This window comes from Triticum urartu, chromosome 4A (assembly GCF_056163025.1).
Source record: "Triticum urartu cultivar PI428250 chromosome 4A, HENAU_Tu73, whole genome shotgun sequence".
Taxonomy (NCBI): domain Eukaryota; kingdom Viridiplantae; phylum Streptophyta; class Magnoliopsida; order Poales; family Poaceae; genus Triticum; species Triticum urartu.
In genome coordinates, this window is record NC_141876.1 from 577,684,519 (window position 1) to 577,827,384 (window position 142,866).

Below are 142,866 nucleotides of genomic sequence, written 5' to 3' on the forward strand. Positions count from 1 at the left end.
AGACCACTCCAAGAACGACACCTACAAGGGAGCCCTCCTTTGGGCATTAGAAGTAGTAGATATTAGATATTAAAGGGGTGAAAAAATTGAAACACACAATTGAAGGAGATGAGCAGGAGGTAGAGTGTCAAACAAAAAAACGACGGACTTAGCAGTGAATCCTATTTGCCATTCATTGTGGCAAACTGCTGGCGAAACATACATGTGAGGAAATGAATGAGTAAATGGGCCGGCCTTTTGTAGCTAGCATAGGTGGCTTCAATACCCAATTTGGAAACCTTCTAGAAAGTTCCTGAATAGGTTTTCTTTCTTTCTGTCATTTTCTGTACTTGTTGTATTAGGTTTATTTTTTCTCCTTTTTTTAATTAAAAAATCCACAAAATGTCCCCTTTTTCAAAATGTGTTCACAAATTCAACATATGTTTTCATTTTCAAAAAAAGTTTATTTTCCAATATTATTCACAAATTCAGAAAATAGTTCAGATTTCAAAAATATGATCCTACAAAATGTTCACAATTTCAAATTAGTTGTTGTTATACCAAAGATGGTAAAAATAATCGAAGATTGTTCCCATTTTTTCGAAAACGATTCGTGATTTAAAAAATCGAAACGTTTAGAGAAGATTTGACGCTCACTGCACATAACAGGACGCAAAACTCACAGGGCGCGCGCTGTTGGGCCAGCCCATTCGCGCCGTTCTGTAGCAACCCGTACTATTTGCTGTGTGTTTTTTCATTTTAATAAGTTTTGTCGTTGATTTTTTGAAAAATAAAATGCAAAGCTTTGTAATTTTAAATGTGAACTTTTTTCGAAATTCCGCAAACATTTTTCAAAATCTTAAGAAATTTTGTAGTTTTTGAGGACTTCCTGAACTTTCATAATATTTTCCCAATTCGAATGTTTTTGATTTTTTGTTGAAAGTGCAAAAAAAATTAGTTTTGACAGCCTTTTTTCAAAAAACGAATTTCCTTTTAAATTTTCAGAAAAAATTGAATTATAAAACATGTTGGTAAATTATGAACTTTTTGAATTTAAATAGTTTTCAACTGCTATTTTTATTATTATAAAATTCGGAAAATTTTCAAAAAAAATATTAATATTTTTAAAGTTTGTTTATAAAGGATTTTGAAAATAAAAACCACTAAGAAAAAAATGAACCAGACCAGAACCTTGTTGATTTATTTTTAGAAATCTTGTCTGACTTTATTGTATAATATAAGTGTTCAAGGGCAAGCTGGTCAGGGGAGTACGCAGCCATGAATGACGATTTATATCTAAATTACAGGCAAACATTGTGAGATTATGGGCTTCAAAATTGAAGCTTCTATGCTAGTGAATACAAACACAAGACTGGGAAAGATCCAAACCATCAACAATGTCTGTTATGATAGCTCCGTTTCTTCCTTCGGGTCGTTGATGAATATCGTTGATTACTCCCAAGCAATCTTATGCAATATGTAAACAATAAAGATTCAGATCCTCAGCTAGTGCAAGTGCTTCCCGGACAGCAAAAGACTCCAACAGTGTAGGGTCAGTCACATGAGAATACTACCGCCGACGAACCCAGGTATGCTCCAGTTTGGTGGCGGCGTATCACAGCAGCTGCTCTAGGCTGACCATTGCGGGCGATGGCAATGGTCAACATTAAACTTTGAAGTATTTGCCGGTGGTGGGAGCCAACGTCCAGGTTCATCAGCCAACAGTCGAGCTTGGGGACGAGGATGGCTCGCTGGAGTTGCCCTCACCATGAGATCATGCAGAAAGGAAAATAATGAATGCGTTTGTTTGCTGGGGACTTTGGAAAATCGATTCATATATAGCTTTCCTTCTTGCGTACCAGATGGAACATAGGGTGACCACTAGCCACGTGAATTGGTCATGGATTGAACCTTGTTTTTTATATGCGGGGTAAAAATAAAAACCCCATACCTGAGCCTAACGTTACTGGGCCCCATAATTTGGCGCACGGTGAGATGATATATATCGCTTGTGGGCGATCTTCCATCCAAAATGGGCGAGGCCGAGCCCGCGTTGAGACGTGCGTCTCCCAGAAGTGCACACCCTTGTTTTTTCGGCTTCCCCGTTGGTTGTTTTATGTTAGTCTGTTTTATTATATCAAATATTTATCTGGGTTTGGTTTTATTTTAAATATTATTTGTTGAATATGAAAAATGATATCAAATTTGGAAAAATATCACTAAATAAAAAAACATGAAATGTAAAAATATTCACGTAATTGTAAAATTATTTATGAATTAAAAAAACTCACGCATTTTTAAGAGTATTCACAAATTACAAAAACATCAAATTTGAAAAATATTCACGTTTTCAAAATGTTCATGAATTTGAAAAATATCCATGAATTACAAAATAAAAATAAAAGGGGAAATAAAAATAGAAAAAAGCAGAAAGAAAATCGGGAAATATAAACAAAACTTCTGAAATCTTCATAAAACTGTCCAAAAGATTCCAGACGCTTCTAAGAGCATCTCCAATAGATGGTTCAAATTATGACGGTCCAAAATCGGAGATGTAAATTTAGGACCGTCAAAAAGTGCGTTTTGGAGCTCCGAAAAAAGGCCAACTCCAACAGATGGTCCAAATTCATGGTCCAAAAGAGCAACTCCAATAGATGGTCCAAATTCATGGTCCAAAACCGGCCAGCAGCCGCCCGGCTGCTGTTCAACTGCAGTGGAAGAAGATGGCCGCCGGTTGGATTGGCTGCTGCTGACGGCTGCGGTCAGCTCCGGACGATGACGGTGATAAGAAATGAGGTTGGAGGCCGACCAAGAGGAGCTCGGTGGGCCACGAAGACTAGTTCGGCAGCCGGGCGGAGGGCAGTGGGGATGCGGTCGTGCGGCCGGCGCAACAGCCGTGGACAGGCTCACGATCGACGGGAGGAGGTCGGCGGCAGCCTAAAAGAACCGGCGGAGGCCTACCGCGGCAGCCGGACCACCGGAGGGGCCGAATCCCGCGCCAGCTACCACTCGATTCGGCGGCGGACGGGCGGTAGCGGGGAGGCGATGGGGGCGGAGGGCGGCGGAGGGGATGAGGGGTGGCGGCGCCGACGGCGAGGTTTTGGGCGGTTGCGGTGGCAGATTCCGGTCGGCTGTGTCGCGGGCGGGCGGACAGGCGCGGGCGGGAACGAAAATGAAGTGGCGGTTGGGCGTTCACGGGCGGCGGCTAGTTTTGGACCAGATGCATCTCGTGATGTATATTTGCATCACGAGGTGTTGCATTTTACATTACGAGGAGGCCGCGGTCCATTCTTTTTTGCATATGGACCGTCTGTTGAAACAACATTTTTTTGCCCCAAACGGTCCAAAAGTTAGTTACTTTTACATTTGAACCATCTATTGGAGATGCTCTAAGAACCACCGAAACTTCCTCCTAGCGTTCCTTTGCTTAGGCTTTATACAATGAGAGATGTTTAGGAAGATATTTAGAAAAATAAATCGAATTTTTTTGAAGTACCGGTGCCTATTTCTATAGAAAAAACCTTAATTAAGCATCTACCCTGTACAAATAAGCACCGGTGCTTAAAGAAATCCTGGTTTATTTCTTTAAACACCTCGCCTAAGCACTTCTCATTGTACAAGGCCTTATGGGTCTGCCCAAAGAGATAGCGCTAGTGAGCGACTTTAGGCATATCATTTGCTCAAAATAAAAATAATTTATGCTCGTTCTCCTGCTACTTCCGCTATTGATGGGCCAGACCCCTCAAGGAATCGCTATGCTAATGGTTGCAACGGGCGATATATAGCATTTTGGGGCCTTCACATTTTTTGATACTGTACAATGGGTCGTAGTAACACATGAAACATACATATGAGGGTTGTCAAAATCACTAATTAAGGAGTACTCTTTGCAAATGTCACTCCCACCTTCTCGGGTTGAGATAAGTGGCGCACTGACTTGTCGCAGCCTGAGAGTTTTCCAAAAAAGAAAATTTAGATTCGTTTATTCAAACCATTTTATCTCTTAAACTGTACGCCCAAATCTCGAACGTTTTCACCGTTGGAGTGCTCGCGCCGAGATCTTCAAACTAGATCACATGTTGAAAGGTTTTGATAAAAAATTTAACAAAAAACATCGGGCGAAAAACCCGAACCGGGAGCACGTGTTTTTTCTTTTCTGAGAGGCACTCGCAGAAGCAAATCCGTGCCTCCAATAAAAGAAAATATATTCCTCTCACGAAAAAATGTTTTTCCTTTTTTTCAGAAGCACATCTGTGCCCCATGAGAAGTACATATGTGCCTTCCGCGGTAGAAAAAAAACCACATTTTTCTTTTCTTTTTCGAGAGACACATGGTTGTGCCTCTCGCGAAAGTAAATCTGTGCCTCCACGAGAAGTAAATATGTACCTTTTGCGGAAGGAAAATAAAGAAAACACGTTCTTTTTTACTTTTCTGAGAGGCACGAAAACACGTTCTTTTTCACTTTACTAAAATGCACAGACGGCTGTGCATCTTGCGGACGCAAATCCACGCCTTCGCAAGAAGTATGTATGTGCCTCTTGCGGGAAGTATAAAAACGCAGAAGCAAAACTATGCCTTTACGAGAAGTAAATCTATGCATCTTGTGGAAGGGAAAAAACATCTAAAAACAAAAAAGCCAAAAAAAAATCTAAAAACGGAAAACGCGTTAAAGAAAACCCCAAAAGGAGCGCCTAGCACGCTACATGTGGCGCGCTCCTGCCCACCAAAAAAGACCTTTGCAGGGGCTCCCCAAGGAGGGTCGTTGATTGGTTGCTCTGTCATTGTTGTTGTGGTCTCGAACCATCCTGCGGTACTGTGCTGCCACACATGTATGTGATGTTCTCCAATTTGCAGTTTCATGCACCAGCTCGTCCGCTGCCGCGCTGTAGCAACTGCTTCGTGCATCTTTGCTGGATGTGGGCGAAATCCTCACCAGAGTTCAATATTTGTGGTGTGTACCGCTCGCCATTTCATTGAGCACCTTTTGATCGCCTTTTTTTAGAAAAGTTACCCAAAAGTTTAGGGGGTTTGCAGGAAAAATGCAGTCAGTCATATGCACCCAAGACTCAAGTTATGCGAGATAATTACACCTACGGTCCTCATACTCTCCGGCATGTAATACAACGGTCCCTGAACTCGCGGAACGCACCACTACGGTCCTGTCCTCAAATACGAGGATACACTCCTATACGGTCCTGGTTACGTCTCGCGCCCAACCAGGTGCCACGTCAGTGTACAGTTGATGTGTGGGGCCTCCATGTCAGCATAGGAGAGAGAAAAACAAGGAAAAATAAAATGGTAGGCGGAGGATCGAACCTGAGACCTCCACAAAAGCGAACAGACGAGCTGGCAACAAGGCAAACCTGTCCGTCGTCTTTACGTGTCAGCTAGGAAGCTATATAGAGCAGTTCCATATATCGCTAGCTTTCGCCTGCGCACATACTGGCCCGGCCCAGTAGCGTAGCGTATTTCTTCTACTTTTTTCTCGAATCTTCAAGCGATTTTCCTGTACGTTGCCTACCGGTTTCCTTTTTATTTTTACCCAGGTTTATGTTTAATTTTCCCATATAAAAAATATAATCATTATTAATATACAATTTCTGTGTATTTTAAATCTTTAATTTATTTTCATATAATTGGTCCGGCCTAGTAGCATACCGTGTTTATTTTTTCTTTCTATTTTTAAATTTCATTTTTTCCATATAAAATAATACAGTTATTGTGTATTTTAAATATTTATTCTATTTTCATTAATTTGTACCTTGAAGACGTAAACATGAACTTTTTCCAAAATTTATGTGGATTTAAAAAAAATGTCAGAAAAATGTATGTATCTTCATTCAGGACCACAGACAAGCGCAATTATTGTGTATCTTCATTGTATATTTAAAATACACAAATATTTAGAAAATTGGCAACGTGTATTTTTGAATTATATTCGCGTGGTGTCACAAAATGTTTATATTTTTGCCCAATTATATGCCCAACTAGCGGTTTTTATATTAAAGTAAATTTTCAAAAAAATAATAATCATGTTTACCTCTTCAAGTTACTCAATAATTAAAACACAATGAATATTAAAATACACAATAATTGTGTATTAGTAATTATTGTAAGTTTTTCTTACATTTCTTTTTTTAACTAGAAAAGATAAAAAGAAAACCGGTCATTGGGCATATAATAGGGCAAAAATATAAACATTTTGTAATTATTTTGGGCATATATTAGTAATTATTTTTGAATTATATTCGCGTGGTGTCACAAAATGTTTATATATTTGCCCAATTATATGCCCAACTATCGGTTTTTATATTAAAGTAAATTTTCAAAAAATAATAATCATGTTTACCTCTTCAAGTTACTCAATAATTAAAACACAATGAATATTAAAATACACAATAATTGTGTATTAGTAATTATTGTAAATTTTTCTTACATTTCTTTTTTTAACTGGAAAAGATAAAAAGAAAACCGGTCATTGGGCACCCATGTTCTAAAACCATGCTGAACATTATTCAAAATATACTTTGTTAATTTTTAAAATTATTATGTATTTTAATACAATGAGGATACAAAATAATGCGTGTTTGTGGTCATGAATGAAGATACATAAATTTTCTTATAATTTATTTTATTTAAATCCATATAAATTTTAGAAAAAGCTAATGTTTATGTCTTCAAGGCACACAAATAATGAAAATAGAATAAAGATTTAAAATACACAATAATTGTATATTTATAATTATTGTATTTTTATATGGGGAAAATAAACATAAACCTGGGAAAAAAAGAAAACCGGTAGGAAATGGACAGGAAAATCGCTTGAAGATTCGAGAAAAAAGAAGAAGAGATACGCTACTGGGCCGGCCCTGTTATTTTTTCCCTCTCTTACGCAGAGGTCTCGGGTTCGATCCTCGGCGTAGCATTCCTTTTATTTTTCCTTTTTTCTCTCTCCTATGCTGACATGGGAGCCCACACATTTACTGTAGTACACTGACGTGGCACCTGGCTGTGCGCGAGGCGTAGAGTGAGATGTAGCCAGGACCGTATTGGAGCGTATTCTCGTATTTGAGGACCGTAGTGGAGCATTCCGTGAGTCCCAGGACCGTTGTGTTACATGCCGAAGAGTACGAAGACCGTAGGTGTAATTATCTCCAAGTTGTGCGGTCTGACTTATCGGTTTCTAAGTGTAGGGTGGATAAAGTGCGCCCACGTCCCACCACACAAATTCTGCGATCGTCGGTGCCATTTGGAGATCGCAACGGCTTAATTTGGCCAAGGGAAAGAAACAGTTAATCTCGTTGTCGTTGCTAAACTAATGATCGGCCGATGATCTGAATTGCTTGACAGAGAGCAGAGCTAGAACGCACTCTCGGCCCCCAACGGGTGGTAGACACGACACCGGCCCTACTCGTCGTCTGCACACCTATTGCCCCAATGCGGCTACCGGACGTGCCTATCGCGCAAGTAAGTTAACCATTTTTCTTTTTGCACGACAGAAGAGGCGTCCCTCAAGGTAGGTATAGATTAGACAGTCGCTGCATGCACTTTCTAGCTCAGCTAGAAAGATAGCCCCGTTCAATCGGATCGACGGGCACATTCCGAGCACGGACGGAAGCGGCCAACTAAATTGTGTGTGCACGCGCGCACGGTAGCTCCATGGATGGATCGGCCTTTCAGCGCCTCATCATGCGGGTGCCGGCCACTGCCCAAAGCCTAGCTAGGCAGATAGCACTCCATGCAGCATGCATGGTAGCACCGGCCGGTGAGATAGCCATGCCCGGATCCGCCGCAAAGGCCGCACGTACGGTGGGCGGTGAATCGGACGAGCAGTCCGTCATCATACTGCCTCTCTGGCTCCCTGCTCGATCGAGCTTCCGTGCGGCGACGAACGATCATGCCGCGGCCGGCATGCCGGCAGCGGCGGGCTGGCCACCGCGCTTTACGTCCCACCCCTGCCGGCCGGCCGGCGCTATCTCCGCGTCCTCGGCCGATCGATCTCCTGCACGGGCCACTCGAGCGGTTGGTTGGCCTCCCTGTGCACGCCCGCACGCACGCACTCACCCACCTTCCTCTTCCATTTCCACGTCTCCTCTGCTTCTTATCCGCTTCGATCGCCTCCGCTCGCACTCACGCGCCACTCGAGCGGCCGCTTGCCCCGTCCCTACTCCTCAGGTGAAAGTGAAACCAACCGGATAGGGCTGACAAGTCGCTGGACGGAAAGCTTACCTGAAATGATGGACGGACACGGACGGTCGAGGGCGGCAGTGGCAGTCCCTGGCCGAGCACTAGCACCCATCCATCCAGCTCCAGGGCGCGAGTGGGAGCAGAAGAGGAAAGGCTCGATCGACATGCACTGCACCTGCACGTAGTACGTCCGCCCGGCCGGGATCCACGCGCCGCCGCTGCATGCGTTGGCCTAGCATAGCACCGCCGGTCGCCGGAAGAGAAATGCCATTGTGGTTGGACTCCATACCACGTGTGGAAGAAACCAACAGGGAAAACGAACGTCATTAGCCGGCTTTTCTGCACGTGCCATGGATGAAGAACAATTTAATTAGTATTGCTGAAAACAACCACGTGCATGCATGCACTTGATCGCTTGGGGTAGGCACAAAGAACAAAACCGTGCATTCCCCGAAGTTCTACTGCTGAAAACAATTGGCACCGGACGGGGTGGATGGGTACGTACGTGGTAACTCGTGTTGCTTAGTTGCACCGCCATGCACGGATATGCATGGTTCGTTGTCGTTGGTTGGTTGGTGTGTGGGTACGAACTACTCCTAGTAGCTAGGAGCTGAGGAAGCAGCAGGATGGATGAGGCAGTATCATGGATCTCTGTCGCGTCAGGCTTTGGCTCGTGTCGTGTGTTGATGCGGTTCCCGTAGGATAGGAGAACAATCAAACATGCATGCACACCTGGACTGCATGCCCATCGATTGGTCTGCCCGCTGGTTCGCACTATCGATCCACCGGTTACTTGGATAGATAGATAGATGGATAGATAGATAGATAGACGGATGGATACAATGTACTAGCTCGCGGCAAAGCACTTTACTCCACTTAACTGGGACTCGAAAGATGGGTCATGTCATTAAATCAAGTAGACACTTACCATTATAAACTTTTTTTTGCTAAACAAGATTGCCATTTGCGACTTTTTTTTGCAAAGAAAATTTACGGATAATAAGTTATGCAATTCGTACTGTGGTCTTCTGCACATCAGTATGTAGCTAACTCTGTTTTTTCTCTTACTCCTTCTCTCAGAGGTGCTCCTAGAGGCAGGATGTTTATACGTGTATTCATAGGGATGAGCATATGTGTGTATGAGCTTATACATCTGTATTGTGTTTAAAAAAAAGCTAAATTGACAACACAAGGATCTACTCGAGACCTACATAAATAGTTTTTACAAACTTTCATGAAATGCACAACTTTTTAACTTCCACAAAATTGGTTCATATGTACCGAAGGTCCAAAAATTCTCTTCGCCTACACATTTTTTTTGGGGGGGGGGGGGGGGGGGCACTGTACCTACTTTGCTGTTAGGCGCATGAGAAATTTTGAGTATTTTGCCCCTTGTTTCGGTTTAAATTAAGTTAAGAAATGCCACTATTTCAGATGTTTTTTTTTCGGGTATAAACTTGTACGTATTACTCAAGCAGCAACCTTACACTCGCCCTTACAGAAATCTCTGAAGGCCGGAGCCCAGCCACGGTTATCCTATCAGTTCTTGCAAAACTTGCTAAAAGTTCACTGACTACATCTTTTATCCCTCGCAAAAACATAAATCGTATGGTTGCATATAGGCTTAATTAGACGAAGGGACAAAACATGCATCAAACTGACAGGCGAAAGGCCGACGAAAAAGTACGACGTAGATTATAGGGCTGTTTGCTCTTTACCCCTCACATCTTCTCTTTCAATGCAGCTATCATTTGGTTATAGTACCTATCTCTTGTGTTGATGTAATAGCATCTACCTGCCCCCGTTGGAAAAGGACAAGAACAAGTCTGCTTGAGGTCATGTTTTTTCTGCCCTTTTAACATGTTTGCCCTGCCTCTTTAACCATGCAAAAAATTATGGTATTTACTCGACAATATAATTAGAATTTTTGTGTAGGTCAAGGTTTAAATATATTTCAGACCATGTATGTATATTCTATGATAATATGCACTATGAAGATAGTATCATACTCCCCATTAGTATATGATACTCCCCACTATGAGTAGTCTTACTGCCAATAATTGATATGCGTGTCGTGGGGTTGCTAGACTGCCTAGCTTCAGCATCCAATACTTGGGCCAGTTCTTTTGATGTTATTTTTTTGCTTCTAGAATAACATGTTCCGTACCCAGTTTATCCCAGAAATCCAAGCAAAAATGTTTTTGTAGAAATCCACTAGTCAAATCTTAATTAGTAGACTTCTAAAAAAATAATTTTTGTTGGGCTTCAAGAATAAGCTGGGTAGGGGCAGCCTATTCCAGCTTATTCTATAAACCAGTAAAAGAACCGGCCCTTGGTGGTTAGGAAAAAAACACTTAACTAAGGACTATTTATCCATAAATAAATCATGATGATAGCAGAAACAATATCAATTTTATAATTATATCTAAACATGTGAGCACATACTAAACATAAAACTGCAAATTATATGAAACATCACGTACTAAACATATAGAACTATAACATCTATGATCTATGAATCGTTGAAAACATCAAGTATGACTAATATGTGAAGCAGTTAAATAGGGGATGAATGGACATATATATGTCTAAGCTTGGTTCAGCTCGCATTCAACAAGCACAGAGCGAGGTGGGCCGCGGCATAGAAGCGCGCGGAAATCTGTCCTTCTCAGAAGCTCCAATAACATGTGGGAGAGATCTCTTATAAAAAGGTCTCAACTCTTCTCCACTCCCGGGGTGGTACAAAATTTCCCATCATATCATTACACCCCGCATGGGCCTTCGAGATATTTCAGGAATTATTTCATTTATGGTGCCAAGGCTCATCTATAATTCAACAACTAAGACATAGTCGTTAGATGGGGGACAAGTGATGGACGATGGATAAGGAGTGGTGCAGTGAACTGGTCGCTCCCAATGGATTACTCAGAATAGAACATAGATGTAAAGAGTGTTATGAGTTTTCCCTCAAAAAAGATTGCTAGGAATTAAAAATAATAATAACTCATATACAAAATTAAAAAAATCATGAAAAAACTAAGAGTCCTTTTGTCATGTGCAAAAATGAAAAATATATAAGTATGCCTTTCTTGTCTTTTTGTATTGAAGGTAAGTTATCAGTTTTATTCTTTGCAAATTATCGATCACTAACTTTCCCTTTATTCATGACATCTTATTATTATTTTGAACTTTCGTTTTTGCGAGAAAAGGCATCTAGTTCTATTGCAAAAGTTCATCACAAGTACAAAGCATCCCAAATATAATAAAAAGTGCATCGAGATACTTAGACCACCAAACGACCAATACTTAAAACAACCGGCAATAACCGCCATGAGGTTTGGAGGGTGTGGTGAATTATATAAAGCAATGACAATATATATCATCAACCAATACGACATTCGATTTCGCGGACGACATAAATAGTTATTGCTGTTTCTGAAATTTTGCATCCATGTTCATCTAATTATTATTTTTGCATATAGTTCATAGACTTCAAAACAGCAAAGCGTATTTTGAGTCTGCAAATGCGAGCACACTTTAAACGATTTTACGAAGTTTACCATTCAAGTCAAGCTGACTACAAATGGTTCAAATGTAAAACAGACTTTTCTTCTCGCCAAGATTTTCTTTTTGACCTTTATCTTGCAAAAGACAGCCCGATACCATTACCATTACCATTACCAATACCAATACCCAACACTCTTCACAGTCGTTTCATGAGTCTCTCTCTCTCTCTCTCTCTCTCTCTCTCTCTCTCTCTCCGGCCCGCACCTCCTTTATATAAGGGATAGGTGGCGCACTGAGAGGAATTGCGAGCCGCTGTGCACACACCAGGCAAAACAGCACAGCACACACCAGAGAGCAGAGAAAGAGGGAAGGAGAGGCCAAGGAGAAGGATGAGGCAGCAGGCGAGCAGGTTCAAGAGGATGTGCGTCTTCTGCGGCAGCAGCCAGGGCAACAAGAGCAGCTACCACGACGCCGCCATCGACCTCGCCAACCAGCTCGTACGTACTCCTCATGCATCTGATCTCCTCTCCTCTTTGAGCATCACAGTTAAGCTCTTGTTTGCTGGCCAAGGGGGCTGTGAGGACGTTTTCCTGGCTTGTTCAGCTCATCAAGGCCTAAAGCAAGCGGGGAGACTTTTAGCGCACTAATTGCTGAATGATTAAGCGGTTAGTCTGTCTGTTGGTCTGACCCTTGATGAGATTCAGAATGGAGTACACCTTGATGCATGATTAAGAGAAACTTGTACTTACATGCATGCGCACCTGCTGCACATGCATGGACGGTCTTGTCTCCTCGCTGCTCGTTGACATTAATTAATCTCCCTTAACTTGCACCGATTAATCACGTGCTGGATATTCCTATCAACCAACTGTCCCAAAAGGCCGATCTATTAGGAAGAAATGGCATTCAGACTACGTGTTCTTTTCAGATAGATACTGTGTCAAACTACATCTAATCTACGTACATGAGGATAGATGATCTTGCTTGCCAGCAGCTCTCAATAGTCAATACAGCGCTGGCATGCAGCGTGGTAGGGTAGAGCTTTTCTAATCACCCTCTCCCAGCTTCTCTGGCTCCTCATGTCGACTGGTAAATTAATATAACTAGTAAATGAGCACGTACAATGCACATTAATATTAGAGAGAAAATCAATTGCACGTTGATATTAGGTCAGATATACCCCACAAAAAAAGATATTAGGTCGGATATCATTTACGTGTTAATTATGAGATTAATATAGATGTTGATATTTGATATTCTATCAATTGCACACTCAACATGTTGAGAGCTCACCATTGGAGCAATCTAGGTCGTTGGATTGACATAATTTGATAACCGAGATTACTTGAGTCTGCCTCTTTAACTCTTTTTATATTGGTATAGCTGCAGATATAGATAGATACCCACTACCCAAGTTGAAGGAGCAGTAGCCAATTAATTACGTGTCAGGTCCGGTCTGATGGCACCCGCAAATTAAAGCATTGGATCGTCAGCTTCAGTTCTCCTCCTGTAGGATCGGCGCATGCATCACTAGGCAGTACAGTTACAGTATTACGTACGTAGTACAAGTCCACCAGTATCCCCACGGCATTCACTCGTTACGTACGACAAGTCTTGTCTACTACTACTGTATTACTGTACAAGACTTCACTCTCGATCACGTACGTTGTACGTACTGTCGGACCGGCTTGCGTACGTGCTGCCGGTCAGATCTCAAATGTACTTACGTACGTACGGTGGTGCTGGTACGTACTGTAGCTAGGAGCTAGCTGACCAAACGTCGGATGCAGGTGGGCGGGGGCATCGACCTGGTGTACGGCGGCGGCAGCATCGGGCTGATGGGGCTCGTCTCGCAGGCCGTCTACCACGGCGGCAGGCACGTCATCGGGTAACAAGTTGCTACTTACTGTATAATACTGTATTACTCTAGTTCATTAGTATAATCTTGTGTCATCTTGGTGACTTGTTCCACTATGCGCGTGCAGGGTCATTCCCAAGACTCTGATGACCCCCGAGGTATGCACTGCACTACTTGTCTCCTACAGTCCTACTGAACTTAATACAGTAGAGTATTTCATTGGTATAGAAAGAAGCATGGCATGCCCATCCATTGCGAGCCTCGATCATGAGTTCATGACACTAGCACCTCACTGGATCTTGGAATGCCCACTTGTAGCTCCTGGCTAGCCTAGGACTAACTAATAATTAGTCTATTTCTCAGGAGTGTTCCATCCTCCTAATCCAAGGGAACACATAGCCCACCGGAACCATAGAGCTACTTCCTCCGTCCGGTGAAAAATGTACATCTAGAAATTTTAGGACAAATTATGGAGTTAAATAAAAAATGCATTAAAAAGTACAGGTCATCATCTCTCTTCTCTTTAATTACCTAACCTTCAATGAGCTAAGTGCATGTAAAAAGTAAAAAGATCATGTGTAGATTGCTATTGGTCTTGATTACCGTGTGATGAGGGAGAAGTATTTTTTCTATTTTAAAGTTCATTGAGAAGATAGAAATACATTCTTTTATGGACAAATTTTGAAGTTGGATATACACTTTTCATGGGACGGAAGGAGTAGACGTTGTCTCCCATATAAAACTGAAAAAACAATCCACAGAATCACCAGACCCCACGTACGGAGCACCCGCAGATCCAAGCCGGGCGGGCGTGAGCATAAACAACGGGGGGAGCAGCCGCAGCTTTGCGTGCGATTGCGCGATGATTCCGTTCCCCGGCCAACACGAGCAGACAGACATGCATGCTTCCCTTGGATTGGAATCAACATATCAAGGCCGAGACATGCTCCTCGATCGGACGAACGTTCTTAAACTGGGGTTTCTCTGCGTGTCGTGCTTAGCCCCGTACAGACAGGCGTGCCGATCACTCGCTGTCAGCAGCTGATCCGGGCAGGCTGGACTCACTCACTGACTGTCCAGCTGAGCACATTCACTAGCTTATCATGTGCGCCGCGCACACAGCGCTGCTCTGCTTGGACGTGCCGGTCTTATAACATGGGGTGGCAGCTACTAGCGTGCCCCTTACCGTTAATAACACCTGCAGGCTGCAGTGCAACTTGCACGCCGTGCAGCGGTGGGTGTGCGCAGTAGATGTCCGTCAGAACATCGTGCCCACGCCCACGCAGATCGAGAAGAGGAGGAGTAGTAACGTCGTGGACTTCCTTCCCCCGCCCGGCCGGCAACGGCGAGCAGTCCAGCTCGTCTTGTTGCGTGCCGACATGCATGCGCAATGACGCGCCATTATCGTACCATACGCACAATTAAGCTGTGCGTGCATCTGCATTTCTCAGAGCGAGTGATTTCTGCGAGTGCATGTAATGGATGTGATGGTCCTTGTTCGTCTTTGTGGCAGATCGTCGGGGAGATGGTGGGGGAGGTGAGGCCGGTGGGCGACATGCACCAGCGCAAGGCCCAGATGGCCAGCCTCTCCGACGCCTTCATAGCCCTGCCCGGTACGTACGCTCGCATCATTGCCTCGTTGATTGATTGTCGCATTGCATTGCACCCGCTCAGTCTGTCGGCCAGGTCAGATTTGGCCCCCATGTCCATATTCATGGGCTCTGCACAATGCTAAATGCTTCTCTGACATGCCGCCTCTGTTTGTTAGTAGTACTAGTCGGCGGATGCAGCTTAATAAATCTCATGTGTTTTGTGGTTGATCAATTAAGGTGGGTACGGGACGCTGGAGGAGCTGCTGGAGGTGATCACCTGGGCGCAGCTAGGGATCCATCACAAGCCGGTACGTACGTACGCCAAGCGTGATTGAGACTCAACATGCATGCATGCATGCATGAGAACCGAAGCTAAATTTAGCATCGTGGAGGGTTCAGGTGGGTCTGCTGAATGTGGAGGGGTACTACGACTCGCTGCTGACCTTCATCGACCAGGCCGTGGAGGAAGGATTCATCAGCCCCGCCGCCCGCCGCATCATCGTCTCCGCCCCCACCGCCCACCAACTCATGGAGAAACTCGAGGTGCGCGTGCGTGTGCCTGCAATTGAAAGTTAACTGCATGCAGTAATTCAGAAACAATCTACGGAGTACAACCAATTTGAGTGTCTTGGAATATATCTGATGCGATCTAATACTTGTGTATTATATATATTAATCCCCAGGAGTACGTCCCTTACTACGAAATGGTCGCGTCCGGGCTGGACTGGGAGACGGATCGCCTAGACTTCTGATCATCGAGCAGGCATTCGCCATTTCTGTCATCGTGATGCATGCGCGCGGATCGAGCGAACAATGTGTTGAAGATTAGCGTAAAATAATACTAGCTAGTTCAGTTGTACTCGATCGTCTTCTGTAAGGGTGCGCTCAATATGAACTTTCGGCAGGTAGCTAGCTAGCGCCCAACCTTTATATATCTCATTAATTCAGTCACTAGTATTAGTTCCAAGGATCTAGCAGCCGAGATTCACTGAAGCGAGAGTCCAGTTCTTGCCAATGAATAATAATCAGTATCGGTATGCATGGACTAAAAATAGCCGGAGATAATTCGGTTATTCGAAGGCAGTTGCGAAAGAATTTAGACTCAAGTTTCAAATTTTTGGCACGTGTGATAAATCAGGATATTTTTAGACTGAAGCTTTATTAACTCTCATTCTTTTTTTTCTTCGATTATAACAATTGTAAAACAAACACCACACCCGAGCTAGTCCAAAGAAAAGCCTCCACACATATTACAAACACAACACAAAGGAGCACTAGTAGGAAAAGGCTCATCTGTCTCAGTTGGGGAACCAGGACTAATGGGTCGTTAATAATGGCCTAGGCCTTTAGTACCGGTTCTTATACGAACCGGGACAGATGGGCCTCCACGTGGCCGTTGTGGCACCAACCGGGACCAATAAGCTTACACGCGTCAGCATTTCAGCGGCAGGTTTTTTTAAAGGAGGTGGTTTAGGGGTTTTGGGGGTTAATTTAGGTTCGTATAGGTAGCTAATAGAGAGATGTGTCCTCTCTTATCTCCGTGCTACTGCTACTGCTATGCCTAAACATGACTTAGATTGAAGTGAGGCAACATGTGGTGCATGTCAAAAGTAATTCTAATCCTAACTTGATCAAGTTTGGATTGTACTAATTTCGACATGCACCACATGCATGTTACCTTCACTTCAATCCAATCCATGTTCATTTCATCCACAGATATATAATAACTCTTCATGCTCGCATCATGCATCATCATAATAACAAGTCCTGCTAATCATCATCATACAACTTCTACTCGTTATTAATAACAAGTCATACGATCATCATCCTCATAGTCATCGAACCAACCCTACTTAATTGTTCTTAGCACATGATCATCAGTATTAGGTAGGGCCTAAATACCCTCTTTAAGGTAAAATAGCATAAAACAAAATAGATCCTGACTCTCCATTATGGAGAATGGAGATCATCCTGTCTTCAATTCTTACGCTTCGCTTCCTTTTGCTTCCAAGAACCTCCTTACGACTGTCCATACATTTTTTCCATTCTTTGATTTGCATGTCTCCACTTCTTTTAGAAATCTGGTATGGACAGTTGAGATTCGTAGGATGACCTGGTTGTATGTTCAAAACATTAAGGCTACCTTTCTGATACATCAAATGAGGCACACAATTCTCTGGGATTATCTGTTGAAAAACATAGTAATAACTTCATAGTTAGCAATGATGTACTAGTTTTAGAAGTATGCAAAAGATGCACGGATGTCGTAATAGTAAAAAAATCTTACCAGGGTATCTCCATGGTAGCTACCGTAGTTGAACACATGCACTAGTGGCATGTATTGACCATAATGTTGAGGAGTTTGATTGTAGATATTGTAATTCTCAATGTCAATACAAAATCCGACCAGATGATTTTTCTCCTTGTAAGTTAATTCGGAGCCATCGGTGTAGTGGGTTTTGTCTACCATCTCCCGCACATTCTTTGAACAATGAAAATAAGCTGTCAACTATTTTGAAATAAACAATATAAATTAGCTGATAACTATGTTTGAGAAACTCACATAGCGGTAGAATTGAAGGCGTATCAATAAGGACTCAAATGTCCATATTGTCTTGCTCGATTTCAGGATCACCAAGATCCATGGTGACAAGCATACCCTCATCAAAACCATACATCTTGCAAAGTGCTTCCCATTTTTTGCAACCAAAATGGGTTACGCTCTCAGAATTGTACATCTTTACTTCAAAATCCACATCATGATGAGTCCTTAGGTGAATTTTCTTTGTTTCGAAACTTTCATGATCTTCAAAACCCATCCTCTCCAAGACATAGCGCCTTGCATGGCATGTGATAAGCTACTCGAATTGTAAAAGATGAAAATTACACGTTGAAATAGTTGTAGTCATGCTTAATTACGAAAAAACACTTGTCGTCGTTGCGTACCATTTCAACATTGAAGGTCTCCTCGAACTTAATGTTGAAGCACCGATGATCGTCCAGGTGAGGCATGTCGCACAGACCTCGATCGTCGTGGCACCAGCTGCACTCCCCCGAGAGACTTTCGTCGTCTGATGAAGACATTTCCTACATTCATAATTCAAAGATTAAACTTGTACAATTAAGTATATGTACTACAGAAACTAAATTAGATCATTATTATTCATCACGGGTTGACTATCGGTCTGTCAAGTCTTTTCTTGAAAACTCTTAGCTCACGTGGTGTATATATTCGACTCTCGGTGATGGTCGCTCCTCACTTTGTCCCCGAGTGCATTACACCAAAATGTCTAGCACACGGAAACGAAGGAGAAGCGACCCCCACGACAACAGTCGGGATTCTTCGTCCTCTCATATATATATATATGGTAGAACTCTCCCTCACTGATTCCTCTCTGACATTTGCGACCGTCGGTGATGGTCGTTACTCCTTCTTCCCCTAGTGCATAACAAAGGTCTAACACCCGGAGAAGAAGGAGAAACGACCCCCACGACAACAGTCGGGCTTCTTCGTCCTCTCATATATGGTGGAGACTCGACAGACTTAAAATCAACCCGAAATATCGTTTATTTCTCCTCTTCTTCCTCTCCTCTTCTTCTTTTTCTTCTTCTTCTTCTTCTTCTTCTTCTTCTTCTTCTTCTCCTTCTTCCTCTTCTTATTTTCCTTTTTTCTCTCCTTTCTCTTCTAAATATTTCATATACAAAAATCATAAAAATTCTATGAACAAAATCTAAACTACACATCTAAATTAATACAACTAAATTAAAACAACTAAATTAACTACACATCTAAACTACACATCCAAATTAATACAACTAAATTACAACATCTATATATAGGGGGCGCGGCGGCGGCGGCCATTACAGGGAGGAGGAGGAGGGGATCGGCGGGCAGCGCTCACAGGGTGCGCGGCGACAACGACGAGGAGGCAGGGCCGGCGGCGTCGGGGCAGGGGTGGCGCGGGGCAGCGACAGCGTCGGTCCGGGCGGCACGGCGTCGGGGCGGCGCGTCGGAGGCAGGGGCGACGACGGCGACGGTGAGACAGGGGGGCAGCCTAGTGACGTCGCGGCGGGGGAATGAGCAACTGGAGGAAAAAATTACAAGTCCTGTTTATATAGACGAGGCATTGGTCCCGGTTCGTGGCACAAACCGGGACCAATGCCCCCTTTAGTCCCGGTTGGTGCCACCAGCCGGGAACAAAGGTCGGTTTTCGGCAGCCCAAAAGGCGGGAAGCGACTGCCTTTGGTCCCGGTTCGTGGCACCAACCGGTACCAAAGGGGGGCATTCGTACCGATTGGTGCCACGAACCGGTTCCAATGCCCCCCTTTAGTCCCGGTTGGTGGCACCAACCGGGACCAAAGGTCTCGTTCTGCCCATGCCCAAATGTTTAGTCCCACCTCGCTAGCTGAGAGGGGCGCGCAGTGGTTTATAAGCCCCACTGCCGCACCCCTCTCGAGCTCCTCTCAATTGCAGGCTTTCGGACTTAATTGTCACTGGTATGCTCGATGGGCCTACTGGGCCTTCTGCGGGCCTGAATCCTGGCCCATGGATGAGTTTTTAGTCGTATTCAAACCATGGAGGCCCAGTAGGTGGCATATTTTTTATTTTGTCCCTGTTTTTTTGTTTTCTTTTTTTGCTTTATTTATTTTGTTTTGTTTCTACTTACAACAAAAAACTTATTTTATTTTGCTATTAAAGTTTCTAACAAAAAAAGTTCTTTATGAAAATTCCTTTTGCTTTTAATGATTTTGAACAGAAAATACTTGGATAATTTTAGTTGCATCAATTTTATATGTAATTTTAGTTTCAATAATACTAGAGATTGCTTATAATGTTTTGAACAGAAAATACTTTGATAATTTTAGTTTCATAAATTTTATTTATGTTATTAAAGTTTATTTTATTTTATTTTGTTTTGTTTCTAATTTTATATTTTATTAAAGTTTATATTATTTTGTTTCTAATTACTTATTTAATTTATTTTATGATAATTCTTTTTGCTATTAAAGTTTGTAACAAAAAAGTTCTTTATGAAAATTCTATATAATTTTATTAGTTGCATAAATTTTATATAATTTTAGTTTCAATAATACTAGAGGTTTATAAAATGCAACATTCAAAGCATTTCAACAAAACATTCAAAGCATTTCAACAAAACGGACAATCTGTTTCGAGATATCAGGGTTTCATACAGAAACTCGTCTGTTACAACATGCATTTCAAATGAACTAGGAAAAGGTTGAAAGTTGGCATGGTATCATCATAATAGTTGTGGACAGAAAGTCTTCACTTTTTCTTCGCTTGTGTGCTTTGTTTATTGCGCCATAACCATGGATAATCTTCATCGTTTATCAGGATGCTTGGGTCAGCCTTGACTTTGAAGGAAAAAAATTCATGGAATTTTCATAATCTTCGGACATGCCTGTCTTGCCCTCCACTCCCACGATGTCCCTTTTTCCTGAAAGAACTATGTGGCGCTTTGGCTCATCGTATGATGTATTCGCTTCCTTATGTTTTCTTTTTCTCGGTTTGGTAGACATGTCCTTCACATAGATAACCTGTGCCACATCATTGGCTAGGACAAACGGTTCGTCAGTGTACCCAAGATTGTTCAGATTGAAGGAAATATGCCCTAGAGGCAATAATAAAGTTATTATTTATTTCCTTATAATCATGATAAATGTTTATTATTCATGCTAGAATTGTATTAACCGGAAACATAATACATGTGTGAATACATAGACAAACAAAGTGTCACTAGTATGCCTCTACTTGACTAGCTCGTTAATCAAAGATGGTTATGTTTCCTAACCATGAACAATGAGTTGTTATTTGATTAACGGGATCACATCATTAAGAGAATGATCTGATTGACATGACCCATTCCATTAGCTTAGCACCCGATCGTTTAGTATGTTGCTATTGCTTTCTTCATGACTTATACATGTTCCTATAACTATGAGATTATGCAACTCCCGTTTACCGGAGGAACACTTTGGGTACTACCAAACGTCACAACGTAACTGGGTGATTATAAAGGAATACTACAGGTGTCTCCAAAGATACATGTTGGGTTGGCGTATTTCGAGATTAGGTTTTGTCACTCCGATTGTCGGAGAGGTATCTCTGGGCCCTCTCGGTAATGCACATCACTTAAGCCTTGCAAGCATTGCAACTAAATGAGTTAGTTGCCGGATGATGTATTACAGAACGAGTAAAGAGACTTGCCGGCAACAAGATTTAACTAGGTATAGGAATACCGACGATCGAATCTCGGGCAAGTAACATACCAATGACAAAGGGAACGACGTATGTTGTTATGCGGTCTGACCGATAAAGATCTTCGTAGAATATGTAGGAGCCAATATGGGCATCCAGGTCCCTCTATTGGTTATTGACTGGAGACATGTCTCGGTCATGCCTACATTGTTCTCGAACCCGTAGGGTCCGCACGCTTAAGGTTACGATGACAGTTATACTATGAGTTTATGCATTTTGATGTACCGAAGGTTGTTCGGAGTCCCGGATGTGATCACGGACATGACAAGGAGTCTCGAAATGGTCGAGACATAAAGATTGATATATTGGAAGCCTATATTTGGATATCGGAAGTGTTCCGGGTGAAATCGGGATTTTACCGGAGTACCGGGAGGTTACCGGAACCCCCGGGAGCTAAATGGGCCATGATGGGCCTTAGTGGAAAAGAGAAGAGGCAGCCCTACATGGGCCGCGCACCCCTCCCCTCCCTTGGTCCGAATTGGACAAGGAGAGGGGGCCGGCCCCTCTCTCTCTTTTCCCCCCTCCACAAGTCCTATTCCAACTAGGATTGGGGGGGGGGGAATCCTACTCCCAGAGGGAGTAGGACTCTCCTGGCGCGCCCTATGTGGCGGGCCAGCCTCCCCCCTTTGGTCCTTTATATACTGAGGCAGAGGCACCCTAGAGACACACAAGTTGATCCACGTGATCTTTTCCTTAGCCGTGTGCGGCGCCCCCAGCCACCATAGTCCTCGATAATACTGTAGCGGAGTTTAGGCGAAGCCCTGCTGCTGTAGTGCATCAAGATCGTCACCACGCCATCGTGCTGACGGAACTCTTCCCCGACACTTTGCTGGATCGGAGTCCGGGGATCGTCATCGAGCTGAACGTGTGCTAGAACTCGGAGGTGCCGTAGTTTCGGTGCTTGATCGGTCGGATAGTGAAGACGTACGACTACATCAACCAAACGCTTCCGTTGTCGATCTACTAGGTATGTAGATCACACTCCCCCCTCTCGTTGCTATGCATCACATGATCTTGCGTGTGCGTAGGAAAACTGTTGAAATTACTACGTTCCCCAACAGTGGCATCCAAGCCTAGGTTTTATATGTTAATGTTATATGCACGAGCAGAACACAAGTGAGTTATGGGCGATATAAGTCATACTACCTACCAGCATGTCATACTTTGGTTCGGCGGTATTGTTGGATGAAGCGGCCCAGACCGACATTACGCGTACGCTTACGCGAGACCGGTTCTCCCGACGTGCTTTGCACAGAGGTGGCTTGTGGGTGACAGTTTCTCCAACTTTAGTTGAACCAAGTGTGGCTACGCCCGGTCCTTGCGAAGGTTAAAATGGAGTCAAATTGACAAACTATCGTTGTGGTTTTGATGCGTAGGTGAGATTGGTTCTTACTTAAGCCCGTAGCAGCCACGTAAAACTTGCAACAACAAAGTAGAGGACGTCTAACTTGTTTTTGCAGGGCATGTTGTGATGTGATATGGTCAAGACATGATGCTGAATTTTATTGTATGAGATGATTATGTTTTGTAACCGAGTTATCGGCAACCGGCAGGAGCCATATGGTTGTCGCTTTATTGTATGCAATGCAATCGCGATGTAATGCTTTACTTTATCACTAAACGGTAGCGATAGTCGTGGAAGCACAAGCTTGGCGAGACGACAACGATGCTGCGATGGAGATCAAGGTGTCACGCTGGTGACGATGGTGATCACGACGGTGCTTCGGAGATGGAGATCACAAGCACAAGATGATGATGGCCATATCATATCACTTATATTGATTGCATGTGATGTTTATCTTTTATGCATCTTATCTTGCTTTGATTGACGGTAGCATTATAAGATGATCTCTCACTAATTATCAAGAAGTGTTCTCCCTGAGTATGCACCGTTGCGAAAGTTCTTCGTGCTGAGACACCACGTGATGATCGGGTGTGATACGTTCTACGTTCAAATACAACGGGTGCAAAATAGTTGCACACGCGGAATACTCAGGTTATACTTGACGAGCCAAGCATATACAAATATGGCCTCGGAACACGGAGACCGAAAGGTCGAGCATGAATCATATAGTAGATATGATCAACATAATGATGTTCACCAATGAAACTACTCCATCTCACGTGATGATCGGACATGGTTTAGTTGATTTGGATCACGTAATCACTTAGAGGATTAGAGGGATGTCTATCTAAGTGGGAGTTCTTTTAGTAAATTAACTGAACTTAAATTTATCATGAAACTTAGTACCTGATAAGTATCTTGCTCGTTTATGCTTGTTTGTAGATAGATGGCTCGTGCTGTTGTTCCGTTGAATTTTAATGCGTTCCTTGAGAAAGCAAAGTTGAAAGATGATGGTAGCAATTACACGGACTGGGTCCGTAACTTGAGGATTATCCTCATTGCTGCACAGAAGAATTACGTCCTGGAAGCACCGCTGGATGCCAGGCATGCTGCAGGAGCAACGCCGGATGTTATGAACGTCTGGCAGAGCAAAGCTGATGACTACTCGATAGTTCAGTGTGCCATGCTTTACGGCTTAGAATCGGGATTTCACCGACGTTTTGAACGTCATGGAGCATATGAGATGTTCCAGGAGTTGAAGTTAATATTTCAAGCAAATGCCCGGATTGAGAGATATGAAGTCTCCAATAAGTTCTATAGCTGCAAGATGGAGGAGAACAGTTCTGTCAGTGAGCATATACTCAAAATGTCTGGGTATAATAATCACTTGATTCAATTGGGAGTTAATCTTCCAGATGATTGCGTCATTAACAGAATTCTCCAATCACTGCCACCAAGCTACAAGAGCTTCGTGATGAACTATAATATGCAAGGGATGAACAAGACTATTCCCGAGCTATTCGCAATGCTGAAAGCTGCGGAGGTAGAAATCAAGAAGGAGCATCAAGTGTTGATGGTCAAGAAGACCACTAGTTTCAAGAAAAAGGGCAAAGGGAAGAAGAAGGGAAACTTCAAGAAGAACGGCAAGCAAGTTGCTGCTCAAGAGAAGAAACCCAAGTCTGGACCTAAGCCTGAAACTGAGTGCTTCTACTGCAAGCAGACTGGTCACTGGAAGCGGAACTGCCCCAAGTATTTGGCGGATAAGAAGGATGGCAAGGTGAACAAAGGTATATGTGATATACATGTTATTGATGTGTACCTTACCAATGCTCGCAGTAGCACCTGGGTATTTGATACTGGTTCTGTTGCTAATATTTGCAACTCGAAACAGGGACTACGGATTAAGCGAAGATTGGCTAAGGACGAGGTGACGATGCGCGTGGGAAACGGTTCCAAAGTCGATGTGATCGCGGTCGGCACGCTACCTCTACATCTACCTTCGGGATTAATATTAGACCTAAATAATTGTTATTTGGTGCCAGTGTTAAGCATTAACATTATATCTAGATCTTGTTTGATGCGAGACGGTTATTCATTTAAATCAGAGAATAATGGTTGTTCTATTTATATGAGTAATATCTTTTATGGTCATGCGCCCTTGAAGAGTGGTCTATTCTTGTTGAATCTCGATAGTAGTAACACACATATTCATAATGTTGAAGCCAAAAGATGCAGAGTTGATAATGATAGTGCAACTTATTTGTGGCACTGCCGTTTAGGTCATATCGGTGTAAAGCGCATGAAGAAACTCCATACTGATGGACTTTTGGAACCACTTGATTATGAATCACTTGGTACTTGTGAACCGTGCCTCATGAGCAAGATGACCAAAACATCGTTCTCCGGTACTATGGAGAGAGCAACAGATTTGTTGGAAATCATACATACAAATGTATGTGGTCCGATGAATATTGAGGCTCGTGGCGGATATCGTTATTTTCTCACCTTCACAGATGACTTAAGCAGATATGGGTATATCTACTTAATGAAACATAAGTCTGAAACATTTGAAAAGTTCAAAGAATTTCAGTGTGAAGTTGAAAATCATCGTAACAAGAAAATAAAACATGATCAAAACATGTTGACTAAGCCTCTTCCACGAGCAAAACATGATCAACACCAAGGCTCCATGGGTGTTAGAATCATTACTGTGTAATCTAGATTATTGACTCTACTGCAAGTGGGAGACTGAAGTAAATATGCCCTAGAGGCAATAATAAAGTTATTATTTATTTCCTTATAATCATGATAAATGTTTATTATTCATGCTAGAATTGTATTAACCGGAAACATAATACATGTGTGAATATATAGACAAACAAAGTGTCACTAGTATGCCTCTACTTGACTAGCTCATTAATCAAAGATGGTTATGTTTCCTAACCATGAACAATGAGTTGTTATTTGATTAATGGGATCACATCATTAAGAGAATGATCTGATTGACATGACCCATTCCATTAGCTTAGCACCCGATCGTTTAGTATGTTGCTATTGCTTTCTTCATGACTTATACATGTTCCTATAACTATGAGATTATGCAACTCCCGTTTACCGGAGGAACACTTTGGGTACTACCAAACGTCACAACGTAACTGGGTGATTATAAAGGAATACTACAGGTGTCTCCAAAGGTACATGTTGGGTTGGCGTATTTCGAGATTAGGTTTTGTCACTCCGATTGTCGGAGAGGTATCTCTGGGCCCTCTCGGTAATGCACATCACTTAAGCCTTGCAAGCATTGCAACTAAATGAGTTAGTTGCGGGATGATGTATTACAGAACGAGTAAAGAGACTTGCCGACAACGAGATTGAACTAGGTATAGGAATACCGACGATCGAATCTCGGGCAAGTAACATACCGATGACAAAGGGAATGACGTATTGTTATGCGGTCTGACCGATAAAGATCTTCGTAGAATATGTAGGAGCCAATATGGGCATCCAGGTCCAGCTATTGGTTATTGACTGGAGACATGTCTCGGTCATGTCTACATTGTTCTCGAACCCGTAGGGTCCGCACGCTTAAGGTTACGATGACAGTTATATTATGAGTTTATGCATTTTGATGTACCGAAGGTTGTTCGGAGTCCCGGATGTGATCACGGACATGACGAGGAGTCTCAAAATGGTCGAGACATAAAGATTGATATATTGGAAGCCTATGTTTGGATATCGGAAGTGTTCCGGGTGAAATCGGGATTTTACCGGAGTACCGGGAGGTTACCGGAACCCCCTAGAAGCTAAATGGGCCATGATGGGCCTTAGTAGAAAAGAGAAGAGGCAGCCCTACATGGGCCGCGCGCCCCTCCCCTCCCTTGGTCCGAATTGGACAAGGAGAGGGGGCCGACCCCTCTCTCTCTCTTTCCCCCCTCCACAAGTCCTATTCCAACTAGGATTGGGGGGAAGGAATCCTACTCCCAGAGGGAGTAGGACTCTCCTGGCGCGCCCTATGTGGCCGGCCAGCCTCCCCCCCTTTGGTCCTTTATATACTGAGGCAGAGGCATCCTAGAGACACACAAGTTGATCCACGTGATCTTTTCCTTAGCCGTGTGCGGCGCCCCCAGCCACCATAGTCCTCGATAATACTGTAGCGGAGTTTAGGCGAAGCCCTGCTGCTGTAGTGCATCAAGATCGTCACCACGCTGTCGTGCTGACGGAACTCTTCCCTGACACTTTGCTGGATCGAAGTCCGGGGATCGTCATCGAGCTGAACGTGTGCTAGAACTCGGAGGTGCCGTAGTTTCGGTGCTTGATCGGTCGGATCGTGAAGACGTACGACTACATCAACCAAACGCTTCCGTTGTTGATCTACTAGGTATGTAGATCACACTCCCCCCTCTCGTTGCTATGCATCACATGATCTTGCGTGTGCGTAGGAAAACTGTTGAAATTACTACGTTCCCCAACACAGATCCACTGTTGTCATTCCGTATTGTGGGTCTACCTGTACCCCGCCTCCTAACAGATTGACCCATTTGCACTTAAACAAAGGGACCTTAAAATCATGTCCGTAGTCAAGTTCCCATATGTCCACTATGTAACCATAATATGTATCATTTCCCCTCTCGATTGCTGGATCAAAGAGGACACCGCTGTTTTGGTTGGTGCTCTTTTGATCTTGGGCGATCGTGTAAAATGTATTCCCATTTATCTCGTATCCTTTGTAAGTCAATACAGTCGAAGATGATCCCCTAGACAACGAGTACAGCTCATCACAAACAGTGTTGTCACCTCTAAGACGTGTTTCCAACCAACTGCTGAAAGTCATGATGTGTTCACATGTAATCCAGTCGTCACACTGCTCCGGGTGTTTGAAGCGCAGACTGTTCTTGTGTTCATCGACATACGGGGTCACCAAGGTAGAGTTCTGTAGAACTGTGTAGTGTGCTTGAGATCAAGAATGCCCGTCCCTGCATATTATTGTGTCCGCTCCTAGCGTGCCTTTTCCAGTCAGTCTCCCATCATACCGCAATTTAGGGAGAGCTATCTTCTTAAGGTTAGGAATGAAGTCAACACAAAATCCAATGACATCCGCTGTTTGATGGCCCATGGAGATGCTTCCTTCTGTCCTAGCACGGTTACAAACATATTTCTTTAGAACTCCCATGAACCTCTCAAAGGGGAACATATTGTGTAGAAATACGGGGCCCAGAATGACAATCTCGTCGACTAGATGAACTAGGACGTGTGTCATGATATTGAAGAATGATGGTGGGAACACCAGCTCGAAACTGACAAGACATTGCGCCACATCACTCCTTAGCCTTGGTATGATTTCTGGATCAATCACCTTCTGAGAGATTGCATTGAGAAATGCACATAGCTTCACAATGGCTAATCGGACGTTTTCCGGTAGAAGCCCCCTCAATGCAACCGGAAGCAGTTGCGTCATAATCACGTGGCAGTCATGAGACTTTAGGTTCTGTAACTTTTTCTCTGGAATATTTATTATTCCCTTTATATACGACGAGAAGCCAGTCGGGACCTTCATACTGAGCAGGCATTCAAAAAAGATTTCCTTCTTTTCTTTGGTAAGAGCGTAGCTGGCAGGACCTTCATACTACTTTGGAGGCATGCCGTCTTTTTCGTGCAAATGTTGCAGGTCGCCCCGTGCCTCAGGTGTATCTTTTGTCTTCCCATACACGCCCAAGAATTCTAACAGGTTCACGCAAAGGTTCTTCGTCACGGGCATCACGTCGATTGAAGAGCGCACCTCTAACTCTTTCCAGTAGGATAGGTCACAAAATATAGATTTTCTCTTCCAGATGGGTGCGCGTCCCTCAGCGTCATTCGGAACAACTAGTCCGCTGGGACCCTTTCTAAATATTACGTGTAAATCAGAGACCATATCAAGTACGTGATCACAGGTATGCATGGCGGGCTTCTTCCGGTGATCTGCCTCGCCTTTGAAATGCTTACTTTTCTTTCGACATTGATGGTTGGTCAGGAGAAATCGATGATGGCCCAGATACACATTCTTTTTGCATCTGTCCAGGTATATACTTTCGGTGTCAGCTAAACAGTGCGTGTATGCATGATATCCCTTGTTTGCCTGTCCTGAAAGGTTACTGAGAGCGGGCCAATCGTTGATGGTTACAAACAGCAACGCATGCAGGTTAAATTCCACCTGTTTGTACTCATCCCACACACGTACACTGTTTCCATTCCACAGCTGTAAAAGTTTTTCAACTAATGGCCTTAGGTACACATCAATGTCATTGCCGGGTTGCTTAGGGCCTTGGATGAGAATTGACATCATAATGAACTTCCGCTTCATGCACATCCGGAAGGTTATACATACATAGAGTCACGGGCCAGGTGTTGTGATTGTTGCTCTGCTCCCCGAAAAGATTAATGCCATCCGCGCTTAAACCAAACCATACGTTCCTTGGGTCACCTGCAAACTGAGCCCAGTACTTTCTCTCAATTTTTCTCCACTGTGACCCATCAGCGGGTGCTCTCAACTTCCCGTCTTTCTTACGGTCCTCACTGTGTCATCGCATAAACTTGGCATGCTCTTTGTTTCTGAACAGTCGTTTCAACCGTGGTATTATAGGAGCATACCACATCACCTTCGTAGGAACCCTCTTCCTGCGAGGCTCGCCCTCAACATCACCAGGGTCATCTTGTCTGATCTTATACCGCAATGCACCGTATACCGGGCATGCGTTCAAATCCTTGTATGCACCGCGGTACAGGATGCAGTCATTAGGGCATGCATGTATCTTCTCCACCTCCAATCCTAGAGGACATACGACCTTCTTTGTTGCGTACGTACTGTCGGGCAATTCTTATCCTTTGAAAGCTTCTTCTTCAATATTTTCAGTAGCTTCTCAAATCCTTTGTCAGGCACATCATTCTCTGCCTTCCACTGCAGCAATTCCAGTACGGTACCTAGCTTTGTGTTGTCATCTTCGCAATTGGGGTACAACCCTTTTTTGTGATCCTCTAACATGTGATCGAACTTCAGCTTCTCCTTTTCACTTTCGCACTTTTCCCTTGCATCAACAATGACCCGACGGAGATCATCATCGGGCACATCGTCTGGTTCCTCTTGATCTTCAGCTTCCTCTTGATCTTCAGCTTCCCCCCTTGCAGCATCACTATATTCAGGGGGCACATAGTTGTCATCGTCATTTTCTTCTTCGCTGTCTTCCATCATAACCCTATTTCTCCGTGCATCGTCTAAACATTATAGTGTGGCATGAAACCTTTATAAAGCAGCTGGTGTGAAGGATTTTCTTGTCAGAGTAAGACCTCGTATTCCCACAATCAGGGCATGGACAACACATAAAACCATTCTTCTTGTTTGCCTCAGCCACTTCGAGAAATTTACGCACGCCCTTAATGTACTCGGAGGTGTGTCTGTCACCGTACATCCGTTGCCGGTTCATCTGCGTGCATTATATATAATTATGTGTGTCAAAAGTAAGAAAATTAGACAAGTATCTATCTAAAGTAAGATTTTTTTTCTTTCAGAAAGAAGATAAGAACAAGAGGCTCACCACGGTGGTGCCGGCGACGAGATCGGTGCGGGCGATCGACGGCGGTGAAGACGAGGACGGGGCGTGACGGACCGCTAAACCTAGAAAAATCTCGGAAAAAATGGAGCTCCGAGGTCGAGCTTCGAGAGGAGAAATCTTAACTAATGTGGCTCGGGCATTTCATCGAACACCTCACATGTATAGGAGGTGAGCTAGAGCACCCAAATGCCCTTCCTCGCCGGCCAGCAAAAAACAGAGCACTGTGGAGTGCTCTGCTCGCCGGCGATGGGGTATATATAGGAAGCTCATTTGTCCCGGTTCATGGCTGGAACCGGGACTAAAGCCAGCCTTCTGTCCCGGTTCCTATGTTTGTGGGCCAGGAGCGAGGCCCATTGGTCCCGGTTCGTGCCTGGAACCGGGACAAATGGGTCCATACGAATCGGGACCAATGCCCACGAGGCCCCGGCCGGCCCCCTGGGCTCACGAACCGGGACGAATGCATCCATTGGTCCCAGTTCATGGTAGAACCGGGACTAATGGGCTGGCCAGGCCCGAACGAAAGCCCCTTTTTCTACTAGTGGAGCCTGCCCTGAGCAGAGCATCAAAGCCGTGTCTTCAACCAACGCCGATCACCTGTAAGAACAACAACTTCAACCGGACTTCCCTTGTAAACACACCATCCAACCTTGAATGCCGAAAAGAAGATGGCGAGTGGGTGGTGGGACTCGGATGGTCCCGAGAAAGCCACCTTCTTGGACTCGCCAACATTGGCGTACATTGTGTCTAAGAACCTCTATTTGGACCAGCGACACTCGCCGAAGAACTGCATCACAGAACCTCCAAGCCAAGTCACCACTCACGGTGTACCAATAGAGGAAAGACGTCAAAACACCGTCATCATCAGTCCAAGACCTAGGCTCTCACCCGGAGACAGCAATCCAAACAAGAAGGGGAGATGCCGACACACCATAGCGATGCCTCCAAGAAGGGGGAGATAGACGGCTGATCCAAGATGGTGAATAGCGTCGGGAATTGTTTGTGGAGGGGTCGGTCATCAAGCCGTCGATCAATCCAGAACATGTTGTTTGTACCTCCCCCCATAGTAATAGGCTGAAACAAGGCTTGAGATATTGGATGGCTTGCCAGAACTCGGAGCCCTTGGTCCTAGTACACATGGTGAAAGATTGGCCCTAAAGATAATTGGCCTCTATAAGGTCCAATCAAAGGCCACCGTCACCCGTCAAGAACTCAAGATCCTCCAAAACCACATAGCCATTAGCTAGTCACATGCTCATATGACGCGTAGATGTGATGCTGAGGGCCCCCCTGATCTTTCGGCATGAAAATATTCCTCCAATTGACCATATGTTATTTCTGCTTATCCTTCTCCCTTTGTTAGAACAATTTGGATTGGTATTTGTCAATGTCCGCATGAACACCATCTGGCGAAAGGTGCAATCCCATAGCAAACATTGGTAGGCTGGCCATAGAAGAGGTAATGGGTGTCGATTTTCCAGCCTTAGACACCAACCTCCCCTGCCAGGGATCAACTCGGTGCACCGGCGTGCAAAAAACTCACGACCTTCTTTATCTCTATATATTTGGGATGTTCTAACCACACCTTTCCCGTCGCGTAAAAAAGTCTTTTATGTGAGATTCGTTCCTCTAGTAGTTTCGGTTTGAGCATTCCATTATTTTTTACAAACCCAGATCCGGCTCTATCCAAACTTTTCTGGTTCACCCCGAACATTACCTGCTAGTTCGACTGTCCCTAAGCAGTTTTGGGATACTAAACAAAACAAAAAAATAGGAAAAATGACTCGAATAGAAAAAATAGAAGCGGACTCAAGTTCCGGCTAACTTCAAATAGTAGGTATCTTAATTGCTATTATCTCGTGAATCCCCGTGGATTCAGAATCAATTGCATTGATCCACTTGGTTAGATCCACCCCTTATCTAGCTAAAGAATTTCTGTTTTTCCGTTGATCAAGGGAGGATTTGAACTCCTAGAGTTCAACTCATGCTCTCAACCCATGAACAACATGAGCCTGAAGCTTCTTTCATAACTCCCTGATACTACCACTTGGGATCTGGAACCTACATCCTTCATCCAGTACTAAATTAAGCTTCTGATAAGTATCCCACACAAGCACTTCCGCATAATAGCTCCACAAAAGGCGACCCTATATATTACCGGAATGACGTCGGGTACACCTGTCGTAATTTTGACTACCCAATAACCAATTTGATCCCAAGGCAAAGAGAATACCTAAGTGCCTTGTCTCTCTAAGGAACTCGATCGACATAATATCCCGTAGCTTCGGGAGAATGACCAAGAGATATTGGATTCTCTTTCGGATAGACTCTGGAAGGATAATAAATGCTGAAATGCCAACGGACCTCTGTCTACTCTAGTTACCCGATCCCATTAAAAAGCGATCAAAAAAGAGCACGCGAAGAACGAGCAGGGTGAGCTTTGGATGAATCGATCTATTATCAGGCGAGGTCTTATATCTTTCGCTCTTACTCAAGCCGGATGATAATGAATTCTCATGTCCGGTTCCTTTGGGGATGGATCCTAAAGAGTTCACCCATCCCAATAACAAAGAAATTAGACTTAAATGATTCCGCAAGGTACTTTTGAAACACCAATGAGCATATTAAATAATATATTAAATTTAAGTAAGAAAACCATACTTTAATATGGAAAGGTACACTCTATCAACCACGGATCTCAAATCTTTCACAAGAATTTTTATATCACTATCAGTTAAGTATTTTGTTCCGGTGCAAAGTCTTGCATTCCGCATGCTACATGCGCACTTCTGTCTATTTTCCAGTAAATAAAGCCAATAAATCTCAAAGGAAATTATCACAAGGATCCATTTCTCCGCCCCGATCAAATTTAACCTCCCCTAGAAAATAAAATCAAATTTAACCCACTTTTGCGGGGAAAAAATTCAATTTTTTGATGTAGCTCCTCTAAAAGTAAAATCAAATTTAACCCTTTCCAAGTTCTCAACCACCGAACCACCGCTCTTATTGGACGCAAGATTATCTGCTTTCACTCTGGTCTGATACGGATAAATCGAGGGTAAAATTGCACTGTATGAGTATTCGTCGTCTTGGTCGAGGACAAAAAAAAAATGCAAACGCAAAGGTCGTTGAAAATTCTCAGCTCCCGCTGCCAAACGGATAGATTTCCGCTCGCCGCTGACGAATCCGGTGCGTGATGGTGGGTCGACGCACACGCTCCCCCACCCCACCCGGTCTCTTCTTCCTCCCACCGGCACTTTTCTTCTGCCACTTCTTCTACGTAGCTAGCTCTGTGCTTGAGCAACACAGCTGAGTTCTTCTGCCTTGAGAAACTTTCACCAGGCGGGCAAGACCATGATGCACTTCCATGTCGTCTGTCCCAATCTGCATCTCCATATCCCCAAACCCCATCGTGTAGCGCACCCCCATGCACTGGTCTCCTCCGAGCAGGGCCTGCCCCGAGCACCCAGCCGTGTCTTTTTTTTAGCATACTGTATTCAACACATTCCAACGTGTGTGTAGAGATCGGAGAAATGGATGAGTGTGAGAGCTGATAAACTGAAGGAGGAGGTCCATGTGTTGTTTAAGACTTGCAACAACACGGTGGAAATGATGACCTTATTAGACACTGTCCAACGTCTCGGAATAGATCACCACTTCAAAGAGCAGATTGATGTTGCCTTAAATGACATCATCGGCAGCGACTTATGTAGCTCTAGCCTCCACGAAGTTGCTCTCCGGTTTCGTTTGCTTAGAGAACATGGTCTTTGGGTATCTCCAAGTATCTATGGATATGTCTTCTTTTGAATACATTTTTTTTTTAGAAAAGGAGGACGACCCCGTCCTTCTTTTGAATACATACAAGGCATTAGTTAATTCCCACAAAACATATATACTAGAAGATTGTCCAAAGCTTAGATTACTCCCTACAATTTGATATGGGCAGCATTCATAACAGTATGCCACTAGCATTTGTCCTCAGATGTTTTCAACAAATTCAAGAATGAAGATGGGACTTTTAGGATAGATATTACCGGTGACCCAAGAGGACTTTTAAGTCTATACAACGCAGCTCATCTTCTCATTCATGGCGAGCCATCACTCTAAGAAGCCATCTCTTTTGCAAGTCATCACCTTGAATCGATGAGAGACAGTCTCAAGTCCCCTTTAGCTGAGCATGTTAAGCTTGCCTTTGACGTACCTTTGCCACGGACCGTTAAGAGGGTGGAAACAGTGCATTATATCTCGGAGTACCAACATGAGGAAGGGCATAACCCAACTCTACTGGAGTTCACGAGGCTGGATTTTAACCTTCTGCAGCATGTCCACTTGAAGGAACTCAAATATCTTACTAAGTATGTCTCTTGTATCCACTACTCATTTAAGATGGAACCAATAAAGATTCATGCCTTTATGTAATGTATCCTACACATATATGTTTCTCACCGTCCATCTAATCACAGTTTAGTAGGAATAATTTCTTTTACTAAACTATCAAACTAGTTCAAATAAATATTTCCAGGTGGTCCGATGATTTTTATGGATATGTGGGGCTAAACTATGTTCGGGACCGTGTGGTGGAGGGCTACTTTGCACCATATGCGTCTACCATGAGAAAAACTTCACCCTATCAAGAATATTCTTTACCAAGCTGATGGTGCTAATGACCATGATAGTTGACACATATGATTCCCATGCTACCATAGAGGAAGTTCGGCGGCTAAATGCGGCTATACAAAGGTTAGTAGTTTTGATTTACCTGCTTATACGGAAAAGTAGTAACATACAATGCAAGGAGTGGCTGAATTAATTTTTCTTTGAACTATCTTCATGCAATGCAATCTAACATGCAGATGGGATGAGAACGCAACTTCTCTTCTACCCGACTACTTGAAAAGGTTCTATAATGAACTCTTGAAGATCTTTAAGGATGCCGAGGATGAAGCATTCATTGACACCTACCATGTTGCCGATGCTAGGAAAGCGGTACATCATCGTGTACCTTATATATATTTATATAGAAAATCAGGATAATGAAAAAGTGGACTCATGTCTTCTACCACAAAGAACCACATAATCTAGTTTATTATAATGTTTAGGGCAGTTAAAATAGAAAAGCATGACACTTCATAACCACGGAGGGTTCCAAAAGGGAGATTGCTACATAAATAGTGACATGCGACACAAAAAGAACTATGATGCATAGATCCATGAACTAAACTTCCATCCTAATCAAGCAAAGACCTCCCAAGACACAATCTTCAATCCCCATCAAGCTAATTCGTCTGCCCTATGTAGTGGTCGCCACGATTACAACAATGTGGTGCACAAGAATATAACCTACATAGGATTAGAACTTTTTTGTTATCAATTTAAGATTTGGGACGTATTTCATTTTTCGTTCATTGCACTCACTAGGGATACACACATCCATTTAAATATGATGTGCAGAGGCAAATCTTAGCTAGGGCCGAACTGGGCCATGGCCCGCCTAGGTCTTTTGCACTTCTTGTTGGAAATATGAGCAATTTACCAAATGATTTTATTAACAGAAATACTAGATAAAGCATGAGTAATATAATAGAGATAAAACAAGTCATGCGTTCTGACAGAGAGAAGGTAAATAGCTTCTGCATATATGAACCGTAGCCTAGCATATCTATAGCAGCCAGTAGAACTAGTTGCATATATGAAGTAGAACCGATCATGTGTAGGACAAGGACTAGAACAAGGAACTGCGGCAGAACCTTTAACAGGAAAGACAGGAACACGTACAGGACAGCAGCAGCAGAAGCGGTGGACTTGGGGTCGGTGTCCTCGCCTGCCATGTCGTCGAGGAGGTCGTGGATGTCGGGGAAGAAGTCGTCGTCGGGGAAGTAGTCGTCGGCGACCGGATCGTCCGTGATGAAGCAGCCAGTAGTCGCGCTGAGCGCTCCCCAAAAACCTTATCACCCTTCTCCCGTACAGGACTCAAAAGGTGCGGTTTCGGAGGCCTACTGTCCCGACCTGCGGTGCACGCCGCAAGACGGGATGGGGAAGAACGTAGCAGCAGCGCAGTGCTCGGAAACTTGTGGCGAGAGGAGGAAGAGATTTAGGTGCGCCTCTCTAAGGGGAGCGACCTCCCTTTTATAGGCGCAAGAGAAGGAGGCGAGAGGCTGCGCCGGGAGCTGAAGGGAACGCGGGAGATGAAACGAACAGTCAGCAGCCGAAGGGTGCAGCTTTCGTATTCAATATCCACTACAGCAAAAACTTTCCAGCTCCCGAGTGACCCTGCGTATACCCATAGTGCGTGGCAAAAATTTAGATATCGGCTCGGCTCATTCCCGTAACCCGCAGGGCGTCGTGACGAGGCGTGGCGTGGCGTGGCGAGGCGGGCGGCGGAGGAGGAGCGCGCGTGGATATCCCTCTTGTTCTCATGCTCGTACAAGTGGGGAAAGAACCTCCCTTATAAGGAGGTCCAACTCCCACTAAACTAGCAATGTGGGACTAAACTTTAGTAGTATCCCTTACCTTGCACAAATGGGCTAAGTGGGCCTCTAGGATTTATTAGGAATTTCTGAAATAGTTATTGGGCTGCCCAAAATAGACTAAATTCCAGCAACCCCCCACCAGATCCCAGAGGCACACAGAAATTTGCCTTTGGTTCCAAAACACTGTTTTATATATCGGTACTGCAGTGGAGACTGTTAAGTTGAACTTCCACCTAGAACTCTATGCTACACTAGTGAGCAACTTGAACAGTAAACTGGGCCTTGAACTGCAAGTTTTCTGCGAATCTAGCTTCACATAAAGCCTTGACCGATACGTGGCTACCGTGGGTCTTCCCCGCGGGTGGAGCTTATGCGTCATACTCCGTGACCTTTCATGAGTTTACTAGAGAGAACCCTACTCTCATAGATTGCGACGTTTGACAATCAGACTCATATATGTGTGTTCTTCAAAAGATATTCTGCAGGATAACATCTCTGCTTAAATAAGCCACTTAGAACACATTAAGATATATATCAACCTGCCATGCAGATTAGGAGAGTATTGCATCTTCATGGAGTGGTATTGTGAATAGTAAGGATACTCTCCTCTCAGTTGACCAACAGCTTGTCTTCCACATCTAATTCACGGGATCTCCGATCACAAAGAATAGGTTACCACTGTGAACAACTCATATTGTGGGTCTCATACCCATCTCCCTCGATGCATTATCTATCACATTACGTGATAGACCCTTGGTAAAAGGATCTGCCAGATTTTTAGACGTTTGGATATAATCCAACGTAATAACTCCGGAGTTTTTCATTTTCCTGACAGACTTTAACCTTCTCTGAACGTGTCTTGATGACTTCATCTTATCCTTTGAACTGCTCACTTTCATGATCACAGTTTGATTGTCGCAGTTCATAAGGACACCCGGTACAGGTTTCTCAACAACCGGCAAGTCATTCAAGAGCCGACGAAGCCAATCTGCTTCAACCGTAGCTGTATCTAGTGCTGTGAGTTCTGCTTCCATTGTTGACCTCGTTAAGATGGTCTGCTTGCAAGACTTCCAAGAAACAGCGCCACCTCCATGAGTGAATACATAACCGCCCGTGGCTTTTATCTCATCAGCATCTGAGATCCAGTTTGAGTCACTATACCCTTCAAGCACCTTTGGATGCCCGGTGTAGTGAATTCCATAATTTGCAGTGCCTTTCAAATAACGCAAAACTCTTTCTAGAGCTTTCCAATGCACATCTCCTAGTTTTGAAACAAACCGACTCAGTTTGCTAATAGCAAAAGAGATGTCAGGTCTTATAGCACTGGCTAAGTACATAAGCGAGCCAATAATCTGAGAATACTTCAATTGGTCTCTAGCAATTCTTCAATTCTTTCGAAGCAACACACTAGCATCATATGGTGTTGGAGAGGGCTTGCAGTCACTATAGCCAAAGCGACTCAAGATCTTTTCCACATAGTGAGATTGAAGCAATGTAATCCCACCATCATCGTCTCTCAACAACTTGATGTTCAGAATGACATCAGCCACTCCTAAATCCTTCATCTCAAAACAACGAGATAGGAAATCCTTTACCTCCTTAATAACATTCAGATTGGTTCCGAAAATCAGTATGTCATCAACATACAAGCACAGGATAACTCCCTCGCCCCCACCATGGCGATAGTACACACATTTGTCATCTTCGTTCACAACAAAGCCTGCAGCTGTTAAAATTCTTTCAAACTTCTCATGCCACTGTTTGGGTGCTTGCTTAAGTCCGTACAAAGACTTCAGCAACTTGCACACTTTCCCTTCCTGACCATCTAGTACAAACCCATCTGGTTGTTCCATATAAATTTCCTCGTCCAACTCTCCATTTAGGAAAGCAGTCTTAACATCCATTTGATGAACGAGAAGACCATGCGAGGCAACTAGTGAAAGTAGAACTCGAATAGTGGTCAGTCGAGCCACAGGTGAGTAAGTATCAAAGAAGTCTTCACCTTCCTTTTGGGTATAACCCTTAGCCACGAGCCGAGCCTTGTACTTTTCAATAGTACCATCAGGCCTAACCTTCTTCTTGAATACCCATTTGCATCCTATAGGTTTGTACCCATAAGGACGATCAGTTATTTCCCAAGTTTCATTTGCCAAGATGGAATCCATCTCGCTACGAACCGCTTCCTTCCAGTAGTCAGCATCTTCAGATGCATAGGCCTCTGAAATAGAACTGGGAGTGTCATCTATGAGGTACACAAGAAAATCATCACCAAAGGACTTTGCAGTCCTCTGTCTCTTGTTCCTAATAGGAACTTCATTGTTTTCCTCCACAGGACTTTCAAAGTGTTTCATCGAAATTTTAGGTTCGGTAATTGTAACTGGTTCCTAATTCGATGAACTAGGCATCTCCTGATTAGATGAGGTAGCCATATCCTTCATGGGAAAGATATCTTCAAAGAAAGTCGCATCATTCGACTCCATGATCGTACCGACATGCATGTCAGGTACCTCAAATTTTACAACCAAGAATCTATAGCCAATGCTATGAAAAGCATATCCCAGGAAAACACAATCCATAGTCTTTGGTCCAAGTTTCCGCTTCTTTAGAATTGGAACGTTGACTTTTGCCAAACAGCCCCATGTTCGCAGATAAGAGAGTTTTAACATTTTCTTCTCCCATTCCTCGAATGGAGTTATCTCTTTGTTCTTTGTGGGAACTCGGTTTAGGACATGACATGCAGTCAATATCGCCTCCCCCACCATGCCTTGGAGAGACCTGAAGTGTCTAACATGGCGTTAACCAAATCTGTTAGAGTACGGTTCTTTCTTTCGGCCACCCCATTTGACTGAGGTGAATAGGGAGGCGTTCTCTCATGGATTATACCATGTTCTGCACAAAAAGCATCAAATTCATTGAAAAAATACTCTCCACCACGGTCGGACCTAAGCCTCTTGATTTTTCGATCAAGTTGGTTTTCCACTTCGGCTTTATAGATCTTGAAAAAGTTCAAAGCCTCATCCTTAGACTTCAGAAGATACACACGGCAGTATCTAGTGGAGTCATCAATTAACGTCATGAAATATTTCTTTCCACCTTTTGTCAACACACCATTCATTTCACATAGATCTGAATGTATGAGCTCTAGTGGTGCAAGATTTCTTATTTCCGCAGTCGTGTGAGACTTACGAGGTTGCTTAGCTTGCACACACACTTGACACTTAGATCCCTTGACGGTGGTGAAACTAGGGATTAAGTTCAACTTCGCTAGTCGCGACATGCAACCAAAGTTAACATGACAAAGACGTGAATGCCACACATTGGATTCACTATTGTTGCAAATATGATTAACAACTTTATTGCAAACGTCTGATAAGGATAAACGAAACAAGCCTCCTAACTCAAAGCCTTTACCAACAAAGGTTCCATACTTGGATATTACAAATTTATTCGACTCAAAGACAAGCTTGTAGCCATCTCTACACAGAAGAGATCCGCTAACAAGATTTTTATTGACGGAGGGGACATAATGCACGTTCTTCAGCCGCACGATCTTCCCCGAAGTAAACTTCAGATCGACCGTGCCAACACCACGAACAGAAGCACTTGAACCGTTGCCCATCAGCACGGTTGAAGTCCCTGCGGTCTGGTAAGACGAAAACATGGAAATATCACCGCATACATGCACATTAGCACCCGTGTCAATCAACCAGTCAGGAGAATGACATACTGAAAGAATAGTGGGAAATATACCATACCCAGCATCCTTCATGTCAGTGTCTCCAATGACAACATTAGCGGTCTTGCCGCCTTTCCCAGGATGACGCTTGTCAAAGCGATTAGGGCAACTAGGAGCCCAATGATCAGGATCCCCACACACATGACAAGCACCTTTCTTCTTGCCATTCTTCTTCTTGAAGTTCGTGTGTTGCACAGCCTTGTTCTTCCCATCAAACTTTGCTTTACCATCAAACTTGCCCTTGTTCTTGAACTTGTGGGGCTGGAAGTTCTGCTTCTGTACCATATTGGCACTAGATCCTCCGTCAATACCTCGAGCACGTGTGTCCTTTGCTCTCGCCTTTTCTTCCACATCAAGAGTGTCAATGAGATCCGGGACGGAAAACTCCTGCCTCTTATGCTTCAGCAAGGTAGCAAAGTTCCTCCATGAAGGAGGAAGTTTAGTGATGATACCTCCGGCAACAAACTTGTCCGGTAGCATACAACTGAAGTGCTCAAGTTCTCTAGCAAATGATTGTATCTCATGAGCTTGCTCAACCACGGAGCGCTCTTCAGTCATCCTGTAATCATAGAATTGCTCCATGATGTACAGCTCAGTGCCAGCATCCGAGACCCCAAACTTGGCCTCGAGTGCATCCCACATATCTTTTCCATTATCAATTGACGCATAAGCATCAACTATGTTCTCACCAAGAACACTCAAGAGAGCAGCCTTAAACAGAGTATCCATTTTCTGAAAAGCTTGTGCCTATTGAGCATCAAGCTCTCCTTCAGGTTTGCCGAGAGTGGCGTCATAGCAACTCATGGTTTGAAACCATAAGACTGCTCTCACGCGCCACCTCTTATAGTGGATACCCTCAAACATAGAAGGTCTCATGGAAGCAGCAAAACCACTTGGTGTATATTGTCTATGATAAGGTTTTTGGATTGTTGGAAATATGAGCAATTTACCAAATGATTTTATTAACAGAAATACTAGATAAAGCATGAGTAATATAATAGAGATAAAACAAGTCATGCGTTCTGACAGAGAGAAGGTAAATAGCTTCTGCATATATGAACCGTAGCCTAGCATATCTATAGCAGCCAGTAGAACTAGTTGCATATATGAAGTAGAACCTATCATGTGTAGGACAAGGACTAGAACAAGGAACTGCGGCAGAACCTTTAACAGGAAAGACAGGAACACGTACAGCACAGCAGCAGCAGAAGCGGTGGACTTGGGGTCGGTGTCCTCGCCTGCCATGTCGTCGAGGAGGTCGTGGACGTCGGGGAAGAAGTCGTCGTCGGGGAAGTAGTCGTCGGCGACCGGATCGTCCGTGATGAAGCAGCCAGTAGTCGCTCTGAGCGCTCCCCAAAAACCTTATCACCCTTCTCCCGTACAGGACTCAAAAGGTGCGGTTTCGGAGGCCTACTGTCCCGACCTGCGGTGCACGCCGCAAGACGGGATGGGGAAGAACGTAGCAGTAGCGCAGTGCTCGGAAACTTGTGGCGAGAGGAGGAAGAGATTCAGGTGCGCCTCTCTGAGAGGAGCGACCTCCCTTTTATAGGCGCAAGAGAAGGAGGCGAGAGGCTGCGCCAGGAGCTGAAGGGAACGCGGGAGATGAAACGAACAGTCAGCAGCCGAAGGGTGCAGCGTTCGTATTCAATATCCACTACAGCAAAAACTTTCCAGCTCCCGAGTGACCTTTCGTATACCCATAGTGCGTGGCAAAAATTTAGATATCGGCTCGGCTCATTCCCGCGTCGCGTCGCGTCGCGTCGAGTGGCGCACGGCGGAGGAGGAGCGCGCGTGGATATCCCTCTTATTCTCATGCTCGTACAAGTGGGGAAAGAACCTCCCTTATAAGGAAGTCCAACTCCCACTAAACTAGCAATGTGGGACTAAACTTTAGTAGTATCCCTTGCCTTGCACAAATGGGCTAAGTGGGCCTCTAGGATTTATTAGGAATTTCTGAAATAGTTATTGGGCTGCCCAAAATAGACTAAATTCCAGCACTTCTTTCTTTACCTATGCTTTGGAGCCTTGCCCAGCCCATCACCTGCAGTTCTCTCCTTTGGGTTGGCCCGTCCAGGTTTTCTTTGGAGCTCCGCCACTGATGATGTGTACATGCTATGATCTGTCACACCTTTTGCTTGCACGGTCAATTTGTTGTCTTCTGTGCAGTTTCAGAAATTTTCTACTTATCATCTCCAAGAAGCCGAATGGTCACATGATAATCACAAGCCAAGCTTTGAAGATTTCCTGAATTTATCATCCATGTCTGTTGGTTTAGCAGGGCCTATCTGTAGTTTTGATGGTTGGCATGGGCGATGAAGTAACCAAGGAAGCATTTGAGTGGGCAGCAAGTTGCCCTAGTATCATTATAGCAGGCGGGAAGATATTGCGTCTATTTGATGACATTGCTGCATTGAAAGTATGATCTTTTTTGGATTTTGTCCCAATTATAATCTTTTACTGCAACGACCACTCAAAAAGCAATGTACCAAAATTGGTAATGTTGTATAAACTTGTAGGGCGAGAAGGCCAAGGCGGATGTGGCAACCTGTTTGGAGTCTTACATGGTCGAGCATAAGGTCACAAGCGAGGTTGCTATTGCCAGAATCCATTCGCTGATTGAAGCTGAATGGAAAACAATAAATGAAGCTCGCCTTGAACATGGGGCACCGCTCCCGGTGGTGAAGCGGATTTTAAACTTGATTAATAGTGGGACCATATACTATGCGGATCAGAAAGATGGATTCACCTTTGGCATGCATCTTCAAAAGACTATTGAGAGCCTCTTCGTCCACCCCATTCCTATGTAGTAGGTTCCAATGGTGGCGTGACAATTTGCATAAGTCACTGTAAGATCTTATTTCAAACAATATTTGCGACGGCACAGCCAACAGAGAGGTGATCACAGTTCTCCGGCGCAGAGTTACACATTACACACAAGAAAGGCATTAAGCCACTCCAAGTGCCCAAACGCAAATCCATCAGATCACTACATGCATGCACGCGCAAAGGTAAAGCTTCTTATTCTGATTGCCACAGTTTCATCGAAACATCCATCATCCATGACACTGACATACAGTACATTTTTCCGACGACAAGTGGCTCAAACTCTCCCTACAAGGTGTAAAATAAAAGCTACAGATATGGAAAAATAAATGTAGCCACCACTGCAGCTTGAAAACAGATCCCGGTTCACCGAGCTCCATGGAGGGGGGTTTTCCGCCATTAGCGCAGATGCTGTCAGTTCTTCGGCGGGGGTGACTTGGGCCTGAGGCCCTCGATCTCCGGAGTCGTCACGATCAGATGCGGAGCCCCAGGAGGAGGGTTTCGCCCGCCGCCTCCCTGCCACACCTTCCCATCGCTGTCCGCAAAGTTCTTGTTATACGCCTGCAATAGTGAAGTTTCTTAGCAGAGATGACATTGATGTGTGGAGCTCGTGCCAATGCATATATGCTCTGGTGTAACTGTGTCCATGAGCATACAAGTTGAAGATCCAGCTTTCTACCTCTTTGTTGAAGTTGGAGTATGATAAGTCTTTCCCAAGCGTAAGCCAGCCAGGGCGGATGTTATGATCCTCACCAAAGAGCTCAAGGCGTCTCTTTCCAAGAGCAAAATGCTCAATGATCCTGTACATGTCATCAGGTTTCTTCGTTGAACCTGTAAAAGAAGACATATACTTCTAGGCATCACAAACGAATATTATGCTTCAAAGGATGTGTTCTTTTTTTTTAAAAGGCTATACTTCAAAAAACAATGTAAACATAAGGAATTCTGAAATATACTCCAAGCTGTCAACAAATGGATAGCTAGATATCTGTACCATGATCATAGAAGAGAAAGTAGTAAGACCTTCCTTAGTAACTTCACCAAAATATGTGTTTTTCTTTCAAGCATACCAAAATCATGAAAATGACCAAGGAATAGCTAACTTGCAAAAGGCTATCACGGAAGGATAAATAGTACGATTATTTAGCCGAGCCAAAAACATCTGCTCATCTTCCACGTCCCATTACCTTTATGCCAAGAATCAACAGTACAACACATGAAATCTCTAACATCTCCTTTTAAATGTGCACACTCGTGCATTATAGAAATCTTAAAAATATTTTACATGAACAAACGTTTCTCCAATCTTGGACATACTTTGATGGTTCTCATGAGATTATTATGCAGAAAATGCACGCATACTGGCACACTTGCTACAGCTGCTTCAGGATAATCAACGCCATATTGTTTTGTTTGAGTTTCAGTTAGTGTTACAAGGATTATATTCAGAGTTCAAGCTTCATATGGGCAGGTCAACAAGAAAATAGCGGCAACAAAGATGTGCTACTCTGGTCACTACTGTAAGACGTTTTGGTAGTTCAAATTGAACTGCCAAAACGTCTTATATTTAGGAACAGAGGTAATACAATTTTCTTCAAACCAGTCATAATAAACCAATCCTTCGACAAGCCAGATAGAATATGCTTTTATCAACAAATCAAATTCTTTTAAAAATCATACTCCACTTTTCATGGGCCAAACCATAGAAATTCATACCATGACAACAAAGACAAAACAGTGAATTTAATTTCATACATGAACAAGACAGGAAAGGAAAAGAGGCCTCAGAACAGTTTAGAAGACAGATATCATAAACGAAGAATAACAATAAGCATTATAAATGGCAGCTACGTGATAGATACCATCAGTGGGTTCTTCAGCTATTATTATATCAGTGTCGATATTCGCGTGGATGACATGACCATCAGTGCTACGGCGTACCGTTCCTTTTATACCCATCAAACAATGCTCCTGCACAAGGAAAGATGGATACTTCACAAGAATCCCAGAGACATGGGGAAATTGCAAAGTAAAAAACAGAAATAATGCTATAAAACATATAATACTTAATAACAGCACTACCTTTGAATGCTGCAACAATGTACGAGAATCATGCCGCAGACCTGATGATGCATTTTTCTTGTTGGTTTTCACCCAGCAAACATCCTCACACCTACGAAATCCCCACTGGACAAAAGAGATGTTTCAGCTAGCTTCATCTATTATTACGTTTCATCATTCAGCTGGAAACTGTATGACAGATCTAAATTAAATAAAACAGTGCACATATCTTTTGAAACAGATGAATACATTCGAAAGAATGTGAGATTTATGCAGATTGGAGTTTGATTGCAACTAAACGGAATGGCAATGACAGAAACATGATCAAAATGCATTGTGGCTATAATGTTTTGGAGAGGACACATGAGCCTGGATGGCCTTCTGTAAGCTGGCATCATGCCCAGAAAAATTGACAACAAAGCAGAACATAAAACTGCATGTGTTATATTACTGAAAGAGAAAGCTGTCTCACCTTCTTCAAACATTGACGGCCCTGTTCAAGACCTACGCCATCACCAACCCAAAGGAAGAGAAAAGAGGGGGTATCAGCTATAGCCTGTTGATTCAAACAATTGACGGAAGTATATTAATAATTCTGTGGCATAAAATGAACACCCTTAAAAAGGATGAAACAACCAGACAAGAACAACAACCTCAATCTTCAAATTCATAATCTCCTCAGCGTTCCAATATTCAATATGATCTGTTATTCCTGGTGCACGATGAACATACTCTTCCCATGGTGGATCCACAAGAATAACATCAAACTTTGTACCAAAAAATTCTGGAGAAAGAACATGTTGCCGTAGATCACACTTAAAATACATCGGTGGTGAAGCAGCGTTAGTAACAATTTCGTCCTTCCTCTGTATGAGTTCTCTCAATTTTGGATAGTCCTCCGCTACACTTGTAAGATCCAGTTCTCTAATGAAGTTTTGAGGTCGCATGCCAGTGTCCACAAAGTTCTGAGAGTAATCATTCTGTTCACCCCTTGAAGGAGCTTTTCTGATCGGTGCACCATGCCTATGTGGCACCCAACCACCAGATGGCTTATCATGTGTCATTTCACGATTTTGTGTGCTCATCTGGTTAAAACCCAATCCTGACATATTCGTTGGAGTGCCCATTCCTGGGCCCATTTGATTTAAGTGAACATTATGAACAGGTCCAGCTCCCATACTTGGAGTGAACCTATGCTCACCAGCAACTGGAGGAGGGATGTGAAGGTTAGGTGGAACAGAAAGCATGTTGACATCAACACCTCCTGCTCCAGGCCACACCATAGGTCCAGGAAACGGCGGCATGAAAACACCAGGTAGAAGAGGAGGACCTGGAGAATGGGGAATATTTGGCCCCATATGTTGCATTTGCCCTGGTGGCAGGGCGAGTGCACCAAATGAAGGTGGCGGCATAAGTGGCACCGGAACTCCAATTCTCTGAGAATCCCTTCCAGTTGGCCTCCCCCTTCCTCTAGAGGATCTATCACCTTTAGGCCCTTGCTGAGTAAATGGAGAAACCATGCTGGTGCCACCACTTTGATCTGCTTCAGGATGATTGGTGCTACTATCATCAGTTGTTCCGGGAGCTCCCACATCAGATCTTCTTCCAGAAACAGAGCCCTCTCGCCCGAAATCAAAATTGCTATTTGGCCTGATCTCTATTGAATCAGACCTGTCATACCGATTTCCATAGGTTGAAGAACCTCTGAAACTTTCAGATCTACCCCTGGAATCCTGCCGGTACCCAGCGCGACCCTGAAAACTCGTACCATCTAACCTTTCCTGTGTGCTCCTCCATTCAGAAACATTTGCCTCTTTAGGATCTCGCAGTTGACGGCTCCTCGAGTACTGCTCAGATCCTTCAACCTCTTGTGTTTTCACATTCCAACTGCTGTCTCTCCCTCTGTCTGGTGTATCCGGTATTTGTGAAGGTGGAGCGTCTCTATTCCTTCTATCCCCTGATGACTCCCATCCATCGTTACCCACTCTGGGTGACGTCTCCTCTTTTTCCACACCACCCTTGCTTTCATGTCCGTATTCCACTGTATGCCCAAGAATCTCTTCCTTTTGATGACTTTGATCCGCTGGTCTGCCATCTTCATTGATGTTCTCGGCCATAGCAGATCCCCTCCTCTCATTGATATCCTCATCGGACCTCCCGCCCCTTGAACTACTAGAGTCCACACCTTTTCTAATTCCACCCGACTCATCTGCATGGCCATGAATCATCTCTTTTTCCCTGCTATGCTTATTATGGTCAGAAGAATAACCACCATCTCTTGTATCAGCCCTGTCTGCAGAAGTTTCACTTCTTGAAGAGTCCCAACCTTTCCTGTCGTCTCTCTCCTTGGAACCATCAGGACTTCTCCTTGGAATCTTTGGTGATCTTAGGTCTCCTATCACATGATAGTCATCTTCTTCGGCATTAGATTTAGACCCATCCATCAGCCAACTGCAATTGTTGCTACCTCTCTTCCTAGGATTACAACCGAGTTGAGAAGCTTTGGCTGGAACCTTCAGATTCCACTGCATAGAGAAACATTTTATCAGAAAAGCGAACTTCGGAATAAGAAAATCAAGGAAACAAGGTCTTGCGTGAAAAGGAAATCTAAACCTAAAGTATGTGAAAGATTAGAACAAGTTTGAGCCAGATTCAGCATAAAGTGAATCGATGGAAACCAAAGTGTAGCACTGGACCAAAATCTAAAACTGGACTCTGGGAAGAACCAACGCACTGCATAGCACATATTGAGTAGCACGCCTGATTATCCACCGGCCCCAGAACAGGTGAGAACAAGCGATTGCATGGCATTACCACCAAAAAGAGAAGTTCAAGCCTGGTAAATGGATCAATGTAGTTATCAAGTCACCTACCCACCACCACATCATGTGATTATTAAGCTACTGGCAAGTCGTCAAAAATCTCGAGGCTGTTCAATGACTAAATCCAACAAATTTGCTGCAACAAAAACACAGAGCGGGGAGCAGACAGGGGGCGGACCTAAACGCCCCAAATTCGTGAAGTAAATCACTTGGGCGGCTAAAAGTTCGCGCGTCACTAAATCAATCGCCGAGGACGCAGGGACCGGGTGGAGGAAGCAGGGACGCCCGTGTCGACGCTAAGCTGCGGCACGGCGGGAGCTCTAGGGCGCGGCGGCAGCGGACGACAGGAGAGATTTCATAGCCGCACTGGGCGGGATTGGAGCCCGGGGAGGGGTTATAGCACGCACGCGAGCGGCTCGGGAGAGGAGGGAAGAGGGAGCGGGGGGCTTACCGGAGCGGGAGGGGTCCGCCGACCTGCGACGTTCGAACGCGGCGCGGTCGGTGGGGTGGTCGCCGCCGCCGCCGCCGACGGTGGGAGGTGCAGCGAGGGTTTGGGTGAGGGTCGGAGAGGCGGCCTAAACCAACAGAACTAGTACAGAAGAGAGGCCCCGCTGTTTGATATGGGCCGTTGATTACGCGATCGGACGGCGGGCCGTAAGCGCTTCGTTAATTACCCTGCGGCCTCCGACGCCCCGACGACTCAAGCCATCCGCCGCCGACGCCACCACACACCGGCGTCGTCGTCGTCGCCGCCGCCACTCCCGCCGCTCTTCCTCGCCCACCTCCACGGAGCCACTCCAAAGCCTTGGTCGCCAGCCTCCACCCCCACGGAACCGAGGAAGATTTCTCGGTAAGAGCCTCGGCTGCTTGGATTTGGTCCATCTTACATCTAAGTGTTCGTCTGCACCATCCACTAGATTAGCTGCATAATTATTCGCCGTACTGACGGACTAGCACCGTACATCTCTGCAGTGTCTCCGCTTCGGAGCTCGGTTCACTGCATTTCTGCCGTGTGTCTGCACTTCAGAGGTTCAGTTCAGATACTACCTGTATGCAGTGACTGGATAGTTTGGATAATGGGAACCCGCAATCAGCTTTGGTCGATCGCCAAGATGTCGGTGACCGGGGGTGTAATCGGCATCACCATTTCCAACCGCTACGTCACCGTGGTGGCCATAAAGGGCCACTCGATGCATCCCACCATGACGGGCACCGACAGCGCCTTGCGAGGTATTCGTGGCTTTGGTTTCTACATATCAGTGCAGGCATGGCATGAGAGTTGGATTATCCTGCAATCCATACTCAATGATTTTGTGCTGACCAGGTTGCTCGGCTCGAACCAGGTGACATCGTGTTAGCGGAGAAGGGCTGCCTCGATCAGTACAAATTCTCCCGTGGAGATGTCATTTTGTTCAAGTATGTGCCATGATATTGCTGGAAAATAGCGGAAAAGAAAATATCACGAGAATCCATACAACGATTTTTTTTTCTGTTTGCAGATGCCCTAGTAATCACAAGGAAGTGTTTGTGAAGAGACTGATTGGCTTACCTGGTGAGTGGATACAGCTCCCTGCGTCTTCTGAGATAATTAAGGTCCCACAGGGGCATTGCTGGGTTGAAGGGGATAATGCTGCTAGAAGCTGGGATTCAAGATCATTTGGCCCAGTAAGTTACTTCATCTCCATTTCTTTTTCAACTTAAGAGATTAGCCTACTTTGATTTGGCTGATTTGGGAAAATGTTCAAGCCTATGGAGTAGTTGTTTGAGTGTAATATATTAATGACCCCAGTCTCTTTATATCGTATTGATGGGCTAGAAGCTTGTTTGTTCAACGGTGGAGTTTTGCCGCATTTTGATCCTCTGTGCCAGCACTCATAGTACTATGCAAATTGACATTGTGAGTTCCTTCAATAGAAAAAACGGGCACCTAAAATATGCATATATTATGTACCGTATGATGGGGATGGGCATATTAATCTCACTGCATGTATATGACCCTTAAGATTTGCACCAGAAATCTATGGATAGATGTGCAGTTGGCGCTTCTAAGGTTAACATTAAGTGATAGAAAATAATCTAGCAAACTTCTTAGAGTATGCCAATTTGTTGTAGGCTTCATTTTTGTGGGTTCTTCTTTTAACAATGCTATGTAAATGCTACGTATATGCTAGAACATGCCAAATTAACATGGATGACTAGCAGAACATAGTACTTGAGCTATGAGCCTCCTCCTGGTAACCTGATTATTGCAAACGTGGCTATACTTCTTTGTTTTTGTGGGGCCTGAGGCCAAAAGAATGTTACTCCAGAGTTTTCAGCATGTGATGATTCAATATTCGTGGTGCCTACCGATTGGAAATTCCATGGACTATAGTGCACTAAACTAGACATCAAATAAAAGAAAACACTAAATGAAAAACAGAATAAAGCAAAAAGGTGATACTCGGGAAAACCCATACTGTAAGTAACACATCAGTACATTAGAAGGCAGGCACATCTGTGTGCTAAGGCCCGAGGTGGAAGAGTTTTAAGCTTGGCAATCTGCGGTGGCATCTTCTTATTCATGTCGCTGCAGTGCTTGTAAAGTTGCTAACTTAGGCTATAATTAGCAATTTAGCATATATGATACAATAGATCAAACAAAGCGTTGTAATAGATACAGAAAACAAATATGTTATGTACTTTTATATTGCCTACATATTTTTTCTTTCAACTTATTATTTCATCCAGCTCTATTCTATGTTGCATCATATGACTTGTTTCACTAACGTTTGGTGTTTCTTCAGATCCCTTTAGGCCTAATAAACGGGAGGGTCACCCACATCATCTGGCCGCCGTCGAAGATGGGCAGAGTGGAGAGAAAATGGCCCGAAGATAGAATCCCGCCGTTTTGATTCGACTCCTCACCGCACGTGATGATGATCCATCCACTTTAGCCTGTTTTGTGGCTACCAGAAGTTTAGCTACCCGTTGTTCAAGTTTTGGTGAGATTTGTTCGGAAATTTCCTTTAGCCCACCATTTTTTGTTGTTGTTGCTTCCTCGTGTAAACAATTTTGTCTTCGAATTGGTCAAATGTAAAACCTCAATCGAGGCCCTTCACACTCAATCATATGTTTTGCAAACAGATACAGCTTGGCAATGAACTTTTGCAACTTGTTGTACTGGACTCAGCAGATGCAGATGGACAGAAAGAAAGAAAAAGACTAAACTAGATTTATTATTACTTCAAATTCTGCAATATGCAGCGTGTATGTAGAGCAACTAAAACCAAAAAGGCCAGCTGAAATCCTAATGCTCTCCAAGTTCCCTACCAACACACTGTAGAGTGCTACCTCCAATGACTAGTACTACTGTAATTCAGCTTCGTAAGGATGCTGAGTCTGTTCTGTAGTAGCAACGACAATATGCTGCTTAAATTTCGCCTTCATGCAATTATGTCAGCAGGTCCGGGAACAGCTTGTAGCCTTCTCCAGCTCCGGCTCCGCCCCGACAGGGATGTTGCAAAATCACTTAAAATTGGGCAATATACCAGAGTGATGCACGCCAATGCCGTGTTCCAGCAAGGGACGCGTATTTGAAACCTGCGGAAGCTTTTGCCATCATCTGAAAGAAAATCCATAGCAGTCCAAAAAAGAAAAAAAAAATGGTTTGAATGTTCACTTTCTCATCACCCCCCATTCAGGTCCATCTTGGTCATCTAGAGCATAAGCAGGATATTAAAAATCAACCAAGACATGTGCCTCCTTGAGCTACACACAAAAAAAAATCATATCCTGTAAAACGACTATCAATCTTCACATTCTCTTTTGCCGAAGCTGAAAAAGAACCATAGGATCGTCTTGATGCTAAATTATCAATTTCACCATCTTGAACATGTCACTTTTCCTCATTGGGTTTACCTGCCGAGACGCCTTCTTTCCGCCCATGTCCCCTCTTCTTGTCACTGCCACTAGCAGGAGCAAGGGCAGCCATTTCTGAAAACTGTCCTCTCTGAACTTGCCATTCTCGTCGACTATCAGGTATATATAAAGCCATCGCCTCCAGCAGGGAATACATAGTGCTGCACAGGTGTAGGTTAATACTCGGTGTATACTGTATGGGCAAGGTTGCTTATGTACCTCCAGCAGCAAATACAAAGTGCTGGAGAAGTAGGCTAACACAAATTTTACACGCAGGAAGGGAACTATGTACCAGTACCACAAAATCACGCATTTCTGCAAAATTATAAATTCCACAGCTCCTGGAGCACTGAAGGTCACAGAATTTGATAAACCAATATATTTGTACACCTGAATAAACATGTCTGGATCCAGGTGCCCATCAACCAAAACTCATACACCATGTAGGCTTCTTGCTCAGAAAACTGCATGATTTTACTAAGTATGCATAACTATGAAATAATCAACATCTTTCTGAGCACGCATTAAAGCATCTCATGCGCTTCCAATTTATCCTTAATTTGGCAAGCTCTAGATAGAATGAGATAATAAACATGAACAAACAGAACATGTAATCACCATAAGCATCAAGATTCAACCAGTCCAGAACATTAATCCAAAACTGGAGCTGAGAGCGAAACCTCCAGAGCAGCTCACTTACAATCCTCCTGTTCCTGAACTTCTGAAATGTCGACAATCGGCAGACGCTCTTCCTCCGGAACCAAGCACCAGTTTGGTGACTGCACTGCCCTGAGCCATTTGAAGTCATCCACATTGGCCCAGTTACCAGTGTCCTCTGCAAGCCCAGAGTCCCTCAGATCCTCTTCGATCCCTTCATACTTCAGAGCATGTGGTGCAAATCTCACACCGCTGCAGTCCTCAATGATCGGCCTGCTCCTCACCCGCAGGTAGAAATCTGTTTCCCTGGCTTCGTGAATCCTGATCTGATGTGCCGCCATCACAAACGTGCAGCGCTCGACATCCTCTATGAGCACCGAGCCGAAAACCGGGCCGATGAAGACGCGGCAATCTCTTAGCTTGTGAATGTACAGCGCCCGGCATTTCCCCTTGAGGTACACCTCACAGGAAACCAGATCAGCGAGCGTGAAATCCCCATCCTTCTCGTTGGCAGCTCTCAGATCCTTCACCAGGGTAGCGCCATTCCTGCTCCGGAACCCAAACCCTGGCAGGATGGCATCGGGATCAAGCTTTGGCTGCTCCGGAGGCGGCTGGGGCAGGGCAGGAGGATCTGGCAGGGGGCTCTTCGGGGTTTTGCTCTTGTTCCTGAAGGAGAACGACTTCTTGGGCCGGACCTCGGAGGCGGCGAGCTTGTGGGCGGCGCGGAGGTCGGAGACGGCGGCGAGCGCGGACCGGAGCTCGTACGGGGGGAGGGAGTGGGAGGCCTCCGCGACGAGGCGCTCGAGGTCGTCGACGGCGGAGGAGGCCGCGGCGAGGGAGGCGGCGGCGTCGTCCGGGGAGGAGCGGCAGGCGGAGAGGGCGGACTCCGCGGCGGCCTTGGCTGCGGCGAAGCGAGAGAGGAAGGCGGCGACGGGGGACGCCTCGGGGGAGCCCGCGGAGGGGGCGGCGGTGCGCTTGGAGAGGCGCTCGAGCATGGCCAGGTGCTTGCGGTTGCCGGCGGCGGCTTTGGTGCCGTCGAGATCCGGCAGCTCCATCCCGGCCGCAGCAGGTGGCGGCGCTGGAGGCTTGGATCTTACGGCTAGGTTTGGCTGCCTTCGGTGGATGCGGGCATGCGATGCGACTTGGGGGTCTGCAATCAGTAAAACTAGTGAAAACCAAAAGTTCCAAATATCACTACTGAAAATCAGTGTGTCAAAACAGCACTCATTTTCAGTTATTTCCAAAGAAAAAGGACTCATTTCAGTTTTTCCATGCCAAAATACCACTAGAGGCTAACTGATTAACATACTCAAAGAAAGACATATATGCCCTTACATACGATTATTCTGGTTTTTTACATTGTCTGTGCTCTATCATCACCAATTTTGTTTATTTACATTCCAAATGCAACAGTTAGTATCAAATAGGCCGTTTCTTTGTTGTATTTCCTTTTGCTGAAATCACTCTCTTGATTTTGGGTTCATTCATATCCAAATAACAAATGAATCAATGTCGTGTTTTCCATAATGTAGAAAGCATCGTTTGTATCAAGATGCCATAAGGTTTTTGTTCATTTATGGGTAAACCGGATACATGATTCCATCCCATATTGTTGTTTTTGTTGTTCACATATGTTAGATGCTGACAACAATATGCCTGACACTTTGGCATTCTTGTGAATGTCCTCTAAATAATTTCCAAAAAATAGTTATTGTCTCATTTCCCGATTATCTTACAAATTACAACTATGTAGGCCACGGAGCAATATGGAATACTATAAAAGTTATCATGATGCATACCATGTTAGCCTTCCCTAAATATAGTGTGTGTTATATTTTTTTAGTCAAACTTTGACCAAATTTATAGAAAATTTATCAACATCTAGAATACCAAATCAACAACACTAGATTCATCATGAGACATGCTTCCATATGGTAGACATTTGGTATTGTGGATATGGGTAATTTTCTCTGTAAACTTGATCAAAGTCTATAAATTCGATGAAAGCTAATGCACACTATATTACGGAACAACGGAAGTACAAAGACCATGATTTTTCCATCTTCCCGTCCTCTAGGTATTTGAAAGGCACTTTCTGATTCCTCGGATACTTCAAGATCTAGACTTTTCTTCACATTCAAGCATATTTTCCTACTGAAACCCAAATCATTCATAAAGTTCCAGAATTCCCACAAAATTGCAGAGGTCTCAAAATTGAAATAAAAAAATTGTGTGTTGCATAGCAAATTTGAATCCACTGTTTCACGACCATAAGCATATCGGAGGTGTCCAAAACATCCTCCCGCATTAGATGGTAGAGGATTACGTGTACAAAGACTTTTCGGTTGTCATCAACAAGGTCAGACCGGCTTCCGTATGAGAGTTGTGACAACGGCACGTCGGATGCTCGTCCTAACGACAGTTGGTAGTTTGGTTGTTCAGATGCCCCAATTTAATTTTTATTATGTTCGGGTGCTTTGTACTTATGATGAGTCTTTATAATATATCCAAATCATTTCTGCCAAAATAAAAATTGGTAGAGCAAAAGTCTAAACGCATGGGTATTATTCACTCAAATCAATTATATGATAAAGAAAAATTAACATGATCCAAAACTATCTTAGCCTTCTATGTTATTTGATCCAAGGGTCATATGATCTCTTACCTTCAAAGAGGTTAGATACTACATAGGCCATAAAAAATTTGCGGGAAGGCAATAATTCTTTTTGGAAAGGTGCCGATTAACAATGGGGAAATATACTACTAAGAACTCTTGACTTAGTGAGTATTACTCGCAGAAGCCCACATACACGCACATGCAATAAACAGGCACGCGTGCGCGCGCGCGCACACACACACACGCACACTACCCCTACAAGCACCTTCGGGATATTGAGCTGGCATCATTTTAACTTGTATATGCATCAACATGTTTGCAAGGCTGACAAACTACTAATTTGACATGTGAATGGAATTGCTACATACAATTTTAGATTATTGCATTTGTTTTCAATCAGATTTCAGTTCCTTCAGACAAATTTTGAGAATGCATTCACAATAGTCTGTTCTGGGTACAACATTAACTTTTGATTTGTTTGTCCCCCACAAAAAACTTTTGTTTTGTTACGTTTATATTTTTTAAGGGACTCAAAATTTGTTCGAGTCATACATGTTGAATTTGTTTTTGTACCGCGCTAAAACCTTATATTTAAATATGGCAGATCCTTGTACTCCCTGGAATTCATACGTTTCATCTCCAAATATGTAGAGTTAGTTAATGCGACCCATTTGATTTCATGAATAAAGTGTATGATTTGTTTAGAAGAGACAATTACTATATGCATTAGTGTATACGTGTCAGCGACAGTGCACCCAGTTCCAAGGCGCCAAGAGAAGAGGTTGAAAGTCAAGGCCGGCCCAAGAGGCAGCCTCGCTTACCAGCTCGGCTGGCTGGGCCGGAATGGGCCATGTAGGTGTGAGTACTTATATGGGTGTGAACGACTGGGAAAAGGGGGGTACGATGGAACGGCTAGCTGGCCTGTAGCGTGTGTATCTCTCCTTCCTCCTCCCCCGATTCCCTGAGATGTAAACGAAACCTCGATCCAGATTCAATGGCTAGTTGAGAGAGAATTCCCCTAACAATCTGGTATCAGAGCCATTCCTTCCTCTTTCGCCCGCTCTGGATCCTCCGGGTCACCCCCATCGCACGCGTCTCGCCGGCCGGCGTCGAGCGGAGGCCATGGAAAAAAATTCCCCCGAAACCAAGGCGATCTACGAGCTCCTCCGAGCCGACTTCGACGCGGCGCTGTCCAAGTGTTCCTCGGAACGCAACGAGGAGATGGTCGTCGCTCTCGCCAAGTTGGACAGCAAGCTCGACCGTCTCTCAGGCCGCATCGACGACGTCAAGCTCGCCATCGGTGTCGATTTGGACGAGCTGCGAGGCGAAATTGGAGCCGAGCGCGGCGCTGCTTCTTCCCCAACTGCACCACCTTCGCCACGGCAGCCTCCTGTCGCCAACCGCACTACTCCCCATAGTAGCGGCTCCAGCGGCTCGGATGGATTCCGATCTGACACTGAGCAGAGGAGTTCAGGCCACAAGTACGTTCCACCCCCAGCTCGAGGTATTGTATCTGATCCATTGACGTCTCGCCAGATAGTGCCTATCAGTGATGGATTTAGATCTTACCACTCGGATGTTGCAAATTTTGGTCCACGGATTGAGTTGCCGCGATTTGATGGGTCCAATCCCAAGTTGTGGCAGTCTCATTGCGAGGATTATTTCAGATTTTGGAACACACCACCAGTTCAGTGGATTCCGTTTGCATCTGCTTTGTTTGAGGGAACCGCTGCTCGTTGGCTTGAATTTGTGCAACGTCGTGCTCCTAATGTGTGTTGGGCAGAATTTTGCGAGTTGCTTCAGTCCCGTTTTGGCAGGAACAAGCATCAGAACATTTTGAGGCAGATGTTCCATGTGCGACAGACCAACACAGTAGAGGAGTATGTTGAGAGGTTTTCTGAATTGTATGATCAGTTGACTGCTTATGAACCGAACCCTGACCCAGTGCATTATGTAACTAGATTCATGGAAGGTTTAAATTCAGCAGTTCGATTGCTAGTTGGTATTCAACAACCAACTGATTTGGACTCTGCTTATGCATTGGCACTTCTGTCTGAAGAATTAAGTGACAATTCAGTGAGCGCATCTAGTTTGGTGCATAACAAACGTGTCCCTAATTCTTCTAGTAGAGTCCTTGCTAGTAAATCAGTAGAAGATAAACGGCCACCTGATGCAGTACGTCCTAACCAACCTGAAGATCGTTGGTCTGCTCTTCGTGCTTATAGGAAATCTAAAGGCTTGTGTTTCATTTGTGGAGAGCGCTGGGCTAAAGACCACCGTTGTAAGCAGGAAGTTCAGTTACATGTGGTTCAGGAAATGCTAGATTATGTGCAGAGCATGCCTTCTGAAATCAGTGACACTGAAGAAGATGTTATTACTGAAGTTAATGCTATTTGTTTGTCAGCTGCTGCTTTAGGAGATCCTTCTGCTCCTGCTGTTTCTACCATGAAATTAAAGGTTCAGTTACAAGGATATCATTTCATTTTCTTGGTGGATTCTGGTAGTACTCATTCCTTCATCGATTGTGCAGCAGCTACCAAACTTAAGGGAATTTCTGCAATGCCAGTTAACATGGTCAAGGTTGCAAATGGTGGTTTAGTTCCTTGTTATCAGCAGTTACTGTCAGGTTCATGGACTGTTGCTGGTCATTCCTTTGTCAGTGATTTTAAGGTTTTCCCCCTGGGCTCTTATAGTGGCATTCTGGGCCTTGATTGGTTAGCTGCTAACAGCCCTATGCAAGTGGACCGGGCTGAACATTGGCTTTCTTTCAAACTCCATGGTACTCAGGTTACTTTATTGGGGGAAGATGCTACTCCTCAAATTCTAGCTGTAGTGGAATTATCTGCTTTACTCACTACTGAAGGGGAAAAACAACTCAGTTACCCCCAGATATTCAGGCTATTATAGATGAATATGCTCCTGTCTTTGCTGCCCCTTCTGGTCTGCCACCTAGGAGGAAGTATGATCATACAATTCCTTTAATCCCTGGTGCCACACCAGTCTGCATCAGACCTTATAGAGTTGCACCTGCTTTAAAAGATGAAATGGAGAGACAAGTTCAGGAGATGTTGGCATCTGGAATAATCAGACATAGTAATAGTGCATTTTCTTCACCAATGGTGTTAGTACAAAAGAAGGACAAAACCTGGAGACCAGTGTTTGATTACAGACATTTGAATGCCATTACTGTTAAAAGTAAGTTTCAATTCCAGTTATTGATGAGTTATTGGATGAATTAGCTGGTTCTTGTTGGTTTTCTAAGTTGGATCTTCGGTCTGGATATCATCAAATCAGACTTGCGCCTGGTGAAGAATATAAAACTGATTTTCAGACACACAATGGTCACTATGAGTTCTTGGTGCTCTCTCAAGGATTAACTGGTGGACCCTGTACCTTCCAATTTGCTATGAATGACACCTTATCTCCTTGTCTCAGAAAGAATGCTATTGTTTTCTTTGATGATATCCTGATATTCAGTGCTACTTATGCTTTACACCTGCAACATTTAGCACAGGTCTTGAAACTGTTGTTGCAACATTAGTGGCAAGTTAAACTTTCCAAATGCATGTTTGCTCAGACTCAAATTGGTTATTTGGGGCATATTATTAGTGGACAAGGAGTTGCTACAGATCCTGCTAAGATTAGCAGTATTCAGGATTGGCCAGTTCCTGTTTCAGCTAAAGAAGTGAGAGGGTTCTTGGGCTTGGCTGGTTATTACAGAAAATTTATTTCTCACTATGGCCTTATCAGTAAACCCCTTACTAATTTGCTTAAGAAGGGGGTGCCCTTCCATTGGACAGATCAAGAGTAGGTGGCTTTTGATACTCTCAAACAAGCTCTAATTACAGCTCCGGTTTTAGCTCTTCCTGATTTCTCTAAGAAATTCATTGTAGAGACTGATGCTTGTGATGTGGGTATTGGAGCTGTTCTCATGCAGGAGGGTCATCCATTAGCATATGTTAGTAAAGCTCTAGGGCCCAGGAATCAGACCTTATCAGTTTATGAGAAAGAATATTTAGCTATCCTCCTTGCTGTTGAACATTGGAGTCAATATTTGCAACTGTCAGAGTTTGTTATCAAAACTGATCAACGCAGTTTGGCTAGTTTGTCTGAACAGAGATTACATACTAAGTGGCAACAGAAAGCTCTCACTAAATTGATGGGACTGCAATATACAGTTGTTTACAAGCAAGGAGCAGAGAATTGTGCTGCTGATGCATTATCTAGGAAACCACACACTGAGAGCAGTCTGTTACCTGAAGTTCTCAGTATTTCCTCAGCACAGCCTGCTTGGTTATCTGACATTTTGCGCAGTTATGATCAGGATAATTTTTGCATTGATCTCCTTCAGAAACTCTTTGTTTCCCCTGCAGCTGACAGTAAGTTTTCTCTCAAGGCTGGAATCTTGCGAGTTGATAAGTGCATCTGGGTTGGTTCTGATCCACAGTTGCAACGCACGATCGTTGAAACCTTCCATGCTAGTCCCTTGGGAGGACATTCTGGTTTTCCTGTAACTTATAGACGCATCAGGCAGATGTTTCGTTGGCAGGGCATGCGTGGGTTCATTAAAAACTTTGTTCAGCATTGTTTGGTTTGTCAGCAAGCTAAGCCCGAATGAGTGCCATATCCATGTTTGTTACAACCTCTTCTTGTGCCGCAAAATCCTTGGGAAATGGTTACAATGGATTTTGTGGAGGGCCTACCAGTTTCAGGGCGATACAACTGCTTGTTGGTAGTCATTGATAAGCTGTCCAAGTACGGTCATTTTATTCCTTTACATCATCCCTTCACAGCAATCACAGTGGCTGAAGCTTTTATCAACTCAGTTTATCGTTTGCATGGGATGCCCTTGTCCATTGTCTCTGATCGAGACCGTATATTTACCAGCACATTTTGGAAGGGGTTGTTCCAACGCTCGAGCATCCTTTTGCGCATGAGCACTGCTCGTCATCCTCAGTCTGATGGACAAACGGAGCGTGTCAATCAACAAGTGGAGTGTTATCTCCGCTGTTTTGTCAGTGCTCATCCTGCTCGTTGGGCCAAATGGATTCCACTCTGTGAATACTGGTACAACACTAATTGGCATTCTGCTACAGGGCAAACTCCATTTGAAATTATATATGGTCATGCTCCACGTCATTTTGGTCTTTCAGCAGACGACACAATTCAGTCTCCAGATCTTCAACAGTGGCTTGTTGATCGACAAGTCATTTTGGACTCAGTTCGCCAGCATCTTTTGAGAGCACATCAGAAAATGAAAGCTCAAGCTGATAAACATCATTCTGTCAGGGAGTTTAATGTTGGAGACTCTGTCTTTCTGAAACTCCAACCATACTTGCAGTCTTCCATTGCGCCGCGTGCGAATCACAAGTTGGCGTTCAAGTTTTATGGCCCCTTTGAGATCGTGGAACGAGTTGGGATGGTTGCATATCGTCTGGCCTTGCCTGCATCCAGTCGTGTCCACCCAGTCTTCCATGTTTCTTTGTTGCGGAAGGTGCTTGCTCCTGGTCAAGAAGTCATGTCGCAGTTGCCTTCGCCTGAAGCTCAATTTCAATTTCCTGAACAAGTTCTCAAGCAGCGCGTGATTCGTCATGGATCTACTTCAGTGGTGCAAGTTCTGGTCAAGTGGAATGATACCTCAGCAGATATGGCAGCATGGGAAGACAAAATTCATTTGAAGCAGAAGTTTCCGCGTGCTCCGGCTTGGGGTCAAGCCGGCTCCAAGGGAGGAGGGATTGTCAGCGACAGTGCACCCAGTTCCAAGGCGCCAAGAGAAGAGGTTGAAAGTCAAGGTCGGCCCAAGAGGCAGCCTCGCTTACCAGCTCGGCTGGCTGGGCCGGAATGGGCCATGTAGGTGTGAGTACTTATATGGGTGTGAACGACTGGGAAAAGGGGGGTACGATGGAACGGCTAGCTGGCCTGTAGCGTGTGTATCTCTCCTTCCTCCTCCCCCGATTCCCTGAGATGTAAACGAAACCTCGATCCAGATTCAATGGCTAGTTGAGAGAGAATTCCCAGAATTCCCCTAATAATACGCCCCTTTTTTATGCCACGATACACTAATTAGCGGATCCTATGTAAATCTTTTTGCACAATAATAAGCATCAGCAATCAAAGGCCAGCATTCATTACACTATGTTAGTTACTTATATATGTTGCTTTGCTTAAATGGTAATCTGCAATTAATGTCTTGGACCATTCCCATGGTGATGTCCGTTGTCTTCAGTCGAGGTGTTCCCCGTTGGGTGTTTTACAAGCGTAAGTGATTGTTGTTGCATGTTGGTTCTGTCTGTTGGATTGATCGTGCGGCTGTGGTGTTCCATACTTTGTGAGTAGTTCACATGTGATATATTTGTATTGGTTTTCACCCGATTCTTCGTCACTAACAGGGCAATTCTCTTCTTCTTTATTAACCAACGAGGCAAAAAAATTGCCTTCGTTTCGTAAAAAGAAAATAAAATTACCTACCATTGTAGACTTTTGGCCGAGTAAGATATTCACCACTGAAAGTTTGCATCCTCCGGGAGATATGATAAGATATGATATGTGATAAGACAATAAATAAGCAATATATGGAGTCAACAAACCGAGTCTATCGACGTAATCACTTGCGTTTCACTTCCTACATACTCCTACCAGGATACCAGTTCAAAGACGTGATTGTGATTGCTATCCTGCTGCCTATAAATAACACAAAATGCTGTGATAGATCCGTGCCAAGCCCATTCATATCCTCGATTGGCAGCAACCAGTGTCGTCTCGGCTCGAAAAGCACGGGGAAATGGCTTCTTCTTCGGCACCGCCGGCGCTGGCCGAGAGAGCGCACGCCGTGTGCCTGCCGGCGCCCGCGCAGGGGCACATCATCCCCATGCTCGACGTGGCCAGGGTGCTCCACGCCCGCGGCTTCCACGTCACCTTCGTCAACACCGAGTACAACCAGGCCCACCTCGTCCGCTCCCGTGGCCCCGCCGCGGTGGCCGGCGTCCCGGGCTTCTGCTTCGCCACCATCCCGGACGGCCTGCCGCCGTCCGACGACGACGACGTCACGCAGGACATCGCGTCGCTGTGCAAGTCCACCACGGAGACCTGCCTCGGGCCATTCCGCCGCCTCCTCGCGGTCCTCAACGCAGGCGGCCCGCCCGTGACCTGCGTCGTCTCCGACATCGTCATGGATTTCTCCATGGAGGCCGCCAGGGAGCTCGGCCTCCCCTATGTCCAGCTGTGGACGGCCAGCGCCATCAGCTTCCTCGGTTACCGCCACTACCGCCTCCTCTTCGCCCGCGGCCTCGCGCCGATCAAAGACGTCGAACAGCTGACGGACGAGTACCTTGACACGCCGGTGGAGGACGTTCCGGGCCTGAGGAACATGAGGTTCAGGGACTTCTCGAGCTTCATACGCAGCCCGGCCCCGGACGACTACATGCTGCATTTCGCGCTCGGGATAACGGAGCGCGCGGCCGGCGCGTCGGCGGTGATCGTCAACACCTTCGACGACCTCGAGGGAGAGGAGGTGGCGGCCATGGAGGCGCTCGGCCTGCCCAAGGTCTACACCATCGGCCCGCTCTCGCTGTTGGCACCGCTCAAGGGCCCGAGTTCCGCCATCAGCATGAGCCTATGGAAGCCGCGGGAGGAGTGCCTGCCGTGGCTCGACGGCAAGGACCCCGGCTCCGTCATGTACGTCAACTTCGGCAGCATCACCATCATGACCAACGAGCAGCTGGTGGAGTTCGCGTGGGGTCTGGCCAAGAGCGGCAGGCACTTCCTCTGGGTCATCCGCCCGGACCTCGTCAAGGGCGACGCCGCCGTGCTGCCGCTGGAGTTCTCGGACGAGACGGCGGGGCGCGGGCTGGTGACCTCCTGACGCACAGCGGCTGGAACTCGACGCTGGAGAGCATGTGCGGCGGTGTGCCCGTCATCAGCTGGCCGTTCTTCGCGGACCAGCAGACCAACTGTCGGTACCAGTGCACCGTATGGGGCGTCGGCATGGAGATCGACGGCAGCGTCCGGCGCGACGCCATCGCGGGCCTTATCACGGAGGTCATGGAGGGGGAGAAGGGGAAGGCGATGAAGAAGAAGGCGCGGGAGTGGAGGGAGAAGGCGGTCATGGCAACCGATGCCGGCGGCTCGTCTCGCCGCAACTTGGACGAGCTGATCCGCGACGTGCTAGCTCCATCTTTCCACGGCAATCCTGCTAGCTAGTACTGTACCTGCCCTGCTCCATCCATGATGCACGGTCTTTTTTTTGCACCATCGGCGGAGAAATTCGAAAAACAAATGGGAGCGAGTGTGTGTAAGTCGAATTTTTTCTGCCGTTGGATTTGTGATCGAACGGTCCAACAGAACTTCAGTACGACCAAAATCGACTTACACAAGCTCTGTTTTCAATAGATTTTTTTTCTTTCAACCAAAACATAGTTGGGCTGTGAGAGTCTCGACCAAAACTATACCTGCTACCCGCGAGTAAATTGCAAAAAACCATCATAATTGTGGACTCTAAATCAAAAAACCACCACCATTCATTTTTTTTTTGCAAAAACCACCAGGTATTCGGTAATCTTTTTGCAAAAAATACTAACCGATCAATAAGCAGCTTTTAACACAGAATCTGACAGATGGGACCCAGTTGTAAGTGCTGACGTGGCGGTCAAATGTCACACCGTTAGCCTATACTGTTAAGTCGATAGGGGCTTTGACTCGCGCGGCAGCGCCAGGCCGCCAGCCACGGTAGCTGGGTCTGCCCGCACGCGCGCCCGCCGGTGCAGCTGGGTCCCCCGAGCCCACCGCCCTCGCCCTGCGCCGCCGTCGGACATGGCGCACCGCCCGCCGCTGCAGCTCCTGCCCGCCATGGACGCCGCCCTGGACGACGCTCGGCTCGGCGGAAGCCAACCAGCGCCAGCACTGGACGCGGAGTTCTTATGCTGCTCCACCTCGTGCAAGCTGTGCACGTGCGCCACCTATATGCTCAAATGGATTAGCAGTAGGCCGGACGCCTCCTTTCCGCCATGGTCGAGCTCCCAAGAGGCCCTCCTCTATCTTCTTGCATTTGATCGAACACCTAGCAGGCAGCGTGGCAAGACGCGGCCGCGCCGCCTGGGCAGTGCGCCACTGGGTCTTCAAGGTCCTTGACAACATCCACGACCACCCCATGCTCCTCAACCTCCCAGATAACGGGCATCGCCGTGCTGACCGCATACTTCGGCCGAGCTGTCGCCGCCGCCGTGCGCTGTCACCGCCGCGTGGTGGCCACCACCGCGCCGCCTCTGCGTCGGTGCGTCCGAGCCGTCGTGCAGGCCCGAGACCTCGGCTCACGCCCTGGCCATCGTGCTGCTCCGGGCCGCTGCACGCGTCTGAGCGCGGGGCTCGCCGTTCGCCATGCGCACACAGCGCCATCCGAACTCGCTGGTGCACGGGTGCTCCCGGAGGTGATCAGTGACTTAGGTCGTTCAATCCATCCGCCAGTACATAGCTGGCTAGCCTCCGTATGAATCAATCAAGCAGCTTGTTGTACACCTGTACGTGCGTATGTATTCGCGCGCGAACGACGACGGGTTTCGGCGTTGATGTGGCTCACCTCGACGGCTTCGCTCCATGGCTCGGTGCTCGTCGTCTCCAAGCTCCGGATCTTGCCCATCTCGGTGCGGCACCCGAGGAACCTCCTGGAGACGCGAGGAAGCAAAGAACGTGGTCCGGGGCTAACCGGAGCTGGAGATCGTGCGGCATAAGATCCACCGGCTTTGACCTCCGACCGAGCCATGGCCGCAGCTATGTGGCTTGCGGACGCGCACAGAAAGAGGAAAGGAAGAGGAAAAGAGGGTGGCGGGCGGCGGGCGCAAGGAGCAGCGGCGGCGGTGCGAGCTGCCCAGACGTGGCGGCGGGGCCGGGCGGCGCGCACGAGGGCGGCGCTGCCGTATCGATCCCATCGGCGGCGGCAACGCTAACTGTAGTGGGGTGGGTCCCAAGTCAACCTAACGGGTGATCCAAACGGTGTGACGAGCGCCACGTGGCACCTGACAGTGAGACCTACTCATTAGGTTTTCAATCAAATTGCTCTAATTGACCTATCAGCGTTTTTCGCAAACTGTCAGCACAATAGTGGTGGGTTTTTGCAAAAAAAACGAATGATGGTGGTTTTTTGATTTAGGATCCGCAATTGTGATGGTTTTTTGCAATTTACTCGCTACCCGCTTATAACACACAAAGACAAAAAGTCAAAAACACGAAGGAAACACACCTGGTCGAATCACTTGCACGCGATCCAACACACCCTCCCCTAACCCTCTGTCGCTGCTGCAACAGAAGAGATCCCAGGCGGCCGAGGTCGATGATCTTGAATAAAACACAGACCAGAAGAACTCACCCATGTATGTGAAATCTGAAGCTTGAACAAATTACATGTGGAAGAACTAGACGAAAAAAGTAGAACAAATTACATGCACAAGTAGAAGAACTTGAATAACAACTTGCATCCTTCAAAATTGAATCAAACTTATAGCAGAAGTTGCACTCATCATGGCAGAACTTGCATTCTTCATAGCAGAACTTGCATCCCTGCGAAATGTGCAATTCCAGTCAAAATAGATAGTAGAACTTGTGTTCTCGATCAAAGTATATATGCACATAGTAGAAACTGAGTAAAAAGGATAAGATGAAATAAGGAGATAAACTGCAGGAACAAAGAAGGAGAATCTGTTGAAGAAAAGAAAATAGGTCAAGTAAAATTAATGAAGAAACAATCCAAATCAAATTACAGATGACAAAATCAAATTACATAAGTTTTTTCTATAATAGACAGAATTTAAGCCTACCCCGCAAAAAAAAAGAATTTGAGACTACCTATTATCCTAAAGAAGACAAAATCAAAATACAAAGGTTCTATAGTAGAAAGAATTTGAGGCTCATAATACCTATTACCCTAAAGAAGACAAAAACAAAATACAAAAGTTTTTCTATAGAATTTTAGGCTGCCTATTAACCTAAATAATAACAAACAAAATGTTTGATGAAACTATTCACCCATTTGATTCATGTGAATCGAGCATATTCTCTATTACCCTAAAGAAGAACAAACAAAATACAAAAGGTTGATGAAACTATCTCCATTTGATTCGCGTGAATCGATCATATTCTAAGGGAAATCTCGTGATTTCAATAATCTACTTAGGCGCCTTTTTTAGAATTTCTCTGCGCATTTTCTTTGAAATGTCGCGGCGGGGCGGGAGGTCCCACCTGAGTTCTGAATTTTCGTTTAGAGCATAAGAGGGGCTTTTTACAGAGCTAGCGTTTATCGTGAGGAGAGGAAGTCACCACAGAATTAAATCAGAGCTTACATTTGCGAGCACATCAGCTGGTGTCTAAAGACCAATGCATTTCTGGCATCCCAGATCTTCCAGAGGAACAGCAATTAGTGTCATGAAGGGTTGCAATGTTCTAGGGAGGCGTTGCTGGACATTGATCTTCAAAATGAGCTTGATGTCAGTGCAGTTTGGCCTGGTGCTCTAAATGGAGGAACAGATGTGCGCATGTTCAGTGGATTCAAGACACATAGGACACTTCTCTGAAGCGAGGATGGTTTTCCTGAAAATGAGGAGGTGCTCCTCGCGCAGCTGCATCAAGAAGATGAGCAGAAATCGCTTCACAAAGATTAGAGTTATTAGCTTCAAAAACGGCCCCAGCAGCAAGCCACTGTGATGGGCCCTTCCCCATAAAAAATAAATTTAATATCATTGTGGGCACATGGCCCACATATCAGATATTAAACTGATAAGAACAGATACTACACTTGATCTTAGCCAAAAGGCCGAGAAAGGTATGCTTCTTCTTGGTGGCAAGGGTCTCCTTATATAGCATGTCTTCGCCTCCCTTCCGCTGTGGCTGCGCAAGGTGGGACTAAACGAAACGATAGCCCTGCGCTAGCACCGCGCGACTCTGCTCCGTTCGTTGCTCTGGGAGGCCCCGTTTCGGTCTGTTTGGGCCGTGGTTGAATAAAAGCCCAGGAGAGATGGGCTAGTGAGCTCAGCAAGCAAATGTCCTTCGTCCAGACTTTTTTCTTGCAATTCTCAACAAATATATTTTATTTTATTATTCTAAAAAAGAGAAACGGAAAAATCTAGACACCTATACTATTTATTTTTGAGAAATTTCTTTCAGCCGCCACCACTGGCATCCCCTTTACACTATTTTTTTTGTTTACATGCTAAAATATGTAGCACCGGTACTACTTCACAGTTAAAACCAGCGACTTTCAAACAATACGAGGCAAGGATGCATACTAGAATGCTCTAGATGTTACCAAATACTTCCTCCGTTCTTAAATTTTTTTTTTTAGACATTTCAAATGGACTATCACATATGGATGTATGTAGACATATATTAGAGTGTAGATTCACTTATTTCGGTGTTCTCCCTCCTCTAACGTGTCATTAGCTCACCACATAATTTCTACTACTTATGAAGGATTGTCATATAAGCAAATGCTTATGAAGAGTTCACGTGGTTATGTTCACTAGAAAATAATTAGTTGGTGGTATTATTATTGCACATCAAGAGATAATTGCACTTGACAAAGTTGCCTGCCTTGTGGAAAACACAAGACTGCTACAAATGGTTCGGAGCCAAAACCATGGTGAAAAGATGCTCATGTTCGACGGGAGAAGCTATGCTCCTGTCAATTCCGCAACCACGACAATGGTGACTCTACTGTCTTCATTTCACTTGACGCTCGAAGCTGACCCCGGATTTAGGAAAACCTAACTAGTCAGTAGTTAGCCGTCTGCTCCTGCTTCAGTGCCCTCCAGCCGATATCTCGCCTGAAGAATCCTTCCGGCCAGTCGACGACATCCACCGCATCGTACGCTCTCGACCTCGCTTCTTCGATGTCCTTGCCCTTCGCAGTGACGCCAAGAACTCGGCCTCCGACAGCTACAAGGTTGCCGTCTCCATCCAAAGCTGTTCCAGCATGGAATATCTTGACAGCCGGAGAAACCTGCTCGGCCTTGTCCATGTTTTTTATTACGGTGCCTTTCTTATAAGAGCCAGGGTATCCTTCGCTCGCCATCACAACCACCATCGCGATTTCAGGCGACCAGGTTAGCGAAACCTTGCCCAGTTCGCCTCTGCATGCGGATAGCAGGACTTGTGCAAGATCAGACTCCAATCTCATCATCAAAACCTGACACAAAGGAAAGGAATTAATAAATTATTGCAGTACAGTCAGAATTTGCTGGAAAAACAAAATGTAAACAGGTAAACTAGGAGAATTCAGAAACATACTAAAAATGCGGTAAGACATTATGTTGTGTACTTCAGAAGCACGATAGCTCATGTGATAATTTTCAAAAAATCGCATCAGCTATCAAATATTTATAAATGCCTACCAAACTTAACAACGGCATATTGGACTGAACTGTGAGTTTAAAGTTGCATCATTAATTTAAAAATCATATGCCTAAGCAGACAGCTAAAAATTGAAGATCCCACAAATGTCAGCAAAATTGACTGAACTTCTGGAATTACATGAAACAATAGAACAGCAAGAGGTGGCACAGATAATTGAAGAAATAAATAGCAAGCAAGTTCCAAAAGAAGAAAGCTTGAGCAGTGAACAAAAGCAGGCTGCACTGCTTCTGTGTCGCAAGTAAATGAACATGAGAATAAGACACAAAGTTCAGATGGCATTTCTAAGGCACTCACTCTGTTACAAATATACATTATTTTGGACATGAGCACATTCTACAAGATGTACCTCTGAATGCCGATTTCTCATGTCATAGACTACAATATGTTACTAAAAAATCACTTGACCAACAAGCTCTAAAGCATGAGAACTTTATTAAGGCATCACTAAAGAAAGTATGAAGAGAACTTCATTAGGGCAAGTATGAGGACAAACCCCGTTAGGAAGGAGTTCAACAACATTGCATTCTATTGTGATATTGTCCAGCCTCATCAAGAATATTTTGATCATACTGTGACTAAAAAAAATGTAATGCTTGAATTGGGAAATATAAATATCTAAAGAGAAACTGACAGATAATCACTAACCTGGCATTCTGGGTCCCCAAATCGCACATTATATTCAATAAGCTTAGGCAGCCCAGATTTCTTCTCTATCATAAGCCCGGCATATAACACACCAACAAACTTGCATCCTTCAGCAGCCATACCTTTAACAGTTGGAATAATTATAGTTTCCATGATCACGCTCTTAAGCTCTTCGGTCACTATTGGCGCAGGGGAGTATGCACCCATGCCACCCGTGTTTGGACCAGTATCACCATCTCCAACTCTTTTGTGATCCTGTGCTGATTCAAGTGGCAAAGCATTTTCTCCATCTACTAATGCAAAGAAAGAGGCTTCTTCGCCCTCCAGATACTCCTCAATGACGACCCGTGAACCAGCAGAACCAAATGACTCGTCAACCATCATAGAGTTAATTGCTTCGAAGGCCTCATCCAAAGTCATAGCAACAACGACGCCCTTTCCAGCTGCCAATCCATCAGCTTTGACAACAATAGGGGCCCCTTGATTCTTGATGTACTCTTTAGCTTTTGCAGGATCCGTGAATGTGCTATACTACATGATAGAGAGAAGAGTACTGGTATTAGCTTCAATTGTATGCCTTAACATCTGAATCTACAGTAAGTATCAACAAAGAGGAGTATCAATTTCACTGTTTTCTGCTAAAGTGATTTCACAGTCCTTTTCTGCAGTAATAAGATGACTTCATTTCAAAAAGCAATCTGCCTTTAGAGGGATATCAAATTATCAACAATGACTTATGAACTATGGTTGGAAATAATGCAGTCACACAATGTTTGTCCAGCAGAAAGTAACAGTTCATTGCATAGCTTCTGTATACTTAGTAGCAGCAAATCGGCACAAAATAAACACGGTTAACAGCATTGCCTCAGGACGAACGAAATATTAATGCCTAAAACAATGTAACATTTCTCTTATGCAGGCATCTCGTGAAAACAAACCCCTGTGGACCCTGGAAAATGTAGTACTTAACACAAATGTAAACTGAATTACCTGAGCAGTCGGGATATTACACTTATCACACAGTCTCTTCATAAAGTCCTTTGACCCCTCTAATGCTGCAGCCTCTGATGAAGGACCAAACGTCGGTATCCCAGCTTTGACAAGGTCATTCGCAAGACCCGCAACGAGAGGACCTTCAGGACCCACTACCACCATTCCCACTCCCCTCTTGCGGCAGAACGATACAACAGCATCACTACTGGAAATGTCTAGGTCCGATATACAGATCGCATCCCTGGACTGAGCAATGCCAGCATTGCCAGGGGCGCATAAAACTGTCTCGCAAGAAGGCGAACGGGTCAAAGCATAACAGAGCGCATGCTCCCTTCCTCCACCACCAATGACGAGTACAGTTATCCTCCCTTCTGAAGAACAGAACAAGACAAAAAATTAGAACACTGGTGCTGCAATTTACATCAAACTGGCTGCTGGTGTTAACTAGAAGAAAGGTTTTGGGCAATGCATTTCGTCTCACGGCACATTAGAAATTGAGGTTTCATAACATAGAAAAGCATCATTCTTGTAACACCATGGAGTTGTTGAAGAAATCACACCTAACTGACCAAAAATGTAATTTACCTACCAGCAACAACGGTCCCGTCCTCCGGCGAAGCTTTCGGGATTGAGCGCCATCTTTCTGAATTCCGGACAGACAGATGAGAATGGCAGGCGACGTGTTGCACTGCATTATTGGAGACATTGCTACTCCATGCCCGAGAAACGGGCCAAGACACCGAAGGCTTCCAGCCGCCGCACAGATGATTACTATCCAGGCCAGGCCCCGTGGCAAGCTTGAGATGCCCCCTGATGCTGTAAGCCGCACAAGCCATCGGGGCCGGCCCTGAGATAGAGCAAAAAGGGCGCCCGCCCAAGGCCTTGTTCTGAGCTTAGGGAGCTAGTTGGCGGCGAGCTGGACAGCGGCGAGGTCGAGCTGGGGGCGGCGAGACGGGATGGACGGGGGCGGCGGCGTCGATTATCTGGCGAAAGATGGCCGCCGGCGGAGCACGTGGTCGGGGGCGGGGACGGGGGGGAGAAACGGCGGCTGAAAGGAGGAGGCGGCTAGGGTTGTCGTCGCGGGTTTGTTCGGTCAGGCCTGGGAGCCGGATCCAGTGACTTGCCTCTGCCAAGTCACGCTGCATCTTACCCACCTCTATCTACCATCCATTCAACATCCAACGGACAACGCTAGTCAAGGAATATGTCACCTGCCGGACAGCTAACGGGGCATGAGCACAAAGTTAGCTTTTTTTTCTTTAGAAGAGCACAAAGGTAGATTTTTTTTTGTGTGTGGGTGGGTGGTGTGTGTGTGTGTGTGTGGGGGGGGGGGGGGGGGGGGGTATAATTAAGCTTTATTGATCATAGTCCACATGAAATGGTATAAAAAAAATATCATAGAGATGGATGAACCATAGATGTCGCCGTGATTAAGAGCACAAAGTTAGTTGGATCCGACGATCAGCTAATGGGCTGTCCATGTGTTAGGAAAACTGGGTGTTCTTTTTGCAGGGTAGGAAAACAAGATGTTGGTAGTAAGGTTTCTGAATTTTAGGGCGAAGTACCCCGGATTGTATTTTGCGTATTATTTCGGACCAAATTCCTGTTTTATATCTTAATAAATCTTTCCCTAATAATAAAGTACGGATTGACTTCGTGGGTTCACCGTCACAATACGCTTCTTCCCGTGAATTTTCGCTTTCGGTCCATATTTTTTCCAAAATCCAAGGTGGTACTAACTGAAGGTGGATTTATTGTACGTTGGCGTTTTTTTCGTCGCTAGACTGGGCCGAACCATAATAAGTCAACATATGGGCTTTTCTTCATCGTTAGCCTATGTGAGCCATCGAGGTGTTTCCTAAAAATTTGTGCGTGCATTGTTCGTCGAACGGAAGGAGCTATACGAGGTGCATAGGAGGGAAGAGAGAAGGAAAGAATATAGAAGGAGGACATCACTATCGAAATTCTCCATGCGATCTCTCCTTTATTTATTTATTTATTTATTACTGCCATTAGATGAAAAATACATCAGAACCCACTCCAAAACTAACAAAATTGTCCATTAGATATATCTTTTTTGGAAATTGATCTCTCCTTTAGTAATTAGATTTATTTTGAGAAATTATAAAGTTATTATAGATGAACAATTCCATGAAAAATACATTAGGGAGTCCTCCCTCACTGTCCTACATGCATAATTTCACGTTAAATAAAAAGGCAACTCCTCCTAAAAGTCATTCGTTCAGCCTTTCCTGCTCCACCGAGGCACGGAAGAATCTGTCATGAACTTCCATCTAGGTTTCTTCGATCCTCTCCACTCCAACAATTGATTCGCCTCCGGACTTAGCATGCTCCAATCCATGATGGCTTCAACCCATGATTATTGACGCTGCACATGAGGTAGGGCCATTTTATCTTCTCAATGAAAATTCGACCAAATTTTTTTATGTGCGACTTAAAGAGACATACATTTTTACAAATAAAATGTCGAAGGTGAATTACTGCCAACGTCTCTTCCCAAGAATCATGATGGAAAAAGTGACAATTCAAAAAGAATGGATCCAACATTATATTACTATCGAAATTAGAAATCCTTTTATTTTCATCTATTAAAGAATAGTACTTCCTCTGTTCATTTTTATAAGACGTCTCAGACAACATACGTTGAATTGTTTTGACTTCTGTCTGAAATACCTATAACGTCTTATAAAAGTGAACAGAGGGAGTAGTATTTAAGTTCTTGAAGTACTTGGAAGTCTTGACCAAAAATTAGCATGTATGTACCATTGCTCATAATTCAAATAATATCTGTGTCGGAGTAATCGACCACGGGTACCCCGAGGACGGCAAGACGATATTTCAAAACATCGGGGCTAGCAAAGCCCCTCAGTCCGACTGTCCGGCCGCTCCTGCCGGCTCCCCGTCCGACTGCTCTGCCCGGCCGGCTGCCGACTGCCGGCTGCCGACTACGCCAACCAGCCGGCTGCCGACTGCACCAACCAGCCGGCTGCCGACTGCAGCCCGAAGCGACATCGGCAAGACACCAACGAGACAACCATACCTTGGACGAGACAACCGTACAACGACAATATCATCTACAATGTATCTGTCCCTGGGCACTGTTTTATAAAGTGCACCAGGAACAAAGAGGCATGCACATCATGTACATGGGCATGGTGCCCCATGCCCACTTGCCCCCCACGCCACTACCTAGCTTAGGTAGTAAGCTACCACCATGCCTATATAAGGCACCCATCCATCCATTCACCAAGGAGGCCACGCCACATGCACGAGACCGGCCACAATGGCTCCCGGGGCATACTCACACACTCCACGCATGCATGCATGCTAGCTAGCTAGCAAGCAAGCTAGCTAGCGCACACATATCCATTCAGCCTAGCACACACTTGTGTTCATATGCATATACGGGATCAGATGCACCTGACACTGATCTCAGATACAGCTCCAGGAGCACTTTGTACTGCCCGATGTACACCCCAGATAGATACACTCGGACATGCAGCAGTAGGAGTATTATCTAATACTCTCCGGAGAGCTTCGAAGCTGGGTAAACCATCGCGTGCTACTCGCATACCCGCTCCCGGGCCTATCAGCAGTAGTCTTACCCACACACTAAGCTCTTGTGGCATCTGTCGACTCGCAAGCCCCCCGTGAGAAATACCACGACAATCTGAAAATCCTTTAAATTAGTAATTAAATTCTTGAAGAATATGCTTCGAAGTTGAGAAAATAGGCACCCGACATGAAGTTCTCCCCTTCCTCTCCAACCGCAGCCCTTCCACCATATGTTTATCCCACTCAAAAACTCTTCCACGCACAACTCAAATTCAACCCTAGGGTAGCGGGGTTCTTGAAGGAGGCATCGTTTGAGGGAATGAGTACAATTCTTCACATCTATGGCCCATGGTCCAGATAATGGCAATCCTAAATGGGCCAACCGCCAAAATGAAGACTGAACTCCGGTTAAATTCTCCGGCCAAAACATCCAAATAAATCAACCCGTAGCAACGCACGGGCCCTTTTGCTAGTAAAGAAGTAATGTTGATGCCAAAAAACACTTGCCTCAGTTAAAAAACCAGCAAACTTACATTTTTTCAGGCATCGAGCGCAGCACCGACCTTCGGTAAAAAATGGCTCAACCTTGGGATTGCTAAGGCATTCGACAACAGAACATCAACTGATAGTTTTCAATAAAAAAGATTCAGACTTGGGATTGCTCAGGAATTCGACAACAGACCAATGTCCTGTACTGAATCATCAATAGTGAAATTCAGTTTGGAACCACCCAACAATGCGCATTCTGCACTTAGCAGTAATGGAAAACAACAGTCTATATGTTATACGAAATCAACAACACATAAATTCCGACTAACTGTAGTACTCTACAACTGTGCTTAATCAGTCTTGAATTCAGTAGCACTTGTCATTAGAAGTAAGGACCACTTAAAACTTAAATTTGAACTCAGCAAATAATTTATTTTTAGCAACAAGTGGTGGCACTGAACAATCATTCAAGTAAGAACAGACAAGCCATTTCACTCGTACACTTAGCCCACAAAAAACTATGGATAGGCGCCAAAATACAAAAGTTGTCCTTGTCCAAAAGACTAGCTACCCCGTCCAAAATACTATCTAGATATTAGAACAAAACAATGATATTGTACTCTTTGAAGGCCACATTTCTCCTTCTTTGATATCACCCCTGCCCAAAGTACTCTTTGAATGCATTCATGATATCAAGCAAGAGAAAGATCCACAAAGAGTTTTTGTGCCTATAAGTTGGAGATCTCGAAGGCATATGATAGGGTGGATTGTAACTTCTTGGAACAAGTGGTGCAAAAGTTGGGTTTCCCTCGTCCATGGGTTGACTGAATAATGTCTTATGTCAAGTCGGTGAGATATTCTCTGAAATCTAATGGGACCATCTTGGATTCATTTGTATCGTCCTCTGGTTTACGGCAAGGCGATCCATTACCCTCCCTTTTTTATTCCTATCTGTCGTTGACGGACTTTCTGCTCTTCTTAAGGCAAACTTATTTAACTTATGTCTGTACTCAGATATTGTTGATTCCGCTGACTCGTCTATGATCGAGCTCTTGTATTCGAGCCCTCGAGGCCCCTGGCTTGTAATATGATGCTTGTATGACTTATTTTATTTGTAGAGTTGTGTTGTGATATCTTCCCGTGAGTCCCTGATCTTGATCGTACACGTTTGCGTGTATGATTAGTGTACGATTGAATCGAGGGTGTCACAAGTTGGTATCAGAGCCGACTGCCTGTAGGAATCCCCCTTCTACACTCCTTGGCCGAAGTTGAGTCTAGTCGTTACAAAACTTTTACTAACATGGCTGTGCGCCTTATGGGCCCACGTTGCCATTGGATGGTATTAGGATCTTTTACTCCTCGTCTATACTCTGGGACTCTGATCTCTCTCCTATTCGGGTTAAATGATTTTGCTAAAAGGACTAACTTTAGGTTCTCGAAAATACTTTTTCCCGGGGAGCCCCTCACTCCAGATGATCGCTTGCTTCACTAGAAGATATTAAAGATACTCTTCGATCATTCCCGAGACCCTTGTGCCCTCTGATTTTTCAATACCCTAATACCGATATATCCATATGGATAACGGCATACACTTGCCATTCATACAATCATTTTCCGTTGCTCTTGTTATTCCAAGATGCCCCGAAATACTCCCCGTTGTCCCGAGAATCCTTTGAGTTTACTGCCTTGCAGTCCTTTACTGCATGAATACCCCCTACGGATAATTCCTCGCACTTATCGAGTATCTGTTCATCCCCAGTTGTTCGTATGCTTCATAAGATACTCGAAAATACTATCTGATCTTCCGAGGATCCTCTCCAAACTATTGCTCTGCAAATACTTGTCTGCTTGCATTATGGATGCTTCCCATATGTCTAGCGATATTCATTAGTATCCTTTGACACCGTCATTTTGATCCTATTGATTCAACATGTGAGCGAATGCGCGCAAACGTCAATTGATCCTTTTAAATTATCTTTCCGGCTCAGTTGTCATTTTGAACATGAGCTGGACCTCGACCAATCAAATTGCCGACGATTGTACCTCTAATACTATTCAACTTATCCATCCCTATTCAGAGCATTGCTTCTGATCCCTTGTATTGGAATCATAATTCATGTGAAATTGAGCTTTGAGTTAGTCAGTTGTTTCTATCATCTGATCCCCTTGCATTCTTTCTTCTTCTGGTAGAGTACTGATACTCACATCAGCTCCGTTGTGGATCGTCAGATCCATTGTTGGATTTCATCCGACATCGTCCTTAATATTCAATAACCTTGTGAGCCTTTCCACAGGTATATAATGCCTTTGGTAAATTGTATCCTCTGTCTTGTCAACCATGCTCTACTTTCGAGCTTGTGTTATTTACTCTCGAAGTTTGTGATATATGTTCCTAAGATACCCAATGGTTTGAACTAATGCCTCCCCTAATCTGTGCAAACCCGAAAGATTTCACAGGTCATACTTATCTGGTATTGCACCAGGTAAAACTTTCAACAACTAATGTCATTTTCAAAATACGAGAGGTAAATGAAAGGTTATGCGTTGAACAAGTGGGAGTCGACCTTGAACCCTGTGTTCATGCCCATGGAAACGATGTATACCTATCATGGAAGCTTCTCTTAAAATAATTATCCACTTGTTATAAGTTCATCTTGTATCTGTGGATATGGTTCCGACCATGTTTCCCCTTGATTCCATTTCTCGTGCAAGTTTGAGCACTTGTCTTCTGCAGAGCATTACCCTATTCCAACCTCTACTATGACTTGTCGTCGAGTACTACCCCCTGGTATCTGGAGATTATCATGGAACTACATACTTCTTATGAGTTCTTCATCAAGTGCTACATTCTCACTGATTCCAATTTTTCGCGGGCTCTGAGTTATTAAACACTCAAAGACACCGATAACTGACTGACATCTGCACCGCGATTAAAAAAATCATGGTAACCTTCATGACTTATGAGTTTGAACTCGATCACGTCATTCCTAACCTGCTTGGCTATATCCTTGTCATGCCGATTTTAACTGTGCTACCTGGTCCTTCTTCCTAGAGCAAAAATTTCGAGGTGAGCTAATCTTACGTCGATCTTCCTCGTCATAACAATTGTCCTTGAATGACAAGCTTGATTTCAAGTTTGTGTCGTACCTATGGTTTCAATAACTTCTCGCTTCATCATTCCGTTAACTTGATGTCATCGCCGATCGGTTACATCTTCTTGAAACCTCTCGACAAAATGTGTCGTGATCATCATCAACATTTTGACCTCTTCCAAGATATCAATTGAATTCATGATGAGAAGTACCCTCCTTTCCCTCGATGGTTTGTGTTATCATCGACCACTTTATTGCCTTCTGTTCAACACAAACTTGTTCGTGTTTCTAGCAACCCTATTGCTTTCAAGTTAATGGTCGATATTTCATTCTTAGACTATTGCTTGTTGAATCACCTTTCTAACATTGATCATGCTACCTAAGACCATATTTTGGGTCCACTTTTCAACCAATGCTTAATTGTGTATGTTTTCCTCGAGCATACATCCTTATATCATTTGATCCGACAAATGTTATCTCCTTGTTCACATAAGTGTGGAAATCCATCTTTTGAAAATCTCAATGAATTGTCGCTGAGTTCATCAGCCACCTCTTCATCCTCTCCTTGGTTTTAATGATGAACTCTTGTTTCGGAACTCGCTTCCATAGTACATTTCCCGAGAATCTTACAATGTCGTCTCGTCAATTATGTTGTACCTTTTCTTCTCAGGCATCCCGAGTCCGAGGCATCCTGGCACCAATCAGATCTGAAGCTCGGTCAGATATGATGGTCAGAACATATTTCCAAGAATTATTACATTGGTCCTTATATATCGGTAAGGTGATGTCATGCCTATCACACCTGGCCGGAGGACTTGTTGTTATAGATTCCTTTTCAGCAAAGTTATCCCTTCTTCCATGAGGGAATTGTAAGACCTATTCTTCAAGTTATTCCTGATGGATCCTTTGTGTCTCCAGAGTCTGATCTTCACCTGTTGACCATGTCAATGCTATCTCGAAGCATGTATGTGGTACTCCGATTTTCAACAAGAACATTTGAAGCCCAGATGCTAAATGTTTCCTGCTCAAATATCCAAACACCGCTGTATGGGTAAAGTCATGAAATTTCGCTCACCTTACCTAAAGAGTTTTCTACATTATATCCTGACATGGATATCGTGCTCTGCTTGTCCTTGGGAAGGATATACCCCTGAAATATGTGTTTAAACACATTTTCCTTTCCATTCTTCCGTTTAATATGATAATTATATTTTTCCTTTCCATTGTTTTGTTTAACCTTCTTGTAATCTGACTTCGCTGAGAAGTAGTAATTCTCTGCGTATGCAAACACCTCGGTGTACCATCATGTCTGGTGTAACCTTGATACTATTGTTGATGACATTCCGGTAACCACCGATGGATGAGAACTTTGCCTATTGGTCCGCCTAGTTCAACGAGCAGGAAAATGGTTCTCTTCGTCCCTCGCCCTTGGTACCGATGTTGTTGCCGACATAACCGATAGGCTATCCTCTGACACGCCTTGCTTACATGATCGTGCAAGACGTCACCGCCCTTCCTACTTTTAACCCACATGGTGGGCACATAACCCACAGTTCCACAGGATCGAAACCTGACTCTCTTGTACACCTTGTTGACAAAGTTATCCCTTGCTCTTGGTTTCGTAGGTAATTCGCGAGCCACCTTCCTAGGGATCTATTCTGGTATCAGACCCAATACTTATTCTCGTTGCTCTAGACCCCTTTCACACTTGGTTTCAAGCATCGAACGATTGCCTACTCGCTCGAAACTTCTCATGGTACCTACTTACTTTGCTCTCAATATTGTCTTAAGTTTCCATTCGAGAGTTACTTTCCGCCACCTTCATCGATGTTAACGACCAGATAGTCAACCTTGCAGCGGTCCATTCTCCCAGAATAACCACCCTTTATTCTTTTGTAAGTGCGACGGAGTTCCTAAAGAAAGGATGATGACTTCATCATGAGGACCTAAAGCAGAAAAATGAAGAATTCAATGTAATGGATCGACCTCTTCGAGAAGAGCAACCAAGACCAAGAAGAATCGTTAGAATATCATAATCTATTCTCCCCCTTACTCCCCTCTTAAATCTCGGGACGAGATTTCTTGTAGTGGATGAGAATTGTGACGCCCGGATAATTAGACTACAGTAATTCCCGGCTAATGATGCCACGTCACCTCGGTTACTGTTGATAATCTCACGATAGTTCAAAACAGATTCAAATTCAAAATTTAATTTAAGTTAAACAATTAAAGTTTTCAAAAGTCAAAACTAAAATGTTCTTACTGTGAAAAATAATTCATAATATATATTGGTGGAGAAACCAAGTCCTTATAAAATGCACTAAACAAATTAAATCAGTAGTTAAAACCATTAATTAAATGCCTTTTATATTTTGTAAAATGCTAAACTATATTATTTTGGGATGAAAATTTTGTGGTTGTGACATAATTTGTAACATCAATTTAGGAGCCACTTTGGTATTTTATTAAAACTAAACTAATTAGGAGTGAAAGAAAAGAAACATAAGAAAAGGTAAAGAAAACAAAACAAACAAAAAAAGGGCCAACCCCTCCCCCATGGGCCTCGGCCCACCAGGGCACCACCTAGGCCGGCCCAGCCCCCTGGCTATAACCCCCCAGGGGTCCAGCCCCAAACCCTAAGCTATCCCCACTCCCCCCTGATCCGCCGTCACCCACAGGAGCGCTCGCGCGCACACATCATTCCTCGAGGGAGAGGAACTCCCTCGTGCTCAACACTGCGCCGGCGAACCCCCTCTGGCCGCCTCGCCGGCCCTCGCCCTCATCCTCGCGCCCCATCCCCTCTCCCCCCGTTGGCACCCCTCGCCGCGCTGACCGCGACCACACCAGGACGCCTCCACGATGCCGCCCCGCTCTCGACTTCCTCCTCAGGCCTCCGCACGCCGCCGCCGACTCCGGCCACCCCGAGCCTCCCCCGAACCTGCTGCCATGCCCTACGGCTCCACTGTGAGCTCCGCCATCCGTCCCCTCCCTTCTCCTCTGCTCCCGTCGCCGTGGAACGCTCGAAGACATCGCTGGCCACCGCCTCTGTCGGTGCGCTCATCGCGCCGATAGCCGCGCCTGCTCGCGCACGCCCGCTCCTCGACGCAGCCGGGCCGCGCCTCGCAACCACTGCCCGCGCCCCGTGGCCTCATCGCTCCGCACGAGACCTTGCCCGCGTTCCCGCCGCCCCGTCCACTATCGCTTCCCCACCCTGCCTCTGCTGCGCTGCTGCGTATGACTGCTGCCGCCAACGCCTTTCCTCGCGCGCCCGTCGGAGCTCTGACTCCTCCATCGACTGACCCCCCACGCTGCCGCGCCGGCGGTCGGCGTCGCCGGTCCTCACCCGTGGCCCCCCTGCTCGCCGGCCGACACGCGCCCGCCCCTGCAGTGGCTGTTGCCGTGGCCTGGGGTGTGCGCCCATGCGGTCTGAGCGCTCACAGCGCCCCTGCGCCCGCAACCCGCCTTTCCCCGCACGCCCGTTAGCCCCTCTAGGCAGCTGACCAGTGGGACCCACCCCCAAAAAAAGGAGCAAAAATAAAAATAATTAATTAATCTATTAATTAACCTAATTAAGCTGCTTAATTAACTTAGCTTTAATTAACTTGCTAGTTAACTAATTAAACTATAATTAGGTAAATCAGTGAATGACAGTGGGCCCCACCTCTGTTGACCAGTCAAACTTTGACTGGTCAACTGGGACCCCCTTGGCCCGCATGTCAGCCTCTGGTTACACATCAGTGTACTCAGAGCTGGGTACCTGTAGCATTTCAACTTCTATTTTCGAATTAAAATAATTTCAGAAATTCATTAAATCCTTTTTAAATAAATATAAAATAAACCGTAGCTCGGATGGAAAAACTTTGTACATGAAAGTTGCTCAGAACGACGAGACGAACCCGGATACGCATCCCGTTCGTCCGCCACACACCCCTAGCATATCAAACACGCAACTTTCCCCCTCCGGTTCACCTGTCCGAAAACGCGAAACACCGAGGATACTTTCCCGGATGTTTTTCGCCTTCACCGGAATCACCTATCCCTGCGTTAGATCACCTCTAGCACCGCGTTTGTCAGGTTATGTTTTGATTGCTCTGTTATTTATTGTGTTCCCCCTCCGTTACTTTTTCCAGTAGACCCCGAGACCGCTGCCGGTACCCCTGTGATCGACTACGGTGTTGACGACCCCTCTCTCTTGCCAGAGCAACCAGGCAAGCCCCCCATTTGATCACCAAATATCGCCTACTCTTCTCTATACTGCTTGCATTAGAGTAGTGTAGCATGTTACTGCTTTCCGTTAATCCTATCCTGATGCATAGCCTGTCATTGTTGCTACAACTATTGATACCTTACTTGCAATCCTAAATGCTTAGTATATGATGCTAGATTATCATCAGTGGCCCTACACCCTTGTCCATCTGCCATGCTATACTACTGGGCTGTGATCACTTCGGGAGGTGATCACGGGCATATACTATATACTTTACATTGTTACATTACTGGTGATACTGTTTGGAGATGGGGGCTGAAGGGGCAGGTGGCTCCATCCAGGTAGTGGTGGGCCTGAGTTCCCGACAGCCCCCGACTGTTACTTTGAGGCGGAGCGACAGGGCAGGTTGAGACCACCTAGGAGAGAGGTGGGCCTGGCCCTGGTCGGCGTTCGCGGATACTTAACACGCTTAATGAGATCTTGGTATTTGATCTGAGTCTGGCTACTGGCCTATACGCACTAACCATCTACGTGGGGACAGTTATGGGCACTCGACGTCGTGGTATCAGCCAAAGCCTTCGTGACGTCAGCGACCGAGCGGCGCGCGCCGGGTTGGACCGCGTAACGCAACTTCCTTTGCAATGGAGGTTGCTAGGTCTGCTCACCGGCCGCGTATGCAACATGCAGGTGTGAAATGGGCGATGGGTCCAGACCCCTGCGCCATAGGATTTAGACCGGTGTGCTGACCTCTCTGTTGTGCCTAGGTAGGGTTGCGACGTGTTGATCTTCCGAGGCCGGGCATGACCCAGAAAAGTGTGTCCGGCCAAATGGGATCGAGCGTGTTGGGTTATGTGGTGCACCCCTGCAGGGAAGTTAATCTATTCGAATAGCCGTGATCTTCGGTAACATGACGACTTGGAGTTGTACCTTGACCTTATGACAACTAGAACCGGATACTTAATAAAACACACCATTCCAAGTGCCAGATACAACCGGTGATCGCTCTCTCACAGGGCGACGAGGGGAGGATCATCGGTTAGGATTATGCTATGCGATGCTACTTGGTGAACTTACCATCTATTCTCTTCTCTTGCTGCAAGATGGAGGTTACCAGAAGCGTAGTCTTTGACAGGACTAGCTATCCCCCCCTTATTCCGGCATTCTACAGTTCAGTCCACATATGATACCCTTACTCCATTTGATACCAATGCATATATATGTAGTGTAGCTCCTTGCTTGCGAGTACTTTGAATGAGTACTCACGGTTGCTTTGCTCCCTCTTTTTCCCCTTTCTATACCCGATTGCTGCGACCAGACGTTGGAGCCCAGGAGCTAGACGCCACCGTCGACGACTACTACTACTACTCGGGAGGTGCCTTCTACTACGTGCAGCCCGCTGACGACGACCTGGAGTAGTTTAGGAGGATCTCAGGCAGGAGTCCTGCGCCTCTTTCGATCTGTATCCCAGTTTGTGCTAGCCTTCTTAAGGCAAACTTGTTTAACTTATGTCTGTACTCAGATATTGTTGCTTCCGCTGACTCGTCTATGATCAAGCTCTTGTATTCGAGCCCTCGAGGCCCCTGGCTTGTAATATGATGCTTGTATGAATTATTTTATTTGTAGAGTTGTGTTGTGATATCTTCCCGTGAGTCCCTGATCTTGATCGTACACATTTACGTGTATGATTAGTGTACGATTGTATCAGGGACGTCACATCCTACTTGGAGGGGGGCTCCTACTCCCCCTCCCTTGGCCAGCGCCCCAAGGGGGCTCTTAATTCCCCCTTGGTGACAGCCCCCTCTCCCCCACCCCCAATCATATACTCCCTCCGTTCCGAAATAAGTGACTCAACCTTGTACTAACTTTAGTACAAAGTTGGTACAAAGTCGAGTCACTTATTTTTGGATGGAGGGAGTATATACTAGAGGATGTCCACCCTATGATTAGATAAGTTTTGAATCCTCCTCTAGTTGATTTAGTGCGCGTTCTAGTTGATCCTAGTTGACTAATTAGAGCGAGCCTTGGCCACCTCTAATCCTCATAATTCGAAGTCCCGTGTGGTTCTAATCTTCTCCTTCTAATTCTCCGGCGATGATTAGCTCTGGACGGCGAAGCACTGCTGGATCGTGAAGACCATACGCTTGCAACCAAGTAGAGAGGCCGTGCTTTCGGTCTTCCGTTCGAGGGATCATTCATGGGCGGTTTGCAGGATCACAATCAACGTTCGAGAGATTTCAAGTACGATCTACACCGACTCGTCTACTTTCACTGCACCTCCAGAGTCGGTAACGATCATTGATCACAACCCGTTTATGCATCTTCATATTGTTCTTGGGTGTTCATAGGACAATTTTTTTGTTTTCTACTACGTTTCCCAACAGAGACGTGCCCACGGAAGACCTCGCCGCCGCCGACACTGCTTGAGCTTTGCCCGACAGAGACCCTCGGCAGCGGCGAGGGAGAGGGGAGGGAGGGGAGGGCCGGCGTCCGGGGGAGAGGGGGGGGGGCGAGGGTTCCCCTGAAGTCGCCTCTGCGAGGACGCAGGGGTCGGGCTTTGCTTCACAATTTTTTTTTGCAGTTCAGCAGATGGATGAAAAAAAATCACTAAACTAGATTTATTACTTCAAATTCTGCAATATGCAGCGTGTATGTACAACAACCAAACCCAAAAAAAGACCAATTCAAATCCCAATTTTTATCTCACTTTTTCGGGTTTTTTTTCTTGCTGTTTTATGAAAAAAGAATGCTATTATGTACAATCCGAAGTGTGCCCTGCTGATCAGTGATCACCGGCTTGCAGCAGTGCTCATGAACTTGATGACCATGCTCCTGGCCTTGTTGATGGTCATGAAGCAGAGGAAGAGGTGCTCCTCCAGCTCGTCCAGCTGCTGCCTGAAGCTCTCCTCGTTCTTGCACAGCTGCCTCAGCACCTCCCGCACCAGCCTCCCCTTCCCGGCACCGGCGCCGGCGGCGGCCTCCTCGGCCACGCAGAGCTGCAGCAGCGCGAGCATGTACTCCCCCTCGTCGCGCACCCGCTCCACCAGCCGGCTGATGGTGTCCATGTCCCGGTTGAGGATGTAGGTGCCCTTGGCCGCGGCCTCCAGCTGCACCAGCGCCCGGCGCGCCGCGCGGCCGCTGAAGAGCCCCATCCACGCGGGCGACATCATCGGGAACGCCGCGAACGCCGCCAGGACGTGCACGCCGACGCACGCGCCGACGACAGCCACGACGGCGACGACCGTGACGAAGGACACCGAGAGCGCCTGCCTGAGCCGGGCGAGCGTCCTGATCCTGCGGCGCGCGGCCTTCCTGCCGCAGTCGAGGCCCTTGAGGAGTTCCGCGGAGCTGAGCCGCGCGTCCCCGAGCCTGCCCTGCGTGGCCGCCAGCGCGGTGAATGGCCTCCCGAGCGCGGCGGAGACGTCGGCGAGGCTCCCGCCGGGGCCGAGCCTGCCGCGGAGCGCGGCCTTGAGCGGGCGGTAGCGGAGGCGGATCTGCTCGATGTCCTTGAGGAGGTGGCTGCAGAGGAAGGAGGCGCCGGCCGTCTCGTCGTAGTAGGCGGAGAGGAGACCGTGCACGTCCGGGCGGTTGCGCGCGGAGGCGAGCGCGGCGGCGGCGGCGGCCTGGTCGGGGTCGAGCAGGTGCTCGGCGAAGACGCGGTAGGAGGAGAGGCGCTTGGAGGCGGCGCTGGTGGCGGAGGCGGGCCTGGGCACGAGGGCGGCGCCGTGGGCGAGCGTGATGTCCAGCACCCGCGCCCAGAAGTCGTTGTAGGACTCGGTGCGGAACGCGCTGGTGTACTCCTCCCGGAAGTCCAGCCCCGACGAGGACGACGCCGCGCTCTGCAGCTGGCCCGTCGGCTTCTTGGGGTCACGGTGGCGAGCTCCTGCGTGCCATCACCAAAGAAACGAAAGGATTAGCAGGCGTACGAGAAGCAGCTGATGGAAATCATCAAAGATGTGCACGGTCGATGCGTGCATGCGACTAGCTAGGACGACGTGGTGAGCGCGCGCGCGAGCTCTGTGGGCGGCTGGGGCTGGCTACCTTGTTGCGGGTGACGCCGCCGCGTGCACGGCCACGGGCCGAAACACTTGAACATCATGGTACCGACGGCCATCTCTGATCTCTCTGGGTGCCGGCCGGCGAGATAATGAACAAGCAAGGTGAGTTCTTTGGTGAATGGACATCTCACATATGCGAAACGGTCTAGCTATATACGTGTGGATAAGCCGGCTAGTTAAGTCGGCAGGCTAATGAAGGGGGATAGTGGTGCTAATGATGATTGGGCCTGGGCATGTACGTATGTGTCGAAGCGAGGCGACGCCAAAGAAGGTTTGGTTGCTTTGTGGAGATGTCTGCCGTGCTCCGGCACGCATGCATGCACGCGCCGCCGTACGCTACCGCGGCTGGCTTTCGCACCCGGCACATACCACAGGCCGGCTGGCTCCTCCTCCGGCCCTACCGAGTCCGATGCAGGGTGGCTAGGACAATTGGTCCTAGCTAGCTAGCTACTCTTGGAGAAAAATGAAATTACTACTAGTGATTAGTGGCCAACTATACGTAGCAAGTATATATTCTTGTTCTTCCCATACTAGTCAAAGCTCAATTTTTTTTTTGAGGGTGTCAAAGCTCAAATTTGAGTGGTGAAACCATATGAAGAACAGAGAGACAGTACACGTATATATACACCAGCTAACGAGAACAATTAGCACGGGATCGATGCACGTAAGTATTACATGTATTTTTTTTTTTGAGAATCACCGAGGAAGGAGTTCCTCCACCTGAATATATTACTCAAAGTGGCCAAAAATGCACGCAAGTATTACATGTATTAATTGTTTACACAACATACGTACGTACGTATGCACGTACCTTGGCGGTCAGCAACCGCAGCGGGGTGAGGGTGCACGCACCCGCCAAACCCAAAGCACCTGAGGTAGTAGGCAGCGCCCATGGATGAAAAACCAATTAGTGCATGCACTGTTTCGCCGATGCTAGCCACTCCCGTGTGTGCGCGTACGTATATACAACAGGCGGAGGTATGTCTGCTCCCTTTGACCAGGATGGCTAAGCTAGGACGTAGTGTCTGTGTACGTGTCTCTTCCCGTCCAAGTGAAACAATGAGGCTGCCCTGTGATGGGACAAGCACAGGCTGGCTAGCTTATAAAGCCTGTCGGCCTCGGCGCTCCGGCCGTTAAGACACCGCCGTGTCTGCGGTGGTGGTGCAGTGGATCGTAGCTAGCTTGGGCGGAAAGGCAAGCCATCGACCTTCCTTCCAAATCCAATCATCGGTTGGAGCTAGTTGGAGGACGACGACGAAGCTTGGAAGCATGCCCAAGACCGGCCGGTCGAGGTTGGCAACCACTCCAAGGCAAACACAAAGCCACCATCATCAAAAAGGAAGGAACGCAGCTACGACACAAGGCTAGGCTCGACCAAGCCATCGTTATCGTCGTCGTCGTCGGGTTTCCAGGGGCCGCGTGCGGAGGCCCGTCGGATCGATCCGGCCCGGACGGACGCGGGCCAGCATCTATCTATCCATCGCCGGCGCGTTGCCTTCGCGCGTGGCCGCGCCGGGCGGCGGACGTGGCGAGCCAGGAACGCGACGCGGGGCCCGCCGGCTCCACGATGGGATCCTCATCTCATCCTGCGTGGGTGGCGGCGCGGAACCTGGGGATGGATGGATGGATGGATGGATGGGTTTGCGTCTGTCCTTGCGAGTTCGATCGGGAAAGGTGGCGCGGGCACGCCTTCCACCGACCTCGACTCCGGCCGCCGACGCCATCGTGCGTGCGTGCGTGCGTACCGGCGACCACCACATCGACCTCATCGGCGACTGCAGTACGTGAAGATCGACCGACGTAGTAACATATGCATGAGAAAATGAACCCGGAGTAAGTATATAATCGTTGTTCATGGAACGGAAGAGTCCGTACGGCGTCATGACGCAGTCCTAACTACTAGGATGATCGATGGACGTCTGCTAGCTAGAATCACCCCGCGTACGTTACCTACGTGTTCTTCCAGTAAGTGTATTTACCACTTCAAGGGGTGACGTACTGGTTTATAAAGTTCATTATCTCCTCTCTCGGGACAAAGAATTGCTGTTGTTTTAGGAAATTCCGAACCAGCTAATCAATGAAGAAATGACATACTCAGAGCGCCACGCACACGCGACACCAATCGAGATCGAGACGGCTTTTGATCCTGGAACATATATCCCTGCTGACAGACACGCTAACGTAGCCAGGGAAACAACGTTGGTGAGGCTCGAATTAAGTTTCTCCCTCGTCCTGGTTCCGCTAGCGCTAGCTGCCGCTCTCCATAAAGGTGGCCAGCTTGGGTCGCATGCGCGCGGCGGCTTGTCGATAACAGAACCGTGTTGGACGCGGACAGAGACAACATATACTCTTAGGCTGGTCATAATGGGAGTAACTTAGGTAGTACTTTCTCCGGTCCTTTTTAGTTCGCATATAAGATTTGTTTGAAGTCAAACATCATAAACTTTGACCAAGTTTATAGAAAAAAATACCAACATTCATAATGTGAAATCAACAACATTAGATGCGTCATGACTTTAGTTTTCATAATGTATAAATTTAGCATTGTAGATGTTAATAATTTTTCATATAAATATAGTTAAACTTTATGAAGTTTGACTTCAGACAATTCTTATATGCAGAGTAAAAAGGATCGAAGGGAGTAACAAAACACATCCCTAAGACAAGTTTGCTTATGTGGCACCTAGTTAATAAGGAGAGAGGTGTTTGGAGTAACATATTATGTTACCATCACATAGCGCTTTCTAAGAAATGTTGAATCTATAAGCTAATACTAGCACAAATGCCCGTGCGTTGCAACGGGAGAGAATACTGATGTGTACTCAAATTCAGTAAGAAAATTGCTCGTGCGTTGTAACCGGAATACATTGTTAATTTTTTGTCACGGCAGCAAAATGTGCAAGGAAGAAAACATGCAAGATTATGCTTGTTTTGATCTCGCCGCGTCCTGGTTGGCACTCTTCTTGCTCTATATCACGTACAACAACCTGACAGCACCTGAGATCCTGATAATTTCAAATATCGATAATAACTTTTCAACCTCGATGAACATGTATATACCTAAGTTTAGGCGCAACAAAAATGTACCAAATTGAACCATGCAAGTCATACGTCATTTATAACAATAATCAATTAAGTGCACCTATGCAAATTCCTTTATCAACCAGAGCAACCAGATAACGAAACATATAAAAATAGGAAGATGCACGTTACTATCTAATTCATTGAGAGGAATTGTACAGCATGGGACTACAATATAGACACAAAATCAGAAAAAAAAAATAGAATACATTAGTGAACTGGGGTTTTGTGGTAGCGTAACTTCGGATAGCGGATCTTTGAAGCTCGGCAAGAATCAACGGCAACGGCGGGGGATCGATCACTGGTGACTTAGAAATAGGCCCTATACCTTAAAAAATCATTTTGAGACCCATGAGAGATACTCCTGAACAAAAAAAAACACTCATGAACAAAAAAAAATTCAGGATAATAACAATTTTTTTATTGTGAAACTACCAGATGACATCTTACTAAAGGCCATGACCACGCAAGAAGTTCAAGTTTTAGGAATTACCCGAACTCTGGTTTGAGGATGAGAAATAACATGTTGTTTCGCATACTAAGTACAATAATTCTGTTGTGGTGAAATAATTCTCAAGTAAAAAAAACAATAATTCTGTTGTGGTGAAATTAATAATAAAGATATATTGTGCAATTGGGAGGAGATGACCAAGATAACAACACTTTGACAGTGTACATTTTACAGTTTGACTACGTAGGAAAATATCCCTTTGAGCTCTTTGAACTGCCTTCAGAGAAAAATCAAGCTTAGTTGATGTGCTTAACTTTCAGGTTAGTGTGGTTATTACAAATAAGGCAACTACTCTCTCTGTAAACTAATATAAGAGTGTTTAGATAACTAAAATAGTAATCTAAATGCTTTTATATTAATTTACGGAGGGGGTACTTAAGTAGGATACTCTTTGATTTTTCCACTATATATAGCCGAATTAATAATGGAAAAAGTTTACTTTCAGCCAGATGATTTCTTACTCCCTTAAATCGGCTCCTATGTGCGGCACGTGTCCCATGAGAGGCCACCCATTGCTCCAATAGCCTTGTCTCCTCGCGATCCCTCTTCTCCACTCGTTTTCTCTTTTTTTTTCCTTTCTTCCTTGTTCGTAACTACCACAGGAGAGGTCGTCAATCCCATGGCAAGCACCACCAACCACCACAACTGGGAACTGAGAGGCACCGCCACCACCGCCGGATGGATGCTACCCTGCCCCATCAGCCACCCTGCAGCTGCAAATCCCGCCATGCTCGTAGCTGCCATTGATACAAGCTAGAGAGGATGACATCGTCGCGAACCACAACAGGACTGCGTCGCGACATCCACCGGAGGCCGCGTGCTGTCGATAGTGGGCTCTGCATCGAAGCATCCATCAGCGTCGCCCTGTGTTGTCGTTGTTGCATCGGTGCATCCGTCATGGCCGTCGCACGCGGCGTCGCAGCATCCATCGAAGCCGCCGCATGCTGTCGATAGCGGGCACTGCATCGAAGCATCTATTGGCGCCGCCATGTGTTGTCGTTCTTAAATCGGTGCATCCCCCATTGCCTTCGCACGCGGCGTCACAGCATCCGCCTGCGCGGATGCTGCCATGGAGCTCGCCATGCACGTTGCTGCAGTGGAGCATCGATGGGGCCGCTGGAGCTACAATGAAGCGCCGCGACGCCGTTGAACGCTTTGCTAGGTTGCAATGAAGCGCAACCAGAGTTGCATTGAATCGTCGCCGGAGCTGCATTGAAGCACCACGGGTGCATTGAAGCTTCGCCGGGGTTGCATTGAATCGTCGCCGACATTGTCGCTGCTGGCATGGGAGCTGGTGTGTGCTGCGAAGCATCCACGGACGGGGTGGGGGTGGCGCAGCTGCAAAGTCACATACATAGAGGCACCTGCGGCGAGGACATGGCCGGCGTCGCTCAGACTTTTCGTAGCATGAGTCCCGCTGCGTGGCGAGAGATGGAACAGATAGTGTCTAGGTTTGTGTCTCGTCGGAGCTGTGCTCGTCGGATTGCAACATCCACTGTTGTGCGGTTGCCGGCGACGGTGCCGCGGCCGAGGCGTTGCTGCTGCAACCTCATTTTGTGCAGAAGGTCACAGGTGTCATTACAGGGCACGTTGTGTGTAGACGCATGGAAAGAGAAGGAAGACTGGCTGCATCGCATGAATTGGACGACCACCCGCGCTTGAATCGTACGGCTAGCTAGCCGGATGATTTCTTAATCATCCGACTGATCCGTAGCAGCTACCATTAATAATAAAATAGTCTTTGCAAAAATGAAAACACAATGGATAGTGATTTGTTGGACTGACATCACATGAGGTCGTGAGTTCAATTCCCGCATGTAGCAATTAATTTTTCTTGCCTTAATGTCATGAGTAATCCTGTGGCCCAAATGATGTACGTAAGGTGGGGTGCAACGTTTTTACCTGCTCATGGGCTATTTCGTTCGCTCGGCCTTTTTTGGATGGGCTGTTTCGTTCGCTTTCTCGATGCCGAACGATTTGAATGAAATTGACGCTTTAGTACTACCTTACGTATATGTTTTAAATTCAAACTAAAAGCGTAATTTTACGGAAAGAAAGCGTATTGTGACGGTGAACCCACGGAGTCAATCCGATATACTAGTACAAAATGCCCGTGCGTTGCACCGGGCGGATAAATGGGCATAACCTGCTGCATGTGTCATTGTGCATCAATTTTTATATCCATTTTTAATAAATGTTGATAATATGGTTAAACGTGGGGATTTCCTTATTTTTAATAAAAGTTAACATTTTAGCAAAAAAAGCATGTGCGTTGCAATGGGTATGAAATAAATTTTAGGGTTTGCTTGATATTTTAGAGTTTATCTATCATGGTGAAATATCGAGCTCTATCTCTTAATCTGTTAGATTCTTCCCCGTCTTATCATGAATTCATATTTTTAGTTGACCACTTCAAAGATAAGATGACCATTAGATGTAAAGAGTTTACAATGCTTGATGCTCTTTTGTTGATACACGACCACCACTGGCGGAGGTACATGCATCCCTGCAGGTGCCGTTGCCTCCAGACTGGGCAAAAATAGTGAAGAAATTCTTTATAGAGATTTATGGATTGGAAAAAAAATAGAGATTTTGCACCCCCTAGAAATTGTTTTCTCTCTTTGCCCCCCCCCCCCCCCCCCAGTCTTCCTGGTCTAGCTCCGCCAGTGACGACCACCAACAGTAGGAGCACGCCGACTGCGCCAACACGGTTGCTTCCCTTGACACCAACATCAGGGCTCGAACAGGATCAGGATATATGATATGACGGAGGGGAGTAGCCACATGCATAGAGGTGGTGCACGGAAGGACTAAGGACATGATCGGCATAGCCATGACCACATCTCTCTCTCTCTTTCTCTCTCTCTCTCTCGCCGGCGTGAGAGTCGAAATAGGACACAACCCCTCCTCCAGACCCAGTTCAAGCAGGATGCACCGTTGCCGTACCCTCTCAACTCTTTGTCCGTCCCTCATCTCTATCTCATCAACGGCATCAGGAACATCAAGACTCGAGGAATATATTAATGATCAGGTAGTCCATAGGTGAGCCCGAAATATCTTTTCCCCTAAGAAATAGTATTTATTTTCAATATTTTTTTAAACAAATCTTTCCAATATTTCAGTCACACATCTTTTAAGTACTGTAACTACTAATGCATTCATAATTAATATTAAGATATGGCAGGCTTAAACAGCAGCCAAGTAAATTGTACTATGCTAGCAGAGATCGACACCTAGCTCTACGCAGAAAAAGCAGAGACCGACACCTAGCTCTACGCAGAAAAGCAGAAGAAAAACATCGCATCGTTTAAAAAAAGCAGTAGCAACCAACACTCAATCCCACCGACAATTCCTTTTCCACCACTCAAGTCTTATCTTCTCCACATCCATCACACCCAGCGCCACTTCTCCATGCCAGGAGCCCATACACAGCCCAGCCGCTCTGCAACAACGCCGCCGCCCGTACGCCGCCTCCCGCACCAACCGCACCCGAGCAAGGAACTCCCCTCGACCCCCGGCGCCTGCAACCCCTCCTCGCCTCCCCCGTCCAGTCCGGCGATCGGCGCCATGGCCGGCTATCCCCCTGCAACTCCGGCCCGCTGCTCCGCTAACCTTCCCCCTCTCCATTCCCTTCCCTAACTCGCTCCCTCTGGATCTCTCCCTCACCTCTCACCCCCGTATCTTTTCTGTACAGGGAGAATCACACCCGCGCCATGGATCTCCGACCCCGACGCTCAAGCTCCCGCCGCTGTTCAGTGCCAGATCCGCGCCGCCCCACCTTCTCCGACCGTGTCGGGAGCCGTCGTCGGCTCGTCGCTGCCTGCTTCGTCTGGGCATGGAGACGACGAACACGAGGATCACCCGCGACGTCCAGCGCCAAGTCCAGCTCGATAGAGACCCTCTCTGCGCCACTGCGCACCGGTCCCGCTGCCCCCGTCACCCCAGCCATCTACCGGAGAGAGAGGGGCTCCCCACCACCACCCAGCGCCACTCCTCCGCTTCTCCATCTAGCGCCCACGGCTCTGTTCCGCTTCCCTGAGGCAAGTCCGCGGCGGTGATGCATTGGCCTTGAGAGAGGCTCGTTTTATCTGATCTCTCTCTTATTCTCTTGATCAGCCATCTCTGCTTTGTTATTCGGCTTGTTGATTGTCTACTTTCGAACATATATAAATTTGTAGGATTCGATACAAAGCTACGAGGTGGGACTAATAGTCAATTTAAAGACTGCTGATGTGGGGAAGGACTGATGCATCGGCGGGTGGGTGGGTTATTTCGTTTTTTCTCTCGTCAATATCGGTTGGAGTTGACTTATTATTGCACTGCGGGTTGAATACCCAAAATCGCGGGGGCTTTTATGCAAAAATGCCAATGACGTACGACCAGAAGCAGTAACTGCTTTATTAGTAGGTAAAGATATATATTAGCACAAATGCCCGTGCGTTGCAACGGGAGAAAAGTTTATGTGTATTTGATTATGTGCAAAACACATCTATTGTTCGTGAAAATTCTGCATGCAAAAGATTCCTTGTGTTGCAATGGATATTACGAAAAGATTAAGAGTTTCTGTGGTATTTAGTAGTTTACCTCGTTGTGCACAATCCGCTTCTGCCTCCCTTATCTTTCCTTTGGTGTGAAACTGCTGACATGCAATGCTGATCCTTAAAAAACATAAAATGATATGATTTAGATATACATGTGACATTTGTTCTATAAAGTTTTCACCAGATTATCGATCAAATGTATGCCACTTTCATATATTGCAGAAGCAATTGAGAAAATAAATCACTGGGTTTTGATCAAAATCTACTGCCTTTGCTTTCCAAGAAAAGAACTTCCTTTGAAATGCATAATTAACACTCACATGATGCTCAATGTGAGCAAATCATTGTATAAATCTATGCAAAGCCAAATCACTAAAGTTACTCATCAAGATGCACGATGCAATTTCAAAGAAGGAAATGAAATATAATTTTGTAGCACTTGCTTAACAAAAAATAATTGGCCGCCAAAACTGGGTTCCTTCTATGTCTTGCATATTACATAGTAAGCTTGCACGTGTAACACACGTATTATTATGTGTTTTTTATCATTTGTCCAAGAAATAAAATATATAACAATAAAATAAATAAAAATATAAGTTAGACAATAGAAAATTAGAGATGTTTAACAATTGTGAAAATAAAATTTTTTAACGGAGGCAAAAGCTTTGCCTCATCTCATTAATAAAGAAGAGATTTGCCCGGTTAATTACTAAAAACCACGCGAAAACCGATACAACCCACAAAGGGGCACCACCAGCCAACCTGGCTATCCACACAAGACACACACACACACCGTCGAAAGAAGAGCGCCATCGAGGCAGACTACAAGTGTCATCGTCATCACTCCTCCGCAAGCCAGCGACTCTGGCTTCACCGCAAACCACCATCATCGGTGCCAAACAGGATACCACCCCGAACCTCCGCATCGTATATTGACTGCTGCCAACCAATGCACCCTCTGCCACCCGCAAACCATGCCGCCGCAACCACAACACCATCACGCTGTCACGCCCCGGCTCTGGCCTGCGGCACGCCAGCGCCATCATCGGCATCAACCACACCTCGCTGCAGCCAACTTGTCGCAGCTCACCGCAGCCCACACACAACAGACCGCTCCGACCACCGCAGACAGCAGACACCGCCAACCCACACCACAGCACATATGAACTCTGAAATCCTAAACCATTTTTCAAGTCTCACATGCTACACCTCTGAGAGTTTTGGGTAAAGTAGAAGTTCAAATATTAGTCGCGGTACAAATATTAAGAATCTTGATGTACTATCATCCATTTGTTTGCATAGAAACCAATAAACAAACATCACTCCAATTCAGAGTAGCAAGGCAAACAAAATAAAGACTATATGCAGACAAGAACGAAAATTATGTTAATAAGCTACACAATGCCACTTCAATGGGAGAATACATATTGCTAGTACACTTTGTCACTCCTCTCATGGAGAATGAATGAATTGCAATTACTTAAACTTTCTTCACGTTGAATGAGTGCATCGAGGTAAAATTGCAGAGACATGATTATATCATTCGTGGAGACAAAAATACCTTGCAGAAAGCAACAACTCAAAAGGATAATTTACGACTTTCAGCTCAAGAGGATTTGCCTCCATCACCAGCATATAAAATACCAATGAACTAAATATCAAAGGTGCCACAAGCATAGAAGTTTCAAGTGATATTTCGATTTCCAGTAAACTGATGAAATATAGTAATAAAGGAGAAGCTAATGTCATGTGTGCACAACCAGCATATGAAAGACCAATGTATTACAGGAGAGTATATTCGGTTCATAGATAATCAGTGAACAAGAGGACATAATTTCAGTTCATAGCCAGCCTGCTATATAATTCATGCTAATTAAAAAGACACTACTCTTAACCCGTCTTCAATAATTCTACAGCTAGAGCAAATTAGGACACAACTTCTAATTATAAATTCATTTTTTAAGAAGACATTTTCATCAGCATGCCATGTTTTATAAAGTTCCTCTGGCCAAAGGTTATAATCTAAGAAAAAAATGCATTTCAACTGTCAGTGGAAACACAATTTTGTGGTACGGTGTGTAAGGTGGTTCGGTAACCCCTTTACAGAAGTTTGATGGCGAATAAAGCTAAATGTGAGAGTGGGTCTTACCACAATTCCAAGAACTTTAAAGCCTCATTAGAGCATTTCAAGCCAAATTCATGGTCAGGCAATATAACATCTCCAGAAAATAATATAGATGAGGTTAATATTGCAAGGCAGCCTTGTCGACAAACTCTTGTTACAGCTTGAAAAGATAAATGCTTCAGCAATTATTAGAGTTTTTCTGACCTGAGAGTTTCTCTGGCACCATGAGGGGGCATTAGGAGGGAGTGGCTCATTTTCGGTGAGTTTATGCTACATTGTTGTCATCAGAAAGAAGAGTTAATACATACTGAATGAATGCGACAAATAAGCATTGCAGATGCCCTTGCATTTAATTGGAACCTCGGATAGCTAGAAACAAGTGGGGCCTGACCAAAAGCTGCAGTTAGAAACACATGATGTTAGATATGAGAATTGTTGTACAGAGATTAACCATAGCACAGTCTAATAGAGAAACACATGTTTGTGATAATTGGCCCTGGTTAAGACAGTCGAGAGCTGCAACTCTCTTTTGTGATCAAGATATATGATGCTTCACATTGTATTCTGCTTTATTCTAATCCAACATTCCTGCATACCATGACTGAACACTTTTCCTTTTAGGATCGTCCGTTGGATTATGTGTCATATTTGTACTACAATCCATAATTGTGTTTGTTAGGTCCTGAAACAGGGAACGTTCTCTTGATTCAAACAGAGGCACATCCATTTGTTTCTTACTCATCTGCAGATATAAAAGTACAAATGATAAACAATATATAGAAGGGCAGACAGGGTGGTGAAGATCATTTAGGCACGGAGCATAGTCATGTGAACCAGGTCCTGACTATTATGTACAAAGCATCACCAATTAGTTTCTTAAAAATGAAATAAAGATTTCAGTATTAACCTATATATGACTTTAAGAGCAATGTACGTGTATAGTATAGTACTCCCTCTGTTCACTTTTATAAGACCTTGAAGCATTTCAGACAATGTGTAAAACAGGCTATTTGGAGTTGTCTGAAACGACTTACAAAAGTGAACGGAGGGAGTATTAAATATTTTAGGGTGTTTGGCATCAACAAATATTGCAGTGATGTAAACCATAGTATCATCTATAATGTATGTTTTTGGACTATTAAAAAACATGTCATGACCTATTTTTTCTAAACTGAGAATGCTTTCTTTTTCCCATGTCTTTCTCACCCCATCCACCCTTCACTTCTGCCTTGTATTTTCTACTTGAGTGCTTCAGTTAAATCTTGGTTCTCAGCCGTGCGTACAGGTTTTAAAGCGTTGCTAGACAAAGATACTTGTCCATTGTTTGTCAGTCAGGATACTGATGGGTAAAAGTGGACAGTGGTAGTGGAAGGTCCAGCTCCTTGAACATGGCGTCAAGCATGGCCTGATTGGGATTTTGACAATGCCCATGGCCTCATCCTATGAAGAATGCATGGTGTCATTGGGTAAAGGCAAAGGAGGAAAATAACAACTGGTAGTTGCATATAAAAAGCACTCTACAATTAATCAGTTTGGAAGAAGGGTGATTTTAACCTTCAGTATCTGGTATGAAAAATATCTTAGCTAAATCATGTATAGTCACGTTGTGTATATATATAATCCATGTCAAATATAGACATGCAGAAGTCTGTTAGTACTTACTCCACGCATCACGACAATTATAAAGCAGTAAAAATAGATGAGTACATTTGCTAGTTTGTCCTGGTGAAGAACCCAAACTAAACGTGAAGACAAATCTTCTATTCTTAAGAAGGGATTCTCTGAATTTGATTCTAGTAGATGTCTGAAAGATGGACGGGGATCTCACTTGAAAGTCTCTGAAAAAATAAATCATGCTACACAAATCAGGTGCTGCAAATTTCTTCAGTGGTGAGCCAAAGATGAATTGCTCTCTGTAAAATCAATTGCGATGGATTCTGAAGATACAAAGGAAACGATAGGGATGTTTAGAGAGAACTGTTCATGCCTTTCGGTGGAAGTCTTTTCTTGCCGAGGGTTTGTCGAGGCTCGGCTGCTCTGCAGGAAAAAGAGGACGGAGGAGGGTTAGGAGCGGGATTAGCGGGATAGAGTAGATCAAAGAAAAGAACTGAGCAGATCCATGGCGTGGTTGTACCTCGTGCAGGGTGAATGAATAGTACCATGTGCAATGAGCCAATGACTGAAACTGTAAACACGTAGTGGCTTCAAAGACCCAAGACCACTTCGCCTCGCCTCCCTCGAGCACGCAAGTCGCGTGGCCTCGCGAGACGGTCGGACGACGGAGAGGCGCGCGTGCCGGGCGCCGCCACAAGGCGAGGAGTTGCGGGCGGGACGACAGCTCCAGTGTGAGGCACGGCAAGGTGTTGCAGGCGGAATGGCGGCGCCGATGCACGGCAAGGTGTTGCAGCGGACGGTGTGGGAGCGCGGCTGTGGGGCGGCGTCGAGGCAAGCCTGGGAGGATGGGAGGAGCGGTTAGCGGACCTGTCGACGGAGGAGGAGAGTGGAGGCGCAAATGTGAAGGGGATTGGTTCTGGGCCGAGCGACCAGTGCGGTAGGGCGGGCCGAGCGGCGTGAAGGGGGAGGCGTCGGAGTGGGAAGTCGGGGGCGTGCTGCTGCTGCTGTCGCTCGGCGTGGTGCTGCTGTCGCTCGGCCATCGGGGGCGTGCTGCTGCTGCTCGGCCGCCAGCGCGAAGGCGCGGCGGCGGGGCGTGAAGGCGAGCGGGGCCGTGAAGGGGCGGCGGCGGCGAGGCGTGAAGGGGCAAGCAGCGGCGGGGCGAGCGGCCGTCGGGAGCGTGGATATGAAGGCAAAACGATGGGGCGGACGGACCGACGGACGGACATGCTATTAGTACCACTTGTGTTATATTATGACTAGTACAAATGACCGTGCGTTGTAATGGGTGAAAAAATTAAAAAACCCCTACTTTACATGTCACTACGCTTCACTTATTTGGACTATAAAGTATTCATGTGAGAAGTCATCCTAACGTCCTTCTTTGACGCATGCTTACGCTCTGCATTTCTAACAAAGAAAAGAGTAATGATGCATGGAATAGTTTTTTTCGGAGAAACCTACAATCTGAGTCTTACATAAGCATGGGATAGTCTTTTAGCAGGAGAAACATACTGTGATTTTTAGGGCATATCCAACGTTGACCTGCAAAAGGGACACCACATTCGTCCGCATGTCGCCGGTAGGGGTGGACTAACGAGCAGGTCGGCTCGTTAAGCTCGTGCTCGTTAAGGCTCGGCTCATTAAGCTCGTTAAGATTAACGAGCAGAAAACCCTGCTCGGCTCGGCTCGTTTGAAGCTCGTTAAGCTCGTGAGCGCTCGCGAGCGCTCGTTAACAGATTATAATATGTTATGATATACATGATGAATGTGTAGGTATGGTTTTCAAGATGAAATATGGTGACTACAAAAAGAAATGAAGTAGTTTGTTGCCTCATATGTCGATTAGATTAAATAGATGGGCTGAGATGCTACAAAAAGTTTGTCACATAAGATAAAAATATGTGTTGTGTTGTTGCTAACGAGCTTAACGAGCTACTCGTGAAACTCGTTAGCTCACTCGTTAAGCTTAAGAAGCGAGCTATGAGCTTAACGAGCCGAACTATCGAGCACTCATTAAGCTCACGAACTACGAGCTTTTCGTCCAGCCCTAGTCGCCGGGGAGGGGGGGGGGCAGCACACGGACACTGATGCGGAAGACGACCATCCAAAGCTATCAGCATATGTCCGATTGCATTTCAGAAGAAATTTAACAAAAGTCAACAAATTTGATGGATATTTAAACAAACCGGATGATATTCATTTGTACTTGAATAATTTTTAGACAAAACCAGATGCTTTTCATATAGACCGGAGCAAACTAATTACATTTCGACATATTTGAACTAAATCCTACTCTAAACCTAGTCTAAATGTCCGCCAACACCCGTTCGCCCATTTTTGGCCGGCCATGAGCCCTGGGAACTGAAAACTCCAGCTTCGCCTCCACAGCCTACAAGCGGCTAATTGGCCGACGATTTTGAGCCCGTCAAGCTTGGCTTCAGCGGGAGCTAAAGGGCAGTGACCTTCTTGGTGTCCGAGCACAGGTGAACTCCCATGATGATGTGACGGTGGCCCGATCTTTCGATGAGAGTGGGGATAATTATCGATTTGGTGGATTTTGACCTTGACGATCCGGCTATACCGTACCCGACGATACGCCTCGACAATCGCTAAACCAATCTCCGATGGTTATTGACCTTGCTGTAGGCACGATCAACCTGAACAACGAGGTTCAAGTTCCTGCAAGCAACCGAAGAACCGGCAAGAACAAAGGTGAATTGCAACTGAAATTGCGGATAATAAACTGAGCACACGAACTAGATGGAAAGTTGGGGTTCCACTGTGGATCTGACAAGGCGGTAGTCCTACACGTCTCATAGATGCGAATTATAGCGATGGCTAGACAATACAATAAAACCCGAGTCTAAACCCTAAACTATAATAGCTATTTATTAACTGCTGCTTCCGGTCGAAGGCGGTATCTGTTGTCCACAAATCGGACTGCTCGAGGCCGTACGTGGCTGGTCTTCGTAGACTTTGCGGCAAGCACCTGGCGGCCTGGCCGAAAGCTCTAGGGCCCACCCACGTGGTAATGTTGGACCATTAATCCAAGTCTCTTGTCCTGGTGCACTTCATGCATGCGTACGTGACATGCTTGGTGGATAGAACGTGTGACATGCATGCAAGAGCGTTGCTCCATTTGATCTGAACCCATATTGTCTTCATCTTTAATCTTTCCTTTATTCTCAAGTACAAGCAAATCCAAACATGAGTGTAATATTATATTCTTATTAGTTAAATCATATGTACGAAGAAGCGATAGTACCTGGCCATTAATTTGTCTCGCCCGCGCTCTAGTAATAGGACCAAGAGGAATAACTGATGTAGGAGTTGCGGCGGGTGTAACAATAGAAGAGATGTCCTCATCACATGATATACTTTTCCTCGCTGTCGATAGCGCCCTTGGACGTGCCGGCTTTGTGGTCGTGGCGGTGAGGCGCGGGCGTGGCGGGGCTAGCAACGTCTTCCTCGTCCTTACTCTTTCCATAGACTTCGTCGTCCGCCTCACTGATCTCCTTGAAGACCACTTCTATCTCCAACTGACGTTGGCGGTACCGCCAACGGCCGCGACGGAATTTGTAGGCCGTGCGATAGGAGTCGACCAGCGCCTTCTCCTCCGCCTGGTCCATGTCCGGTGCTCCGTGCCGGTGGCAAGTTGCTCCATCACGCACCAGAGCTCATTGAGGAGGTGGAGGTTGTACTCCTGGTCGGCTTGAGCCTGTCGGAACAAGGCCTCCCGCACAGGCATGCCGGCATGGACTGACGAGGAGGGTGGCGTCGCTCGTCATTGGTCACATCTTCCATTGGGATGTCCGCAGCGCCGGCCACCGTCTGCCTGGCGGCCTGCAAACCGGCAGCAATGGCGGCATCTCAGTCTTTTGGTCGAACGAGAGGTTGTCCCAGATGGCTTTGGAGCTTAAGGAGGCCAGGGGCGGACCCAGGACAAAAATGACCCGGGGTCCTGTGTCCATCTCATATATGTGGATATCAAGTCATAATATAAATAAAAGTAACACACTTAACAGTATAATATACCTAGAATACGATATGACCTTAATAAATATGATTACCAAAGGTCCAAAATAAAGTGTTCGCTTGAAATACTAGTTGATCGTAGGAAATTGAACGAATCAAAGTGTTTAAATTATGAATAAAGTATAACCGATGACAAGAAAATGCAGCACTAGATCCTAATTCTCTACAAATCAAAAGAAACAAAACCACTTAGTAATAAGTAAAGTTTTTTTTTTGCAAAAAATGAAATAAGTAAGTTAAAACAATTACCTTTCTAAAATGGTTTCCTATTTGCTTTCATGGCCTCAAGGCGATCAATTACTGCATCATTAGTAAACTTACCTCACACTTTGCCGGAGCTTCCAGCCGTCCTAGTCTCCTAGAGTACTGCAATATTGACATATTGTTCTCCACTAAACACTACAATAGCCAATACGATCAAAATACTAGGGTTAAAGAAGCAAAGCAAGAATTAGAACATAAATTGCAAGTTGCAATAGAGGCAGACGCACACCGAATTGGGGTCTGATGCAACATACCTATTCTTTCGTTTTTCACTGATTGGGAATTGGGGCGATCTGGCGATAGGCAGCGACCGCGAGCACGGCGTACGGGGGCGCGAAGCGAAGCGGCGAGTAGACGAACAGCGGAACAGGCGAGGAGATAGGAGAAGGCACGTAGGTATTGATTTTTTTTTTTTGAGACGTACGTATTGATTTTTTTTTTTGAGCGGTAGACGTGCGTATTGATGAATCGATCCATTGATCGATCGATAGATGTACTGGGCCTTCCGCTGGGCGTCACCCGCTCCTAGTAGGCTGGCCCATCTGGGGCCTAGTTGGCTGGTTCTGGCCTTTTGGTCTGCAGGGGGTGTCCCGTCAGGTTAGGGGGGGACTTCCTATTTGCCGCTAGTTGCGGCAAAGTGCCAGCGTTTCGCACAGGGAGCCGCTAACCTGGGCCGGCCCATTTCCGTTGGCACAATCGCGATATGTCAAAAAAACAAAGCACGCTAGAGCTGCGGATCGATCCTGGGACCTCATGGTCAATGGCGCGCCATGCTAGCCACTGCGACAGTCAACTTCTCATGTTAAGATTGAAGCGCCAGACTTAAGAAACATACAACAGCGCCAGGGATCGAATAATAACCTACTACAAGTGAGCAACGCTAATAGCCACCATAATTCCAGGTATTTCTTACATAAAATGGCAGTCTGCCTTATATGAACATAAGGTGCAAACATTTTCATATTTCATAGAGAGAAAAATTAAACTTGAATTTTTTTGGAATCTCAAAAAAAAATTCAAAATAAAGGAACAGCATGAAAACGCCATTTTTTTTCTTGAAATCAAGAAGAATTTCTCGAAAATGAAAACATTTTCTGAAAAACAGGAACAAAAAACTGAAAGCGCGAACATTTTTCAAAATTACGAACAAAATTTTCAAGACGTGAACAGTTTTTTGAATTCCCCAGAACATTTCTGGAATTTTGGGTCAAATTATGAAAACCATGACCATTTTGATGATGTGAAAAAATTTGGAAAGCGGGAACATTTTTTTGGAAATTCCAATTTTTTGAATTGTTGAACAAAAAGTTAATAAATATGAACATTTTTTAATTCTTTGAACATTTTTTAACATGCAATTTTTTTTAAAAAAACAGGAGCATTTCTTGAATTTATGAACAAATTTTGAAATCCATAACATTTTCTGAGATTGAGATTTTTTTAGTTGGTGAACAAAAATTTCCAACAAAAACAATTCTTGAAAATTCAGAACAAAATTTTGAAACAGAAAACAATTTTGTAAATGCTATTTTTTCAGTATATGTGAACAAAGAAATGAAAATAACAAAAATGATGGCATTTTTTAATACATGAACAAAAAATTGAAAAATAAGAACATTTTTTGAAAATTGTGAACAATTTTTGAAAACAGGCATTTTTTCAAATCCATGCCATTACTTTCAAATTTCTCAAAAAATGAACAAAAATAATTCAATTTTTTTTGAAAAAAGGAACATTTTCTAAAAATTCGGAACAAAAATTGAAAGCAGAAATATTTTTTGAATTTGTGAACAAATTTTGTAAAATGGGAACATTTTTTGAATTTGTGAACAAATTTTGTAAAATGGGAACATTTTTTTAATTTGTGAACAAATTTTGTAAAATGGGAACATTTTTTGAATTTGTGAACAAATTATGTAAAATGGGAACATTTTTGGAATTTGTGAACAAAATCTGAAAAACAGGAGAGAAAATGAAATTCGGATTTTTTTTGAAAATAAACTTGAAAAGAAAAAAAGAAACTGAAAAAAGGAAACAGAAAAGAAACAGAAAAAAAGAAAAAGAGAAAGAAGAGAAATAGAAAAACGAAAAAGAAACTGAAAAAAGAAAAGGCCGGTTCAGGAACCTTCTAGAAGGTTCCCAAAAAAACCGGCTGGAAACATCATAGAAGGTTCCCAAAAACCGGTGTCTGCTGTACCGCTAAAGCAGGCTGGCCCACTCGGTCGCTCGCTCGCACCTCCCTGTGCGGAGCGTCCACAACTTGCCGCAACGAGCAGCAAGTAGGATTTTCCGGTTAGGGGTGTCCCAGTCTTTGTGGGCTCTCTATGTATAAGGTAAAATAGTTTTTTACCCAGTGTCATGGGCTACCTGCTACGCCAACGTGGGCCTGCCCCTGAAGGAGGCCATGACGGTCGTGGTGCGGTGAGGAGGAGGATGGATGCGTCTATGACTGGGGTTGGAGTTTAAATAGTCGGCGAATGACAGGGCAAGCGAAGAGGTGGTTAATGGCGGGCAGTAGACGAACGGACCTGTGGCGCCGGAGTAGGTTCTTCGGCAACCGCACATGTTTAATGTAGGGAGGCGGAATGATGAGTTATCATTTGAACGTGGAATTGCAGTGTGCACCGGGAAACGGCGTGGGCTGCATTCTCGTCCGGCGTTGCTTCAATGCCAAAGGGCCATTGAGATGTCGCATCGCTCTAAGCCGGCATGAATGCAAGATCGATGCTTTGGAGCGGCGCTGGCCACTTCGGATGGGAGGGACATGGGCAAAGGAGGGTTTTTTTGGGTGGGCCATGGCAGATAGAATCAAGCGTGACAGCGGTTTGGATGCCTGCAAAGCCCTCAATTTGTTTTCGGATTGCGGGAGAAAATAAGTCCGGGCCGGTCGACAGACCGATATAGACCCGCATTGACTGGCAAAACACGTCTGGACCATAAGGTCTAGACGGTTGTGGTCGTTTCGAGGCTCGGTGTTGAAGATGCCCTTACATACTCTTCGAGAGTTTAATAATTCATTTAAAATATTTTATCAAATTATCAAAAGATTTGAATTCTAATGATTTTGATCATGTAGTTTTTTAATGGAAGGTTTGTTTGATTTAGAAGATTAAATGTTGGCCCAAGCGCAAGAAATACTATAATCCCCTCGCAAAAATTAGAAAAAGAAATACTATAACCGGGACAAAACAATGTTGGGGGCTTGGGGCCTACTGACCGGCACGTAACACCCATCAGGCCATCAACGTGTACCTCCACCGCTAGCTAGCTTATCCCTATCCATTCGTCTGTGACTGTGTGTCCACCGAGAAGCATCTGCGTCCATCTCCTTTCTCTCGCTCCATCTCTCTTTCTCATTCACGTGCTTCCACCGATCTTCTTAGACCAAGCAGCTAGCGGGATTAGCCGCGCTGTGAGCTGGCTGCCCGGCGAGGTTCGTTCCCAAGTTGCCGGCGTGTGTCAATCGTGTGAGGCGGGCTCAGATGTGAAGCCTCCACACCCAAAGTTGTTGGCTTCCCCCGTTCCACCGGAGCGAGCGCGAGCGTCGCCGCCGGATCTGCCAATAGTGTCACACAGGCGCAGATGTGAGGCCTCCACCAAAGTTGCTGGCGCCCCACGTTCCACCGGAGCGAGCGCCGCCGCTAGATCGCTCGTCCCTCTCCCCTCCTCTGTGCGTGTCTCTTATTTCCTTTGCTCTGCTCCGATGCCCGGCCTTGTGTCGTCGCCTTGCTTTGGTCCTTACACCTGCAACGGCCGTTTGCCGCGACTGACTTGGACGCCCGACGCCTGCGGCGACGGCCTCATGGCTCTTGTAGACGCCAAGCCACGCCTCAGCCTCTCCTCCAGCCTCCTCTCGCGCCCGCCAAGCCATGCCTGGCCCTCTCCTCCAGCCTCCTCTCGTGCCCGTGTGGATCTCGCGAGCCAGCCCCGTCCGCCTCCGGCCGATGCCAGCAAGCAGAGCCGTCGTCCGTGCGCTCAAGCCGGCTCAGACCGCCGCCTCCTCAGCTTGGCCACACCAGCCGCCCCTCTGAACTTCCCCGTCGGTCTTCGCCTCCTGCACGAGCCCCCGTCGTCCGTGCGCTCCGGCAGCTCCCCGTCGCGCCCGAGACCGCCTCGAATCTTCCTACCGAGGCCTCCGCTGCGACCAGCCTTTAACATGGGTCGACGCTGGCGGCAAGCGGTGGCGCGTGCCCGGCGGTGGAGAACGGCAGAATAAGCGTACGCGCGGTGGTGAGCCAGTCCAATAAGAGATAAGGGTCGCGTGCATAATTTCCAACAAATGCAGTGGTTTTTGCGTAAAAACGAAACGTTTTTCCAGAGTGCCACTTAAATAGGAAGTGCGGGTTGATTTCAAAGAAACAAAGGGGCTTTTTCGAAAAAACGTCGACAACGTACTACCAGCCTTAGACTAGTCATAGTGCATAGTACGATAGATTAGTATCATATATAGTCTCATTTATTATCATGCATGACACATAGTAACACCATATTTATTATGTTACAGTATCTATTTATATTACTATAACCATCTCTTTTTTTTAATTGCCTGTCACATAAGTATTTTTGTGAGTCCGAAATACATAATACTCCCACCGTAAAGAAATATAAAAGCATTTAGATCACTATTTTAGTTATCTAAACGCTCTTATATTTATTTATAGAGGGAGTACTATTTATGTTACCTCACTATGGCCAGCCTTATCATCTGCAGACCGCAGCGCGTGCCACTGCTGCTCTCGCGAAAACGACCTCCTCACCTGCCCTGCCCACTTCTTCGTTCACAAGGTGGCAGTTGCTAGATCTCGATACGGGGACCTGTCCTTGTATTATCGTATCCACGTAGGAGCATCTATAGTTGTGATGGCCAAATCTGGCCTCTCAAACAGTCGGGCACGCCTCGTATTTAGCACTTTGCATCTACGTATCTCATATCCGACGCCTTATATCTATATTACACATGCAAACGCTGATCTTCTCTACATGATCAAACGATGGACAACAAAAATCAACTACAAAAGAACACAAAATCGACTGCAAACGGACATTAACAAACTTCGCCACATCCAAAAAATCTTAGTTCATCATCGGACAAGTTTTTAAACTTGTACAACTACAAACGATATAAACATTGAGGAGGGGGAGGAATCACCACTTCCTCGCCGGGCCTTTGCCCTTCCGGTCGCCGGCGCAGTTGTAGGCGTCTGCAGCTGGTGGAGGGTCTTGGTCGTCCAATGAGGAGGTGCAGCTGTTGCCGTCGTTGGATTTGGAGTCGAAGAGGACGATGAGTCCCTTCATCCGACGAACCATCCTGTCTCCCCCCCTTCAACCTGGCGACTCGGGCCTTCTTCATCGTTGCCTCCTTCGCCTCGCGCTCCGATTGCTCAATAGCAAGCCGGAGCGCCTTTGCGTTCTTCTGTCGGAGGTGGGGAGTGTATGTCTCTACCGTCGTGAGGGAGCGGCGGTAGACTCATGTGAGAAGACGCGCGTCCTTGTCGGGGGCCGCCTCCGTCCCGCGGCGGTGGCGCACGGACTGCTCCGCCGCGTCCCTCTCCCGTGCATGCTGCCTCTCGCGGCGCGCGATGCACGCCTCTGACTCCGAAGACCGGAGTGCGCGTGCATGCCGGCGACGCGGGCACAAGCACCCAACGCTGGCCGTGAGAAGGAGTGGCCGGCGGGGGAAGAAGACGGCGCGGAGCCGATGCAGACTATTCTGTCATTGCATCGCTGCGCGCGGGCCGGGAGGGTGCAGCTCCGGCGTCCACGACGCTCCTGATCCGGAGCCGTCGCCGATCTTCACCTTGGACCGCCCCAGCGCAATGCGGAGGGCCATCTCCTCCTCGTAGTCGAGCTCCGAGCCGGAATCGCTGTCGGAGCTGCTCATCGTAGTGGATGGGGGCGGAATCAGAGAGGGAGAGGAATGGACGGAGCGAGAGAGAGGGGGAGAGTGAGCTAGGGTTTGAGCTCGTCGGCCGGATTGGGTTATTTTATGGGATCGATGGTGGGTCGGGCCTGTCAGGCGGACGCGCCGGGGTCATCCCATACCCGCCCTATATTTGAGCTGGATATGACGGGTGTCGGTCAGCCCGAACGTTTGTCTGCGGTTTTAAAGGTCTGATTGGGTTGATTTTTTTTGACCGGTCAATGACCGGACGGATTGCCCGGACGTTCGAGACGGGTATGAAAGGCCCGAGTGTAGATGCTCTAAGGCCTTGTACAATGGTGGATGCTTACATACAGGTGCTTGAGAAAAAAGTGCACCGTTGCACATCGTCTTGCAATGCAGAGGTGCTAGGCACAGGTGCTTCCATTGCTCAGAAAGAGGCGTTTGGCCCTTTTTTTTTCCCGTCAATAAGGCTTTAAGGGAGCATTTATTTTCTAAGCACTGGCTGGCACAGGAAGTAAACATTTGCTTCTGCCTCCTAAGCACCGGTGCAATCCAACATGAGTAAAAGAAAACAGGTTTATTTCTACGGCATCTGGCTAAGCACCCGGCGTTGTGCATGGGCCTATTCTACCTCAGTTGTTGACACCGGACACAAAATATGTCTTCCGGAGGGTTTCTTCAAATCCAGCCCATTTATCTTTTTGGGTTGATGCCCCGCCGGAGTTCATTGTTAAACTATTAGCGAATGATGTAACGGTCATATGATTAATAAAGTTTGTCTTCCTGTAAAAAAAAAGCATGCATTAACGCTTGGGTTTGGTCACCATGTTTGGTTAGACCAGTGCGAGAAATTTCTTTCTTACCTGTAAACACTGTGGTGATATAAATAAAGCTTAGCAAGAGTGCCTTGAAAAGAAAGAGAGAAAAAAAACTACTCATTGTGCACCTTGACGCCACCGCTTGCTTGTCATTTGGAGCGATCAATCAAAGAGCGGTGGATCAGAATGTGCGGAGCCAATGTTCCAAATACAAGTGCCACGGCATCTATAGCCATACTTGTAAGTTGAACCAACATTCCAGCAGCACGAAACATCCATATTGTGCAAGCCAGCGTATACTTGCGCGGCGCAGGCCTGCGTTTAGGGCCTTTTCTCAACCTTTACAATATAAATATAAATGCCTTCGGGGTTTCTCTCCCCTTGGGTCGAGTTTTTTTTTAAGCAGCACGAAACATCCTTGTTCCCTCGTTTGGTTCAAGGACTGATGAACTGATTCTCGATTTGGCGTGTGCAGAAATAATACGTGCAGAAACAAAGCAGCTATGCTTCGAAAAGAGCCACGCACGTACATCCATGGAGAAACGACGGACCAAGCGCACCCGACGCTCTTGCCGTGCCGTGTCTGCCGAAGCCGACGGGGCCGATGAACCAACAGACACAGCAGAAGCACTCGTGCCCTTCCACAGAGCACAGAGCGGTCGAAACGCTTGCAATCTTGGAGAGGAGTTTGACCTGTAGCAGCTTCCGGCCCACCGGGCGGCGCTTACTTATTGACCGCTAGCTAGCTTACTCACTGAATTTAAAACTGCAAAAAACGACGCAGGAGAAAGAAAGAAAAATTCAATCTTCATTCTTGCAAGAACACACACATTGCAAGCGTGTTAAGAATCTTCATTCTTGGTCTGTTTCCGTAGCATCTCGATAACTTGGTCCAGGGGCGGGTCTCCGGGCCTCCGGAAAAACTGGTCGCCGACCTTGAACTCGTACGCCTCCGGCTGCCCCAGAATGAACTCCTTCAGCTACAAGAACACACACACACACACGGAATTGATAGGACGCCGGTAAGAGCAGGAAAGGAAACACATCGATGATGTTTCACAGTAATTAATTTAGCTAGACTTTGTACTGTACTCTGGTTTCATTCTGACAATGGATCCGGGGATGATCTATCTAAAAGGGAAATGTTTCACAGTAATTACTTTAAGGTCTGAACATCAGATGCCGTGCGTGCTCTGAACAAAAATGTAAGTAACCTTAGGAATTAGCATCTCAGATGGTGATTGTACCGATACACTAGAATTGTTCGTTTCTCGGTTACGGGATTGATTTTCGTTTCATGCCTAATAACATCAGGAATGTGCACACAAACTGCTGTTCGTAGTACTGGCTGATTAATCCACGCATATGAACTATGAAGATCTTCAAATTATGTAGTGTCAGGCCGGGAAGAAATGAAGCCTGACTGCCCGAGTCGTAATAACTGAAGAAAAATGCAGAGCAAATGAGTGATCCCCTTACCTCGCGCATGTCGCGCCCTCTCTCCATGGTGAACATGAGCGTGCCGAAGTCCACGGCCACGAATTTCGCCGCCACCGACCCGGTCCGCAGCACGTTGCTCCACCGCGTCGCGATCCCCGCCACCTCCTCCCGGGTCCGCCGGACGCCGGGCCGGAGCTTCACGAAGCCCAGCGACGGCCCGCCGTGGCCGCGGAGGATCTCGGCCCGGAGCGCGGCGGGGTCCATCCGCGACAGGTCCGGCGGCGGCCGGTCGGGGACGTCCCGCGCCCCGGAGCCGGCGCCCCAGTGCCGCCACTCCTCGTCCTCCTCGTCGTCCACCACGTCGCGGAGGTCGTCCGGGATCGCCGCCCGCTTCGCCCCCAGCGCCGTCCCGCCGCACAGCAGGAGGAGCAGGGCGGCCGCGGCGGCGACGAGGACGAGTCTGCCCTGCCGCGCCATTCTCGCCGGCGCGCGTCAAAGACGCCCGTGATGAGACGGTTTCCGTCAGTCTCCAAACGACCAGCGTGTGGCTAACCGGCCAACGAACCAACCGCTACACGAATGACTTGTTCCTACTGAAACCACCCCCCCAAATACAGCATTTCCACTTTGGAGGCGTAGAAATTCAACATTTTACATACATGTACTCCATCCGTTTCAAAATATTTGAATTTCTACATTTGTTCTAACTCAAACATTTGAAGTTCAACAGAGTTTATAGAAAATTATACCGTATCAACATCAACCAACCATATATAGCATGAGCAGATATTTTTATAGTATAAATGTAAGAAGACTTATTTGATGTTGTACATGTCTGTACATTTTTCTGTAGAATTAGGACAAATCTAGAACTTCAAATATTTTGAAACAGATGGAGTACAAACTAACTACTGAACCCCCAAACTGAAGAGAGAACCACATATTTATTTGCACCAACTTATAGTGTTCATTCAGCTAGTAACAGTTTGGAGCGCAGGAATTTCACCAGAAAACAGCTCGATCCCGTAGGAAATCGACGAGAATTCTCGCTTTTCAACTGTGACCTTTAACAAACAACTTGTTTTCGATCGATGACGCACATCCATCTCAGAAGGTAAATTTAAGTGCTGCTGCATATTAAACTGAGGCTGGAGGTAACATTTGAAAACACTGACAGTGCACTTATTTACATGGCATTCAGACTTGGGCTTGGACGAACTACAGGCTGTTTAATTGCAGTTGCTGCAACAAAACATTGTGTGCAAATTGCGCCGGAGAAACAGGTCCTGAACTGACTATGGGTCTGCATGGCCCAGTATGGGCTCATCGTCACCGGAGTCATCGTCGTCTTCTTCGCTCAGCTCTTCGTCGCTCGAATTATCTTCTGGGGTTATACCCGCATCCTCTGGCTTGGCATATTTCTCGCAGAATTCTGCAGAACCAGTAGCAATAGAAGTCAGCTTACAAGTACCACGGAAGAGAGCATGATCCAACAAACATGCATATGGTTACGAAAATAGTATCTCCTGATGAGTTCTGCGCTCAATATATCAGACATAGTCTTCTTAAGTTTGATTTAGCTACATGACTAATGACTAAGAACCATATATTCGAATAAAGCAAAGCGTCTCCATCTCATCCTAGAAGCACAAGCTGCCTCAGCAAACACAAGCTGCATCAGAAGATTTGGACACACTGCCAGGTCTCTAGCACGATACAACTACAACATGTTTCTCACTTCCTCTGGAGGTCTTCCATGATTACAATTACTTATCGCATTACCTCATGATCCCACATCCAGGATAAAACCAGTATTGTTTCTTGGTTATTTGGGTTTTGGCATGTTTTCTAGCAAACATGCCACAGGTGCTTGTACAGACCATCTCCTTTTCAACTTAACTAATAGGCAGAGCTCCTGCCAGTTGCTCGAAAAAATTGTACCTACCCATCCCATGCTGACCAAACACCCCCTCTCATCAATAATAGTCTAATTACTTGATGTTGTGCAAATTTGATGCTGATATGCATCACCTTACATGCACAAACAATATGCATACAAGTTGGGATATTAGACTTGGGCGCAGGTAAATGAGCAGCCAGGTCAAATTTTATGCAGCAATTTCCCATAAACGAACTTGTATTTTGATTTCTAGATGAGATAAAACCATACACAAGTTATAACTACGCAAGCATCTCCTTGTACCACATAAATTTAACCTACTGGCTACTGCAGCCAATCTATGGTAACCAGGCAGCAAGCAACAGGTTAAAACTTACGCTATGCGCTTATGGGTCTGAAGCCTACTCAGATTACATACATAACTATGTAACCTATCAGGTAAATTGAGATTGCTATATAGAACATATAACTGAACGCCCAAAAGAACAACTGCAACAAACCAACATTCTTTGGAGGCTTCTTAGCTAAAACCTATCCAAAAGAGGTCTCTGACATGCATTTATTAGTTACTAAATACAGGCTTTCACGCCGCTTTATGTATAAAGAAGCCGCCACGTCCATACAACAAGTCCGAGTGCAACACACACATTTTTTAGTTACTAAATGCAGGCTTTCGCGCCGCTTTATGTATAAAGCAAGCCGCCACGTCCATACAACAAGTCCGAGTGCAACACACGCATTTATTAGTTATGAATTACGATTGTTTATTGTCTAGATGAACTCGGCATTGTAAGTTAAAAAGACAAGTCAGGGTGCAAGGCCACCATGTCTATGAAAGAGATGAATTCCCTCTTTACACTAGTTTGGAAGGAGCGTAAAGATAATCCAATGGATAAAAGTTTTACTAGAGAGATGTGTGTTAAATAAATATAATCACCTTTCACTTTTTGCTCATAAGCAGGGCGATCACGCATCAAGAGTGCAGCAGCTTCTCCATTCAATGGATCAGAGGGATTTGGATATAACAAAAGTTGCGGAAGGAAGACTTCAAACACATTGACAAGATCTGTAAAAAAGTATTATACAGTTGCAAGGTTAGAAGATTGTCATAACAACAACCGTAGAGCTCTGCGTTTATACAGAGAATGTAAGGAAGCTAATTAGCATGTCCGTCTAAAGAACAATGAAATAGAGAGATTAGAATTTACCAAACATTGGGCTCCATGTCTGGTTAATGACATCCAAGCAGACGGAACCAGACCTACAATTTGCATTCATCCACAAGTGGTTAGGAAATACTAGAAAGTTATAGCATCATAGTTTCGGATCGACTGAGCATGAATACTGAATTCGAGAGAACACTCACAGTTCATCGACATTCGGGTGATATATCTTATTAACGAAACCAATCGACGGAGACCTGTAAGGATACGCATCGGGCAGTTCTACTCGAACCTTCCATACACCTCCTTGGTAGAGACCTGTTAATATTAAAATCCATCACTGAGAGCAGCAGTCAACCATTGTAGCAACTCATCTTATATTGCTGGGCTGGTATGGAAACATAATCACTGAAGCTTAACAAGAGCTAAAGGCGTCAACATGCAAGGGAAGCTGCCAGCGACGTTAAAACATTGAGATCTATATATTCGGCGTTGCTCTTGAGCTAAATCGGTAGAACGAGCAGAAGAAGGAAATCTCGAAACTTGTGCTAGTAGTATATATCTATATCTAGATTCAGAAACCAGAGGCTACTATAGGCGAGAAGAAGCGAATCATCAAATCGGTTCTAAGAAGAAGAAGAAGCGCGGGCACGTACTCTCTTCGGGCCCGCGGAATTCGACGAGGAACTCCTGCATCCCGTCGTTCACCGTCTCGACCTTGTAGTCGCTCATCATCCTGCAAAGAAAGCACCGGAAACACAGATCAGGGAATCCGCCGTGAAAATCCCCGTACACCCACAAGAAATCTATGTGCGGGGCTCCATTGCGCGTGCTCACAGCTTCATGAGGTCCATCTCCCGGCGCTTGCTCGGAGACGACATCCGTGCCCGGCGGGACGGCCCGGCCCGACAATCAAGAACGCGGTTTGCCCTATTGGGGATAGGACGAGGGAGGGAGGGAGAGGATCGAGTCGCCTGCGCCTGCGTCTGCGATGGGAAAGGCGGGGCAGAGGGGATGAGGAAAGCAGAGGGGAAAGGGACAGGGCCGCCGAGCGGGGATGGGATGGGATGGGAGGGGGGAAGAAGACGACGGATGATGGATGGACGCAGACGCAGAGGGAACTGCTCTCGCCTCGTCTGGTGGTAATGGGGAAAGACGATTAGTTACAGTATTTTGTAAATTATTAATAATCGCTTTGGTTTAATTTATTTATTTAATCTGGGTGAGTTACCTATATTTACTTACACAAAGTTCATTCACGTTTCTGTTTTAAGTAGTAGTAGTACGATTTTGTTGTGACGAATTGGTTGGAAATCCTCTCGCCGAATTCGGTTTGCGCAGAACGAAGAGAAAAAGAAGGTCTGAGTGGAGTACGGCCTACGTTTATATGGCAGCGAAACGGACGGCCGACGGTGCCGAGTTTTTCGTGGATCCGTCCGATTTTCGCGTGCTTCCGCGAGGTTGCAATATCCTACTGCTGTTTGGCGCATTTTTTGATGTGGAAAAATAAAACTCTATCGGCAAGATCCCGTGGGGTTGGCCCTACCAAACAAACAACGCTTCCCAAGAAGTGTCACGTCTTCGTTGCCGTGGTTGATCCACGCCGCCATCTCGGCTCTTCCGCCGATCCAAGCCCAAGGATAGCTCCTTGCGTGCCTTTTAACACTTTGCATACTTGTCCCAATTATACTTGTTTTCATGGGTCATTTTCGTGTCGTTCCTTGCAGCGGCCCGGGAGAAACCCCAAATCACCGCTGCCGTTGCCCCCCCCCCCCCCACCCACCCACCCCCCTCCTCACAGCCATTAGAGGGCACTGCGGGGCAAATGGTGGGGACTTCTCCATCTCGCTGGGACACGAGCAGTACAGGCCAGGGGCGGCTTGCCTGCTAAGATGCGGGGCTCAGTTGGGCGTGGTCGGGCCCTGGTGACGAGGGGTTGATGCGAACGCTTCACTGCTACCGGCGCGCGTGTAGGAAGGTGGCCACGACGTTGACGCGGCTGTGGCGTGCGAGCAGGCAAGGAGCGCGCCGGAGGCAGGTAGTCGCAGCTTCGGAGCCCGCTGCCATGGGTCGGACCGGATCTGGCGGGTTGTTGTGCGCGATGCGTGAGGGTGGCTGGCACGCCTGGCGCGCACACAAGGTCAACGGTCGGTTGGGAGGGGAGGCGCAGATCTGATAGGGCGCGGTCACGACTGTTGGGGAACGTAGCATGCAATTTCAAAAAAAATTCTACGATCACGCAAGATCTATCTAGGAGATGCAACGAGACGAAGAGAGTGTGTCCACGTACCCTCGTAGACCGAAAGCGGCAGCGTTATGTTAACGCGGTTGATGTAGTCGAACGTGTTCACAATCCAACCGATCCAAGTACCGAACGTACGGCACCTCCGTGTTCAGCACACGTTCAGCTCGATGACGTCCCTCGAGCTCTTGATCCAGTAGAGGGTCGAGAGAGAGTTCCGACAGCACGACGGCGTGGTGACGGTGATGGTGATGTGATCCGCGCAGGACTTCGCCTAAGCACTACGATGCTATGACCGGAGGAGTAAACTGTGGAGGGGGGCACCGCACACGGCTAAGAGATTTCTTGGTGTCCTTTGGGGTGCCCCCCGCCCCCGTATATAAAGGGGGGAAGGAGGAGGCCGGCGGCCAGCAGGGGCGCGCCATGGGGGGGAGTCGCCCCCTCTGTCGGTGTCAAAACCGACGGATCTCGGGTAGGGTGTCCCGAACTGTGCGTCTAAGGCGGATGGTAACAGAAGGCGGGGGACACAATGTTTACCCAGGTTCGGGCCCTCTAGATGGAGGTAATACCCTACTTCCTGCTTGATTGATCTTGATGATATAAGTATTATAAGAGTTGATCTACCACGAGATCGTAGAGGCTAAACCCTAGAAGCTAGCCTATGATTCTGATTGACGTTGTCCTACGGACTAAACCCTCCGGTTTATATTGACACCGGAGGAGGCTAAGGTTACACAGAGTCGGTTACAAGGGAGGATATCTATATATCCGAATTGCCAAGCTTGCCTTCCACGCAAAGGAGAGTCTCACTCGGACACGAGACGAAGTCTTCAATCTTGTATCTTCATAGTCCAACAGTTCGGCCAAAGTATATAGTCCGGCTGTCCGAGGACCCCCCCCCCAATCCAGGACTCCCTCAGTAGCCCCTGAACCAGGCTTCAATGACGATGAGTCCTGCGCGCAGATTGTCTTCGACATTGCATGGCGGGTTCCTTCTCCAAATACTCCATGGAAGATTTTGAACACAAGGATCGTGTCCGGCTCTGCAAAACAAATTCCACATACCACCGTAGAGAGTATAATATTTCCACAAATCTAATCTGCTGACAATTGTTCATAACGTGACATCACGCCATGGCCCGGTCATTATTCGAACCATTTTTCTCAACCAGCCACTGCACGTGTTGCGAGGCAGTTTTATTGGCACGTCTTGTCGAAGCAGAGATCGTGTTTCCCTTATCACGGGATTCTCATCAATACGGGTGTGGGTAACCCAATCGTGCTTGTTAGTATGACTCCTCGATTTTAGGCAAGTTCCAAACGGTCACGCGGAGGACGCCTAATATTCGCCCTCTTTATAAAGGGGCCAAGGCCTGTCCTTTTCTTCTCGCACTCAATCCTTCCCTTCCCCCACCTCGAGTTCCAACACCCAAGGCTCAGGCTAAGCGCTTCGGACCTTCAACCATGTCCGGATCCAACCTTCAAGGCCGGTGGATGGCCTCTTCTGTCACAGAGGAGGACATCAAGAAACTAAGAGAAGCCAGGTATCTGACCGCCGAAATCTCGCACAGGCTGCCCGCTCAAGGGAAGGTCATCCCCACTCCCGAACCCAACGAGAGTGTCGTATTTGTTTCCCACTTCCTCCGAGGGCTAGGCTTTAGTCTTGATCCCTTTGTTAGAGGGCTTATGTTCTATTACGAGCTCGATTTCCACGATCTAGCCCCAGATTCCATCCTTCACATCTCGTCGTTTATCGTCGTGTGTGAGGCCTTCCTCCGCATCACCCCACACTTCGGCTTATGGCTCAAGACCTTCAATGTGAAGCTGAAGATGATCGATGGGCGACACGCAGAATGTGGAGGTGCCATAATAAGCAAAGGCGCCGATGCTCCATGGCCAAAGGGTTCCTTCCCGGTGTTACGGCATATCTCTCTCAAGGTAGTTTTGGTGATTGATGACAACATGTTTGTGGACTAATCTTGTGCTTTGAATAATTCACAGATTCTCCCCTGGCACGAGACGCTTTCTTCCCCTCGGAGTGTATTTCAAGACGGTGTAGCTCTTTCGTTTCTTTCTCGGTGGACTAGTTGCGTAGAGGGCACCGTACTATCAAGAGGGGGTCCGCTGGGGTATTGCATGGGTGGAATCATCACGTACACATCAGCTTCTCACCCTCCGAGCTTTTTCATTCCATTGTAGAGTTCTCTCCTCTCTTCCTTGTCCTGTCTGGGTCCAAGCGGTAGTACCATGCACCCAGCGGTAGTACCGCTGAGGAGCCACAAGCGGCAGTACCGCTCCACAGCGGTAGTACCGCCCGTGGCTCCACAGCAGTAGTACCGCTGGGGTGCCTGGCACCTCCGCCTCGTCCTCAGCATCTTTGAGAGATTCTCTCTCTCTCTCTCTTATGTGCCCCAACAGTAGTATCGCACTGCCAGCGGTAGTACGGACGAAGAGTCACAAGCGGCAGTACCGCTCCACAGCGGTAGTACCGCCCGTGACCCCGCTGCCGTAGTACCGCTGGGCAGTCTGGCTCCTACTGCCTCGATTCGAGAGGTCTTTTTCTCGTGTCGGGTTTTGCGGCACTAGTTGCGGTTGTAGAGGCGGTAGTACCGTTCCAGGAGCGGTAGTACCGCCCCTACCATCGCGGTAGTACCGCGTTTGGGTCCTTTCCTTACTAGTCTCCTCTGCGTGGCAGTGCCGCTGGCTGGCGCGGTAGTACCGCTGTCCTGGCGGTAGTACCGCCCCCTCTCAGCGGTAGTACCGCCCTGTGCGGGGCTGGTTGGTGGGGGGCAACGGTTGGATTGTTGCCCCCACTATAAAAGGGAGTCCCCTTCTTCTCTTTGACCTACCTCTTCCTCCCCCAAGCTCCATTTATTGCTCAAGCTCCATTAAATGCTCCAAGCTCCATTTTCGCCTGATCTATCTCTCTAGCCAATCAAACTTGTTGATTTGCTCGGGAGTGGTTGAGAAGGCCCCGATCTACACTTCCACCAAGAGATTTTCGATTCCCCCACTCATCCCTAGCGGATCTTGTTACTCTTGGGTGTTTGAGCACCCTAGACGGTTGAGGTCACCACGGAGCCATAGTCCATTGTGGTGAAGCTTCGTGGTCTTGTTGGGAGCCTCCGATTAAGTTATGGAGATTGCCCCAACCTTGTTTGTAAAGGTTCGGTCGCCGCCTTCAAGGGCACCAATAGTGGAATCACAGCATCTCGCATTGTGTGAGGGCGTGAGGAGAATACGGTGGCCCTAGTGGCTTTTTGGGGAGCATTGTGCCTCCACACCGCTCTAACGGAGACGTACTTCCCTTCAAAAGGAAGGAACTTCGGTAACACATCCTCGTCTTCACTGGATCCACTCTTGGTTATCTCTTACCTTTACTTGTGCAAGATCTTTAGTGTTTCTTCCCTTGCTTGCTTGTATGCTTGTTGTTATTGCATCATATAGGTTGCTCACCTAGTTGCACATCTAGACAACCTACTTTGATGCAAAGTTTAATTTGGTAAAGAAAAGTAAAAATTGGTAGTTGCCTATTCACCCCCCCTCTAGTCAACCATATCGATCCTTTCACCCAGAGGTGTCCAACTTATGGCAGCGGGAGTGGTTTTACATCACAGCTCCCCGAAGTACTAAGTGGCTAGCTGCCCCCTCCTTTCGTTCGGGCCCCCCGCCACAACTGGCGTCATGGGTCAACAAGGGGATGGACTGGGGGCCAGTTAATGACGTGCCGACATTGCAAAGTCACATCCGAGATCTCCTCAAGAGGGATGTCAGTCTCGTCAAGGTAATGCAAGTTATGCTAGTTCGTCGGGTCCTGCCATGCCAACGTCGATCTCTCCGTATGTGGGAGTTCAACCCGGAAGGACCGCGAACTATTCAGCAATTCTTCGGCATGATGCTCGAAGGATGTATGGATTGTTCTTCGGATCACGAATAAAGTGTCCGGACACCACCGAGGATGCGGGTCTAAACTGCAATCGTCCAGATACCCATGTAAGTAATTCTGCGACCGAACACGTCGTCTTTTCATTTGCCATAACATCATTCTAAAAAAATTGCTCTTGGCCAGGACTGGATAAAAAAGGCGAAGATGATCAGGTGTTCGGCCCTCCTTCCTGAAGGCTCACCGGATCCTGTACTAGCCAGGATGCTTGAGCACGCACTTTATCAAGTGCCATCAGGAGAAGATAAAAGGGAGGGATAAAGAAGCCGAAAGCGGGCCTCATGCATTACTCATCCAAACCGGGGGAATTAGTGTCTCTGCGAAGGAGGATAATCAGGGAGAAGAATCCAGAATCCCCTCTCCCCAAGGAAGGAAAAGGACCGTCCCTGAAGACTTGGAAACGAAGGTTTCCAAACGAGGGAAGAAACCTTCGCCAGGGGGCCCTGCCCCGGAGGGCGTCCTTACTGCATAGTGCCCGCAAGGGGGCCAGCCCTCCACCGAGCTGTAAGTGAATCAAGAGTACTTTTGGTAAATATATCCTGCTTTATCTCCAAGGACAATAACCGAGACATATATCTTGCAGTCCGGCTCGTAGCCCTTCTCAACAGAGTTCGTCTTCGGGGGATCTTCTTCCGGAGATGATGGAGAGCAAAACGCCTCCCCGCCTCCTGGAGCGGACGACCCTGAGGTGTCATCACGGATGATTTCTCCTGATCCGCCAAGGCCAGAAGGTAACCCTTCGTCCACGCGAAGCCCGGAGCATTCGTCTCCTAAGGAGAGCAACAGAAAGAGTCCGGGACTATCCGGTGCGCAACCTGGACGCACTGATGAGTCTTTTGGAGCAAGCGGCTATCTCAGAGGAGCATCGTACTTTAATGGGTACGGTGGTTGAGAGGATCTCATCCGCCACAAGTGGGTTGCATGAAGCTTTTACGAGCCTGCTAAGAGGCTTTGAGGTACGCAAAATAATATATAAATTTTTTGATGGTACCGCACACGCTAGGCGTGCTCTATACAGATAGTAGCCCCTGAGACTCTGGTTGCTGTCCAGAGGCGGCAAACAGAGGATCGTAGTCCCAAGTAATGATCGGGTTGCTTTCATGTGTAGGCGGCTGATAGTTCGGTGGCTGACCGGACTACTGAGTTGGTCGGAATGAGCCGGTAACTTGACGCGGCAGGTGCCGACATTGCGCTTGTGAACAAGCGGCTTGATGAGGCACAGGGTATGTATTTTTGGGTGGTCAACAAATATTAAGAGGAGCATGATGCTAGTATCTATAATATGTTGTGACTGTAGATGAAGCTGCCGCCATGGAGACCCTTCGGGCAGAACTTGCCCGGGCCAAGGAACAAGCCAGGAGGAGTGATGTGGCCGCCCTAAAGGCAGCCGAAGACTTAAGAGCCGAACAGGCTGCTCATCGCAAGAGCGAAGATAAAATAGCCAAGTTGGTTGTTGAGTGATGTCTACTACACAACCTTCTTCTTGTAGACATTGTTGGGCCTCCAAGTGCAGAGGTTTGTAGGACAGTAGCAAATTTCCCTCAAGTGGATGACCTAAGGTTTATCAATCCGTAGAAGGCGTGGGATGAAGATGGTCTCTCTCAAGCAACCCTTCAACCAAATAACAAAGAGTCTCTTGTGTCCCCAACACACCCAATACAATGGTAAATTGTATAGGCGCACTAGTTCGGCGAAGAGATGGTGATACAAGTGGTATATGGATAGTAGATATGGGTATTTGTAATCTGAAAATATAAAAACAGCAAGGTAACTAATGATAAAAGTGAGCGTAAACGGTATTGCAACGATAGGAAACAAGGCCTAGGGTTCATACTTTCACTAGTGCAAGTTCTCTCAACAATAATAACATAATTGGATTACATAACTATCCCTCAACATGCAACAAAGAGTCACTCCAAAGTCACTAATAGCGGAGAACAAACGAAGAGATTATGGTAGGGTATGAAACCACCTCAAAGTTATTCTTTCTAATCAATCCATTGGGCTATTCCTATAAGTGTCACAAACAGCCCTAGAGTTCGTACTAGAATAACACCTTAAGATACAAATCAACCAAAACCCTAATGTCACCTAGATACTCCAATGTCACCTCAAGTATCCGTGGGTATGATTATATGATATGCATCACACAATCTCAGATTCATCTATTCAACCAACACATAGAACCTCAAAGAGTGCCCCAAAGTTCCTACCGGGGAATCACGACGAAAAAGTGTGCCAACCCCTATGCATAGGTTCATGGGCGGAACCCGCAAGTTGATCACCAAAACATACATCAAGCGAATCACGTGATATCCCATTGTCACCACAGATACGCACGGCAAGACATACATCAAGTGTTCTCAAATCTTTAAAGACTCAATCCGATAAGATAACTTCCAAGGGGAAACTCAATCCATTACAAGAGAGTAGAGGGGGGAGAAAACATCATAAGATCCAACTATAATAGCAAAGCTCGCGATACATCAAGATCGTATCACCTCAAGAACACGAGAGAGAGAGAGAGAGATCAAACACATAGCTACTGGTACATACCCTTAGCCCCGAGGGAGAACTACTCCCTCCTCGTCATGGAGAGCATCGGGATATTAAGATGGCCACCGGAGAGGGATTCCCCCTCCGGCAGGGTGCCGGAACGGGTCTAGATTGGCTTTTGGTGGCTACGGAGGCTTCTGGCGGCGGAACTCCCAATCTATTGTGCTCCCCGATCGTTTTAGGGTATATAGGCATATATAGGAGGAAGAAGTACGTCAGGGGAGCCACGAGGGGCCCACGAGGGTGGAGGGCGCGCCCCTGCCTCGTGGCTTCCCTTACGTGGACTCCAAGTCTCCCGTGTTGCTTTCCTTCTAAAAATAAATTCCGTGAAGTTTCAGGTCAATTGGACTCCATTTGATTTTCCTTTTCTGCGATACTCTAAAACAAGGAAAAAACAGAAACTGGCACTGGGCTCTGGGTTAATAGGTTAGTCCCAAAAATAATATAAAAGTGTATAATAAAGCCCATAAACATCCAAAACAGATAATATAATAGCATGGAACAATAAAAAAATTATAGATACGTTGGAGACGTATCAGCATCCCCAAGCTTAATTCCTGCTCGTCCTCGAGTAGGTAAATGATAAAAATAGAATTTTTGATGTGGAATGCTACTTGGCATAATTTCAATGTAATTCTTCTTAATTGTGGTATGAATATTCAGATCCGAAAGATTCAAGACAAAAGTTTAATATTGACATAGAAACAATAATACTTCAAGCATACTAACTAAGCAATCATGTCTTCTCAAAATAACATGGCCAAAGAAAGTTCATCCCTACAAAATCATATAGTTTAGTCATGCTCCATTTTCATCACACAAGAATGCTCTCATCATGCACAACCCTGATGACAAGCCAAGCAATTGTTTCATACTTTAGTAATCTCAAACCTATAAACTTTCACGCAATACATGAGCGCGAGCCATGGACATAGCACTATGGGTGGAATAGAATATGATGATGGGGGTTATGTGGAGAAGACAAAAAAGGAGAAAGTCTCACATCAACGAGGCTAATCAATGGGCTATGGAGATGCCCATCGATTGATGTTAATGCAAGGAGTAGGGATTGCCATGCAACGGATGCACTAGAGCTATAAATGTATGAAAGCTCAACAAAAGAAACTAAGTGGGTGTGCACCAACTTTCTTGCTCACGAAGACCTAGGGCACTTGAGGAGGCCCATTGTTGGAATATACAAGCCAAGTTCTATAATGAAAAATTTCCCATTAGTATATGAAAGTGACAAAACAAGAGACTCTCTATCATGAAGATCATGGTGCTACTTTGAAGCACAAGTGTGGAAAAAAGGATAGTAGCATTGTCCCTTTTATTTTTATTTTTTAATTTGGCCTTTTTTTCTTTTTTTATTTGGCCTTCCTTTTTTTATTTGGCTTTTCCCTTTTTTGGGGACAATGCTCTATTAATGATGATCATCACACTTCTATTTATTTACAACTCAAAGATTACAACTCGATACTAGAACAAAGTATGACTCTATATGAATGCCTCTGGCGGTGTACCGGGATATGCAATGAACCAAGAGTGACATGTATGAAAGAATTATGAACGGTGGCTTTGCCACAAATACTATGTCAACTACATGATCATGCTAAGCAATATGAAAATGATGGATGTGTCATGATAAACGGAATGGTGGAAAGTTGCATGACAATATATCTCGGAATGGCTATGGAAATGCCATAATAGGTAGGTATGGTGGATGTTTTGAGGAAGATATAAGGAGGTTTATGTGTGAAAGAGCGTATCATATCACGGGGTTTGGATGCACCAAGGAAGTTTGCACCAACTCTCACTGTGAGAAAGGGAATTGCACGATACCGAAGAGGCTAGCAATGATGGAAGGGTGAGAGTGTGTTGGGGAGCGTAGCAGAATTTTAAAATTTTCTACACAACACCAAGATCAATCTATGGAGTCATCTAGCAACGAGGGAGAGAGGAGTGCATCTACATACCCTTGTAGATCGCGCGCGGAAGCGTTCAAGAGAACGGGGTTGATGGAGTCGTACTTGTCGTGATCAAAATCACCGATGACCAAGTGCCGAACGGACAGCACCTCCGCGTTCAACACACGTACGGTTGGGAAGACGTCTCCTCCTTCTTGATCTAGCAAGGGGAAAGGAGAGGTTGATGAAGATCCAGCAGCACGACGGCGTGGTGGTGGATGCAGCAGGATCCCGGCAGGGCTTCGCCAAGCGCAAGCGGGGAGGAGAGGTGTAACGGAGGGAGAGGGAGGCGCCAAGAGCCAAGGGTTGCGGCTGCCCTCCCTCCCCCTCTTTATATAGGGGCCTTGGTGGGGGGCGCCGGCCCTAGGAGATGGATCTCCAAGGTGACGGCGGCCAAGGGGTGGCTTCCCCCCCCCCAAGCCAAGTGGGGGCGCCCCCACCCCTAGGGTTTCCCAACCCTAGGCGCAGGGGAGGCCCAAGGGGGGGCGCACCAGCCCACTAGGGGCTGGTTCCCCTCCCACTTCAGCCCATGGGGCCCTCCGGGATAGGTGGCCCCACCCGGTGGACCCCCGGGACCCTTCCGGTGGTCCCGGTACAATACCGGAGACCCCCGAAACCTTCCCGATGGCCGAAACTGGACTTCCTATATATAAATCTTTACCTCCGGACTATTCTGGAACTCCTTGTGACGTTCGGGATCTCATCCGGGACTCCGAACAACTTTCGGGTTACTGCATACTAATATCTCTACAACCCTAGCGTCACCGAACCTTAAGTGTGTAGACCCTACGGGTTCGGGAGACATGCAGACATGACCGAGACGTCTCTCCGGTCAATAACCAACAGATCTGGGTACCCATGTTGGCTCCCACATGCTCCACGATGATTTCATCGGATGAACCACGATGTCGAGGATTCAATCAATCCGTATACAATTCCCTTTGTCAATCGGTACGTTACTTGCCCGAGACTCGATCGTCGGTATCCCAATACCTCGTTCAATCTCGTTACCGGCATGTCACTTTATTCGTGCCATAATGCATGATCCCGTGATCAACCACTTGGTCACATTGAGCTCATTATGATGATGCATTACCGAGTGGGCCCAGAGATACCTCTCCGTCATATGGAGTGACAAATCCCAGTCTCGATTCGTGCCAACCCAATAGACACTTTCGGATATACCTGTAGTGTACCTTTATAGTCACCCAGTTACGTTGTGACGTTTGGCACACCCAAAGCACTCCTACGGTATCCGGGAGTTGCACAATCTCATGGTCTAAGGAAATGATACTTGACATTCGGAAAAGCTACAGCAAACGAACTACATGATCTTTGAGCTATGCTTAGGATTGGGTCTTGTCCATCACATCATTCTCCTAATGATGTGATCCCGTTATCAATGACATCCAATGTCCATAGTCAGGAAACCATGACTATCTTTTGATCAACGAGCTAGTCAACTATAGGCTCACTAGAGACGTGTTGTGGTCTATGTATTCACACATGCATTACGATTTCCGGATAACACAATTATAGCATGAATAATAGACAATTATCATGAACAAAGAAATATAATAATAACCATTTTATTATTGCCTCTAGGGCATATTTCCAACAGTCTCCCACTTGCACTAGAGTCAATAGTCTAGTTACATTGTGATGAATCGAACACCCATGCAGTTCTGGTGTTGATGATGTTTTGCTCTAGGGAGAGGTTTAGTCAACGGATCTGCTACATTCAGATCCGTATGTACTTTACAAATCTCTATGTCTCCATTTTGAACACTTTCACGAATGGAGTTGAAGCGGCGCTTGATATGCATGGTCTTCCTATGAAACCTGGGCTCCTTGGCAAGGGCAATAGCTCCAGTGTTGTCACAGAAGAGAGTCATCGGGCCCGACGCATTGGGTATGACTCCTAGGTCGGTAATGAACTCCTTCACCCAGACTGCTTCTTGTGCTGCCTCCGAGGCTGCCATGTACTCCGCTTCACATGTAGATCCCGCCACAACGCTCTGCTTGCAACTGCACCAGCTTACTGCCCCACCATTCAAAATATACACGTATCTGGTTTGTGACTTAGAGTCATCCAGATCTGTGTCGAAGCTAGCATCGACGTAACCCTTTATGACGAGCTCTTCGTCACCTCCATAAACGAGAAACATATCCTTAGTCCTTTTCAGGTACTTCAGGATATTCTTGACCGCTGTCCAGTGTTCCATGCCGGGATTACTTTGGTACCTTCCTACCAAACTTACGGCAAGGTTTACATCAGGTCTGGTACACAGCATAGCATACATGATAGACCCTATGGCCGAGGCATAGGGGACGACACTCATCTTTTCTCTATCTTCTGTCGTGGTCGGGCATTGAGCCGTGCTCAATCTCGTACCTTGCAATATAGGCAAGAACCCCTTCTTTGACTGATCCATTTTGAACTTCTTCAATATCTTGTCAAGGTACGTACTCTGTGAAAGACCAATGAGGCGTCTCGATCTATCTCTATAGATCTTGATGCCTAATATATAAGCAGCTTCTCCAAGGTCCTTCATTGAAAAACACTTGTTCAAGTAGGCCTTTATGCTTTCCAAGAATTCTATATCATTTCCCATCAACAGTATGTCATCTACATACAATATGAGAAATGCTACAGAGCTCCCACTCACTTTCTTGTAAATGCATGCTTCTCCATAAGTCTGCGTAAACCCAAACGCTTTGATCATCTCATCAAAACGAATGTTCCAACTCCGAGATGCTTGCACCAGCCCATAAATCGAGCGTTGGAGCTTGCACACCTTGTCAGCATTCTTAGGATCGACAAAACCTTTCGGCTGCATCATATACAATTCTTCCTTAAGGAAACCATTAAGGAATGCCGTTTTGACGTCCATTTGCCATATCTCATAATCATACAATGCGACAATTGCTAACATGATTCGGACGGACTTCAGCTTCGCTACGGGTGAGAAAGTCTCATCGTAGTCAACCCCTTGAACTTGTCGATAACCCTTAGCAACAAGCCGAGCTTTATAGATGGTCACATTACCATCCGCGTCTGTCTTCTTCTTAAAGATCCATTTATTTTCTATGGCTCGCCGATCATCGGGCAAGTCAGTCAAAGTCCATACTTTGTTTTCATACATGGATCCTATCTCGGATTTCATGGCTTCCAGCCATTTGTTGGAATCCGGGCCCGCCATCGCTTCTTCATAGTTTGAAGGCTCACCGTTGTTTAACAACATGATTTCCAAGACAGGGTTGCCGTACCACTCTGGTGCGGAACGTGTCCTCGTGGACCTACGAAGTTCAGTAGCAACTTGATCTGAAGTTTCATGATCATCATCATCAACTTCCTCTCTAGTCGGTGCAGGCACCTCAGGAACATTTTCTTGAGCTGCGCCACTTACCGATTCAAGAGGTAATACTTCATCAAGTTCTACTTTCCTCCCACTTATTTCTTTCGAGAGAAACTCTTTCTCTAGAAAGGACCCATTCTTGGCAACAAAGATCTTGCCTTCGGATCTGAGGTAGAAGGTATACCCAATAGTTTCTTTAGGGTATCCTATGAAGATGCATTTTTCCGATTTGGGTTCCAACTTTTCAGGTTGAAGTTTCTTGACATAAGCATCGCATCCCCAAACTTTTAGAAACGACAGCTTAGGTTTCTTCCCAAACCATAATTCATACGGTGTCGTCTCAACGGATTTCGACGGAGCCCTATTTAAAGTGAATGCGGCAGTCTCTAAAGCATAGCCCCAAAATGACAGCGGTAAATCGGCAAGAGACATCATAGATCGCACCATATCTAATAGAGTGCAATTACGACGTTCGGACACACCATTACGCTGAGGTGTTCCAGGCAGCGTGAGTTGTGAAACTATTCCACATTTTCTTAAGTGTGTGCCAAATTCGTGACTCAAGTATTCTCCCCCACGATCTGATCGCAAGAACTTGATTTTCCTGTCATGTTGATTCTCAACCTCACTCTGAAATTCCTTGAACTTTTCAAAGGTCTCAGACTTGTGTTTCATTAAGTAGACATACCCATATCTACTCAAGTCATCAGTGAGGGTGAGAACATAACGATAGCCACCGCGAGCCTCAACACTCATTGGACCGCACACATCAGTATGTATGATTTCCAATAAGTTGGTTGCTCGCTCCATTGTTCCTGAGAACGGAGTCTTGGTCATTTTACCCATGAGGCATGGTTCACACGTGTCAAATGATTCGTAATCAAGAGACTCTAAAAGTCCATCTGCATGGAGCTTATTCATGCGTTTGACACCTATGTGACCAAGGCGGCAATGCCACAAGTATGTGGGACTATCATTATCAACCTTACATCTTTTGGTATTCACACTATGAATATGTGTAACATTACGCTCGAGATTCATTAAGAATAAACCATTCACCAACGGAGCATGACCATAAAACATATCTCTCATATAAATAGAACAACCATTATTCTCGGATTTAAATGAGTAGCCATCTCGAATTAAACGAGATCCTGATACAATGTTCATGCTCAAAGCTGGCACTAAATAACAATTATTGAGGTTTAAAACTAATCCCGTAGGTAAATGTAGAGGCAGCGTGCCGACGGCGATCACATCGACCTTGGAACCATTCCCGACGCGCATCGTCACCTCGTCCTTCGCCAGTCTCCATTTATTCCGCAGCTCCTGCTTTGAGTTACAAATGTGAGCAACCGCACCGGTATCAAATACCCAGGAGCTACTACGAGTACTGGTAAGGTACACATCAATTACATGTATATCACATATACCTTTAGTGTTGCCGGCCTTCTTGTCCGCTAAGTATTTGGGGCAGTTCCGCTTCCAGTGACCACTTCCCTTGCAATAAAAACACTCAGTCTCGGGCTTGGGTCCATTCTTTGGCTTCTTCCCGGCAGCTTGCTTACCGGGCGCGGCAACTCCCTTGCCGTCCTTCTTGAAGTTCTTCTTACCCTTGCCTTTCTTGAACTTAGTGGTTTTATTCACCATCAACACTTGATGTTCCTTTTTGATTTCCACCTCTACTGATTTCAGCATTGAATATACCTCAGGAATGGTCTTTTCCATCCCCTGCATATTGAAGTTCATCACAAAGCTCTTGTAGCTTGGTGGAAGCGACTGAAGGATTCTGTCAATGACCGCGTCATCCGGGAGATTAACTCCCAGCTGAGTCAAGCGGTTATGCAACCCAGACATTTTGAGTATGTGCTCACTGACAGAACTATTTTCCTCCATCTTACAGCTGAAGAACTTGTCGGAGACTTCATATCTCTCGACCCGGGCATGAGCTTGAAAAACCATTTTCAGCTCTTCAAACATCTCATACGCTCTGTGTCTCTCAAAACGCTTTTGGAGCCCCGGTTCTAAGCTGTAAAGCATGCCGCACTAAACAAGGGAGTAATCATCAGCACGTGACTGCCAAGCGTTCATAACGTCTTGGTTCTCTGGGACAGGTGCATCACCTAGCGGTGCTTCTAGGACATAATCTTTCTTCACAGCTATGAGGATGATCCTCAGGTTTCGGACCCAGTCTGTATAGTTGCTGCCATCATCTTTCAACTTGGTTTTATCTAGGAACGCGTTGAAGTTAAGGACAACATGGGCCATTTGATCTACAAGACATATTGTAAAGATTTTAGACTAAGTTCATGATAATTAAGTTCATCTAATCAAATTATTCAATGAACTCCCACTCAGACAGATATCCCTCCAATCATCTAAGTGAAACATGATCCGAGTTAACTAGGCCGTGTCCGATCATCACGTGAGACGAACTAGTCAACATCGGTGAACATCTTCATGTTGATCGTATCTTCTATATGACTCATGCTCGACCTTTCGATCTTCTGTGTTCCGAGGCCATGTCTGTACATGCTAGGCTCGTCAAGTCAACCTAAGTGTATTGCATGTGTAAATCTGGCTTACACCCGTTGTATTCGAACGTTAGAATCTATCACACCCGATCATCACGTGGTGCTTCGAAACAACGAACCTTCGCAACAGTGCACAGTTAGGGGGAACACTTTCTTGAAATTATTACGAGGGATCATCTTATTTAAGCTACCATCGTTCTAAGCAAATAAGATGTAAAACATGATAAACATCACACGCAATCAAATAGTGACATGATATGGCCAATATCATTTGCTCCTTTTGATCTCCATCTTCGGGGCTCCATTATCATCGTTGTGACCGACATGACACCATGATCTCCATCATCATGATCTCCATCATCGTGTCTTCTTGAAGTTGTCTCGTGATCTATTACTTCTACTACTATGGCTAACGGTTTAGCAATAAAGTAAAGTAATTACATGACGTTATATGTTGACACGCAGGTCACAAATAAATTAAGACAACTCCTATGGCTCCTGCCGGTTGTCATACTCATCGACATGCAAGTCGTGATTCCTATTACAAGAACATGATCATCTCATACATCACATATATCATTCATCACATCCTTTGGCCATATCACATCACAAAACACTTGCTGCAAAAACAAGTTAGACGTCCTCTAATTGTTGTTGCAAGTTTTTACGTGGCTGCTATAGGTTTCTAGCAAGAACGTTTCTTACCTACGCCAAAACCACAACGTGAATTGCCAATTTCTATTTACCCTTCATAAGGACCTTGTTCATCGAATCCGACCCGACTAAAGTGGGAGAGACAGACACCCACCAGCCACCTTATGCAACTAGTGCATGTCAATCGGTGGAACCAGTCTCACGTAAGCGTACGTGTAAGGTCGGTCCGGGCCGCTTCATCCCACGATGCCGCCGAATCAAGATAAGACTAGTAACGGCAAGCAAATTGACAATATCGACGCCCACAACTGCTTTGTGTTCTACTCATGCATAGAAACTACGCATAGACCTAGCTCTGATACCACTGTTGGGGAACGTAGCAGAATTTTAAAATTTTCTACGCATCACCAATATCAATCTATGGAGTCATCTAGCAACGAGGGAGAGAGGAGTGCATCTACATACCCTTGTAGATCGCACGCGGAAGCGTTCAAAAGAACGGGGTTGATGGAGTCGTACTCGTCGTGATCCAAATCACCGATGACCAAGTGCCAAACGGACAGCACCTCCGCATTCAACACACGTACGGTTGGGAAGACGTCTCCTCCTTATTGATCTAGCAAGGGGAAATGATATGTTGATGAAGATCCAGCAGCACGACGGCGTGGTGGTGGATGCAGCAGGATCCCGGCAGGGCTTCGCCAAGCACAAGCGGGGAGGAGAGGTGTAACGGAGGGAGAGGGAGGCGCCAAGAGCCAAGGGTTGCGGCTGCCCTCCCTCCCCCCTCTTTATATAGGGGCCTTGGGTGGGGCGCCGGCCCTAGGAGATGGATCTCCAAGGGGGCGACGGCCAAGGGGTGGCTTCCCCCCCAAGCCAAGTGGGGGGCGCCCCCACCCCTAGGGTTTCCCAACCCTAGGCGCAGGGGAGGCCCAAGGGGGTGCGCACCAGCCCACCAGGGGCTGGTTCCCCTCCCACTTCAGCCCATGGGGCCCTCCGGGATAGGTGGCCCCACCCGGTGGACCCCCGGGACCCTTCCGGTGGTCCCGGTACAATACCGGAGACCCCCGAAACCTTCCCAATGGCCGAAACCGTACTTCCTATATATAAATCTTTACCTCCGGACCATTCCGGAACTCCTCATGACGTCCGGGATCTCATCCGGGACTCCGAACAACTTTCGGGTTACTGCATAATAATATCTCTACAACCCTAGCGTCACCGAACCTTAAGTGTGTAGACCCTACGGGTTCGGGAGACATGCAGACATGACCGAGACGTCTCTCCGGTCAATATGTTGGGGATCGTAGCAGAAATTCAAAATTTTCTACGCATCACCAAGATCAATCTATGGAGTAATCTAGCAACGAGGGAAGGAGAGTGCATCTACATACCCTTGTAGATCGCTAAGCGGAAGCGTTCAAGTGAACGGGGTTGATGGAGTCGTACTCGTCGTGATCCAAATCACCGATGATCCTAGTGCCGAACGGACGGCACCTCCGTGTTCAACACACGTACAGCCCGCTGACGTCTCCTACGCCTTGATCCAGCAAGGGGAGAAGGAGAGGTTGGGGAAGACTCCATCCAGCAGCAGCACGACGGCGTGGTGGTGGTGGAGGAGCGCGGGACTCCAGCAGGGCTTCGCCAAGCACTACGAGAGACGAGGAGGGAGAGGGGTAGGGCTGCGCCAACAGGGAGAGCAAATCACATGTGTTGGGCAGCCCCAAACCTCAAGTATATATAGGGGAAGGGGAGGGGCTGCGCCCCCACCTAGGGTTCCCTCCCTAGGGGTGGCGGCAGCCCCCAGATCCCATCTGGGAGGCGGCCAAGGGGAGAGAGAGGGGGGCGCACCTAGGGTGGGCCTTAGGGCCCATCTGCGCCTAGGGTTTGCCCCCTCTCCTCTTGAGGACGCCTTGGGCCTTGGTGGGAGGCGCCCCAGCCCACCTAGGGGCTGGTCCCTTCCCACTATTGGCCCATGTAGGCCTCCGGGGCTGGTGGCCCCACCTGGTGGACCCCCGGACCCCTCCGGTGGTCCTGGTACACTACCGGTGATGCCCGGAACACTTCCGGTGGCCAAAACCATACTTCCTATATATCAATCTTTACCTCCGGACCATTCCGGAACTCCTTGTGACATCCGGGATCTCATCCGGGACTCCGAACAACATTCGGTAACCGCATACATACTTTCCCTATAACCCTAGCGTCATCGAACCTTAAGTGTGTAGACCCTACGGGTTCGGGAAACATGTAGACATGACCGAGACACCTCTCCGGTCAATAGCCAACAGCGGGATCTGGATATCCATGTTGGCTCCCACATGCTCCACGATGATCTCATCGGATGAACCACGATGTCAAGGACTTAATCAATCTCGTATACAATTCCCTTTGTCTAGCGGTACGATACTTGCCCGAGATTCGATCGTCGGTATCCCGATACCTTGTTCAATCTCGTTACCGGCAAGTCTCTTTACTCGTTCCGTAACACATCATCCCGTGATCAACTCCTTGATCACATTGTGCACATTATGATGATGTCCTACCGAGTGGGCCCAGAGATACCTCTCCGTTTACATGGAGTGACAAATCCCAGTCTCGATTCGTGCCAACCCAACAGACACTTTCGGAGACACCTGTAGTGTACCTTTATAGCCACCCAGTTACATTGTGACGTTTGGCACACCCAAAGCACTCCTACGGTATCCGGGAGTTGCACAATCTCATGGTCTAAGGAAATGATACTTGACATTAGAAAAGCTTTAGCATACGAACTACATGATCTTGTGCTAGGCTTAGGATTGGGTCTTGTCCATCACATCATTCTCCTAATGATGTGATCCCGTTATCAATGACATCCAATGTCCATGGTCAGGAAACCGTAACCATCTATTGATCAACGAGCTAGTCAACTAGAGGCTTACTAGGGACATGGTGTTGTCTATGTATCCACACATGTATCTGAGTTTCCCATCAATACAATTCTAGCATGGATAATAAACGATTATCATGAACAAGGAAATATAATAATAACCAATTTATTATTGCCTCTAGGGCATATTTCTAACAGTCTCCCACTTGCACTAGAGTCAATAATCCAGTTCACATCGACATGTGATTAACACTCAAGGTCACATCCCCATGTGACTAACACCCAAGAGTTCTGGGTTTGATCATGTTATGCTTGTGAGAGAGGTTTCAGTCAACGGGTCTGTAGCATTCAGATCCGTATGTACCTCGCAAATTTCTATGTCAACTTGTAGATGCAACTACTACGCTACATTTGGAGCCATTTCAAATAACTGTTCTACTTGGAGCTATTCTAAATTGTTGCTCCATTATACGTATCCGGTATCTCTACTCAGAGCTATCCGGATAGGTGTTAAGCTTGCATCAACGTAACTCTTTACGTCGAACTCTTTATCACCTCCATAACCGAGAAACATATCCTTATTCCTCTAAGGATAATTTAGACCGCTATCTGGTGATCTACTCCTAGATCACTTTGTACCCTCTTGCCAAATATGTGGCAAGGCACACATCAGGTGTGGTACTCAGCATGGCATACCGTATGGAGCCTATGACAAAAGCATAGGAGACGACCTTTGTCCTTCCTCTTTCTTCTGCCGTGGTCGAGCTTTAAGTCTTAACTTCATACCTTACAACTCAGGCAAGAACTCCTTCTTTGACTGATCCATCTTGAACACCTTCAAGATCATGTAAGGTATGTGCTCATTTGAAAGTACCATTAAGCGTTTTGATCTATCCTTATAGATCTTGATGCTCAATGTTCAAGTAGCTTAATCCAGGCTTTCCATTGAAAAACACTTTCCAAATAACCCTATATGCTTTCCAGAAATTCTACGTCATTTCTGATCAACAATATGTCAACAACATATACTCATCAGAAATTCTATAGTGCTCCCACTCACTTCTTTGGAAATACAAGTTTCTCATAAACTTTGTATACACCCAAAAACTTTGATCATCTCATCAAAGCATACATTCCAACTCCGAGATGCTTACTCCAGTCCTTAGAAGGATTGCTGGAGCTCTGCATACTTGTTAGCATCTTTCAGGATTGACAAAACCTTCCGGTTGTATCACATACAACCTTTCCTCAAGAAAATCATCGAGGAAACAATGTTTTGACATCCTATCTGCAAGAGTTCATAAATAATGCAGTAATCGCTAATATAATTCCAACAGGCTCTTAGCATCGCTACGAGTGAGAAAGTCTCATCATAGTCAACTCCTTGAACTTGTCGGAAAACATCTTAACGATGAGTCGAGCTTTCTTAATGGTGATACTTACCATCATTGTCCGTCTTCCTTTTAAAATCCATATGTACCTAACAGCCTTACGACCATCAAGTAGTTCTTCCAAAGTCTACACTTTGTTTTCATATATGGATCCTCTCTCGGATTATATGGCCTCGAGCCATTTTGGAATCCAGGCCCACCATCGCTTCTCCATAGCTCGTAGGTTCATTGTTGTCTAGCAACATGACTTCCAAGACAGGATTACGTACCATTCTGAAGTAGTACACATCCTTGTCATCCCACGAGGTTTGGTAGTGACTTGATGATCACTATCATAAGCTTCCACTTCAATTGGTGTAGGTGCCGCAGGAACAACTCCCTGTGCCCTGCCACACACTAGTTGAAGAGACGGTTCAATAACCTCATCAAGTCTCCACCATCCTCCCACTCAATTCTTTCGAGAGAAACTTTTCCTTGGGAAAGGACCCGATTCTAGAAACAATCCCTTATTGCTTTCGGATCTGAGACAGGAGGTACACCCAACTGTTTTGGGTGTCCTATGAAGATGCATTTATCCGCTTTGGGTTCGAGCTTGTCAGCCTGAAACTTGTCACATAAGCGTTGCAGCCCCAAACCTTTTAACAAATGACAACTTAGGTTTCTCTAAACCATAGTTCATATGGTGTCATCTCATCGGAATTACGTGGTGCCCTATTTAAAGTGAATGTGGTTGTCTCTAATGCCTAACCCATAAAGTATCGTGGTAATTCGATAAGAGACATCATGGTATGCATCATATCCAATAGGGTTGTCGGAGTAAATAACCATGGGTAGCCTAGCCGGCTCCCCCTGGCCCTTCTGAAAAAATTACGAGCCGATCCGGCCCTCAAGAATCCAAGACATGGGGCTGCCTTCCCCTTGCCGGCTGTCTCCCAGGCCGGCTATCGGAAGGCAACCCGACTTTAGCCCTCATGAAGAAAGCCGCGGGAGGGCCGGCTCCGAGAAGCCGGCCACGAGAAGGCCGACTCCAAGAAGCCAGCTCCCACAAGGCGGTCAAGATCGTACCCTCGAAGTCTGCATCCACATAACGACGATGTGACGGGGCGTGGCTACAGTAAAGCCTGCCACCCCCGAATCCCGGAGCACGCCTGGCACAGTGCGCCGTACGGGTGGCCATGACCCGTCCGGCGCGGCACTGTTGCCACGTTGACCCTGATGTCATCCACGACGGGCTGCCAGCGCGGCCCACGGGTGGAGGGCCCCTTCGGGCAGAGAGACACCCGAAGGTGGCCAGGCCTCCCCCAGTCGGCCCAAGACAGAGCCGGCTTCCCACAACCAGCTTGCTACCTCCCTCGAAGGAGACTCCCCATTAAGGAGACAAGACGCGGTGAGGCTACAACGATCACCTGCCGGACGGCGGCACTATAGCCACGCCCACCTTGGCGAAGCCCTCGTCACCAGGATTGAGCGACAGTAACCAGCCACCGACAAGGCCCTGGACAGTGGGGCCTGCCTGTCGACCAAGGAGCCGGCAGCCGGCGGGACCCACCAGCCGGCGGGCCCTAGCAGCCGGCGCAGAAGCCGGCGAGTGTAGACACAGACGGCTGGGCCCCACGCCCAGCCGGATTACCATTGTACCCCCGGGGGGTAGGCCTATATAAACCCCCCGGGACACCCATGCAAAGGGTTGATCCCTGCTAGTTTTAGACACCACATAGGGAGGAGAAGAGAGCGAGCAGTACCCTTCTTCCTCCTCTCGCCAAACAGCTCATGGAGCATCGTGTAGCTACTTGTTCATCTAGTGATCATGCGGAGACCCCGCAGAGCAGCAGTAGGGGTGTTATCTCCACGGAGAGCCCCGAAGCTGGGTAAGATTCGCCGGCGTGCATGTCTTCACCTCATCCCGCTTCCAGGCACCGGCGACGTCTTATTGGCTCCCACAATGATAAGCCACCCGTTGGCATATGTCGCACCTACCACCCGACAAGGGTGCAGTTATGATGTTCGGACACACCATCATACTATGGTGTTTCAGGCTGTATTAGTTGTGAAACAATTTCCACAATGTCTTAATTCTGTGCCAAACTCGTAATTCAGATATTCATCTCTATGATCATATCATAGATATTTTATCCTCTTGTCACGACGATCTCTCACCTTCACCCTGAAATTACTTGAACCTTTCAATAATGCAGACTCGTGATTCATCAAGTAAATATACTCAACATCTACTCAAATCATCTGTGAAGTAAGAACATAACGATATCCACTACACGCCTCAGCACTCATTGGACTGCACACATCAAAATGTATTACTTCCAACAAGTTGCTTTCTAGTTCCATTTTACTGAAAACGAGGCTTTCAGTCATCTTTCCCATGTGGTATGATTTGCATGTCTCAAGTGATTCAAAATCAAGTGAGTCCAAACGGTCCATTTGCATGGAGTTTCTTCATCCATATACACCAATAGACATGGTTCGCATGTCTCAAACTTTTCAAAAATGAGTGAGCCCAAAGATCCATCAACATGGAGCTTCTTCATGCGTTTTATACCGATATGACTTACGTGGCAGTGCCACAAGTAGGTGGTACTATCATTACTATCTTATATCTTTTGGCATGAACATGTGTATCACTACGATCGAGATTCAATAAAGCATTCATTTTAGGTGCAAGACCATTGAAGGTATTATTCAAATAAACAGAGTAACCATTATTCTCCTGAAATGAATAACCGTATTGCGATAGACATAATCCAATCATGTCTATGCTCAATGCAAACACCAATCTTGATGGTAGAGGGAGCGTGCGATGCTTGATCACATCAAGCTTGGGAAAAACTTCCAACACATATCGCCAGCTCACCTTTAGCTAGTCTCCATTTACTCCGCAGCCTTTTATTTCGAGTTTACTAACACTTAGCAACCGAACCGGTATCTAATACCATGGTGCTACTAGGAGTACTAGTAAAGTACACATTAACACAATGTATATCCAATATACTTCTATCGACCTTGCCAGCCTTCTCATCTACCAGGTATCTAGGGTAATTCTGCTCCAATGGCTGTTCCCCTTATTACAGAAGCACTTAGTCTCGGGTTTGGGTTCAACCTTGGGTTTCCTCACTAGAGCAGCAGCTGATTTGCCGTTTCATGAAGTATCCCTTCTTGCCCTTGCCCTTCTTGAAACTAGTGGTTTCACCAACCATCAACAATTGATGCTCCTTCTTGATTTCTACTTTTGTGGTGTCAAACATCGTGAATATCTCAAGGATCATCATATATGTCCCTGATATATTATAGTTCATCACGAAGCTCTAGCAGCTTGGTGGTAATGAGTTCGGAGAAACATCACTATCTCATCTGGAAGATCAACTCCCACTCGATTCAAATGATTGTTGTACTCAGACAATCTGAGCACAAGCTCAACAATTGAGCTTTTCTCCCTTAGTTTGCAGGCTAAGAAAATCGTCGGAGGTCTTATACCTCTTGACGTGGGCACGAGCCTGAAATCCCAATTTCAGCCCTCGAAACATCTCATATGTTTCGTGACATTTCAAAACATCTTCAGTGCCTCAACTCTAAACCGTTTAACTGAACTATCACATAGTTATCAAAGTGTGTATGTTAGATGTTCGCAACATCCACAGATGACATTCGAGGTTCAGCACACTGAGCGGTGCATTAAGGACACAAGCCTTCTATGAAGCAATGAGGACAATCCTCAGTTTACGGACCTAGTCCGCATAATTGCTACTATCAACTTTCAACTAAATTTTCTCCAGGAACATATCGAAACAGTAGAACTGAAGCGCGAGCCACGACATAATTTGCGAAGACCTTTTGACTATGTTCAGGATAATTAAGTTCATCTTATGAACTCCCACTCAGATAGACATCCCTCTAGTCATCTAAGTGATTACATGATCCGAGTCAACTAGGCCGTGTCCGATCATCACGTGAGACGGACTAGTCAACATCGGTGAACATCTTCATGTTGATCGTATCTTCTATACGACTCATGTTCGACCTTTCGGTCTTCTGTGTTCCGAGGCCATGTCTGTACATGCTAGGCTCGTCAAGTCAACCTAAGTGTTTGCATGTGTAAATCTGTCTTACACCCATTGTATGTGAACGTTGGAATCTATCACACCCGATCATCACGTGGTGCTTCGAAACAACGAACTGTCGCAACGGTGCACAGTTAGGGGGAACACTTTCTTGAAATTATTATGAGGGATCATCTTATTTACTACCGTCGTTCTAAGTAAACAAGATGCAAAAACATGATAAACATCACATGTAATCAAATAATAGTGACATGATATGGCCAATATCATATAGCTCCTTTGATCTCCATCTTGGGGCTCCATGATCATCTTGTCACCGGCATGACACCATGGTCTCCATCATCATGATCTCCATCATCGTGTCTCCATGAAGTTGCTCACCAACTATTACTTCTACTACTATGGCTAACACGTTTAGCAATAAAGTAAAGTAATTTACGTGGCGTTTCTCAATGACACGCAGGTCATACAAAAATAAAGACAACTCCTATGGCTCCTGTCGGTTGTCATACTCATCGACATGCAAGTCGTGATTCCTATTACAAGAACATGATCTCATACATCACATATATATCATTCATCACATCCTTTGGCCATATCATATCACAAAACACTTGCTGCAAAAACAAGTTAGACATCCTCTAATTGTTGTTGCAAGTTTTTACATGGATGCTATAGGTTTCTAGCAAGAACGTTTCTTACCTACGCCAAAACCACAACGTGAATTGCCAATTTCTATTTACCTTTCATAAGGACCCTGTTCATCGAATCCGATCCGACTAAAGTGGGAGAGACAGACACCCGCCAGCCACCTTATGCAACTAGTGCATGTCAGTCGGTGGAACCGGTCTCACGTAAGCGTACGTGTAAGGTTGGTCCGGGCCGCTTAATCCCACGATGCCGCCGAATCAAGATAAGACTAGTAATGGCAAGATAATTGACAATATCGACGCCCACAACTACTTTGTGTTCTACTCGTGCATAGTAACTACGCATAGACCTAGCTCATGATGCCACCGTTGGGGATCATAGCAGAAATTCAAAATTTTCTACGCATCACCAAGATCAATCTATGGAGTAATCTAGCAACGAGGGAAGCAGAGTGCATCTACATACCCTTGTAGATCGCTAAGCGGAAGCGTTCAAGTGAACGGGGTTGATGGAGTCGTACTCGTCGTGATCCAAATCACCGATGATCCTAGTGCCGAACGGACGGCACCTCCGTGTTCAACACACGTACAGCCTGGTGATGTCTCCTACGCCTTGATCCAGCAAGGGGAGAAGGAGAGGTTGGGGAAGACTCCATCCAGCAGCAGCACGATGGCGTGGTGGTGGTGGAGGAGCGCGGGACTCCAGCAGGGCTTCGCCAAGCACTACGAGAGACGAGGAGGGAGAGGGGTAGGGCTGCGCCAACAGGGAGAGCAAATCACATGTGTTGGGCAGCCCCAAACCTCAAGTATATATAGGGGAAGGGGAGGGGCTGCGCCCCCACCTAGGGTTCCCTCCCTAGGGGTGGCGGCAGCCCCCAGATCCCATCTGGGAGGCGGCCAAGGGGAGAGAGAGGGGGGCGCACCTAGGGTGGGCCTTAGGGCCCATCTGCGCCTAGGGTTTGCCCCCTCTCCTCTTGAGGACGCCTTGGGCCTTGGTGGGAGGCGCCCCAGCCCACCTAGGGGCTGGTCCCTTCCCACTATTGGCCCATGTAGGCCTCCGGGACTGGTGGCCCCACCTGGTGGACCCCCGGACCCCTCCGGTGGTCCCGGTACACTACCGGTGATGCCCGGAACACTTCCGGTGGCCAAAACCATACTTCCTATATATCAATCTTTACCTCAGGACCATTCCGGAACTCCTCATGACGTCCGGGATCTCATCCGGGACTCCGAACAACATTCGGTAACCGCGTACATACTTTCCCTATAACCCTAGCGTCATCGAACCTTAAGTGTGTAGACCCTACGGGTTCGGGAAACATGTAGACATGACCGAGACACCTCTCCGGTCAATAACCAACAGCGGGATCTGGATACCCATGTTGGCTCCCACATGCTCCACGATGATCTCATCGGATGAACCACGATGTCAAGGACTTAATCAATCTCGTATACAATTCCCTTTGTCTAGCGATACGATACTTGCCCGAGATTCAATCGTCGGTATCCCGATACCTTGTTCAATCTCGTTACCGGCAAGTCTCTTTACTCATTCCATAACACATCATCCCGTGATCAACTCCTTGATCACATTGTGCACATTATGATGATGTCCTACCGAGTGGGCCCAGAGATACCTCTCCGTTTACACGGAGTGACAAATCCCAGTCTCGATTCGTGCCAACCCAACAGACACTTTCGGAGACACCTGTAGTGTACCTTTATAGCCACCCAGTTACATTGTGACGTTTGGCACACCCAAAGCACTCCTACGGTATCCGGGAGTTGCACAATCTCATGGTCTAAGGAAATGATACTTGACATTAGAAAAGCTTTAGCATACGAACTAGATGATCTTGTGCTAGGCTTAGGATTGGGTCTTTGTCCATCACATCATTCTCCTAATGATGTGATCCTGTTATCAACGACATCCAATGTCCATGGTCAGGAAACCGTAACCATCTATTGATCAACGAGCTAGTCAACTAGAGGCTTATTAGGGACATGGTGTTGTCTATGTATCCACACATGTATCTGAGTTTCCTATCAATACAATTCTAGCATGGATAATAAACGATTATCATGAACAAGGAAATATAATAGTAACCAATTTATTATTGCCTCTAGGGCATATTTCCAACACAATAACCAACAGCGGGATCTGGGTACCCATGTTGGCTCCCACATGCTCCACGATGATTTCATCGGATGAACCACGATGTCGAGGATTCAATCAATCCGTATACAATTCCCTTTGTCAATCGGTACATTACTTGCCCGAGACTCGATCGTCGGTATCCCAATACCTCGTTCAATCTCGTTACCGGCAAGTCACTTTACTCGTGCCGTAATGCATGATCCCGTGATCAACCACTTGGTCACATTGAGCTCATTATGATGATGCATTACCGAGTGAGCCCAGAGATACCTCTCTGTCATACGGAGTGACAAATCCCAGTCTCGATTCGTGCCAACCCAATAGACACTTTCGGAGATACCTGTAGTGTACCTTTATAGTCACCCAGTTACGTTGTGATGTTTGGCACACCCAAAGCACTCCTACGGTATCCGGGAGTTGCACAATCTCATGGTCTAAGGAAATGATACTTGACATTCAGAAAAGCTACAGCAAACGAACTACACGATCTTTGAGCTATGCTTAGGATTGGGTCTTGTCCATCACATCATTCTCCTAATGATGTGATCCCGTTATCAAGGACATCCAATGTCCATAGTCAGGAAACCATGACTATCTTTTGATCAACGAGCTAGTCAACTAGAGGCTCACTAGGGACGTGTTGTGGTCTATGTATTCACACATGTATTACGATTTCTGGATAACACAATTATAGCATGAATAATAGACAATTATCATGAACAAAGAAATATAATAATAACCATTTTATTATTGCCTCTAGGGCATATTTCCAACAGTCTCCCACTTGCACTAGAGTCAATAGTCTAGTTACATTGTGATGAATCGAACACCCATGCAGTTCTGGTGTTGATCATGTTTTGCTCTAGGGAGAGGTTTAGTCAACGGATCTGATACATTCAGATCCGTATGTACTTTACAAATCTCTATGTCTCCATTTTGAACACTTTCACGAATGGAGTTGAAGCGACGCTTGATATGCATGGTCTTCCTATGAAACCTGGGCTCCTTGGCAAGGGCAATAGCTCAAGTGTTGTCACAGAAAAGAGTCATCGGGCCCGACGCATTGGGTATGACTCCTAGGTCGGTAATGAACTCCTTCACCCAGACTGCTTCTTGTGCTGCCTCCGAGGCTGTCATGTACTCCGCTTCACATGTAGATCCCGCCACAACGCTCTGCTTGCAACTGCACCAGCTTACTGCCCCACCATTCAAAATATACACGTATCCG

At 46.1% G+C, this 142,866-nt stretch overlaps 9 protein-coding genes and 3 pseudogenes across 10 annotated transcripts; 5 read left to right on the forward strand and 7 right to left on the reverse strand.

Annotated features, from left to right (window-relative positions):
- The first annotated feature begins 11,959 nt into the window (after positions 1 to 11,959).
- On the forward strand, positions 11,960 to 16,160 carry LOC125554290 (putative cytokinin riboside 5'-monophosphate phosphoribohydrolase LOGL3). The gene is made up of 7 exons (XM_048717866.2): positions 11,960 to 12,170; positions 13,464 to 13,561; positions 13,659 to 13,689; positions 15,045 to 15,144; positions 15,361 to 15,431; positions 15,523 to 15,666; positions 15,807 to 16,160. Exons 1-7 carry the CDS (start codon positions 12,063 to 12,065, stop codon positions 15,873 to 15,875), a joined length of 621 nt encoding a protein of 206 aa, XP_048573823.1. The 5' UTR covers positions 11,960 to 12,062; the 3' UTR covers positions 15,876 to 16,160.
- Positions 16,161 to 33,862: 17,702 nt separating this feature from the next.
- LOC147976789 (tau-cadinol synthase-like) lies at positions 33,863 to 43,384 on the forward strand (annotated as a pseudogene).
- A 148-nt stretch (positions 43,385 to 43,532) lies between these two features.
- On the reverse strand, positions 43,533 to 48,872 carry EMB1691 (Methyltransferase MT-A70 family protein). The gene is made up of 7 exons (XM_087519045.1): positions 48,695 to 48,872; positions 46,075 to 47,946; positions 45,894 to 45,977; positions 45,443 to 45,547; positions 45,223 to 45,331; positions 44,040 to 44,191; positions 43,533 to 43,921 (listed from the first exon to the last, which is right to left on the reverse strand). Exons 2-7 carry the CDS (start codon positions 47,863 to 47,865, stop codon positions 43,775 to 43,777), a joined length of 2,388 nt encoding a protein of 795 aa, XP_087375171.1. The 5' UTR covers positions 47,866 to 47,946; positions 48,695 to 48,872; the 3' UTR covers positions 43,533 to 43,774.
- A 12-nt stretch (positions 48,873 to 48,884) lies between these two features.
- On the forward strand, positions 48,885 to 51,398 carry LOC125528489 (Peptidase S24/S26A/S26B/S26C family protein). The gene is made up of 5 exons (XM_087519046.1): positions 48,885 to 49,093; positions 49,216 to 49,473; positions 49,587 to 49,659; positions 49,743 to 49,908; positions 51,030 to 51,398. Exons 2-5 carry the CDS (start codon positions 49,320 to 49,322, stop codon positions 51,135 to 51,137), a joined length of 501 nt encoding a protein of 166 aa, XP_087375172.1. The 5' UTR covers positions 48,885 to 49,093; positions 49,216 to 49,319; the 3' UTR covers positions 51,138 to 51,398.
- Positions 51,399 to 52,493: 1,095 nt separating this feature from the next.
- On the reverse strand, positions 52,494 to 53,960 carry POR (C-CAP/cofactor C-like domain-containing protein). Its single transcript, XM_048692952.2, has one exon. The coding sequence runs from the start codon at positions 53,853 to 53,855 to the stop codon at positions 52,836 to 52,838; it is 1,020 nt and encodes a 339-aa protein (XP_048548909.2). The 5' UTR covers positions 53,856 to 53,960; the 3' UTR covers positions 52,494 to 52,835.
- Positions 53,961 to 56,539: 2,579 nt separating this feature from the next.
- LOC147976791 (uncharacterized) lies at positions 56,540 to 61,271 on the forward strand. Its single transcript, XM_087520970.1, has 7 exons — positions 56,540 to 58,131; positions 58,281 to 58,510; positions 58,630 to 58,690; positions 58,853 to 58,931; positions 58,995 to 59,127; positions 59,311 to 59,796; positions 60,514 to 61,271. Exons 1-7 carry the CDS (start codon positions 56,540 to 56,542, stop codon positions 61,269 to 61,271), a joined length of 3,339 nt encoding a protein of 1,112 aa, XP_087377096.1.
- An 848-nt stretch (positions 61,272 to 62,119) lies between these two features.
- On the forward strand, positions 62,120 to 63,764 carry LOC125528490 (7-deoxyloganetin glucosyltransferase pseudogene; annotated as a pseudogene).
- Positions 63,765 to 67,053: 3,289 nt separating this feature from the next.
- Positions 67,054 to 67,227, reverse strand: LOC125528492 (U2 spliceosomal RNA; annotated as a pseudogene).
- A 693-nt stretch (positions 67,228 to 67,920) lies between these two features.
- PUR2 (Glycinamide ribonucleotide (GAR) synthetase) lies at positions 67,921 to 71,550 on the reverse strand. The gene is made up of 4 exons (XM_048692954.2): positions 71,040 to 71,550; positions 70,448 to 70,821; positions 69,458 to 69,988; positions 67,921 to 68,585 (listed from the first exon to the last, which is right to left on the reverse strand). Exons 1-4 carry the CDS (start codon positions 71,284 to 71,286, stop codon positions 68,172 to 68,174), a joined length of 1,566 nt encoding a protein of 521 aa, XP_048548911.2. The 5' UTR covers positions 71,287 to 71,550; the 3' UTR covers positions 67,921 to 68,171.
- A 12,855-nt stretch (positions 71,551 to 84,405) lies between these two features.
- Positions 84,406 to 86,957, reverse strand: LOC147976792 (UPF0496 protein 3-like). 2 transcript variants are annotated; one of them, XM_087519047.1, is made up of 2 exons: positions 86,681 to 86,957; positions 84,406 to 85,694 (listed from the first exon to the last, which is right to left on the reverse strand). In XM_087519047.1, the coding sequence occupies exons 1-2, from the start codon at positions 86,760 to 86,762 to the stop codon at positions 84,601 to 84,603; spliced, it is 1,176 nt and encodes a 391-aa protein (XP_087375173.1). In that variant the 5' UTR covers positions 86,763 to 86,957; the 3' UTR covers positions 84,406 to 84,600. The 2 variants fall into 2 exon arrangements, with proteins under 2 accessions (XP_087375173.1, XP_087375174.1); XM_087519048.1 differs by lacking the exon at positions 86,681 to 86,957 and adding an exon at positions 85,853 to 86,659.
- A 22,263-nt stretch (positions 86,958 to 109,220) lies between these two features.
- Positions 109,221 to 110,774, reverse strand: LOC147976793 (LDL receptor wingless signaling/trafficking chaperone). Its single transcript, XM_087519049.1, has 2 exons — positions 110,222 to 110,774; positions 109,221 to 109,722 (listed from the first exon to the last, which is right to left on the reverse strand). The coding sequence occupies exons 1-2, from the start codon at positions 110,657 to 110,659 to the stop codon at positions 109,585 to 109,587; spliced, it is 576 nt and encodes a 191-aa protein (XP_087375175.1). The 5' UTR covers positions 110,660 to 110,774; the 3' UTR covers positions 109,221 to 109,584.
- A 518-nt stretch (positions 110,775 to 111,292) lies between these two features.
- LOC125555823 (ubiquitin-conjugating enzyme E2-23 kDa-like) lies at positions 111,293 to 114,365 on the reverse strand. The gene is made up of 6 exons (XM_087519050.1): positions 114,083 to 114,365; positions 113,902 to 113,981; positions 113,449 to 113,563; positions 113,291 to 113,343; positions 113,020 to 113,148; positions 111,293 to 111,614 (listed from the first exon to the last, which is right to left on the reverse strand). The coding sequence occupies exons 1-6, from the start codon at positions 114,124 to 114,126 to the stop codon at positions 111,478 to 111,480; spliced, it is 558 nt and encodes a 185-aa protein (XP_087375176.1). The 5' UTR covers positions 114,127 to 114,365; the 3' UTR covers positions 111,293 to 111,477.
- Between the last annotated feature and the right edge of the window lie 28,501 nt (positions 114,366 to 142,866).

Excerpts from the sequence above, each read along its gene's own strand:
- LOC125554290 (XM_048717866.2), top strand. The coding sequence starts at position 12,063 with ATGAGGCAGCAGGCGAGCAGGTTCAAGAGGATGTGCGTCTTCTGCGGC. Across the intron at positions 12,171-13,463 it reads TCGACCTCGCCAACCAGCTC|GTGGGCGGGGGCATCGACCT; the intron begins GTACGTACTCCT and ends CGTCGGATGCAG. Across the intron at positions 13,562-13,658 it reads GGCGGCAGGCACGTCATCGG|GGTCATTCCCAAGACTCTGA; the intron begins GTAACAAGTTGC and ends ATGCGCGTGCAG.
- EMB1691 (XM_087519045.1), bottom strand. The coding sequence starts at position 47,865 with ATGGATGGGTCTAAATCTAATGCCGAAGAAGATGACTATCATGTGATA. Across the intron at positions 45,332-45,442 it reads CATTGTTGCAGCATTCAAAG|GAGCATTGTTTGATGGGTAT; the intron begins GTAGTGCTGTTA and ends TTCCTTGTGCAG. Across the intron at positions 43,922-44,039 it reads ACTCCAACTTCAACAAAGAG|GCGTATAACAAGAACTTTGC; the intron begins GTAGAAAGCTGG and ends TCACTATTGCAG.
- LOC125528489 (XM_087519046.1), top strand. The coding sequence starts at position 49,320 with ATGGGAACCCGCAATCAGCTTTGGTCGATCGCCAAGATGTCGGTGACC. Across the intron at positions 49,474-49,586 it reads CACCGACAGCGCCTTGCGAG|GTGACATCGTGTTAGCGGAG; the intron begins GTATTCGTGGCT and ends GGCTCGAACCAG. Across the intron at positions 49,909-51,029 it reads ATTCAAGATCATTTGGCCCA|ATCCCTTTAGGCCTAATAAA; the intron begins GTAAGTTACTTC and ends GTGTTTCTTCAG.
- POR (XM_048692952.2), bottom strand. The coding sequence starts at position 53,855 with ATGGAGCTGCCGGATCTCGACGGCACCAAAGCCGCCGCCGGCAACCGC.
- LOC147976791 (XM_087520970.1), top strand. The coding sequence starts at position 56,540 with ATGGAAAAAAATTCCCCCGAAACCAAGGCGATCTACGAGCTCCTCCGA. Across the intron at positions 58,132-58,280 it reads GGCATTCTGGGCCTTGATTG|GGGAAAAACAACTCAGTTAC; the intron begins GTTAGCTGCTAA and ends TCACTACTGAAG. Across the intron at positions 59,797-60,513 it reads TGTTTCCCCTGCAGCTGACA|GGCAAACTCCATTTGAAATT; the intron begins GTAAGTTTTCTC and ends ATTCTGCTACAG.
- PUR2 (XM_048692954.2), bottom strand. The coding sequence starts at position 71,286 with ATGGCTTGTGCGGCTTACAGCATCAGGGGGCATCTCAAGCTTGCCACG. Across the intron at positions 69,989-70,447 it reads GTAATATCCCGACTGCTCAG|TATAGCACATTCACGGATCC; the intron begins GTAATTCAGTTT and ends TCTATCATGTAG. Across the intron at positions 68,586-69,457 it reads TTGGGGACCCAGAATGCCAG|GTTTTGATGATGAGATTGGA; the intron begins GTTAGTGATTAT and ends CCTTTGTGTCAG.
- LOC147976792 (XM_087519047.1), bottom strand. The coding sequence starts at position 86,762 with ATGGGCGCTGCCTACTACCTCAGGTGCTTTGGGTTTGGCGGGTGCGTG. Across the intron at positions 85,695-86,680 it reads TGCGGTTGCTGACCGCCAAG|GAGCTCGCCACCGTGACCCC; the intron begins GTACGTGCATAC and ends GATGGCACGCAG.
- LOC147976793 (XM_087519049.1), bottom strand. The coding sequence starts at position 110,659 with ATGGCGCGGCAGGGCAGACTCGTCCTCGTCGCCGCCGCGGCCGCCCTG. Across the intron at positions 109,723-110,221 it reads GAGGGCGCGACATGCGCGAG|CTGAAGGAGTTCATTCTGGG; the intron begins GTAAGGGGATCA and ends GTGTTCTTGTAG.
- LOC125555823 (XM_087519050.1), bottom strand. The coding sequence starts at position 114,126 with ATGTCGTCTCCGAGCAAGCGCCGGGAGATGGACCTCATGAAGCT. Across the intron at positions 113,564-113,901 it reads ATTCCGCGGGCCCGAAGAGA|GTCTCTACCAAGGAGGTGTA; the intron begins GTACGTGCCCGC and ends TAATATTAACAG. Across the intron at positions 113,149-113,290 it reads GACATGGAGCCCAATGTTTG|ATCTTGTCAATGTGTTTGAA; the intron begins GTAAATTCTAAT and ends ACTTTTTTACAG.